General features: G+C 43.5%; 6 protein-coding genes and 3 long non-coding RNA genes across 16 annotated transcripts in view; 5 read left to right on the top strand and 4 right to left on the bottom strand.

Moving 5' to 3' along the window:
- LOC143416634 (uncharacterized) overlaps nucleotides 1-6,464 on the top strand; it is a 21,624-nt gene extending 15,160 nt beyond the window's left edge. The window contains exons 2-4 of one of the 2 annotated variants that reach the window (XM_076882073.1): nucleotides 1,354-1,459; nucleotides 2,926-3,606; nucleotides 5,328-6,464. In XM_076882073.1, the coding sequence (XP_076738188.1) occupies nucleotides 1,442-1,459; nucleotides 2,926-3,606; nucleotides 5,328-5,996 (1,368 nt within the window). In that variant the 5' untranslated portion in view covers nucleotides 1,354-1,441 and the 3' untranslated portion in view covers nucleotides 5,997-6,464. Of the gene's footprint in view, nucleotides 1,460-2,925; nucleotides 3,607-5,327 lie in introns of both variants that reach the window. The other variant, XM_076882074.1, reaches the window with a different exon arrangement.
- An 18,306-nt stretch (nucleotides 6,465-24,770) lies between these two features.
- LOC143416629 (phospholipase D1-like) lies at nucleotides 24,771-42,154 on the bottom strand. Of its 5 annotated transcripts, none has more exons than XM_076882067.1 (4): nucleotides 27,040-27,288; nucleotides 26,501-26,749; nucleotides 25,984-26,077; nucleotides 24,771-25,645 (listed from the first exon to the last, which is right to left on the bottom strand). In XM_076882067.1, the coding sequence occupies exons 1-3, from the start codon at nucleotides 27,259-27,261 to the stop codon at nucleotides 26,024-26,026; spliced, it is 525 nt and encodes a 174-aa protein (XP_076738182.1). In that variant the 5' UTR covers nucleotides 27,262-27,288; the 3' UTR covers nucleotides 24,771-25,645; nucleotides 25,984-26,023. The 5 variants fall into 5 exon arrangements, 2 of the variants coding, with proteins under 2 accessions (XP_076738182.1, XP_076738183.1); XM_076882068.1 differs by having other exon boundaries at nucleotides 25,587-25,641; XR_013097006.1 differs by having other exon boundaries at nucleotides 25,599-26,077; nucleotides 26,167-26,749.
- On the bottom strand, nucleotides 32,260-33,890 carry LOC143416628 (uncharacterized). The gene is made up of 2 exons (XR_013097005.1): nucleotides 33,720-33,890; nucleotides 32,260-33,394 (listed from the first exon to the last, which is right to left on the bottom strand). It is a non-coding gene; the product is annotated as an uncharacterized LOC143416628 (long non-coding RNA).
- Nucleotides 42,155-49,108: 6,954 nt separating the features above from the next.
- LOC143416630 (uncharacterized) lies at nucleotides 49,109-77,444 on the top strand. Of its 2 annotated transcripts, none has more exons than XM_076882069.1 (4): nucleotides 49,109-49,166; nucleotides 68,314-68,419; nucleotides 72,822-73,670; nucleotides 73,988-77,444. In XM_076882069.1, the coding sequence occupies exons 2-4, from the start codon at nucleotides 68,402-68,404 to the stop codon at nucleotides 74,618-74,620; spliced, it is 1,500 nt and encodes a 499-aa protein (XP_076738184.1). In that variant the 5' UTR covers nucleotides 49,109-49,166; nucleotides 68,314-68,401; the 3' UTR covers nucleotides 74,621-77,444. The 2 variants fall into 2 exon arrangements, with proteins under 2 accessions (XP_076738184.1, XP_076738185.1); XM_076882070.1 differs by lacking the exon at nucleotides 49,109-49,166 and adding an exon at nucleotides 57,024-57,585.
- LOC143416627 (uncharacterized) lies at nucleotides 64,405-66,421 on the top strand. The gene is made up of 2 exons (XR_013097004.1): nucleotides 64,405-65,534; nucleotides 65,929-66,421. It is a non-coding gene; the product is annotated as an uncharacterized LOC143416627 (long non-coding RNA).
- Nucleotides 77,445-97,170: 19,726 nt separating the features above from the next.
- Nucleotides 97,171-99,812, bottom strand: LOC112431882 (E3 SUMO-protein ligase ZBED1-like). Its single transcript, XM_024800629.2, has 3 exons — nucleotides 98,509-99,812; nucleotides 98,080-98,332; nucleotides 97,171-97,921 (listed from the first exon to the last, which is right to left on the bottom strand). The coding sequence occupies exons 1-3, from the start codon at nucleotides 99,624-99,626 to the stop codon at nucleotides 97,505-97,507; spliced, it is 1,788 nt and encodes a 595-aa protein (XP_024656397.2). The 5' UTR covers nucleotides 99,627-99,812; the 3' UTR covers nucleotides 97,171-97,504.
- Nucleotides 99,813-100,547: 735 nt separating this feature from the next.
- On the bottom strand, nucleotides 100,548-112,758 carry LOC143416631 (uncharacterized). Of its 2 annotated transcripts, none has more exons than XM_076882071.1 (4): nucleotides 112,693-112,758; nucleotides 105,525-105,630; nucleotides 101,941-102,705; nucleotides 100,548-101,615 (listed from the first exon to the last, which is right to left on the bottom strand). In XM_076882071.1, exons 2-4 carry the CDS (start codon nucleotides 105,540-105,542, stop codon nucleotides 100,983-100,985), a joined length of 1,416 nt encoding a protein of 471 aa, XP_076738186.1. In that variant the 5' UTR covers nucleotides 105,543-105,630; nucleotides 112,693-112,758; the 3' UTR covers nucleotides 100,548-100,982. The 2 variants fall into 2 exon arrangements, with proteins under 2 accessions (XP_076738186.1, XP_076738187.1); XM_076882072.1 differs by lacking the exon at nucleotides 112,693-112,758 and adding an exon at nucleotides 107,895-109,633.
- Nucleotides 112,759-131,728: 18,970 nt separating this feature from the next.
- LOC143417143 (uncharacterized) lies at nucleotides 131,729-132,300 on the top strand. The gene is made up of 2 exons (XR_013097361.1): nucleotides 131,729-131,831; nucleotides 132,157-132,300. It is a non-coding gene; the product is annotated as an uncharacterized LOC143417143 (long non-coding RNA).
- An 8,328-nt stretch (nucleotides 132,301-140,628) lies between these two features.
- LOC143416625 (uncharacterized) overlaps nucleotides 140,629-144,179 on the top strand; it is a 9,889-nt gene continuing 6,338 nt past the window's right edge. The window contains exons 1-2 of the mRNA XM_076882066.1: nucleotides 140,629-140,908; nucleotides 142,870-142,975. Of these exons, the coding sequence (XP_076738181.1) occupies nucleotides 142,958-142,975 (18 nt within the window). The 5' untranslated portion in view covers nucleotides 140,629-140,908; nucleotides 142,870-142,957. The remainder of the gene's footprint in view (nucleotides 140,909-142,869; nucleotides 142,976-144,179) is intronic.

Raw genomic sequence — 144,179 nt, 5'->3', positions numbered from 1 at the left:
TTGGGGGATTTGTGTTTGTACTGCAGCGCAAAATTCAAACCAATGGAAGATGGACAACAAAAGTTCAAAGCCATCAGGTGCTCAGGTTAGAAAAAAGAGAAAAGATGCAGGTAAGCAGACGTGTGATTGGATAATGGCAGGTCATCCTGAACCAATCAGACTAAACTCCAAACAATACATTATGTTACAGATTTTAATATTAATTAGTCATTGTTACTTGTTGATTTGTCCTTTTCTCATTGTGTGACGAATTATGACGACTGTTTGGTAGCTGTTATTGTCTCTCTCTCTCTCTCTTCATGTGTGTTTCTCTGGTGAAACAATAGTTTTGTGTTAATGTTAGGGCTGCACGAGTTTGCATAAAATGAGAACCACGATTTTTTGCTTAGAATTGAGATCATGATTCTGTCATAACAATAAATAAACATAAAACAACAAATGTCTCACGTTTTGTTGTTGCAGCAAAATGTTGTCCTGCTTGAAATTCCGTCTCCACCGTTGCTCGACGCTGCGTGTACAGAGCAGGTAGTGCAACAATAGAAAAATAGTTGCGGGACGGCACTGTGTAGCGTTTGTCTAAGGTGTTGATCGTTTTCCTAAATCCCTCGTTTTGCACAGTGTTGATGGAGCCATATCTTTGGTCAGGTGATAAGTGATAGCCTCCGTAATGTCTTTGTGCCTGCGGGAGTTCGACGTGTATAGGGAAGCGCTGTATAAGGTTCCCGTTATTGATGTTTGGGTGGTTGACCGGGACGGATTTTCTCCTGTCACTTTCTCGTCATCCCTGACGTGCTCTCCGTTGTTGTTTCCCTGCTAATTTTAGCATCACACGGCACAGCTTCTGTATCACGTGGTATAAGGCTCCGCCCTTGTCATTTGTTGAGCAGGAAGAGTGAGCGCTTGTTTTCATGCAGAGTACGTCCTGGAACAAAATGTGAAGTTTTACAAATCACCACTTCTTTAGTGAATATCATTTCAGTCTCAGACAACCTCGTTTCTCTTACAGAGGTTGAATGCACCTTCTGCGGATGGCGGTACCACACAGTGTGCGTGGACTTCCCCTGCACAGAAGGCAACTACAAATGCTGTGAATGCTAAATAAACAGAAACAAATGATCCCTGTTGTCTTTGCTTGATGATTGGTTTGAGTCTTGACAATCCACATTGCTGGTGTTGCATCTTTCAATGCCAGCAATGGCAGGTATCAGTGCTCAAACCTTTTGTGTTTGTTTCCAACAAGTTGCCCACCTCGGGAAACAACAATGTGTTCTTTTACTTGTCAGATGAACATATGAGACACTTTGACTCTTCAGTGCAGTGTGGAGCCTAACAAAGATCTGTTTTGTGTCCCAGCTGATCAGCAGGAGGAGGAGAGTCTGACGGAGCAGCAGAGGAACATTTTCAGCTACTTGGACTCAGCTCAGCCACTACAGAGGAAACAATGAGCTCAACACAGAAGGTGACAGACAGAGCAGGACCATATGACCAAAGATATTTATCACCATATACATTTGAACATTTGAACACAGCTCAGATTAACAGTGCAGTGGATCCTGCTTGTGCCGTGATGTTCAGGACTGCAAACCGAGCAGCATCACTGACTTTCAGCTTGTTGTGTTTGTGGATATATGACTGACTTTAATTATCCACAAAATCATCACATTCTCTGTCAGATTAAGGTCGACTATTGAACGGCGTATATTTTAAAGGCTTTAAAACCAAGTTAACGCTGAAAGTACAAACATCACTAATGTCACATAACTCTGCCGACAAGGCATAGCTATGGCTATGAAATGCTCTTTGTGTATCACTTCTTCATTATGAAAGATGTCATTAATGCACTAGTAATGTCTCATCTGGAGTATTGTTCAATCATTTGGTCAGCAGCTAATAAGACAGATCTTAACAGACTTCAGTTAGTCCAGAATAAGGCGTCCAGATTAGTGTGAAGATGTTCATACTATACTAATATTGATCAAATGCATAATAACCTTTCTTGGCTTCCTGTACAGGCTAAAATATTCTATGGCTTACTTGTAGTTCTAAATAAAGCAATTCTGTTAAACACACCACATTTATTCTGCTCAGCTGCAGTATCCAGATGAAATACATCATCATATTACACAGTTTTAAACAAGCTGCAATTTAGTAAATGCTCGAGTTAAAAGTAACGTTTTGTAAAACTGTTACATTTAGAGCAACTTTTAAGTGGAATAAGTTGCCTTAAAAAATTAGAGAATTATTCAAAACTTCAATGAACACTTAAAAGCCGATTTACAGAGCTTTTAGTTTTTGTAAATATTGTAAGACATGATTTGTTTTTGAAATTTGTGTAATGTGCCTCAATGTTATTGATATTATTATTATTATTATTATTATTATTATTATTATTATTATTGATTGCTTATATTTGAACAATTGTGAAACCTCACTGTGGATGTAAGAGTGAAATTATGTGGATATCTTGAATCCACTTTATTGTGTAATATTTTATGTGAGTATTTGACGGAAGACGAGCAACATCTGTTGTGGAAGCTAATGGGGTTCCTTTAGATAAACAAACATAGGATTTATTATCACTGAATAATTCTGTATAAATCTATACAAATTATAGAAATATGTAATAGGAAACAACAAAATAATCTAAATTATAAAATTGTGTGTGTGTGTGTGTGTGTGTGTGTGTGTGTACAATCAGGAGGGATGGGCATGATTTTAGTGTTTGAACAGTCATGAATTATCTTTAACAGCAGGTTGGATGTAATGTGTTAGAACTACCAGCAGGTGGGGATAAGAGACCTTTAAGGTGTTTGGTGCCACGCTCCACCTTCAGGTTTAAAACTAGTGTTAATGGAGTTTGAAGGTTGAGTTTGTTCCACGACTGCATTTCACTCACTGCCTCTGTTTGTATCTCTGTCACTGCAGGACCAACATGGAGCCAGAAGTCAGCGCTCTCAGGAGGCCGACAAACCTCACAGAAGAAAGGGAGAGAAAAAACACACCTGTGACGAGTGTGGGAAGGGTTTTACTGTGAGGGCTTCACTAAAACAGCATCAGGTCATCCACACTGGAGAGAGACCGTTCAGCTGTGACTTGTGTGGGAAGGGTTTTACTGTGAGGGCTTCACTAAAACAGCATCAGGTCATCCACACTGGAGAGAGACCGTTCAGCTGTGACTTGTGTGGAAAGTCTTTTTCCTTGAAGGGTTCCCTTAAAAAACACCAACTCATCCACAGTGGAGTTAAAGCGTACAGCTGTGATCAGTGTGGCAGAGCTTTTACTCGCAGTAGCCACTTACAGAGTCATCTAGTTACCCACTCTGGAATTAAGCCATACAGCTGTGACATCTGTGGAAAAACTTTCAGCTGGAGAGGGAGCCGAAATATACACCTACGCATTCACACCAGACATGATCTGTACTGCTGTGAACAGTGTGGCAAAGAGTTTACAACAGACGCACAGTTACAACGACACATATTTACCCACACTGAGGAGAGACCTTATCAATGTGACCTGTGTGAGAAGACTTTTAAAGCTCCACATGACCTGAGAGAACACCAACAGATCCACACCAGAAAGAGACTCTACAAGTGCAGCTACTGTGAGGTATGTATTTATATTGTTATCTTGTCATTTTAGCCTGACTGTTTGGAACAACTCTGCTCATTAAACTGTGTTAGCATGTTAGCAATTCTACTGCATGGAAAAGCAGCTCTGAGTGATTATTCAGATTTTCCTTTCAGTTATGATTTTAGTATTACTGTAGTATTATGGTGGTAGTATTCTAGTTATTGCAGCCCAGTAAACTGAGTGTGTTAACTAGAGATGGACCGATCCGATATTACGTATCGGTATCGGTCCGATACTGACCTAAATTACTGGATCGGATATCGGAGAAAAATAAAAAATGTAATCCGATCCATTAAATATCACGAAAGCACCTAGCAAAACTTGCAACACGCCGTAACTCGCCTCAGAACGTTAGCACGTCGTAGCAGTATGCATCACGTGATAGAGCGGCTGTGGCATGCGGGGGACCTGTCGGTGGTCTGGATAGCATTTGGAGCTTCGCTAGCAACCTGGCATTTCATCTCTGACAAAGTTATCCCCGAGAGAAGTAAAGCAAGTGTGTAAGTCCATCTCTGAATGTTTGTAAAGCATTCCCACGTTAAGCTTAACGAGCGACTGCCTCTCGCTCTCCGGCTGCTACTTCAATCGTGAAACTGCTTAAATGATCAGCTGATCGGCTTTTCTGTCGCGAGTCTGTCTCTCTTGTTTATTTTTGGTCCACTTTGCACCAGAAAGAGGAAACCAGCGGCTGAACAACAGCAGCACGTTTAAGCTTGATAAGCTGTTGTTACAATTTATTTAATATTACTTTCTACACCAGGATCTTTTTCTATGTAGCTGACGCTGGTAACTGTGCAGGGGCGGATCTAGCAAAGTTTAGCCAGGGGGGCCGATAGGGCATTAACTGGGAAAAGGGGGCACAAAGACATACTTTTCTTTCTTATTCTCATTTAAAATGTCTAGCTTTTAATAAATAATTATCTGACACCCAAAGTTTTAATTTGATGTAAAATGAATAGAAGTCAATTACTGTATATAGTAACTATTAAGTCTAATATATATACCCTAGTAAGCTATAGTACTTTTTCCTTTGGGAAGGTACCATCTGTGCAGTCTGCAATTTTGTTGAAGAAAGATGTTGAATCTATTTAATATTTCTTGAAAAATAATTGATTTCTGTGCATTTTTTTTTTTTACACTGCATCAAATTAAGGTTGATTACGTCGATTAAGCATCATGAGGTGGCGCGTGAGGGGTGGTTCCCTATTTTTTATTTATTTATTTTTGTTGTTGCTGGGAGTTGGAACCCTATTAGTTAGGTTGCTTAATATTTACGCTAAGTACTCTTTAAAATACGAGAATAGGGAGGATGGTGTAGGTCTAAGTTTATTAGATTGATCAGTATTGCTGAACTATGAAATATTTTTTTTTTGTATACAGGTATAACAGAATAGCTTTAGTGTAGTTGTTGTTTTAAACTTGAGTATGAACTTGCAGACTTGCAAAATGCAGCAAGATATTTTAAAAAACAGTTTTGTTGATTAAAAAACACTATATCGGATTCATATCGGTATCGGCAGATATCCAAATTTATGATATCGGTATCGGACATAAAAAAGTGGTATCGTGCCATCTCTAGTGTTAACTGAAACAGTCAAATGTAGTTGGACGTCTGCAGAGATGCTCTTTATTTCAGGCGACGTTCAGGATACAAATGTTGAAGGACTGACTTACACTGTCTTTGTGTCTTTGTTTAGAAGCAGAGCGACACAGATGGATCCAGTTCTCAACCCTGTCATCACTGTGGTGGTGGGAAAGACTTTCATTGTGACCTCTGTGGAAAAACTTTCAGTCGGCAAAAGACCCTAAAACTACATCAACGTAGACACACTGGAGACAAACTGAAATACTGCAAAGAATGTGGGAGAAGCTTCACCACATCGGATCACTTAAAACAACATGAACTGATTCACAGTGGGGTTAAAAAGCACCTCTGTGATCAGTGTGGGTCATCCTTCACCACTGCAAGTCAGCTTAAAACACACAAAGGAGTCCACACAGGAGAGAAACCACACAAGTGCAGACACTGTGAGAGAAGCTTCTCACAGTCAAGTAATCGTAACATTCATGAACGTGGACACATGGAAGGAAACTACAGCTGTGACCAGTGTGACAAGAGCTTCAGGAATCTCAGTTCATACTCTGCACACAAACGATCCCACGTTACTAATAAACTGTTTCACTGTTACCAATGTGCCCAAACATTCACCTCATTGTCTGCTCTGTGCAAACATCAGCGCGATCACTCAGGGCTGAAATCACTCCCATCACTGGATCACAGTGAATCTGAAGACACAGAAAGATCCTCTGGTTTCCTCTGGTCAGACTCAAAAAGCTTGAGATCAGGCTCCACAGAGTTCAGATAGAATCATTTAAACTTGTGTTGAACTGAACTGGTTGCTGGGATGAACTTCTACATAATACAGATCTACATGGGATCTTCTTTTCTGTTGTTTTACTGAGTCAGTTTTGTCCTTTTTTCTCTGTCCTGGTTTTGCTCGTCTGTAAATGATTGAAACTCAGTCAAATAGTTCATTGTTCTCCAGCAAAACGTTTTGGAAACTAATGTTTAACCTTTAAAACTCTGACATGTTTTAGCACACAAGGCTTCATCGGGGAGTTCACTCATGATTGGACCATGAGAACAAAGGTTTTTAGTTCTTTCAAAGAGAGTCTTGGAGATGTTTGATGTTTCTGTTTTTCTGAAACCACCTGAAAGAAAAACTATTTTTCTTGCTTTATGTAGTGTGGAAGTTTTTAATGTTTCTTCATCTGTGATGTTCTTGAATGTGTTTATGTGAAGATGGTACAAATAAACTGTCCTTTCAGCTTTAGCTCCTAATTTATTCATTATTTATGGATGTAGCACAGCAGCCGTCTCTTGATTAACACATGGAGGGCTCGGGATCTGATGGTGTCGTCTCCCTAATTTGCCCACTCAGTAAATCTCACTCATGGCCAAGAAATTGAAATAAACCTTGTTTCCCTGCTGGATAGTGATCCACTGTAACTCTGCTCCTCCTTCCTGTTTAGGATTTCTGTGGCTGAAGTAAAATTCCCTCCATCCATCACTTATCCCAGCTAACCCAAAGTGAAATAAAGTTTTGCTCGTCTTAAAAAAGCATTACAATAATGGGCATTACCAATGCAAACTGAATGATACAGAAGATGAAAGAAGAGACTTTGATCAGTTAATAAAGCTCATGATCTGGATTCATTGTGGCTGCTACACAGATACTTCTGGGTCACTTCTCTCAGTTAGGAACCTTCCTCACCAAACTGACTGTTGGACCACACCCCTGGTTTCATGAGAAATTGTTTCAGCCATGATTTCTCTTCCTGTATTTCAGAGTAAAGACTGAAGTGACAAATGGAAGCATGTTTAAAAAACACAATGTGAGAGAGACGTTGAGGTCCTTAGAAGTTACCCTGGGTTTTTCTGTCACCCTGCTAGATGTTACACACCTTGTTATTGGACTGATTTCTACTGCTGGACTACTCCTGCGGAGAGTAACAATACTCTTACTAATTAGCTCCCTTTCACAGCTTTGGGGATATTTATTTTTGTGTTTGCAGCGCTGTGAGCCAGAACAGCGAGAGAAAAATCTGCAACAGCGACGAGCCGAATGCTTACGTGAATCGCAGCAGCTGCACATGTGCTACGCTGAATTAGAGGATATCTTTGCTCTGGATTTCTATTTCTACTCTTTCATTTCTATATGATTCTTCTTGCATCTAAACAAAGATGATTCAATTTGCTAAATGTTGATGGCTCTTCGTGCTCAGGTTTAAATGAGACGTAATATTTGCTCTTGGTTTGGTTCTCCTGTACAGAACCTTGCAGTACAACAGAAACCTAAAAACATTATTTGTAGTTGTTATTCTTAGTTGTTCTGCTGCCTAAATACCACAGGGTCTGATTATGAAGTTATTGAGCTGCACATTGTATCCTGTCCTACCAGACGGGATAAAATGTTGGACCTCTGTTACGGATCGGTGAAGAATGCTTATAAATCCCTCCCGCTTCCTCCTCTGGGATCTTCTGACCATAACTGTGTGCATCTTCTGCCCATCTATAAAACTGTCTTAAAACGAGAGAAGACAAAGACTAAGGATGTTGACATATGGTCAGAAGAATCTGTGCTTACCTTGCAGGAATGTTTTAAGTGTACAGATTGGGAAGTTTTTATTCAGTCTTGTGGAGATGATCTCGACGCTTTGGTGGATGTTACTAGCTCCTATGCAGTATTTTGTAAAGACATGATTATACCCCGTAAGCGCGTTAAAATTTACGCTAACAATAAGCCATGGGTCACTAAAAGTGTCAAATCCTGTTTAAGGAAAAAGAGACATTCCTTTAAAGAGGGGCTGTTACCGATTTTCAGACAGCCACCAAGGAAATGAAAATCGAGATCTTGAAAGCAAAACAGAGCTACAAAAACCTTCTTGAAAGCAAATTTGCTGCAAAAAATTTGGGGTCTGCCTGGACTTGTATGAAAACCATAGCAGGGTTTCAAAATCCCCAGAGCAGCAGTCAGGTCATTTTAGATGGTTTTAATTCAGACAGAGATTTTGCAAATGCTTTAAACATGTTTTATGCTCGTTTTAGTTCTTCTGATTTCAGCGAGGATATTTGGGAAGTGAAACAGAAACTGAGAGATACTCAGCACTTTATCATTGAACTCAGCGATGTTAAAAAGGCCTTTCATACAGTCAATGTGAACAAGAGCCAGGGTCCTGATAATATTAGTGGCCGCCTAATTAAATCTTGTGCTGATGAACTCAGGCCTATATTTCAGGTTATTTTTAACAAATCCTTGCAAACACAACATGTGCCCTCTCTTTGGAAAGAAGCAGTCGTGGTTCCTGTCCCTAAATCTAAACGACTTCAGGCCTGTTGCCTCACTTCAGTTGTCATGAAAGTCTTTGAAAAAATCATCAGAAATGTGATTATGAAAGAGACTGAAGGTCAGCTGGATCCAATGCAGTTTGCATACAGGCCCAACAGAGGAGTGGAGGACGCACTTTTGACTTTACTAAATCTGATTCTTAAACATGTAGAGAGTAAAGGGACTTTTGCAAGACTTCTTTTCATTGATTTTTCTTCGGCTTTTAATACAACACAGCCCCATATTTTAATTAAAAGACTTTTAGAACAGTTTGAAATCAGGAAAAACCTGGTGGGCTGGATTTTAGATTTTCTAACTGACAGGTCACAAAGAGTGAGAATAAATGGGGTTCTGTCTGACCCAGTGTTCTCCTCCACAGGTTCTCCTCAAGGCTGCGTCCTATCGCCCTTATTATTCACTCTCTATACAAACATGTGTCAGGGCAGACATGAAAACAGGGTCATTATTAAATATGCAGATGACTCTTATTGTCAGCTTACTGAAAGAGGGTGAAACTAACCACGGCCCAGTCATTGATGACTTTGTTCAGTGGTGGGAGGAGTCTTATCTCCAGCTGAACATATCTAAAACAAAAGACATGGTTGTTGATTTTAGGAAACAACAAAATGGGCATGGAGTCACTTTAATTAAAGGTCAGAAAATAGAGCAAGTGCAATCATATAAATATCTTGGGACCATAATAAATGAAAAACTGAACTTTGATCAAAATTGCAAATCAGTTTGTAAAAAGGGTCACCAGCACCTTTATTGCCTTAGGAAACTTGTTCATTTCCACATTGACCAAAAATTTTTAACTTTGTTTATCGTTCTTTTATTGAGTCTGTTTTATCCTTTTGTTTGGTGGCATGGTTCGGTCAGACCTCTGTCACAGAGAAAAACTCTCTGAATCAGATAGTGAGATGGTCCAGTCGTCTGATAGGTGAGCCACAGTCTTGTTTAGCCTCCCTGTACTCTAAGCAGGTACAGAGGATGGCTTTATCAATCCTTAAAAATGGTTCCCATCCTCTAAGGGGTGAATTTCAGCTTCTTCCCTCAGGACGGAGGTTTCTATTTCCGAGATGCAGGACAAAGCGTTATAAAAACAGCTTTGTCCCCGTTGCTGTCACTGAATTAAATAAGAACTGTTTTTGATTCGAAATATTAAAGTATGTGTCACAGTGAGTTTTATATATTTACTAGGTATGTGTGTTTTTAAAGGGATGTCAAATGCTGTCATTTTTCTGTAAAGCAAATTTACCTTGCCTTTAGGTATAAATAAAGTTACCTTACCTTACCTTACCTTACCTTACCTTACCTTACCTTACCTTACCTTACATACTTTACGACCTGCTTAAGTTCGAGGTCACAGCGTCTGTAGAGCAGCTGGAACATAATGAAGTCTACAAGGTTAAAGTTTTCTCTTCAGTTATTGTTCTTTCTGCTGCTTGGTTTGATGGATCTGAGAGCTTTTGTTTTTATTATTGTTATTATAATTATCATTAATATTTTACTCTCTAGAAGCTTTAAAATAGTGTTTGTGTTTGAAAAAATTGATTTAAGAATTGAACAGAAACATCTGTCCTTCTGAAAATCGCCCAAAGGCACGGAGACAAAGTCAAAGGATGCAACCTGTAACTTTCTCTTCCTTCATGTCAGGACCATCATCCATGATTTATATAAAATGCATATAGCAACAGTAGCACTTTATTTTGGACTTTATGATTTCTGTAACTGGAAAATATTATTTTGTTTAAAGACAGAAGTGACCGCATAGTTGCAACATCAAAGGGAAATATTAATTAATTAGCATTAAGTATATTTGTTGCTTAAGCGTTTGCACTATAACTTAAGTAGGATTATAACTTTTAAGGAAGAAAAGATTTCAGATATTTAGTTCACTGTTTCAGTTATTTTATATGAAATTAAAACATTTACGTTGGTCAAATATGATGCTCTAAATCAAATAAAAGTTTGAAAATAAATGATGTATTTTTAAATGCTGCAACAAATGTTCACAAAAAGTAACTATAATTAAAACCAGTTAAACAAAATCAAATGTTTGAATCATGCTTAACCAAATGCCAGGCTGGAGAGCTGAACCTAAAGTATACGTAGAAAGATTTCAACATCTGAGCAGTTTTTAATGTTTTTATCACATATAAATGTCACAGCAGTGGGTCCTGGCCCAATGCTTTGTGTTTTTGGTTTTCTTTGACTCTTGTTTTTCTTGGTTTTTGTTCTTCTTATTTATCAGGCTCTCAGTAATCTTAGTTCTCCCTCCCTCAGTGTTCATTTCAGCCTGTGTTTAGTTTCTGTTCCCGTGTCCCACGTTTCATCGTTTCATGTCGAGTCAGCCCTGTCTCTCTGTTTCCTGTGTCTCCCCAGTCAGCCCCGCCTCCCTCGGGCACTCATGTGTGTGATACAGAGTAATAAACCTGACTACATTTGCTACACTCTCTTTATTACCTGTTACTTTAAAATTCATACACTAATTATGTCTGCCCATCTCTCTAATGTGAAGGTCAAAGGTCAACATCCCAGTGACATAAGAATAATCCCAAAGGGGCAAAGGCAGCAGTTAATTTAGCACATTTAGCATTAAGGGTACAGCAAGGATATACTTTTACTTATTGTGGCAGGCTGCAGTGGAGGCTGGTGGCGGGACGTTGGACGGCACAGGTGAGGGTGATGGAGCTCATGACTCTCCCCTTTATAGTGACGGAGGAGACTGGCGTGGGGGAAGCGTGTAGTGGAGGAAGCCGAGGAGAGAGCTGGTTTCTGGCTACAAAGACGGCGTCAAACCAGAAAAGATTGCTCGTGGTCAAATAATGTGTCAATCACCTCAGGAAGACGACTCACTCGCTCTTCTTCACTTCCTCCTTAAACATGTGGAAGGAGAGCAAAGTGCTGCCAGACTCTTATTTCTGACAGGAACAGAAGAAACCACAGCAAACTGGTCCAGTTCTTCATCTTCATCACAATCTGTTTATTTCTGATGGTGTCTTCAGTCTGAGGTTTGAAGTTTCCATGTCTGTGTGATGTGTGGTGTGAAGGCTGCTGGTTAAACTGGGACTCACTGTTTAAAGCACTGAGTGCTCATAGAGAGATGCTCCATGAGTCCCAGTACAGACTACAAACATGGTGGAAACTTAGCTTTGATAGCCACACACTCTGCACGTCTGTGAGTAACTGTGATGAAGATGTGCAGAGATCTGTGTCCAAACAGGAGAAAGACTGTAAAGACTCTGTGCTTCTAACAGCCTCTGTTAACATATGTGAGGCTGTTTGTTGTTGTTGCCATGGAGCTTTGCACTGTTTGGGTCAGCAGGTCATGTGATCAGGTTTGTTCTGCTGGACGATGGTTCAGTGTCAGGGTTTGTTTGCATTCATCAATAAATATCTAAATAAATCAAAGACTCCATGTTTGTTCTTTCATCATGTGACCTCTGCTCATCCATCTCTGTATGTATCAGGATACATTTGGTTCATAATACACAGAAAAATCCGAGTTATTACCTGTAATAAATGTGAAAGATTCCTGCAGTGATAACCAGGCAGGACTGAAACACATCCAAGCTGTCACCACGGTAACAGCACCGCCCATCCACAGGTGAGGGGAGGAGCAAAAAGAGGGACTTTGACCATTTTATACTAAAAACACTCAACTAATGTTTCTAATATGAAACAAATAAGCCCACATTAATGTGAGCGTTTATTAAATAATAATAATCATGATTTCCTCCTGATCTCATTTCCACAGCAGAGAAAACTGTGGTGTATATTGAGGTGGAGGGTGTGGTCTGTGGCTCAGGTGTAGAGTGAGGGTGGGGTGCACCACACAGTACTGAAACACTCCAGCAGAGGGCGCTGTTAAGTCCTTATTGTAACACAGTTACTGTGTGCAGTTAGACTTCATACATAATCTGCACTTATTTCCATCAGACATGCTGTCAGTAAATGATTGGTTTCTATTGATTCTACTTCCTGTTGACTCGTTTGATGACAGTGAAACAATCACAGCTGATTGTGTGATGATGTAAACTGTCACTGTTACATTCAGTGTGTGTGACATAATGTTAGTGCAGGCTGATAACAGCCTGGTTCTGTTAGAAACACATGAACGTGTCCATAGATCAGTGTGTGTTTAACATGAGAGCTTCAGCCCTGCTGATGTGTTAAATAAAGACATGCAGGAAAACTGATGAGACTCTGAAATAACTCTTTATATTTATAATGTAACTCTGCATCAAAAGAACAACAAAGGATCCCAGACAGGTTTCTGTGAACAAAGACCATTCTGATGTTTCTGTGTTTCTAACACTTTGACATTATTAGTAAACAGACTGCAGTGAGCAGCATTTATAAAGAGCTTCTATATAAAGATATGACAGCTGTTTGACAAGTTTATCACTCTGTGTTTGGACCTGATCAGTCCAGCTGTTTACTTGAAACATGTTCATTTACCTGTTCTGTTATATTCATGTTCTTGTCTCTGTTGAAAACACATTTTAATGTCCCTCAGATTTTTCTCCCAGATGAATAAATATAAAAATGACACAAACTGACTGCAGCTACTTTTTGTCCTTTCTGTCAAAAACCTTCATGTGACTCATGAGAGACACGTTTCAGCTGTTTGTGACAGATCAGAGGCCAACAAGTCATTTATAACACTTTCCATCATTGTTTAGCACAAACACATGTTGACACAGCAGCGGGGCCGCAGTGAGAGTCAGAGCGAGGAGATAAAAACTCCTGTTTGACCACAGCCTCAGTTTGTTCCTGCACTTCAAACACTTCCTGTTGTTGACTGGGTGGAGTCAGGAAGCCAGCGAGGCCCTGCAGGACTGAGCCTTCAGACTGGGACGTGCTCTGTGATGGAGATCAACAGCATCACTGACTGTTTCTGTGAGGACACCATCATCCCAGCAGGGCTGTTTCCCAACAACAAGCCCTGGACCATCAGAGACCTGAAGCTGCTGCTGAATGAAAGAAGAGGATCTTCAGGTCTGGAACAAGGACCAGCTGAGAGTGTTAATAACGTTACTAATGTTCAGCTACACTTTACTAGGTCACATCTGTGACACACGTCACTTAAACAAAGAAGGAAATATTGGCTCTGTTTTATCTGCTGGGCCCAAAAGTGACTCCTGTATTTAAACTGCTATGAAGAACTTGTTGGTCTATAATATGTGAAACATGTGTCAAATGTGTCCATCATGAAAGACATCAGGTCATCTTGAGCCACAAAAACATTCCTATCATGAGGTAGAAGCTGGAATCAGTTTGTTGCAGACGTTTATATATCCGATATTTATCCAGTTAAAAGCTGAAATTCAAAAACGTCTTTTCCAGAGTCGTCTGTCCAAGAGGAGCAGAAGCTGCAACAAATATAACAACAGTTATTTAAGGCTGTTTTAAACGGCCACAAAGGAGCAGATTGGTTATAATGCAGCTGCTTCAGAGGAACAAACACTGTTTTTATTTCATGTGTGTTGGGGGAAAACTCTGCAAAAGACCCAGGAGAAATAAAGACACAATCAGACAAAGTTACTTTCTTTATCAAACGTGCGCACGGGTGAGCTGCGAACAACAACTCACGTCGTGAACAGAAGCTTGGCACTTTTTATAGGAGAGACAGTGAGAACAGGATAAGAAAATAATAAACAGATAAAGTAAACAACTCCATATGTGGCGCTAGTCTCGTCAGCAGAGAGCTGGGAGAAAGCTGTGAGAGATAAAACAATCAAAAACAATATGTCCCAAAACAATATGTCTTTGCTGAGAAAGTCTAAAAGGATAATTCTAAACTAATCTAACCATAGACAAAGGGCATCTTTGCACATTTAAAAGAAGGTAAAGAAACATAGAATCATTTTTCCTGTAACATTCCCTCCTGTTTTAACTTATTTTAAATGTGCAAAACAGTCGTCGGAAAAGGTTACTGATTAGTTACGCTTAGCAATTCTCTAATTTTCAAAATATCAGAAATGTAAATCATGTGGTCTAAAGAATTAAACAAATAAAAAGATAATAAAAGAACAAAGAAAAGTATAGTAAATGAAATAACAAAAGGAATAATCAAGAGAAAACAATAAAACTAAAACTACAAAAAAGAAAAGGATAAAAATCTTATATTGTACCTGCATAAACTACCAATGTGTTAATCAGTGCATGATCACTTGACAAGTCATTTTTAATCACCACGTCATTTATTAGCAGCTATTACAAGTTCTCCTCTAACAGAATTGCAACGTGATGCTGTTCTTCTTGAGGCACGGCAACATAAGCAGTCATTGTAGTTGTTATCATCTTTGAAACCATTACTCTTAGACATGGCAACACACACAACACTAATATGAGCAGTGCTATCATGATGAGACCTAGAAGGACAAACGGCTTTGCTACAGCAGCCAGCCATGAACCGCCAAACAGCCAGTCCAGCCAGTCCAGCCAGCCTTGTGCTGTAGCTGCTCCAGGTGTGTGGTCAGTGACATATTTTTGCAGAACGGTCAAATTCTGCAAAGCTTCATAAATGTCTCCTCCAGTTTCGTATCCATCAGGGATAAACATGCAACATGTCTCCCCGATCAGCTTGCAAACTCCTCCTTGTGATGCTGTTAGCAGGTCTAGTGTCAGTCTGTTCTGCAGCACCATCGTTCTGATGGCCTTCTGTTCTCCTGCTAAGGCCGTTCCCAGGGTCTTAGTTAAGTTGATGTGTCGTAGCAGAGCATATCGGTTGATCTCCACGTGATCCCGCACCTCGGCAACTCCAATGCTGGGGATCAAGCTCTGTAAGAATTTCACTCCTCCTCCCCAGATGCGAAACTCTCCCGGCACTCCGGTGTCCACTGTGATGCCGAAAGAATTGGGTGAGGCGATGTCCACTTCACGTCTCTGTCGGCTGCTGGGGTGATGTGCAACACTTTGCATGAAGAAGACGTGATCTGATAATTGCACCAGGGCGCACAGACCCCCCCAACCTTCAGGGAGTGACAGATAAGCCTTATTGCCACATAGGAAGTACCAGTCAGCCAAAACTCTGGTTCCTCTACTGCTTGGTTCCGTCCGTGCACATCCTGTCTGGTACTGAGTCTTTGTTTGTAGTGGCATTTGGTAGCTGTAGTTGGAACGACAGTTGATGCTCATCAGCGTCGCGTTACTGGCACAGGTTGCGTTGATTGAACAGGCCATACACTTCCTCTCGTTCCTCGGTGGGCAGAAAGTGTATATGTATTTACATAGGTGAGTAGGCAGCTCCCCCACTGCCCGCGATCCGTTGTTCATCACACATACTGGCAGTTGTGCTGCGTTCAGTTTGTTCAGTAGAATTACATCAGGCAGTGGGTCTGGGACTTGGGGCCAGGTCAGTAGGTAGGTCTGTCCGGAACAGTTCACATTCGTGAGTGACGATGACCTCCAGGTTGCTTTTGCTGGGATGCTGTAGTTGGCCTTGGACCAAAGAGTACCGTAGCCTGGATGTGTTGCCAGGCCCAACAGGCACCAACTGCGATGTTCAGGTATGCTGTACGGCCACAGGCCAGACGTCTTTGTCATACAGTGTCTGCCTTTTCTTCATATAGCGTGACTTGTTGTCCCTCACGGAAGCAAAGATGAGGAGCACGGCCAGGGTCAGGGCCGCTGCAGTTATTAGGAGCCACCACCTCATGACAACAGGACACACCCTCCTGTCGTGAGTAGACCCCCCGGCCAGAAAGGCTGGTCCCTCCACCGGGCGAGATCACAACAATTGGGCGAGCCTGTGTCGGCTGAGTTTAGATGGCTTCACTTACTCGTCTGCAGTTGGCTCTGATGGATCCAAGATGGTCGTTCCGCTATTTTGCAAGCGGTGGGCGTGGTGAGGAGAACCTGATGTGGTCCCTCTCACCTGGGTGCGCTCCAGTTTTTCCTTTGGAGCACTTTGATCAGAACCCAGTCACCGGGCTGTAATCTGCAAGACACTTGATAGACATCATTACATTCTTCGTCATTTACAATCATCTCTTTATTTTCCTACAACTTAGACATACATTTTGCTACTGAAATTGTATCTGCCTTTTTCACTGGGTAGATTTCTGGCCACTTTGAGAATACATCTATAACCACTAGGGCGTATTTCTACCCTTGGCATTCATTTAGCTCAATAAAGTTCATATGGATTGTGTGAAAAAGATAAGGTGGTGTGGGAAAACGGCCTCTTTTTGGTACGTCATGCACGTTCTGACAAATTGTTTTGCTGAGGTTTCAGCTGTTTTGTGGAGGGATTTTGGCAACACTGGCTTGCCATAACACATCATTAAGTCGTTTGTCAGAACTGCACCGTGTTTTAGCCATTTTGCCTGCTCGGCTGTGCTTGCTGCTTTTTGTTCATTTTTCAACACATCCAGTGCAATCTGATGTGTGTTTACTGCCATCAATGTGATGTAATCATTTGTGCCGCCTGTTTTGCTGCTCTGTCAGCAAAGTTGTTGCCTGTAGTAATGAAAGAGCCAGTAGGCGTTGTAAGAGGTTGGCATGCTGAACCGGTTTTCCGGTTGATGTAATCATTCCTCTGTTTTGCCAATTTTTTTTTGCAAAATGATGCACAGCAGAGAAAACATACTGGCTGTCTGTATGTATGTCAAGGCAGAAGTCTGCATATGTTGGCTTTTAATAGCATGCAGCTTCTGCTCTAAAAGAAACAAATAAATAAAAATAAAAGAAAATGTGTAACATGCTCATCAGCTTAGCAGTGTCTACATATTTAATTCAGCTTCTCAATCCTGTAGTTTTAGCTGTTGTCTACAGGGTTTTGCTTATTGGTTGTTATTATAGGTGTGCTCTATATCTCAGCAATGTGTCATTCTAGAATGATAAGTTTCAAGCTGGTCAAGTGCCTCTATGCACTTCATTAGTTTAGTTATTCTCTGTATTGTCTTCATCTCACATGTCATTACACTGAGTTTCAGCAAACCTTAAGCTTGATGCAGACTACTGCTTAACAATTATCCACCTCACATCATAACCGATTAAGGTGCTTCTTCATATTAATATTATGTCATTGTTAATATTATCCTCTTTGTCTTATATAACAGCAATAGCATATTATAATATTTTATTAGTGTGTACCACTATACTACTACTGAGCCAATTTGTTAGTTAGGATCATCTTATTCAGCAAACAGATAATTTTGAATTCATCCAATCTGCGGTCACATTTGTTCTCTCTGTTGCATGGCGGACCAGGCAGTTCTATTATAATATATTATTTATATTTTATTTTGTATCCATCAAGGGCTTCAGATGACCTGCAGTATCATCCTTTTCCCAAGGTGGAGACAGTTACCTTTTCACACACTGTCCTTGGCTGAACAGTGACACAGTCTTAATATACTTTATTTATTTTATTAAAATATTTTCGTGTGAATTATTTGCTTTATATTCATTTTATACATTGTGGGCATGGTCATCATGCCAACTGTGTTTCATTGATAATATCACTTTACAGGTTGTTATCCTTGCTATTATTAATTTGAAATACTCTAAAGAATTTCTACTGTAATTTTCCCTTTGTTTATCTTTATTTCATACTTTTTATATTTATATCTACTCAGGGGGGTCTGTTTTCAACCCTTTTAAACTACTTCAAACTACTTTGATCTCTAGTTTTCACTTAATAAGGGATTATTATGTTCTTCCTGATATGGGTGGTGCTGCAGATGCGGCTGCAAGAATGGGTGATGGCTTTCTAAAAGGACTGTGGGGACTGCACAGTGTCTCGTCTTCTGGTTTTACTAAACTGGCAGTTGAGTTCTATTCTTCTGACTGTTTATATTTTTGTGGAATACACCAGGCACAGACACACGCACACACAGGTAGGTACAGCCAACTTCCACATTTATTGAAGTGTTGTTGTTTTGACAGCTGACTCAGTCACACAGTCTGACAGCTCACGAGCCCAGCTGATCTCTCCTCTGGCCGCTCCTCCTCGTCTCACTATAAACACAGCGGAGGGAGACCATCATCAGTCCATAAACAACATCAGCTGTTCTTACCGGCCTCGCAGCGCCGCCCTGTTGAGCCTTCCGCTCCACTCCTCCCCTGCAGCTGCGCCCGGGGCCACGCCTCCGCCACACACCCCCACCGCCCGTTCGAGGCCGGGGAGCCGTCCGGCCGAGCCAACTCCCCCCCCCCCGCGAGCGAGAGAGGAAATCGGCCACTGCCATCTGCGCCCCCGGCCTATGGATCACCTTGAACTTAAAGGGCTGCAACGCCAGATACCACCGTGTGATCCGGGCGTTGGCATCCTTCATGCGGTGGAGCCACTGCAGCGGGGCGTGGTCCGAACAGAGGGTGAATGAGCGTCCCAGGAGGTAATAGCGCAGGGAGCCGACCGCCCACCGGATGGCCAGGCACTCCTTCTCCACGGTGCTGTACCGGCGCTCGCGCTCCGCTAGCTTCCGGCTGATGTACAGGACAGGGCGGTCGGCCCCCCTCACCTGCTGGGACAAAACGGCTCCCAGCCCTCTGTCCGAGGCGTCAGTCTGCAGAACAAAAGGGAGGGAAAAGTTAGGAGTGTGAAGCAGCGGCTCCCCACAGAGAGCCTTTTTCACCTGCACAAACGCCGCCTGGCACGGCCCCGTCCACTGGACCAGATCCGGGGCACCCTTTCGAGTGAGATCGGTCAGGGGGCTGGTCAGCTGCGCAAACCCCGGCACAAAGCGACGATAGTAACCCGCCAACCCCAAGAACCGTCTCACCTCCTTTTTCGTCCTGGGGCGCGGGCAGGATGCGATAGCCGCCGTCTTCTCCACCTGTGGACGAACCTGCCCGCCCCCCAGGTGGTACAGTTCCCGCAGTGTACGAGACATAAACGACGTGCCCTGGTCAGTCAGTATCTCTTTCGGGATTCCGACTCGGGAGATGACCTGAAACAGTGCCTGCGCCACACTCTTTGCAGAGATGGTGCGCAGCGGAACTGCTTCCGGGTACCGCGTTGCGTAATCCACCAGGACTAACACAAAGCGGTAGCCGCGTGCACTCCGGTGAAACGGCCCGATGAAACGGCGCCTTCGGTATGGCCGGCTGGTTAACAAGTTGGCAGTCCGGGCAGGACGCGCACCAGCGGCGCACATCCGCTCGGATGCCTGGCCAATAAAATCGGGCCGTTATTCGCTCCAGAGTTTTCTCATAGCCCATATGCCCTGCCATGGGGTTATAGTGGGCCGCCTGGAAAAGCGTTTCCCGGCGGCCCTGCGGCACCAACAACTGGGTGTGTGTTTCCTCTGTCTGAGTGTCACGACTCACTCGATATAATCGGTCATTTAATAAGACGAAACGCGGGTAGGTCTGCGCGGCCTCAGGGCGCACCACGTGACCATCAATAGCCATCACTTGGTCAAAGGCTGAGCGTAGGGTGCCGTCCGAAGACTGCTCCAGTGGGAAATCACCCATGGGGGACACTTCCGGGGCCGGCAGGACGTCCCGTGAGGGACCCGCCGGCTCCTCCCCCCCGGAGTCGGTGTCGAACGACCCCGCGTCACCGCTGAACACACGCTACACCCCACTTCCAGTCGTGATCGCACCCCCGCGTACTGCCCCAGTAGCTGATGAAACCCCGGCCAATTGGTACCCAGAATCAGGGGGTGCGACAGGCGCGGGCTAACCACCGCCGTTACTCAATGCGTTTTGCCCTTATACTTTAATAACAGCGGCACTATGGGATACCTCAGGTGCCCCGGCTGCCCGCACTTCCAACACTCCGGCCCCGGCGTCTGTGCTGCTCTCCGTGGCGGCTCCACTTGGCTCGGCTCCCCTGGACGGCACCAACGCCGCGAAAGGGTTAGTGGGGCTCAGCGCCGGCAGCCGCTCTGCCTGCCCTAGTGCCGGCACACGGCGCCTCGGGGCCGGCACTGGGGCCTGTTTGTTCGGCCTCCGTCCGGCGTCCCCGGGTTCCCCTGCTCCAGCGGCAAGGTGGTCCTCCGCCAGCGTCACCGCTACCTCCAAGCTTGCGGGCCGGTGGCACCGGACCCATCTCGCCGTCTCCGCTGGCAATCCCTCCGTGAACTGCTCCAGCACCACCTTGTCCACCAGCTTCGTCTCCCCCTCCGATGTTCCCAGTTGCAGCCAGCGCACCGCCGCGTCGCGCAGCTGCCGGGCCCAGGCGAATGGTCGGTCCGTTGTAGCCAGCCGACAGGCCCGGAACCGCCGGCGATGGTCTTTGGCGGTGAGCCCCAGCCTGTCCACCACCGCCCGGCTCACGTCCGCGAAGCTGCTCCTCGACGCCGGAGGCAGACTCAGGGCCGCTGTTTGTGCCTCCCCGGACAGCAGGGGGAGCAGCCATGGAGCCCACTCCTCCCGCGGCCATTGGCAAGCCTCCGCCGTGGCACGGAAGGTCTCCAAAAAACCTGTGGGTCGTCCCCGTCCCCCATCCGGGGCACCGCCACCGACAGTGGCGAGGGCTTCGGCGTGGCAGCGGCCCCGACCAGCCGCTCCAGAACTTGCGTCTGCCGGTCCGTCTGCTCCCGCAGCACGGCCAGGTGGGCACGCTGGTCGGCCGCCTGATCCCGGCTCATCGTCGCCATCTCCGCCAGCATCTGCGCCAAGAATTGCAGAGGCTGGGCGGGTGGCGCGGCCTGTGGGTCGGACATTTCCCCACCGGCACTTTCCTGGGTTTCGGCACCACTTGTGGAATACACCAGGCACAGACACACGCACACAGAGGTAGGTACAGCCAATTTTGTTTTCTTAAATCTCTCAATTTACAGACACTGTTTTTGTCCGGCGTCTGGACTTTTCTTTTCTCACCACTGCTCGTCAGCAGGAGTGAGTTTTAATTTCACTTGCTTGATTACCCATCTTATTTATGTATTTACTTATTTTTGTTTAAGTAATATATACACGATACAGCTGCTATCACCTTCGCTGGTATTAGAGACGAGAGTGGTTGCTCACACGCCCTTCGACTTTCGGACTAGTTCCGAAAGCGGTGTGAACTTTACGAGACGGAACTTGACCATTCTCTCAACTCACCAGCACGTCAGTGAACAGTAGGAGCAGCTCAGTCTCTTATTGGACCGTGAAAATTCAGCTTGCTCCGTTAATTAAAACAATACACACACACACATTCACACCTATTCGCGCGATCGGAACCCTTATCATAAGGGGAGCTGCCAGTCTTTCTGTAGACGAGCTACTTACTCCCTAGACCCTGTCTAGACCCAGCTGGGGGAGCTACCCAGAGCTCCAAACCTAACCCACAGAGGTGGGGAGCTTCCAGTCGACGAGCTCCAAGCTACCAGCCGACGAGCTACTTCAAACCTAACCCACAGAGGTGGGGAGCTTCCAGTCGACGAGCTCCAAGCTACCAGCCAACGAGCTACTTCAAACCTAACCCACAGAGGTGGGGAGCTTCCAGTCGATGAGCTCCAAGCTACCAGTCGACGAGCTACTTCCGCTATTTTAAATTCCCTGAATTTAAAATACGCTTTTACGCAAGATTGTGTCAGTGTGTCTGTATCTACCTGGTCAGTGTCGCCGGGTCTGGTCCACCTCGATCGGGCCCCACCACCGTGGGTCGCTTTCTAAGACGTTGGCCAAGACCCGAATTTAACGCTCTTGGTCTTTTATCACACACCTGGTGTGTGAGCTGTCGACAGGCGAACAACGTGGACTGGTCACGGAGATGGGACACGATGGAGGCGCTCCGGCTCCGAAGGACCAAGAAATGTTGGCGGAAAACTCTGTAAAAGACCCAGGAGAAATAAAGACACAATGAGACAAGGTTACTTTTTGTCACGGCTGCCGAGGCGAGCCGTGTGGAGTTGGAAAAAGGACCCAAGATGCAGGCAGTGGCAAACAAACAGTGGGGCATAACAAATAACTAAAGACACCTAAACTGGGAGAACTAAAAATAACAGACCTGGGAGCATACGACAACGGGATGAGAAGCAGAGAGACGCAAACGAGGAACAGGACACCGTGGAACACAGGGTAACGCAGACTGACACGGAGTTACACAGACGAACCGGCAACAGGCAGGAGAACACACAGGGCTTAAATACACACACACCAGTAATCAGGGGATGAGAGACAGGAGGGCAACACAGCTGGGAGAAATCAGAGCTGACGGGACAGGGGAAATGTAAACTGAACACAGTCACATCAGACATGAACCTTCAGAATAAAACAGGAAACTAACAGACACAGAGAACCAGACAGGACACTGAACTTGACAGGCAGACTCATGAGCAGACACAATAACACCATGGACAGACAGAGGGAACACAGAGAAGTGGGAGCAGGCAGGCAAAGAACAGAACCCTAACAAATGGCAAAATCACAACAGAATACACACTCTGAATGAACAAAAGCATAACGAAACACAAAACACTGAGTCCTCAGACTCAGGACCATGACACTTTTTATGCTTTAACGTGCGCACGGGTAAGCTGTTCAGGACAACTCACACCATGAACAGAGGCACTTTTTATAGGAAAGACAGTGAGAACAGGATAAGAAAATAATAAACAGATAAAATAAACAACTCCATATGTGGCGCTAGTCTCGTCAGCAGAGAGCTGGGAGAAAGCTGTGAGAGATAAAACAATCAAAAACAATATGTCCCAAAACAATATGTCTTTGCTGAGAAAGTCTAAAAGGATAATTCTAAACTAATCTAACCATAGACAAAGGGCAGACAAAGGGCATCTTTGTACATTTAAAAGAAGGTAAAGAAACATTGAATCATTTTCCACTAACAACCTTAAAACAAACAAAAGGAAGCATCTCTATGGACAAACAAACCCCTCCACTTGGTTTGACCTGCTGATGTCATGTGTGGCATCAGCAGGACTTTAAAATGAGGAAATGACGGGCGGGCGTTTCCCCACACCTGACCCTCATGAAGACTGAAAAGACAAACAAAGTAAGAACAAATGACTTAATCTGTAACATAATAAAATGTAAAGAAACATGTAACTGAGTATTCAGCTTCATTTGCAGAATGTTTGATTTGCCAGCAACTGAATGCTTCCACACACAAACCCGGCATAGTGAGTGAAGCAATGTTACTTAACAAATAGCAAATCATAGCAAATACATAGAAACAGAATAATGTGTTTAATATGCAAAAGAAGAAGAAGAAGTAAACACATATGGGACAAATGGAGACCATTGCAGCTCATCCACCAGTGGGGTAAAAAGAGCAACCAAGAAAGTGGCAGCCTGCACGGCCACAGATGTGCTGGAGGAGCTAGAAGCTCTACCCATGGAGAAACTCCTGGAGAACCTTGCTAAGCCTAACAGGGGACAGGTACTTCTGCCCAACCTGGCAGCCACAAAGTGAACTCATTTAGGTAAAGATAACCACATGCACCTAACCAGCCTGCACCAGCCTGACATTTCTTCCTCCTAAGTAAAAACCAATGGATGGATTGAACTTAGAGTCTCAGCTCAGTTTTCTATTTTGACCACCTACACCCCAAGATACTCTTTTAAAAAGTGTTGTTTCAGATCCCTTTGAAGTTCATAAAGGGCCTGTTCATTTTCATTCAGATGTTTTATTACATAAATGTTACTGTTTTCTTTTGATTTATGCTCCCACTACACTGCACCTCTACAAACAACAATGCCACGGACTGTCAGCTGCTTTTACATGCTGTGAACATGAGTAGGTTTGATCAGAGTTTCAATTATCAAAGAAAAGACAAACTGAGCAAAAAGAAGGAAAAAAAGACCAACTTCTTCCCAACTGACAAGAAAAATACTCGTCATGTTTTCATAATAAAGGATCAGGCTCCCCATTTATGACAGCTTGGACCAATAATGTATGTTACACTGATGCTACTGTAGAGACAGGGTCAACATCTCTATTTAAATATAATTAATATACAAAACACAATAAAAGTTATACATGAATTATTCATTATTTTTACTATTGATAAAATTCATGTATACTAATCAAAGTTATACATGAGTAACGACATTATTAATAATGATTAATAATAATAATTCTAATGCCAACATGATGACTGTTCATAGCTCCTGCTTTGAAATACTGAACTTAAACATTGACCTGATGAAAGATCACAATTCACAGTGGCCCACTGTCAGAATCATTCTGAATATAAACTCATCGAGTTAATCTGAACCTTTCTCAAATGTGCTGTGAATAAATGCTGCTGCAAGCCACTGTGGGAAAGCTGTGTTATTATCATGGAAACATCTGTGACACATTCACAGAGGACGAGGACACAAAGGGACGACACGCAGAGGCTGTGTTAAAGTCAAAAATCCAAATCTTTAGTCCTAAACAGGCAGTGGTTACAAACAGGAAGACGAGCAGTCCATTAAACAGTCTACAGGGTCAAACATACAGAGAATTCAAACAGCTATTAAAAACAAATAACTGGACACTGAAAAACTTCAGTGATGTGTGAGGCACCAAAGGGAAGCAGCTGAGTATATTCAATGAATTATCTTCAAATACAAAGACAGAAACTCCTACAGGCAGCATGCAAACTGAGCAGGATACACAAAGATCAGAGATTACAAAATAAATCAGAAAAGGATTTCAAACTTACTGAGAGCAAGGCCTCTGTTATAAATCTGTCTAATAGAAAAACATGCTGTACAGATACAATACGCTCAGTGTTCATGGTCATTTAAAAACTGGCTCTACCTGAACCACTTCAATATTTTATGAAGTCACTGAGTCGACCATTTCTACAGTTTGTTTCCTTCATTGCAGTTAGAGTGTGGCTGGTAAGGATGAAAACACACACAGAGCGTAAATTGTCTTTGTTAGTAACAAACGTCAGCAAAGAAAAGACAAAACACACAAACACTCTCATGATATTCATGAATCATCAGAAAGCATCCAAACATTCTGCTCGTGGACTTTTACAGTCTTATTTGCACTCGCTCATCTTCATAATCATCCTGATCAATACATGACAGGGGAGGCTTTGAGGTAGGCGGGGCTCTCTGCTGATGTCAGCATGAAAGGCAGGACCAGCGTCTGCCACATGTTGGTGAAACATCACAGTACACTGGCGTGGTTTCCTTTCCAGATGTTGGACGTTTGACACTTCAACATTGAGGCCAACAAGAAGACACAGTTTTGGGTCGGGTTGCTGCAGGGTTTCTAACTGAGCAAAAGCAGAAGCACACAGACCAACAGGGATCAGATGCTGAGTGTTAGAGGAACATCTGTGCTGATCACTGAATGCTGCTGTGGTCTCTTGTTGAAGTTGGCTGGTGGGACAGTCTAATAGTGATATCCTGCCCATCGGAGGAACACTTTTAAAAACACATGCAATACTTTGTTTGTGTTACAGTCACAGTTTATGTTATTTTTGTCCTTTAAAAGTGTTGCTGTACTATAAAGTCCTATAATTTGAGGCTAAAATGGCTCAGAGAGTCTCTCTCTCAGAGGATCTCCTTTGAAAGTGGAGACGGCTTTATCCGCTGATCCACGTCACTTTACCTGGATGTTTTCTTTGAAGCTGGATGAAGACTCCTCTCCCTCACTCCTGCTGCAGCTGTGTGGTCCAGTTGGCCTCTGAGGTCACAGTCAACATCTGTAGCAGAAGAGGGGAAATAAAAGTCCAGGTTACCAAAACTGGGAGCTTTTCCAAAATAGAGCGTAACTGGACTTTTTCAGCCTTACAGGCAGATAGTCGTCTGAAGCTGCAGCTTTTTCTTTTTAGCTTTTTCCAATCTCTGCTCTCGGCTTTCTTTGAGAACATGTCTGCTTTCTTGGCATGGGTCTGTCTGCTGTTGGTGAAGAGACTAAATCCACATACTCGCTACTAAGATCTCCTCAAGTAGTCTCAACCAGATTACAGTTTAAGAGTAAATGTCTCCTGAGAGTTTCACCTTGGGGAGATGCTGTCTTGCTAACATGCAATCATGAGCATTAATCTATGAGGTGAAAAAGTAATTTTAAAAGCTCCAGCCTCAAGTTTTATTTCATCTGTGTTTTGGTCAGAGTCCCATCAGACCTCCAGAATGGTGTCAGAGTGTTTTCTATCCACGTGATGAGCACAGGCCTCAGGTCCAGACCTCCACGGGCACCATAGCCTCTTTGGAGCTAATAGGTGCAAGAAGGTTTTGTTGGGATAGGAACTGAAGAGGAAACTGACGAGGAAGGCAAGGATCTTCTTCAGCTCCTCCAAGCCGGGACCTCTTTCTGTAGGCCAGCATTGGCCAGGTAGCCCTCCAGCATCGCTGGATGGCCGACAGTGGAAAACCTAGAGGAGTAGGAGAGAAACAGCAGCTTGGAGCATGTCTTTATACTGTTTAGTTTTTAGAGCCACAGACTTTCTTTTAATGTCATTGTTCAGGATCTATGACTGATTATGTATTTATTGTATTCCTCCATGACTGTGTGACAGCAAGTGGAAAAAACCAGCTTGACCTTTGTTGATATGCTTGTAATTTTAATATTGATTAAATGGCCCATGAAATAATAGAAAGCTCATATATGAAAATGTATTTTAAGAAGTAAAATGTTAATCTGAGTACAAAGGAGTACACTCACCTTCTGGTAGATGGAGGTGTAGCGAGCGCTGGTGAACATCCAGGCCTCCTCGTAGAACTGATCACTGATTGGATGCAAAACATCGATGGAGGATCTGTGTAAGCGCTGAGGATCGTCCTGATGGACAGAACAGAAGGAGAGTGAGACAAGTGAAGATATACTAAACAACACTGTGACATGAACTGAGCCACACACAGTTTGATTCACAGGTGATTGACACATTATTTGACCACGAGCAATCTTTTCTGGTTTGACGCCGTCTTTGTAACCAGAAACCAGCTCTGTCCTCGGCTTCCTCCACTACACGCTTCCCCCACGCCAGTCTCCTCCGTCACTATAAAGGGGAGAGTCATGAGCTCCATCACCCTCACCTGTGCCGTCCAACGTCCCGCCACCAGCCTCCACTGCAGCAGGCCAGAGACCACACCCCTGCCACAATAAGTAAAAGTATATCCTTGCTGTACCCTTAATGCTAAATGTGCTAAATTAACCGCTGCCTTTGCCCCTTTGGGATTATTCTTATGTCACTGGGATGTTGACCTTTGACCTTCACATTAGAGAGATGGGCAGACATAATGAGTAAAATATTAATGATAATTAAAATAACAATAATAAAAACAAAAGCTCTCAGATCCATCAAACCAAGCAGCAGAAAGAACAATAACTGAAGAGAAAACTTTAACCTTGTAGACTTCATTATGTTCCAGCTGCTCTACAGACGCTGTGACCTCGAACTTAAGCAGGTCGTAAAGTATGTGCAGCTCAATAACTTCATAATCAATTCAATTAAATCTTTATTGGCAGACTTCATGTCCATAAAAACAAGACAAGAAACACACACACAACTCCCACACACACACACACACACACACACACACACACACACACACACACACACACACACACACACACACACACACAACACAAGGTATAAACCATTAAATATATATATGTATATAAATAAGTATATAAAGCATTTGTAAAAATATAAAACCATAATATACATAAAACACAATTACTTAAAATAAATCAACAAATACACAAACACTTTAACCAGTGCTTTCTGAGACTGGATGAGTAACGGGAACCACTCACTGTCGGATCTGTAAGTGCTAAAATTATACTGTTACTCGAACCATCCAGTCGTTCTCTAAAATTGAACATTAACTTTCATAAAAGTGCTTTAAAAGTCCAGACACCCACAGCTACAAACACCTGGCTGGCACTACCACTTCTAGGTATCCTGCAAAGGATTCTCATCGCATCATTATATGCAACATGCAGCTTCTGCATGCTACATTGTTTGTAGGATGACCACAAGGGGGCAGTATATAGCGGTGTGCAATACGCTTTAAACAAAGCCACTTTAACTGGAAGTGAACAAAAGCTGAATTTGCGTGCAATAGTATTTGCCTGCACATAGAGCTTACATCGGTGTCTGTATATGTCATCATCATCATTCATTTGCTCAGTAATAAAGTGACCGAGGTATTTCACCTTTTTATGAACTTCAAGAGTTTTTTGTGCCAGTTTAAACAAAGGGAAATTTAGCTGTTTATCCTGCTTGGTTCTACATATCAGAACAGCACTTTTAGCAGCATTGTACTCAATGTCATATTGCACACCATATTCAGTACAGACATTAAGAAGATCCTGTAACCCAGCACTGCTTGGACTAAAAACAACCAGGTCATCTGCATACATGAGATGATTTATCAGTGCTTTACCTAATATACACCCAGTGTTACAGGCTCTCAGCTGTATGGACAGATCATCAACATATATATTAAATAAAATTGGAGACAAAATCCCACCCTGTCTGACACCATTGCTGACACCAAAGGGGGCAGAAATACTGCTTCCCCATTTAACCTGCATGTTCTGATGAGCGTACCAGTAAGAGAGAATCCTCACCATGTATTGAGGAACTCCCCGTGTCTTCAGTTTATCAAAAAGTTTTCTGTGGTTCACTCGATCAGAAGCCTTAGAGGCATCAATGAAACACATGAGGACAGATGAATTTTTTATACAACCTGACTATTTCCTTGAGTGCATATATGCACATGTCAGTGCCGTGCTTTGGTTTGAAGCCAAACTGATTATCCAGAGAAGAGATGAACACACTAACTCTGTCAAACAAGATTCTTTCTAACACCTTAGATAAAATACTGGCTAGTGCAATCGGCCTGTAATTATCCAAACAGCTCACTTTTGCAGCTTTGTCTTTCATAACTGGTACCAGTAAAATACACAGCATTGAGTCTGGTAATATGCCATGAATCATAAACCCAGTGAAGCAGAGCGCAAAAAGAGGAGCTAGCCTTAAACTAGCATGTTTTAAATGTTCTGCAGTGATGTGATCCAAACCAGAGGATTTATTATCAGACAACCTATGAATGGCTTCATATACTTCACGTGTCCTTACACTTATTGTGTCATTACTCATGTCAAGATTGTCCTCATATGGATCACTTTTTATACAGTTAAACAACGCACTGTAATGCTGTCTCCATGACGCTGCAATGCTATCTGCCCCAGAAACACCTTCAACAGTTGATGGTAGAGATGGTTTACAGTTATTAAGTTATTCCAAAAATCTGCCATATTATTACACAACATTTTCCAAAGAATCTGCTCTCAGCATTTGCTCATTTTTAGTTATAAAGCGAACAGCATACTTATATCTGGCATTCGCACATTTTTTCTGTTCAAATTCTGGGCCTTGTTTAGGTCTTCCAGCCATGGCCCAACATTTATAAGCTATGCGAGCTTCATCATGGTACATGGATACATGTTCTTTCCAGCCAGGTCTGATGTTAGGTTTCTTATGCTTATATTGTTTATCAAGCAGTGTACCACTTTCATGCAGAGCAGTCACTATATCATCATACATGGAGCAGAGTAAAGGTTTATGCACAGCATTCTTACAGTTGACATCCTTGCACAAAATAGCTTCTTTGGGCAAAGAAATGTTGTTCAGATGTATATCGGTGTTACTATGATAAGCTAAGAAATCATCTTCACTACAAGCTGACCAGTCTAATTTTACACTGGTAGCAATATTGTTTCCAGTTGTTGCTGGCATTTGTTCCACATTCACAGTAAAACCAAAAGGTATATGATCTGACACAGTTACCTCATACCTGATAGTCATGTTTGCTAAAGCTGCATGTCCATCAGCTGTACAGATACAGTGGTCCAGCCATGATGTACTATGCCAGGCTTCACTTATGTATGTATAGCTGTCTGCAGGCAGCAACACTTTGGTAGACAAGATAAGATTATTAACTTGACAGAAGTGAGTTAAGTGGTCAGCAAACTGAGAACTGCTGTCTGTGAGATCAGCATTAAAATCACCCAAAACATATATGCTGTAAGTATCGTTGTCTTGAATAAATGCATTAATAAAAGCCAGCCTACTGAGGTATTCTTGCTCATTTTGACAAGATTCATAGGGAGAATAAATATTAAGAATGATAAAACTACTATTGTTCTGTGTATATTGTATACCAATACACCAGTCTACATCCAGTCTAATGGGCTTTATCACAGGGTCTATTTTTTTGTCCCAAAGCACAGCAACCCCTCCAGGTATTCTGCCTCTGACTATAGCTGTGCTGAGATCAGTTGTTGATTCCCCCACTCCCAAAAAACTTGCATTTAGACAGTTAAGTTTTCCCAGGTCCTGTTTGGACAACCATGTCTCCTGCAAGCATAAAATGTCACATTCTGCAAGGAGACTGTCCACAACAATCCGTCGAGCTTTGTCCCCTGCACTCTGTCCCAAACGTAGACCACGACAGTTGTAAGATAATATCCTAATAGACATCTTCATGTTGATACGTTGGTACCAGAAGGCGCAGTTATCTCCCCTGCTGGATCCACTGAGCTTGGCACCAGGGCTTACGAGGTTCATAAAAACGCCGGACCAGAGCCCCTTCAGGCCAGAGTTCAGGATTGTACATTTCACCCACATCATTACATTCAGCAGTAACCTTGAAAGAGCTGAACCTGCTACGTTTACTAGCAATTTTTTGACAGGTCACATCTCTTTTAAGTTTCTCTCTCAAATACAGAGCAAGAGTTTCTGCATCTACATCCATGGCAAATATAGTGGCAAACACGCTCACCAATTTAGACCCTGTGGTATTTAGGCAGCAGAACAACTAAGAATAACAACTACAAATAATGTTTTTAGGTTTCTGTTGTACTGCAAGGTTCTGTACAGGAGAACCAAACCAAGAGCAAATATTACGTCTCATTTACACCTGAGCACGAAGAGCCATCAACATTTAGCAAATTGAATCATCTTTGTTTAGATGCAAGAAGAATCATATAGAAATGAAAAAGTAGAAATAGAAATCCAGAGCAAAGATATCCTCTAATTCAGCGTAGCACATGTGCAGCTGCTGCGATTCACGTAAGCATTCGGCTCGTCGCTGTTGCAGATTTTTCTCTCGCTGTTCTGGCTCACAGCGCTGCAAACACAAAAATAAATATCCCCAAAGCTGTGAAAGGGAGCTAATTAGTAAGAGTATTGTTACTCTCCGCAGGAGTAGTCCAGCAGTAGAAATCAGTCCAATAACAAGGTGTGTAACATCTAGCAGGGTGACAGAAAAACCCAGGGTAACTTCTAAGGACCTCAACGTCTCTCTCACATTGTGTTTTTTAAACATGCTTCCATTTGTCACTTCAGTCTTTACTCTGAAATACAGGAAGAGAAATCATGGCTGAAACAATTTCTCATGAAACCAGGGGTGTGGTCCAACAGTCAGTTTGGTGAGGAAGGTTCCTAACTGAGAGAAGTGACCCAGAAGTATCTGTGTAGCAGCCACAATGAATCAAGATCATGAGCTTTATTAACTGATCAAAGTCTCTTCTTTCATCTTCTGTATCATTCAGTTTGCATTGGTAATGCCCATTATTGTAATGCTTTTTTAAGACGAGCAAAACTTTATTTCACTTTGGGTTAGCTGGGATAAGTGATGGATGGAGGGAATTTTACTTCAGCCACAGAAATCCTAAACAGGAAGGAGGAGCAGAGTTACAGTGGATCACTATCCAGCAGGGAAACAAGGTTTATTTCAATTTCTTGGCTATGAGTGAGATTTACTGAGTGGGCAAATTAGGGAGACGACACCATCAGATCCCGAGCCCTCCATGTGTTAATCAAGAGACGGCTGCTGTGCTACATCCATAAATAATGAATAAATTAGGAGCTAAAGCTGAAAGGACAGTTTATTTGTACCATCTTCACGTGAACACATTCAAGAACATCACAGATGAAGAAACATTAAAAACTTCCACACTACATAAAGCAAGAAAAATAGTTTTTCTTTCAGGTGGTTTCAGAAAAACAGAAACATCAAACATCTCCAAGACTCTCTTTGAAAGAACTAAAAACCTTTGTTCTCATGGTCCAATCATGAGTGAACTCCCCGATGAAGCCTTGTGTGCTAAAACATGTCAGAGTTTTAAAGGTTAAACATGAGTTTCCAAAACGTTTTGCTGGAGAACAATGAACTATTTGACTGAGTTTCAATCATTTACAGACGAGCAAAACCAGGACAGAGAAAAAAGGACAAAACTGACTCAGTAAAACAACAGAAAAGAAGATCCCATGTAGATCTGTATTATGTAGAAGTTCAGCCCAGCAACCAGTTCAGTTCAACACAAGTTTAAATGATTCTATCTGAACTCTGTGGAGCCTGATCTCAAGCTTTTTGAGTCTGACACAGAAACCAGAGGATCTTTCAGTGTCTTCAGATTCACTGTGATCCAGTGATGGGAGTGATTTCAGCCCTGAGTGATCGCGCTGATGTTTGCACAGAGCAGACAATGAGGTGAATGTTTGGGCACATTGGTAACAGTGAAACAGTTTATTAGTAACGTGGGATCGTTTGTGTGCAGAGTATGAACTGAGATTCCTGAAGCTCTTGTCACACTGGTCACAGCTGTAGTTTCCTTCCATGTGTGCACGTTCATGACTGTTACGATTACCTGACTGTGAGAAGCTTCTCTCACAGTGTCTGCACTTGTGTGGTTTCTCTCCTGTGTGGACTCCTTTGTGTGTTTTAAGCTGACTTGCAGTGGTGAAGGATGACCCACACTGATCACAGAGGTGCTTTTTAACCCCACTGTGAATCAGTTCATGTCGTTTTAACTCACTTGGTGTGGTGAAGCTTCTCCCACATTCTTTGCACTATTTCAGTTTGTCTCCAGTGTGTCTACGTTGATGTCTTTTTAGGGTCTTTTGCCGACTGAAAGTTTTTCCACAGAGGTCACAATGAAAGTCTTTCCCACCACCACAGTGATGACAGGGTTGAGAACTGGATCCATCTGTGTCGCTCTGCTTCTAAACAAAGACACAAAGACAGTGTAAGTCAGTCCTTCAACATTTGTATCCTGAACGTCGCCTGAAATAAAGAGCATCTCTGCAGACGTCCAACTACATTTGACTGTTTCAGTTAACACACTCAGTTTACTGGGCTGCAATAACTACAATACTACCACCATAATACTACAGTAATACTAAAATCATAACTGAAAGGAAAATCTGAATAATCACTCAGAGCTGCTTTTCCATGCAGTAGAATTGCTAACATGCTAACACAGTTTAATGAGCAGAGTTGTTCCAAACAGTCAGGCTAAAATGACAAGATAACAATATAAATACATACCTCACAGTAGCTGCACTTGTAGAGTCTCTTTCTGGTGTGGATCTGTTGGTGTCCTCTCAGGTGACGTGGAGATTTAAAAGTCTTCTCACACAGGTCACATTGATAAGGTCTCTCCTCAGTGTGGGTAAACATGTGTCGTTGCAAGTGTGTGTGAGTTGTAAACTGTTTGCCACACTGTTTACAGCAGTACACATCATGTCTGGTGTGAATGCGTAGGTGTGTATTTCGGCTCCCTCTCTGGCTGAAAGTTTTTCCACAGATGTCACAGCTGTATGGCTTAATTCCAGAGTGGGTAACTAGATGCCTCTGTAAGTGGCTACTTTGAGTAAAAGCTCTGCCACACTGATCACAGCTGTATGCTTTAACTCCACTGTGGATGAGTTGGTGTTGTTTTAGGGAACGCTTCAAGGAAAAAGACTTCCCACAAAAGTCACAGCTGAACGGTCTCTCTCCAGTGTGGATGACCAGATGCTGTTTTAGTGAAGCCCTCACAGTAAAACCCTTCCCACACTCGTCACAGGTGTGTTTTTTCTCTCCCTTTCTTCTGTGAGGTTTGTCGGCCTCCTGAGAGCGCTGACTTCTGGCTCCATGTTGGTCCTGCAGTGACAGAGATACAAACAGAGGCAGTGAGTGAAATGCAGTCGTGGAACAAACTCAACCTTCAAACTCCATTAACACTAGTTTTAAACCTGAAGGTGGAGCGTGGCACCAAACACCTTAAAGGTCTCTTATCCCCACCTGCTGGTAGTTCTAACACATTACATCCAACCTGGTGTTAAGCCAAGAAAGGTTATTATGCATTTTATCAATATTAGTATAGTATGAACATCTTCACACTAATCTGGACGCCTTATTCTGGACTAACTGAAGTCTGTTAAGATCTGTCTTATTAGCTGCTGACCAAATGATTGAACAATACTCCAGATGAGACATTACTAGTGCATTAATGACATCTTTCATAATGAAGAAGTGATACACAAAGAGCATTTCATAGCCATAGCTATGCCTTGTCGGCAGAGTTATGTGACATTAGTGATGTTTGTACTTTCAGCGTTAACTTGGTTTTAAAGCCTTTAAAATATACGCCGTTCAATAGTCGACCTTAATCTGACAGAGAATGTGATGATTTTGTGGATAATTAAAGTCAGTCATATATCCACAAACACAACAAGCTGAAAGTCAGTGATGCTGCTCGGTTTGCAGCCCTGAACATCACGGCACAAGCAGGATTCACTGCACTGTTAATGTTAGCTGTGTTATATTGCTGCCTCTGTTCGGTGGTGTCGAGCCAAACGCACTTTAACGTGTGTTTGAACGAGCTGACGGTTCACTCGTTAAGCTGAAAGAAAGATGCTTTAATCACAGCAGTCACACATGTGTCCACTGCACCATCTGGAACTCTTCTTGTTTACACTCGTAATAACACAAACACTAAATCCTGCTTCTCTGGTGCTGTTGTGTAGCAGTGTGTACACCTGAGACTGTCACCTGTCTGTCTGTCCTGCACTCTCTCTCTGTTTCTTTCTCTCTGATTGTGGAATAAAAGTATGAACATGTGTTTATAAGTTACACTTGTGTTTGAATCCTGCAGCTTATCACACATTTGATTTCCATGTGTGACGACTGCAAGTGTCCAGAGTGAGGACAGACTGAGGGACCCACTGCTGCACATCATCTGTGAGGCTTTGCAGCCCTGATGATCCACCAGGACAAACTCAGCAGTGTGTGAGGAAGAGGAGGAGGAAGAGCCAGCAGCAGCTGACAGATTGAGAGAATAGACAGACTGTTCCCTGTTTGTGAAGGACTGCTAGGAAAGTTTAACATAACTGTCTGTGCTGAATCAGTCTTATTAGGTAATGTTCAAATAATGTGATCATCCCAGTGTTTTCAGTGTGGGAGAAAGTACTCAGGGCCTTCAAGTTACACACTATGAAAGGCAGCAACAAGTTTAATGTTCAGAAACCTAAAGTCTGTATCAGCAGCAGAATGGAGCTAAAAATAAATGTTGGTTTCAGTTCTATGAAGCTTTGAGTATTTTGGATCAGTAGCTGCTGTGTTTGTTGCATCATATTGCTGTAACTGTTTATATGCTTTATATATTCTGAGCTAAGTTGATCTATAGTGTTACATCATATTCTATAAGGATGTTATGTGTTTGTAGACTTTCTGCCCAGTTTGACCCATTTAGCAGAAGTCAGCCTGTTTAAGGCTCTGATATCTATTCTGTGTGACTTAAAGCAGTTATGACATGGTCTGATTTTCTCACCCAATAAAGGAATATTTCATATATCAGTCTACTCTTCATTCTATCAGACACAGTTATCACAGCTCCTACATTTGCTTTTTACACATACCGTATTTTCACGACCATAAGGCGCACTGTGCTAAAAGGCGCAGTCTCAGTTATGTGTGCCCTTACTGTATTTAACACACACATAAGGTGCACTGGACCATAGGGCGCATACAAGTACCGTATGCGTATTTAAAAATAAAGCGGGAGCAAACCTGAATTCGGTACCTTACTCACATTTCTATTGCCGGTAATCGTCATCATCAACAACACACAAGCATACAAGTGTGCATATTTAAAAATAAAGCAGGAGCAAAACTGAGTTTGGTACTCACATTTTTATTACCAGTAATCGTCATCATCAACAACACACAAGCATACAAGTGTGCGTATTTAAAAATAAAGCAGGAGCAAAACAAAGTTTGGTACTCACATTTTTATCATCAATCAAACCCATCGAAGTCCTCATCCTCTGTGTCTGAATTGAACAGCTGCGCTAAATCTCCATCAAACATGCCAGGTTCACTTTCTTCACTGTCAGAGTCACTTTCCGTGCCGTGCGGCTCCTCGGAAACGATGCCGGCTTTTGCGAAAGCTCGAACAACAGTGCCAGCAGACATGTTAGCCCAAGCATCTACAATCCATTGGCAAATTGTGGCGTAACTCGCCCGGCACTGCCTCCCACTCTTAGTGAAACTGTGGTCTCCACCGGTCATCCATCGCTCCCAGGCCGCTCGCAGCCTTACTTTGAACGGGCAGTTCACACCGATGTCCAGCGGTTGGAGTTCCTTTGTCAGGCCTCCCGGAATGACAGCAAGCTCACAGTTCAATTGCTTCACAAGTTTTTTCACATCGGCTGTGAGATGGGCACGCATAGAGTCACAGATCAACAGCGATGGTGATGCGTGGAAAAAAACCACCTGGTCTCCTTACATACACCTCCCTCAGCCACTCTTTCATCATTTCCTCATCCATCCAGCCCTTTTCATTTGCCTTAATGATGATTTCTGCTGGAAACTTCTCTTTAGGCAAAGACTTTCGCTTAAAAATCACCATAGGCGGCAGTTTCTGTCCATTAGCATGGCAGCCAAGCACAACAGTAAAAGAAGACTTTTCATACCCCGTTGTGCGGATCGCTACCGTGCTGGTCCCCTTCTTCTCCACAGTGTGACTCACCAGGATGTCAAAAGTGAGCGGGACCTCGTCCATGTTTGTGATGTGGCTGGGCTGGATGTGTTTGTCGCCGATGTGTTTGCTGCAGTAGGAGCGGAAGATGGCCAGCTTTTCCTTATAATCCACTGGAAGTTGCTGCGCTACCGTAGTCCTGGTCCGGATGGAAAAATGGCACCGTTTCATAAAACGAAAGCACCAAGACGGACCTCCTTGGAAATGTTCAATGTTCATCTCTTCAGCTAGTGAAACTGCTTTTAGCTGAATGGTGACCGTTGAAACTGCTTCTCCCGCTCGCTCTTTGCTCGATGATCCACCGCTCGAGTCTTTCCTCCAACTCGAGCCACCTCGCCTTATGTCCGCGGAAACTCAGCTGCGTTTTCTTGACCTGCCGGAGCTTGTTTTCCAGCTTCCTCCATTTGCGAACCATCGATTCGTTAATCTTAAATTCTCTCGCCGCTGCTCGATTTCCATATTCCTCCGCGTAGCTGATGGCCTTCAGTTTAAACTGTGCTTCGTAAGCGTGTCTCTTTGCCATTTTCAGGGTTGTTAAAACAACGATGTCCTGCATAATGCACATACCTGTTCTTTTATACAGGTATGTGCGATTGTCCCGGTATATACGATCAACGCCCACACTTCACCCTTTAATGTTCTTATGGTGTTCTCTACTACGTCCTCCTTACAACACATAGGGCGCACCGCGCTATAGGGCGCGCCGCACTTTTTGAAGAAAATCTAAGACTTTTAATTGCGCCTTATGGTCGTGAAAATACGGTATATGTAAGCATTGAGCCAAATTTAGTACCAACATACTGAAGGAACAATATTTGTCTCTTATATATGATACATCTATATAAACACTGTCACAGATACTTGTCTGTGAGTGAAGTGATTAATATGATAACTATAATATTGGCCATATTATACCACAGTGAGATGACTTTAGTCTCATGAACAACATCAGCTAATTGTTATTTACAGCTAATCTTAAACGACTGTTCAGCACAGAAATGAAGCCCAACAATCATGTTTCACAGTCCTGTGGTCTCAGCCTCAGATACTCATCAAATCACACAGAGCTCATGTAGAAACAAATGAACTAAATATGTTCTCCTTCATTTCTGTCAAACAAAGCTGTATGAAACATTTCCAGCTGTTAGTATCATGGTTGCTAGGCAACCTGGGCAGCGCGACGGAGGCTAGACGTCCCATTTCACGAGCCTACGAGCCTCGCACTTCGGCCTTAGCGGTCTTTGAGTACGCGGCCCTTGAGGACTTTAAAGCTGCAGAACCTGAATCGGGATACAGCCATGATGATCTCCAGCCTCGTGCTCGCCAACATTCTCACCTGAGTTAAGAAGACGATCACTGAAATGGTCTCAGCAGGTCCTTTGATGACAGCAATGAAATGCAGCGGTAAGGCTTTTTGGGGATTAAGTTCGTTTTCATGGCAAAGAAGGACGATGCAGTTCATCTGATCACTCCTCATAACATTCTGGAGTGCAGGCAAAATGCTATTATAAAAACTTAAGCAGCAACTTCTCCAGGTTCCAATATTTATGCAATTCTCAAAGCTTTTGGCCACGACTGTATAACCTCTTCTGAAGTTTAGTGGATATTATACATGGTTATGCTCAGGATGTGTCGGCCAGTTTCCACTGGAAACGCCTTTTGGTTAAACTGTCAGCGAGGAATTTGCATTTGCACTGTTACATTTTTATATAACTTTAATGCACATAAACAACAGCTGCTTGTTTCAGTGAAAATACATTGATGGCTTTTTAATAAAGTTGTGGAGCTGTAAAGTATTTTGTCTGGTGTCAATTCTATCGTCAGCTACATCGTTATGGCAAATGTTCAGATGTATATGGTGATAAATATCTTTGGTCATATGGTCCTGCTCTGTCTGTCACCTTCTGTGTTGAGCTCATTGTTTCCTCTGTAGTGGCTGAGCTGAGTCCAAGTAGCTGAAAATGTTCCTCTGCTGCTCCGTCAGACTCTCCTCCTCCTGCTGATCAGCTGGGACACAAAACAGATCTTTGTTAGGCTCCACACTGCACTGAAGAGTCAAAGTGTCTCATATGTTCATCTGACAAGTAAAAGAACACATTTTTGTTTCCCGAGGTGGGCAACTTGTTGGAAACAAACACAAAAGGTTTGAGCACTGATACCTGCCATTGCTGCCATTGAAAGATGCAACGCCAGCAATGTGGATTGGTTTGAGTCTTGACAATCCACATTGCTGGCATCTTTCAATATGTTTGAATGCACCAGTGTAAGTGCAGCCACTCAGACTCAATGTGTTCATAGAAACAGGTGCACATGTGTCACGAGTTCATCCAGCAGTAGCTATGGCACTTGGCCACAGGTGGCAGCAGTGGACTGACCTCCATTTGAGACTGCTCCAGCTGCTCTGTGACAGTCAGTAGATCTGCTACAAATTGCAGATCATATGCAAGTTTTGGAAATGACATTATAAATATTCCTAACTTAGCCACGGCAGCCATGTTGATGCATTACCTATATTGGCTGAAAATGTTCATTTGCAGAGAAAAGACACAGGCAGACTGTGCTTACAGGACAACAACAACAACAATCTTTATTTATAGAGCACATTTAAAAACCAACGGCATGCCAAAGTGCTTAACATAGAACAAATTAACACAAGTATAATCAGAGTCATAAAAATAAAAGTGTAGAATTATGTTCACAGGAAAAAGCCACCAATAGAAAAAATATAACTATAGCACATAGCTATAGCACAATATAACTGTGCCATCAACACACAATGGGGATAAGACATACACAGCGCAAATAAAAAGCAAGATAGGAAAATTAGTAAAATAAATCACTGCAGACAAGGCCAGCATTTAACCGGTAGAAAACGCAAGATTAAACAAATACGTTTTAAGCCGTGATTTAAAAGATTGAATAGAGTCAGACGCCCGAATGCAAATGGGAAGGTTGTTCCACAACTCTGGTGCGGCCAGGGCAAACGCTCGATCACCTCTAGACTTCAGCCGAGATCTAGGCCGCACCAACAGTAACTGTGAGGATGATCTTAAAGCCCTAGCAGGAACATATAAGCTTAAGAGTACCTTAAGATAGCTCGGTGCTGTGTTATTAGTGATTTTAAAAGTAAACAGCAGAATTTTAAATTGGATACGATATTTCACAGGCAACCAGTGCAAATCAGCTAGGACGGGAGTAATGTGGGCAAACTTCTTAGTTTTGGTTAGAATGCCTGCAGCAGCATTTTGGACTGTCTGTAAACTATGGAGGAGGGAGAGTGGAGTCCAAAATAGAGTGAATTGCAGTAATCCAGCCTCGAAGTTACAAAGGCATGGATGAGTTTTTCCAGGTCTTTATGCGGGATGTACTGCCTGGCCTTAGAAATAAGGCGGAGTTGGTATAAACTCGATCTAACAACAGCAGACACTTGTCTATCAAGTTTAAATGAGCTGTCAAGTAACACGCCCAAATTCCTAACAGTGTCGGAAAAGGAGCTAGTGAGAAAACCAAAAGCATCACGAAGTTTGGCACGAAGGACGTCACTGCCAAAGACCACAATTTCAGTTTTCTTATCATTAAGGATAAGAGTATTTGCCAGGAGCCATTGCCTGACCTCACACATGCACTCTCGAAAACTATTCAAGGACAAAGCTAGGTCATCATTTAACTCAAAGTAGATCTGAATGTCATCAGCATAATAATGAAAAGCGATGTGATATTTCTCAAAGATAGCGCTTAATGGAAGCATGTACAATGAGAACAGAGTAGGGCCTAACACAGATCCCTGAGGGACACCACAACAGACAGGTACAGCGAAGGAAGAGGAAGTGGCCAAGTGAACCGAGGAGAGCCGATTGGACAAGTATGATTTAAACCAATCCAAGGCAACACCCTTGATGCCTACAGTGTGCTCAAGTCTCGCCAATAGGATTTTATGATCAACCATATCGAAAGCCGACGATAAATCCAATAGCACTAGGACCGAGGAGCGCCCATTATCAGCCATTAGTAGAAGGTCATTGAGAACTCGGAGCAGCGCTGACTCAGTGCTATGATGTGGTTTGAAGGCCGATTGGAATTTATCATTAATGCTATTCTCATCCAGGTAGGCCTGGAGTTGAAGCAACACTATCTTCTCAAGAATTTTGGCCAAGAACGGAAGCTTGGAAATCGGCCTATAGTTCGCATAATCATTATAATCGAGGTTCCTTTTTTTAAGAAGAGGCTGAATTATAGCATGTTTAAAGGCTGATGGTACGCAACCAGAGAGCAAAGAAGACTTCAAAAGGGACAATATACTAGGTCCAATTGCACTAAAACAGTCCTTAACTATACGAGATGGAAGAACATCATATACGAGATTAGTATTGTTCAGTTGTTCAACCAGACGCTTAAGAGTAGGGAGTGAAACGGGTTCAAACTGATAGAAGAGGAACAGTCAGGGGTAAACGCAGGGCCTGTCATTAAAGGAAGAGCAGATTTAAGAGATGAGACTTTATCTAAAAAATAATTTAAAAATTGTTCGCAAAGAACCGTGGAGCACGGCAGCGGCATAGTGGGGCAGGGGTTGACCACAGAGTTAAAAATTTTAAATAAAATTCGAGGATTGTTACCATTGGTAGAGATAATTTTTGAAAGAAAAGCTGCTTTAGCCATTTTGGCAGCAGTTTGAAACTTCAAGCGACTAGTACGTAGGATGTCGTAAGATGCCTGGAGTTTATCTTTCCTCCACCTTCTCTCATCCCGCCGACACGCACGTCGTAGAGCGCGAACAGAGTCACTTAACCAACATTGTGAGTAAGTTCTGGGGCGCTTCATTTTAATAGGTGCCACAGTGTCGAGGATGGAGGAACATGTAGTTAACAGGGTATTGGCAAAATTCTCAACCATATGAGGGGTAAGACAATCTGACGTAATAGATGCAGAATACACAAAAGAAGCAGAGAATTTCACCACAGTATCAGCATTAACAGTGCGCACATCACATAATATCGTTACATGTTATTATGTGATGTTACTGAAATCATCATGAATAACAGGAGTGGTGATTCCTGTAACTTTGTGTATATAATTTGGCATTTTTTACTGATGTAGGCCAAAAATAAATACATAAACTGAGCACCTGATGGCTTTGAACTTTTGTTGTCCATCTTCCATTGGTTTAAATTTTGCGCTCCAGTACAAACACAAATCCCCCAACCCGAGGATCAGCACAATTAACCTAACAGACCTACACCTTAGTTCACAGATTCACTTTGTCTAAGGTTGATTTCTGGGATTTCACACAACCCAGGATTCAGATCGTGAATCCATGATGGGCTTGGATTTACATCATTATAAATGAAATGTGCTCTACTTGGAAGCAGCCGGCCCCGCCCCTTTTGACGGCTTGTGTGAGACTTTAAATCATCAAACTGTAAATTATAAATTAAATTGTTATTGATCCTTTACCCCGAGTCCTAAAGTGTAGATTTATTTTCTTACTCTTCTTATATTTATTGTTTGTTTACTTGCACCGCTGTAACTGCAGCCTCGTCGTCTCGTCTCTCTATATGCTGGACTGTCTGTAGCGGAGATGACAATAAAGTTTACTTTGACTTCAGCAGCGCGCAGGCGCACCGAGGGCTCTGATCACTGGAAACACGAGGAGTCTTTGTCTAGCTTGTCTCGGCAGTTGGCGGCGTCCGAGCAATGGGCAGGCCGAGTTAATGAGACCCTGTCGGCCATTCAAGAGACTTTGGCTCGGCTAGTTCCTCCTACTGCTCCCGCTGTTCCTGCTCCCCCGCCCGTACCGTCTGCCTCACTGAGTGTGGGCTCTGTTCGTGACCCCGCTCCCCCGGCTCTGGTGCCTTTTACGGGAGAGTTGGGCCGTTGCGGGGGCTTTTTGATTCAGTTTTCTCTGCTTTTTCAGCGTTATCCCCAAGCGTTTTCCACTGATGCTGTTAAGATTTCTCATGTTATCGGTGCCCTTCGTGATCGTGCTTTGGACTGGGCCGAGTCTTATCTCGCTCTGCATCCCGTGGAGACTGTCACGTATGAGCAGTATGTTCGGGATTTTAAGGCGGTTTTTCACCACCCCCTGCGCTCGGATGAGGCCGCGCGGCAACTGCACGGGCTCCGCCAAGGGGGCCGGTCGGTGGCGGAGTTTTCTATTGATTTCCGGGTTAAAGCCGCGGAGACGGGGTGGGGTGAGGACGCGTTGCGCGGGGCTTTCGTCATTGGATTGGACGATCGCATGAAGGACGAGCTCGCCACTCGTGACGAACCGGAGAGTTTCGAGGCTCTAGTTAATCTGGCTATTCGTATCGATAATCGCCTTCGCGAGCGTGAGAGGGAGAGGGGTGGCCGGGTCTGTGCTGGAAGTGCTGAGCGCGCCGCGGTGCGCACAGTATTCCGTCCTCCTCCTCCCGGTCCGGCCCGCGCATGGTCTCCTCCGGCGTCCGCCGCTGAGGAGCCTATGCAGTTGGGTCGTACACGGCTGACGCTGGAGGAGCGTCGGAGGCGGTTTGAGGGACGGTTGTGTTTGTGTTGTGGCCAGTCGGGCCATTTTGTGTCCACCTGCCCGGGAAACAGGAGGACAAAGGAGGGGGGAACAACTAAGCTGTAGTGCCTCTGCACCTCACTGTACAATACCTTGTGCAATACTTTTTGTAAATAGTCAACAGTGCAATAGACTCAATACTTGAAATGTGCAATTCACTTGTATTTTTATTTTTTATTCCTATTTATTCTATTTATCCCCTTTGTATATTTTATTTATATTTGTCTCTGTATTTATATGTGTGTGTGTGTGTGTGTGTGTGTGTGTGTGTGTGTGTGTGTGTGTGTATATATATATAACAGTTCTGTAACTGTAACTTTGGTCGTTGCTGTGCTTTTTTTGGAAGTCGAATTTCCCAGAGGAACCCACCCGAGGGATTAATAAAGTTCTATCTTATCTTATCTTATCTTAAATGAAAAACTGAACTTTGATCAAAATTGCAAATCAGTTTGTAAAAAGGGTCACCAGCACCTTTATTGCCTTAGGAAACTTGTTCATTTCCACATTGACCAAAAAATGTTATCTTTGTTTTATCGTTCTTTTATTGAGTCTGTTTTATCCTTTTGTTTGGTGGCATGGTTCGGTCAGACCTCTGTCACAGAGAAAAACTCTCTGAATCAGATAGTGAGATGGTCCAGTCGTCTGATAGGTGAGCCACAGTCTTGTTTAGCCTCCCTGTACTCTGAGCAGGTACAGAGGATGGCTTTATCAATCCTTAAAAATGGTTCCCATCCTCTAAGGGGTGAATTTCAGCTTCTTCCCTCAGGACGGAGGTTTCTATTTCCGAGATGCAGGACAAAGCGTTATAAAAACAGCTTTGTCCCCGTTGCTGTCACTGAATTAAATAAGAACTGTTTTTGATTCGAAATATTAAAGTATGTGTCACAGTGAGCTTTATATATTTACTAGGTATGTGTGTTTTTAAAGGGATGTCAAATGTTGTCATTTGTCTGTAAAGCAAATTTACCTTGCCTTTGGGTATAAATAAAGTTACCTTACCTGCAGACGCTGTGCGCAGAGGTTCAGGAGCAGAAGTCCCGTTGTAAACATATCACGGCAGACCCGACGATGTTTGCATGAACGCGCTTTTTTTAAAAGTCAGGTCAAGTCTCCAAAAGCCCAAAGGCGATATAACAGTTTGTGTTTGCTACATGGATCATTGTAGTTCAGCTTTCCTTTGTTATATTTCTTTAAGAGCTCAAAATGTGTTCATTACATAAATCAAATGTAATTTTCTCTGTAGCACTTCATGGATTTCATAAGCAACACACTGTAGTTGTTCACACAAAGCATAAAGGTAAAAACAATATACACAGTGTTATCTTCATTTTAGATGTCACAAAGTATTTGCGGCTCCCAGTGTTTTCCCGAACCCTGACCCTTTGCGTGGAAACCGGGTCCAAAAGGCTCTTTGGGTGTTAAAGGGTGCTGACCCCTGCACTAGGCCCAACTGACACATATATTTGATTCCAAATACAAAAAATAATGTGTAACCTGCTGGAAGAATGTAGGAGGTTGAGACAGGATCTCAACACTTGGTGTCTGCAACAAAAGACAACAATATGTGGGGCGATCGTGGCTCAAGAGTTGGCAGCTCGTCTTGTAATCAGAAGGTTGCCGGTTCGAGCCCCGGCTTGGACAGTCTCGGTCGTTGTGTCCTTAGGTGAGACACTTCACCCGTTCCCTACTGGTGGTGGTCAGAGGGCCCAGTGGCGCCAGTGTCCGGCAGCCTCGCCTCTGTCGGTGCGCCCCAGGGTGGCTGTGGCTACAAGCTTGCCATCACCAGTGTGTGAATGGGTGGATGACTGGATGTGTAAAGCACTTTGGGGTCCTTAGGGACGAGTAAAGCGCTCTACAAATACAGGCCATGTAATGGCAGAAACATTCTCTAGTGTAAATCCTGACTAGTTCATTAACTACAGATCAGTTTCAGTGAACATTATTCACAGAGGGATCTGAGTTCCTTATACCAGACTCTACAGAAACTGTAACACTGTGCAGCTCTGCGACTCAACAATGTAACACACACTAGAATCATCAAATAAAGCCCCACTAACCACTAGAACTAGAACTAACTAACTAGCACTGGACACTTGCATATTAGAGATTTCTACCACCATAGGAGGCGAGATATCATCCTTGAACCAGAGCATCCAGCCCTCAATTTCGGACATAAAAAGCGACGTGGCCAGGCATGATAACACTTTGACTGAACTGCAGGACTGTGCCTCGAACCACTCTGACACCATCGCCACTCTCCAGGCCACTGTGGAGCGTTTGTCTGCGGAGGTAAAGAAGTTAGATGAGAGATGTGGAGCTCTTGAGGCACTCCAGGAGGAATAATTTAAGAACTGCAGGAATACCAGAAGGCACAGAGGGACCCAAGATGACTGAGTTGGTTCACACCTGTTGGCGGATGCGCTATCTCTCGAGGAGAAGCCACTCATCGATCGAGCACATAGAGTGAATCGCCAGCGTCCCAAACAAAGTCATCTTCCTCGGCCCATCATCTTGAGATTGCACTACTACCACATTGGTGAGGAAATTCTGCTGAAAGCTGCAGAGAACAAGAACCTGATGTATAAGGGTTTTTAAAATAAACATCCTCCCAGATTTCCCTCCCTCTGTTGGAAACGCAGAGCCGCATTTGCAAATATGAGAGGAAGACTACGTGGGATGACCGGCGTCAGGTACAGACTGCTATACCCTGCAAAGCTGTTAGTGACCCATGGTGATGTGAGGAAAAGCTTTACCGATCCCAAAGAGACCGTAGACTACGCGGAGAAGCACCTCTCCCACCCACCTTCAAATGTATTAAAAGCAAGGATATATCTATATGTCTAACGCTGACACAGCACTGTGTTTCTTCTTTTCCCTTTATATTCCATGTAAAGGTGAATATGGAGCGTTTATGGAGCTCGTTTATTGACCAGCTGTCAGTTAGAAGGTAAGAGTTACTAGGTTAACAGAGGTTAGCAGTAACAGTACGGGGAAGTATATTGTGTTGTTCTTTTGTTGGTTTTTATTTTATCGTACTTTACTTTGTTATTTTGATTTTACCTGTTGTGAGTGCTTCCCGTAATTCTCCTTTTTCTTGCGCCGCTGCGGCCAGAGTTCACAACATTACATATTTTTGTATCTATAAACAGGAAGCTGACACTCTCCAGACTTTATCAAAGGTGTGAGCGTCACAGCAGAGGCCTTTGTGTCAACGTAGCTGAAGACAAAACACAGAAACACATGAAGGAGATTTTCCTGGCCTGGATTTTATACAAATATTCTGCAGTACATCAAAAATGAAAGAAAACCATTAGTCAACATATGAACATCACCTCTGAAGTTACAGAGCTTTGATTGGAGACACAGCTGAGCGTTTTGCATTTTGCATAATTAATTACATAATTAATTATGTAACCATAATTAAATGGTTACATCATCTTTAAAGTCCCCAGAGATCAGGAAAAGGGCCTGAGGGTGCTGTGTTTGGAGTCTGCTGGTTACAGTGTGCAGGACCTCACAGGCTGCTGCAGCGTTAGCAGAGGGCGGGACATACACAGCTATCATAATCACGTGTGTAAACTCTCGTGGTAGATAGTACGGTCTCATGCTAACCGCTAGCAGCTCAATGTCCTTACAGCATAGCGTCTCTTTGATAGAGAAATGCCCAGAGTTACACCATCTATCGTTCACAAACACAGCCAGACCCCCTCCTCCCTTCTTACCACTCTCCGCTGTTCTGTCATAAGAGGCTCAGCAGCTAAAGCAGCACACCTGGGTCTCCCAGCCTATTAAAAGCAGCCCTTTGCTTCACCTGCTTCACTAAACATTATTATTTTAAGCAGAGTGGTGTGATTTATGTAGGCATTGCTGTGTGACAGGATGACTTTTCTTGCACACCCACCAAATGAGGGCGCACATGCTTCCACGCCCACTGGTGACTGCACACATCCTTTCAAGGAAGCATTTCATTCATCCCTAACAAATGGAACAAAACACTGTGCAGCGTGTTCAGGTTTGAACGTGGCCCTGGCCTCTCTCTGCATCCACCTGGCACATGCAACACACATCCACTCCCTGCTGAGCTGCTTGTATTTGATGTGTTGAAGTTTTGGTAAAGTTTGAATAAATTCCACTTTATTTATAGGAACATTTCATCTGTGGACTCCTGCTTCCCCTCTCCTTGAGCCAGTTTGTGACGGGAACATGACATAAGAAAAGTAATTTATCCCTTTTTGATTCTGTGTATCTGGCGCTCATCCAGTGAGTTCACACTTGGCAGAAACAGACTGAATTTGTCTGGAGAACTTTGGCTTCAGCCAAGTTCGATAAACACACTGTGTCTCTGTCAAAACAGCAGTGTAGTTGTGGCACCCCTGTGAGGGAATGACCACATTAATATTATTTTGTGTAAAACACTCATGTAACGGGACATTTTTCATTGCTATATGTATTTATTTTCAGTTTCTTTAAGAGGATAGAAAATCCATGTAACAGGGATTCATTTTATGTTAGAAAGCAGTGAGGGCGGAACTTTGGTGCTTGCTCCGGGGTTTCGGGGAGCAGTAAGTGGAGCCCACCTTCCGCTGCTTCCTCAGACACGTTCTGGAGGAAAGCAGAGACGCATCGTGTCTTCCTTACTCTGCTCTTCACCTGCTTTTACAGGTCGGTACACGGTGCTCGCACCGAAAATGTTGTTTATTGTCACCATGGTTACCCACGTTAATGTGAATGGGAGAGTTAAGGCGGTCCGCCAAAGTTATTTATATGTAAACACGGGAGAAAACCAGAGGAGTGTCCCGCGCGACCGCACCGCGAGCCCGCTCGTTAGGTGGAGCGCTCGTGAAGCAGAGTCAGTGCGCTCCTATGCTCTGTGCAAACGTGTTGTAATGCTCCAATCAAATCAGTTCTGTGAGATGTGAATGTTAATAGTTCTGTTAAAGTGACTGAGTAGATTAGCTAGTGTAACACAAGCACTCTGAGCAACTCTGTGTAGCTAACAGAGGCATTCATGGGTTGATTAGACAAGCTGTGTTTCATGATGCACTAAATAGTGATTTTGCCAGTAAATTACTGGAGGGAACAAATGTAATGTATTTACCAATGCTGTTATTGAATAGAACTGTTTAGCCAGTAAGACACTGCAGAAGACAATGTGATGTGTTTATTGATATGATAAAAGGATGTAGCTGTTATGGAAAGAAGTGTGAACTTGAGAAACTGAACCAGTTAAAAAGAGTATATTTCACTGATGTTGTGAAATAAGTAAATGTAATTGATGTGAATGAGGAACCAGCTGAACAGTATATTGAAAGCTCATGTTTAGTGTTTTATAGCATTTATTTGTGTGAAATAAATCAGACTCAGACACGTTCTGGAGGAAAGCAGAGACGCATCGTGTCTTCCTTACTCTGCTCTTCACCTGCTTTTACAGGTAACATATTTGTCATCGAGGTCTTCATCCTTGGGACCCGTAACATAGTAACTTCTTCATTGTTATACTTCTATAGTTTTCCCATTTTGTGAGCTGTGGATGTGGAAAGTGTCTCAGTGACACATCCACATGAAAACGGCGTTACCTTCGTTCATTTGCACGTCAAATGAACGAGCTGTTTGGACTTTAACGTCACAGCTGATGCTTCGATACTCGAACTCAAGAGTTCAGCTTCCACTCAGAGGTACAAGTACACACAGCAAAGATAAACGTGTACACAAGGTGGAACCCACAAGTGCACAGCTCCAACCAGAGATGGGCAGTAATCCGATTACTTTTTTCAAGAAACAAGTAAAGTGAGGGATTACTATTGCAAAAAAGGTAATTAGATTACTGTTACTTTCCCGTAAGCACGCTGCGTTACTGCGTTACTAAAACCGCAGCTGTGTGCAGATGAACAATGGATAATCTATCGAGTGTGGAGAGAGTGTGAGCGTGCAGCGTTTAAAGCGTGGAAGCACTGACCTTACTTTGAGTTTGACTCTGTAAAAAGTGACAGAAACATTAGCATCCGCTGTTCACTGCGTGGGAAGACAACATGCTCACTCACTATGTGTTAATGGGCATGCTTATTTATAACTTTGATAAAATGTCATAAAAATAATTCCATGCCAGCTCACCATTGGTGATCAGGTAGTTTCTGTTCCAGTTCCAGTCCCATAAATCATGAAGCTTGCTGCCAGAAAAGCTTCAAATCTCCTTTGAAAGCTGTTTGTGGTCTTGATTGTGGGAGCTTCAGTTGTCTGACTCCAGCTGCCACACAGTGCTCACTGATATCATTTGCAAAACCCCCAGTGTGACAATATTTATCAGTGAAGCAGAAATCAGGACGTGACGACTTTTCTTTGAACATTTGCTCAGGCTAAGCTGTGCTTTCTACCACAGTTGGGAATTTCCTGGTTTACAACAAATTATTGTGTCAACACCGCATAAGATTTCAAACTACAGGAAAATCACTGGAGTTATAAGAGGCAGACAACGACACACACACCACATGCATGCTGTTGCTATTTATTGTGGATTAACCTGTCAAGGGCAAGAACAAAATAATTCTGCCTCAAATACAGGAAATCATAGCTTTCCTGTATTTCCTGCATTGTTGGCATGCTGGTTAGTGCTGTTGCTCCACAGTAAGAAGGTCCTGGGCTAAATTATCCATGAATGTAAACGGCTGTGTGTTTCTATCTGATAGACTGGTGAGCTGTCCAGGGTGTACCCTGCCTGGTAACCTATCACTTCAGGGTTATTTCCCAGCCCTGCTGCAACCAGGATAGAGATAGGAGGATGGTAGTTGTTGTAGACCCATTCAATTTCAATTGAAGGATTAAAATGTTCCAGGAGCTCAACTTACTCCATCTGAACATGTTTCAATCGTGTTTTATGAACACAACATGCAGGTTTACTGAATATGAAAAGGTTGTGTTGATTTAACTCAGTTGTTTAAGTTTCTGCCAAAGCAAAACCTTTGTGTGCAACCAGTGTCCACTATTGAATCAAGTAAATCCAACATGTTTTTGTCAGTGCAAAAGGAGTTACGGTACCTGTATTCCTGCACAATATTGTCCCGGGAGGGAGGAAAACTTTCTGGTGAAGTTTTGGTTGATTTTTGGGTTTTGCTTGACACTAGGTTGATTTTATCAGTGAGGTTTGGATCGTTTTCTTTCTCTAAGAGAGAGAAAGATGGTTTTATGCTTGGACATGTTTGCAATGGGCCCCAGTATTTGTTACTTTATTAGTATTTTATTGGTTGCGTTTGTTTGTGCTTTTGTTACAGTGCACTGAGATAAGAACATCTGAGAGGTGTGATCCACCGCTGGTGATATTTTGGTATTTTGTGAGTTCCCGATTTAACAAATCAGCTCTTTAATCCAGACCTGAGAGGTTGAACTTTAAAGCGCTATAAAATATTCTTACTGGAAACAGTGGCAAAGTGTTTTTCTCCATGATTATAATGGGCTTGGGAGAAATTCACTTATATGTGACATTGATCACATGAGAAGTCCTGAGCCTAAAAGGATTGCAGCGAGTCAATCCAGTCCAAAAACAAGGAGCTGTTTTCCTTTAAAATGATGACGTCATCTTGCTGGTGATGGAGGCTCGAATAGGCTGCGCGTGAGACTCCATTATCAGCAATATCTGGTATGAATGTGTGTGGATGTATGCATGTGACTGGACTGTGATGGACTGACGACTAAAAGTTTAACTGACTTGATACTGAGACAAAAACGGTGCCGACTTTAGGATTAGTGAATGTCCACAACAATTCACCCAGCCTGTAGAAGAAGGGTGGAGGTTTTGTCTTGCTTTGTTTTGTTGTTGCAGGAGCAGAAGGATGACAGAGACTAAAGGGGGAGGCTGTAGCTTCACATGAGTGTGAGCTGCAGACTGAACCCTTTGGTTGCTAATGTTGAGTCACTGATGTTTGCATTAAGAAAATTGTGTTTTATTAGCTGTGTTTTAATTAAGGTATCACATTATATTGTTGGGAATGTTAAATGCTAAAGTGAAGAAAAGCTTTGATTTCACTCATGACTGAACATGTTATTATTAACCATAGCAGGCCACTGTAAAGAGTCAATTAACTGTTATAGAGGAAAAAAGGCCAAAAACTATGTTAATACCTATGAATAACAGGGAATGATAGACTTGTCACATTCAAAATAGAGATATGTAATAACAAACACGGGTCCGTGTCATTTAGGTTCTCCATTGAAATAGTCAATCATTTAGAAAAGTAGAATATATAAAAACACCCAGCACGCCCCTGCGGGCGGTTTATCCTTCAAGCTCGGGTCCTCTACCAGAGGCCTGGGAGCTTGAGGGTCCTGCGCAGTATCTTAGCTGTTCCCAGGACTGCGCTCTTCTGGACAGAGATCTCCGATGTTGTTCCCGGGATCTGCTGGAGCCACTCGCCTAGCTTGGGAGTCACCGCACCTAGTGCTCCGATTACCACGGGGACCACCGTTACCTTCACCCTCCACATCCTCTCGAGCTCTTCTCTGAGCCCTTGGTATTTCTCCAGCTTCTCGTGTTCCTTCTTCCTGATATTGCTGTCATTCGGAACCGCTACATCGATCACTACGGCCGTCTTCTTCTGTTTGTCTACCACCACTATGTCCGGTTGGTTAGCCACCACCATTTTGTCCGTCTGTATCTGGAAGTCCCACAGGATCTTAGCTCGGTCATTCTCCACCACCCTTGGGGGCATCTCCCATTTTGACCTCGGGACTTCCAGGTTATACTCGGCACAGATGTTCCTGTACACTATGCCGGCCACTTGGTTATGGCGTTCCATGTATGCCTTGCCTGCTAGCATCTTGCACCCTGCTGTTATGTGCTGGATTGTCTCTGGGGCATCTTTACACAGCCTGCACCTGGGGTCTTGCCTGGTGTGATAGACCCCAGCCTCTATGGATCTTGTGCTCAGAGCTTGTTCTTGTGCTGCCATGATTAGTGCTTCTGTGCTGTCTTTCAGTCCAGCTTTGTCCAGCCACTGGTAGGATTTCTGGATATCAGCCACCTCCTCTATCTGCCGGTGGTACATACCGTGCAGGGGCCTGTCCTTCCATGATGGTTCCTCGTCTCCCTCCTCTTTCTTGGGTTTCTGCTGCCTGAGGTATTCACTGAGCACTCGGTCAGTTGGGGCCATCTTCCCAATGTATTCTTGGATGTTCCTTGTCTCATCCTGGACTGTGGTGCTGACACTCACCAGTCCCCGGCCCCCTTCCTTCCGCTTAGCGTACAGCCTCAGGGTGCTGGATTTGGGGTGAAACCCTCCATGCATGGTAAGGAGCTTTCTTGTCTTTATGTCAGTGGCTTCTATCTCCTCCTTTGGCCAGCCTATTACCCCAGCAGGGTACCTGATCACGGGCAGGGCGTACGTGTTGATGGCCCGGATCTTGTTCTTACCATTCAGCTGACTCCTCAGGACTTGCCTGACCCTCTGCAGGTACTTGGTGGTTGCAGCTTTTCTAGCGGCCTCTTCATGGTTCCCATTCGCCTGTGGGATCCCCAAGTACTTGTAACTGTCCTCTATGTCTGCAATGTTGCCTTCTGGTAGTTCAATCCCCTCAGTTCTGACTACCTTCCCTCTCTTTGTTACCATCCGACTACACTTCTCCAGTCCGAACGACATTCCAATGTCATTGCTGTATAGCCTGGTAGTGTGGATCAGTGAATCGATGTCTCGTTCACTCTTGGCATACAGCTTGATGTCATCCATGTACAGGAGGTGGCTGACAACTGCTCCGTTCCGTAGTCGGTATCCGTAGCCAGTCTTGTTAATGATCTCACTGAGGGGGTTCAGGCCTATGCAGAACAGCAGTGGGGACAGAGCATCTCCTTGGTAGATCCCGCACTTGATGGTGACTTGTGCTATGGGCTTGGAGTTGGCCTCTAGTGTTGTACGCCACATCCCCATTGAGTTCCTGATGAAGGCTCTTAGGGTCCCATTGATCTTGTACAATTCTAGGCATTCCAGTATCCAGCTGTGGGGCATTGAGTCATAGGCCTTCTTGTAATCAATCCAGGCAGTGCACAGGTTGGTCAGTCTGGTCTTGCAGTCTCGGCTGATTGTTCTGTCTACCAGTAGCTGGTGTTTTGCGCCTCTGGTATTCTTGCCAATTCCTTTCTGTGTCCCGCTCATGTATTGACCCATGTGCCTGTTCATCTTAGCCGATATGATGCCTGACAGGAGCTTCCATGTAGTACTGAGGCAGGTTATTGGTCGGTAGTTGGAGGGGACCGGTCCCTTCTTGGGGTCCTTGGGGATCAGGACCGTCCGGCCTTCAGTTAGCCATTCCGGGTGTCTCTCGTTAACTAGCAGCTGGTTCATTTGTGCTGCCAGACGCTCGTGGAGTGCAGTCAGCTTCTTCAGCCAGTAGGCGTGAACCATGTCGGGCCCTGGTGCTGTCCAACTCTTCATACTGGAGACCCTTTCTTGGATATCTGCCACTGTGATGGTTACTGGACCCTGTTCAGGGAGGTCGCTGTGGTTTGCCCTCAGATCCTCTAGCCACTGAGCATTGCCGTTATGGGTTGCATCCTTCTCCCATATGCTCTTCCAGTATTGCTCCGTCTCCAGCCTTGGTGGTGCTGTTCTCTTATTGTTCCCTTGCCACTGAGAGTACACCTTTGCTGGTTCTGTGGAGAACAGCTGGTTTATTCTCCTGCCTTCTATCTCTCTGGTGTACCTCCTCAAGCGGCTGGCCAAGGCTGTGAGTCTTTGCTTGGCAGTTTCCAAGGCCTCAGGTATGGACAGCTTGCTGTATTTCTTAGGCACCTTATTTGTCGCACCTTTCTGCAACTCCGTTAGTTGGCTAACCTCCCTCCGTGCTACTTTGATCTTGCCCTCTAGCCTCCTTCTCCATGGAGGGTACTGCCCCTTGTCGCTGTTCAACTTGTAGCCAAGCATCTCACTGATCACTGTTGCCGTATTGTAGATGAGCTTGTTAGTGTCGATAATCGTGGTTGTAGGTATTGCCCGTAGTGCTGCATTAACATCATCTAGCAGACCTTCTGAGGGTACTTCACGTAATCTTGGTAACCGGCTACGGGGGATCCAGGTTTCAAGCTATCCTATTTTTCAGGTCAGTTCCTCTCGCACTCAACGATCCTTCTCCTATCGCACTTGGGGCTACGTACCCAATCTCGGGTGGGGGTGATGAAATCGCCCCCCTGACCTGGCGTCCTGACTCCTCCTTGCCGTAGCATTTGTGTTGTACCTCGTCAATCTCTAGCTGTGAGAGCAGTCCCTTCTTTCGAATGTTGGAACACTGAGCTACTAGTTGTTTCGCCGTCATTGTGGATGTTGGGTATCGAAGAATCCATAGGTCCCTCATCCTATTCATGTAGCCCCTTCCGCCAGGGTTACTTGCGTAGTAGCATTCCAACAATGCCCTGTTTTCGTCTCTTGCCCACCGATGCCTTCTTGTGTATATATATATATATATGTCTCAATGCTGTTTTTCAATAATATTAAAAACCTAAAAACTATTGTTGTGGAAGATAGAAGTCACTGTGACAGCCCTCTGACTGTGGAGGACGTTTGTAATCCTATTTCTGCACTTAAGGCCAACAAATCTCCCGGCACAGATGGTTTAACTGCAGAGTTTTATGAATCATTTTCTAATCTCCTGGCTCCGTTCTTACTGCAGCTTTTCATAGGAAGTGTAGAGAATAACATCCTCCCTCCTACTCTTACTCAGGGTCTCATAACACTTATTCCAAAGCCAAACAAAGACTTACTTCTTATTGATAATTGGAGACCCATCTGTCTGCTCAATGATGACTATGAGATTATGGCTTTAGTACTTGCTAACAGAATGAAAGAGTTCTTTGACACAATTATCGATGAGACACAATCAGGCTTTATGAGAAACAGACACCTTTCTAAGAACATGAGACTGGTTTTAGATCTACTTGATTACTCTGATTTGGTATCTGACTATAGCTTCATTCTCTTCCTGGATTTTTAAAAGGCTTTTGATACAATTGAACATCAATTTATTTTCCACTCTTTGGAAAAATTTGGCATTTTTCTGTAAAGCTATCAAAACCTTGTACACGAATGGCAATAGCTCAATTAAAATGATTAAGACTCCACCCCGAGATTTGACCTGTTATACAAGGAATCAGCACAGCTGATAAGGAGCTCATCATCAGCCAGCTAGCTGATGACACCACACTCTTCTTGAAGAATGCAAATCAAATCCGTCCAGCCCTTAGTGTTATTAGTGATTTCTCTGAGGCATCTGCTTTATGTCGAAATCTAAAAAAATGTGAATTACTAGCAATTAAAGGCTGCACTGCAAATGCTCTCTGTAACATTTCTGTTAAACAAGAAGTCACATGCCCAGGACTGTTAATATCAATTCAATTCAATTCAATTCAATTTTATTTATATAGCGCCAAATCACAACAAAAGTCGCCTCAAGGCGACAAAGACCAAAAGTCAAGATGCTCGTCAAACTTGTCAAACAGTGTTGGGGAATTCTCAATGGTGCTTGGTGCCATACCCTCAGGGACTTTAATGTTATATAAAAACACTGACAGCTCAATATCTGCCTCAGTCACTCTCCCTGATCCAGCTGAGTCAGCAGTGGGAAAAATCTGCTTTTCACAGGAACTTGGTAACAGCAATAAGAGAATACGTAGTTTATTCCAAGAAGATATCATGTCTCTCCCATATATAGAATATCTTACTGGAACCGACATGTTCCAGATATCACCTGGAAGACAGTCTGGATGATCCCATAAATATCTAATTGTGAACAAGGTGAAAGAAATCTCATATAAAATTCTTCATAAATGTTACCCAGCCAGTCACTATATGGTAACATTTAAAAGAGACATAAATACTAATTGAACTTTCTGTGGGGATCATCCAGAAACTGTGGCACATCTCTTTTGGTTCCTCTACACGGAGATTCTGGAAGAATTTAACAGTTTTGTTATTGTCCATATTTTAAGGGAGTTTTCTTTACGATGGGAAAATGTTTTATTCTGTTTCTTTAAGTTCCCCAGGAAGAATGATAAATGTTTTTTTATAAAATATTTGTTAATACTTTTAGCTATTTTATATCCACAAATGTAAGTTTATTAATAAAACACCATATTTCTGCCTTTTTATAAGGATATGAATTGTACATACAATCAATTTCAGACTCAACCAACAAAAAGCCTCTCAGAACAATATTTATATTGTAATAGTTGCTATTGTAATGCAGTGTATCACCACATGGCGGCGCCTCCTGTCTCACGACTGGTGTCACCCCCTTTTTGTTCTTCTTTGCACTCCTCCTGTAATGGATGCTCCCGTGTGTACGCGGACTAGTGTGCTCTTTAGTAATGTGTGGTAGAGGTAGCACTTTTATTTTTGATATTGTAAATAAATGAGTACTTTTTGGAAAGTCAGAAGCTGTTGCTCATTCACTATCCACCTGCACACCTCCGCGGCTGGCTTCATCTCCACTGCACGTTACAACTGGCGCCCGAACTTTTTCCCCTTGGACTTCAGACGATTTTTGCATCCCGCCGAGGATTCTTCTCTTCTAGCACGTGAACTGTCTCGGAAATCCCCCCAGTTTTGCGGACGCTCGGACGTTTTCTCCAGCCATGGCCGCAGCCTCAGCTCAGGTGGGACCCGACTAATTTCTGGATACCGTGGTGTGCCGCTGCTCCGCTTGGGAGAAAGAAAAAGAGAGAAGCTGACTCCGCGACGCGAATGGACTCCGTGGATTTGTTATTTGTTGTTGGTTTCGTCTTCTAAGGATTAATTCTTCTGTGGAGAGCCTGGACATGAACATTTCTGCTGGCTTTTCATTCCCCTTTCCCTCTGCTGAGACTGACTGTAGCACATGTAAGTGATAGCTTGGCCGACTACAACCGTTGGTGCTGGTCTTCGGCTCAGTATAACAAAACGACTTAAAACTAATCTTGCATTGAGTTCTAGTGTTGCAGACATGCTATTGTAATAACATGGTTCTGATCACTCCAGTCTAATTTCAGTTGTTGGGCGAAATTTTATATGTGGTTTTTCTAAATTTAATCTTTAACGCATTTTTGCAGTTTTGTTTTTCTAGTCTGACCTAACTGACTCTTTTACTGCTATATCAATAACTGTGCTGTGCCCTGGAGCGGCTTAATTTTTTTGAAATCGCAATGGCACACTGCCCAGACGACTCTGACTCAGACATGGAACTTACCTCGTTCCATGGCACATCTGGCACACGTCTGGCACATTTTCAACTATGTGCCAGATAGTTGAAAATGTGACTCCTAGCCTTAGCCAACAAGTGGTGGAGTTAAGGGCTCAATTCTGTCAACTGTTTAAGACAGTTTTTCTGCCCCCTGACAACCAAGAACGCATCCTGAGAGGAATTTTGGATCGTGTTCAGGCTCAGGACGAGCCGCTCCCAACCTTTGTCGCCCACATGTTGAGTGAGTTTGACAAACTGAAGAGCCCATCACCTGAAAAAGACAGAATTGACCTAATTAGTAAACATGCTCTCGAAAAATACAGAGTTGCCCTGTATGGCGCTAATGTCACTTCTGTAATGGACCTGCTGCTACGCGCTCATGAGCTTCACTCAGTGCTTGGACCACAAAGACCACAGCCTGCTTTATGTAGCAAAGACAACTATAAGCCTGAACCTTACTGCTTCAAATGCTCTCAGCCAGGGTTCACTACACGCACCTGCCCAAACTGTAACACCCAACCTCATTTGCCACAACGAGCCTCGAACACCGCTAGGCATGGCCCAGTCCAGCCATTGCCAGCACCTGGCCCCTCTGACCCTGGCCATGAAAAGGTGGAATTAAGCAGCACCACATCCCAGCCACAATACAGGCAGTTGGGAAACTACAGGGGGGGGAGGACATTTCACAGAGACCAACCTTCCCCCAGTTACTAACGGAGCCTCACACGCCCGATTCACTACAGGGTGGACACAGTCTTGGACACTTGGAAGACAATTTTTCACAAGTCCACTGGAATACCCCACTAAGAACGAAAGTGAACTTCAATGCTTCATCTGTGGATGCTACCCTCGACACGGGTGCTTCCCTCTCGGCTGTACGAACAGATCTCATTCAAGTAAATGACTCTTACCCTAGAAACACAAGTGAGTGGAATGGTCCTGCAGTTAACCTCGCCAATAATGCTCCCTGTATCCCTGTTGGTGTTATTTGGCTCAATATTGGATTCATGAACAAGAACTTTTACCAGCGTTTTGCCATAATACCAGATTTGTCCTCTCCTTTCATTCTGGGAATGGATTTTATGGCAAGAGCTTCTGTTTCTATTCACATTCCCACTAGAACAGTCTACATTGAGGACATCCCCTGCCCACTCGCAGACAATGACGAGGACCTTCAAAATGATTACTCACATTCACCTGGAACACTGATGTCTTTGGACTTGGTTCGCTCAGACTTAACAGCCAAACTGTCTGAAGCAAGTCTCTCAGAGAACAACAAGGATGCTTTACTAAATCTGCTCAGCAAGTTTAGCTCCTTGTTTGATGGTCAACTTGGTCGAACGGCTCTCACTGAGCACGCCATAGAGACTGGCAATGCAACACCTGTCAATCTCCTACCCTATCGCACGTCACCTGCTAAGAAATGTGTGATTGAAGAACAAGTGCAACAAATGTTGAAGGACAACATCATTGAACCTTCCACAAGCCCTTGGGCAGCTCCTGTAGTCATTGTAAATAGAGCGGCCACGGAACCAAGGTTTTGTGTGGACTTTCGAGGGCTCAACCAAGTTACCCAAAAAGACTCTTATCCCCTGCCTCGTGTAGATGAGTCTTTGGACTTTCTGGCAAGAGGAAAGTTTGTCTCGACATTGGACTTAGCGCGAGGCTATTGGCAGGTTGCTGTAGCAGAGGACTCGAAGCCTAAAACTGCCATCTCTCACTGCGGTCTCTTCCATTTTCGGGTGGTGCCCCATTGGGCTCTGCAACGCACCTGCAACTTTTCAGAGACTCATGAACTCTGTGCTTGCTGGCCTCATTTACAAAACGTGCGCAGTCTACCTGGATGACATTGTTATCGCCTCAACTACCTTTGAACAGCACTTAGTGGATCTTGAGGAGGTGCTGGACAGACTCCAGGCTGCTGGCTTGTCATTGAAGCTCAAAAAGTGCTAATTCTGCCTCGATTAATTCACCTTTCTCGGGTACCGCATCACATCATCAGGTGTTAAGCCCGATCCGGGCAAAGTAAAGGCGGTTAAGGAGTTTGATACCCCAACCTCAGTGAAACACGTCCGTCAGTTCCTTGGCTTGACTGGCTATTATCGACGCTTCATTCAGAATTATGCCCGCCATGCCAAACCTCTTCACACCATCACCAGAAAGGACAATGCTTTCCTCTGGGATGACAGCTGTCGAAGGGCCATGGACACTTTGAAGGATCATGTCACATCAGCTCCGATCCTGTCATTTCCAGACTTCAACCGTCCCTTTTCCATTCACGCCAATGCATGTGACATTGGTCTTGGGGCAGTGTTGATGCAAAAGGATGATAAGGGTCGTGAGTACGTTGTGGCTTTTGCTAGTCGCTCCCTTCACAAAGCTGAACTCCCCTACTGCACTTCAGAGAAGGAGTGCCTCGCTGTGATATGGGCTCTGGAACACTTCTGCCCATATGTTGAAGGTGTTCATGTTACTATCTTCACTGACCACAACAGTCTCAGGTGGCTCATGTCTCGTCAAAACCCAACGGGCCGACTCGCCCGCTGGTCACTTCGTTTGCAGGACTTTGATTTCACAATAGTGCACAAACCTGGTGCACAGAACAAAGTTCCCGACGCACTGTCACGCAACCCTTTGCCTCTGACCTGTGACAGGCCGACTGATCTTTTACCAGATCATGCTGTTATGGGCAGCCTGGACATTCGTACTCTGCCCCCCGTCATTCTGGCTGACCGTTCACAATTCAGACAGCTGCAGTTAGATGATCATGTCACAGGTCCACTCCTCAGAGACATTGAAGCAGACTCTCTGAACAGCTCGGACAATGCCACCTTGTTACAGTATGTTGTGTATGACTCTCTTTTGTATCACAGAGAACCCAAGTCCACATGTGCTTTGCACCCTTTGAAAGAGCTGAAACTGTTTGCCCCTACTTCCATGAGAGGCACCTTGCTGGACTATTACCATGACCACCCCACAGCAGGTCACTTGGGTGTTTCTAAGACATTGGCTAGACTGCGTTTTAGGTTTTTCTGGCCCAAAATGGCAGCTGATGTGAAACGCTATGTGATTTCATGCTCAGTGTGCCAACTCACCAAGCCAAGTCAGAAAAAAGCAGCCGGTCTTATGGTTCCCATTGTCCCCCAGAAACCCTGGGAGTATGTGGGTGTGGATTTTGTTGGGCCACTTCCCCGCACCCCCACTGGTAATGCTTATTTGATCGTGTTTGTTGACTATTTGACTAAATGGGTTGAAGCCAGTGCTGTCAAAGAAGCTACATCTCAGGTAGCAGCTGGTAAATTCGTCACTGACATTTTTGCTAGGCATGGTACACCCACTTACCTCATTTCTGACAGAGGGTTTCCTTTTGTGAGTGAGCTTTTTGAACATGTTGTTTCTGCCTTAGGCTCGGTGCACAGACTCACTACGGCATATCACCCTCAGACAAATGCTACTGAACGCGTCAACCGGACTCTGAAAACTGCAATCCGCGCTTATGTAGGTGATAAGCACACATCATGGGACAAGTTTCTCCCTCAGATTTGCTTTGCTCTGCGCACCGCCCCCCATGACAGTACAGGTATGACTCCTGCCATGATGCTTTATGGTCGTGAGTTAGACACCCCGCTTGACCTTATCACTCAGCCTTCTACAGCAGGTGTTGATGAACCGGGTGTGCCTTACCCTGAGACTCTGAGAGCCTCCCTGCAGGAAGCTCACGACCACGCCAAAGCAGCTTTGGACTATAGCCATGACAGACAAAAACATTACTATGACTTGAGACATCGACATGCCACGTTTCGTGTTGGTGACCTTGTGAGAGTTAAGACGCACCCCAGGTCAGACGCTCAGTCTAACTTTACTGCTAAACTTGCACCACTGTTTCAGGGACCATTGTGTGTATCTCAGAGACTCAGTGATGTTAATTACAGGCTCACTTGGGTGGACTCCGGTGTGGATGCAGGTGTTTATCATGTTGTGAACATGCAACCGTTCCATACCTGGGACTCTCTCACTTCCAAAGAACATTCTGTTTCATTGCCTGCTGAGAGAGAGACCGCAGAGGGTCTGAACTCTGACTCTCAGGCCCACCCTGGCCCCCCTGCAGACACTGACATTGACTCTGAGCCATTCCCCTTTGATTTACCGGACATTGACTCTTCTTCTGGTGTGGGCGCTGTTCCAGAGAGTGTTTCACCCAGATCTGTCCAGCACCCAGCTGCTGGTGGACATTACAATCTCAGGCCCAGACGTTGCCCCAGAGTTACGTCTGGCTGGAGCAACAAAAGATGGACTAATGATTTTCACACAACCAGGCTTGATCTGAAGTGAAATGTTTTGGTTAAACCTGTTTGATGCTGTCTTGTTGCATTGCTACTTTGAGTCATGATATGTAGATGTTTCTGTTTGCTCTACTTAATCCAGTTTTATGGCTCTTTCGTGCGTTAAGGTTCATTCTTGGCATTTACTTAGAGAAAAAAAAAAAAAAGAACAAAAGAAAAAAGTGAAAAAAACTAAGAAAACTGATTTTCCACTGTACATATTCGTCTTATTTTCACCAATTTCATTTTTAAATGGTCTTTTGCCCTGTGTGTGTGCACCAATCTTAGCTGTAACCTCTATGTATAGGGTACTGTTTGGTGTGGTGTGTGCTTTTTCAGCTGTGTACGGCTGAGGACAGCCTTTTTCTCACCAGGGGGGGACTATGTAACAGTTGCTATTGTAATGCAGTGTATCACCACATGGCGGCGCCTCCTGTCTCACGACTGGTGTCACCCCCTTTTTGTTCTTCTTCGCACTCCTCCTGTAATGGATGCTCCCGTGTGTACGCGGACTAGTGTGCTCTTTAGTAATGTGTGGTAGAGGTAGCACTTTTATTTTTGATATTGTAAATAAATGAGTACTTTTTGGAAAGTCAGAAGCTGTTGCTCATTCGCTATCCACCTGCACACCTCCGCGGCTGGCTTCATCTCCACTGCACGTTACAATATGTTGATTTTTTTCGCCTACTCATATCATCATTTTTTTACTCCTGGTTCTGTATGTTCATGTTCTGTTCTTTTGTAAACTTCATCTGTTTGTATGTTGTATACTCACTGTGTTTCAATAAAGTTCGATTTAAAAAAAGGTACGTTCTAAACGAAGCTTCAGACGTCACTGATCACGTGACTCTGGCCAAACGAATCAAGCCTCGACACGGTGCTTCTGAAGCAGCGCGTTGATCTTTCTGACACACGCACCGGAGCGTCAGCTTCAAGCGGACCATCACTAAGTCTCACATCTAAAGGTGTCAAGGTAACTTTGAACTGAGTTCAGTCAATCTGGAGTTTTTCCAAGTTTTCTGTTGCTCTCTGTGAGAGAAGAGCGTTAAAGGCGGGGCTCTCCAGAGTCCAGCAAAACAGGAAACCACAGCTGGGTGTGTGTAAGTGTGCAAACCAATAGAATGCATCGTGGTGGGGGGGGGGGGGGGCATCACAGGCAAGAAAAAAAATAAATAATCGGTCGTACCCATGCTTCCCCGACGTCATGCCAGCGCATATTGGGAAATTCGTAGGCACCGATCTGTTTTCTATCAGCCATTTGCTGGGAGTAAGGGCGCCCTCCGTTTGCGAGGTGCGCCTGCTGCTGGCGGCACAGGGAGGAGAGGGCGGGGAGTCTCTGGCTGGCTGGAGCGGCATCTAATAACCAACTCGCAAAACAAAATAAAAACAACACAACAAACAGATATTATGATACAGACTTATACTCTGCACCGATGTTCTTTCTAAATTCTATAAAGTGAGCGCGAGAGCCCTCGGTGCGCCTGCGCGCTGCTGAAGTCAAAGTAAACTTTATTGTCATCTCCGCCACAGACAGTCCAGCATATAGAGAGACGAGACGACGAGGCTGCAGTTACAGCAGTGCAAGTAAACAAGCAATAAATATAAGAAGAGTAAGAAAATAAATCTACACTTTAGGACTCGGGGTAAAGGATCAATAACAATTTAAATTTATAATTTACAGTTTGATGATTTAAAGTCTCACACAACCCGTCAAAAGGGGCGGGGCCGGCTGCTTCCAAGTAGAGCACATTTCATTTATAATGATGTAAATCCAAGCCCATCATGGATTCACCATCTGAATCCTGGGTTGTGTGAAATCCCAGAAATCAACCTTAGACAAAGTGAATCTGTGAACTAAGGTGTAGGTCTGTTAGGTTAATTGTGCTGATCCTCGGGTTGGGGGATTTGTGTTTGTACTGGAGCGCAAAATTCAAACCAATGGAAGATGGACAACAAAAGTTCAAAGCCATCAGGTGCTCAGGTTAGAAAAAAGAGAAAAGATGCAGGTAAGCAGACGTGTGATTGGATAATGGCAGGTCATCCTGAACCAATCAGACTAAACTCCAAACATTACATTATGTTACAGATTTTAATATTAATTAGTCATTGTTACTTGTTGATTTGTCCTTTTCTCATTGTGTGACGACTGTTTGGTAGCTGTTATTGTCTCTCTCTCTCTCTCTTCATGTGTGTTTCTCTGGTGAAACAATAGTTTTGTGTTAATGTTAGGGCTGCACGATTTTGCATAAAATGAGAATCACCATTTTTTGGCTTAGAATTGAGATCATGATTCTCTCATAACAATAAATAAACATAAAACAACAAATGTCTCACGTTTTGTTGTTGCAGCAAAATGTTGTCCTGGGCCCTGTTTCAGGAAGCCGGTTTAGAAAACTCAGAGTGAAAAACGATACGCAGGGTTGAGTAACCCCGAACTGTCCAACTCGGAATATTCGGTTTCAGAAAGGCTGATAACAAGTAGTTCAGTCAACGCGGAGTTGCTTTAACCCCAAGTGAAGCGCGCGGACGAGGATACATAAAGCCCTGATCAGTGGAGCACAGATTAAGCGAGTCACCATGGAGACGGAGGGAAAGAAGGCGCGGTCAATGTATTTTACAGCGCTTGAGGCCGAAATTCTGATGGCAGCATATGCCGATAACATGCAAATTCCGCGGAAAAAAGTAACACAGCGACAGCTGCAAAAGAAAGTGAGCATGCATGGCAAAACATAGCCGACAGAGTCAATGCATGAGTGTTAATTTAAACATTGATCTAGGGATTTCCACCCATTTAACACGTTATTTTATCATATGTTATTTTATTTGTTATTTTATACATTTTATTTTGTGACGTGATGTGAGCGCAGGTGCAACCCAACAGGCCCCAAACGTTCCTGGCAGCAAGTAAAAATGAAATATAAAAATATAGTCCAAACAGGTAAGGTGTAATTGTATTATGAGCCATAGTGCTTGGTCTGTTTGTCCGATGTAAATCAATTGCAGTTAGAGGCTACATAAATTTTCTGTTTGTAAGCACTTATTGAAATTATCTGAGCACATTACAAGTACATATTTGCTTACTCTGTATGCTCAAATGTGACCCGTTATAGCCAACAGAAAAAAAGCGGAGGCCCGAAAAACAGGTGGGGGTCCTCCACCACCACCACTCACAGAGGCTGAGCAGTTGGCCCTCAGCCAAAACAGTGGGCGCCCTGTGGCCGAAGGCATCTCTGCGGGGACATCCTCTGAGTCAATAACCCCGCAAGACACAAGTGCCTACATAGGGGGTAAATTCAAAATAATACATGATGTGCATACATCCTTTCTTCACAGTCACCTTTGCAGTGCTACTCATTCATTTGATAAACTCTTTACCATAATGGATTATTTTGTAGTGAAGTTATTTTCCTACTGATTTTGCCTTCCCTCAGTCTTGGTTGTCTTTGAGAGCATAATGACAATGAAGTGTAAGGTGATTGGTATGTTTGTTAATTGCCATTTGGGCCCTTGTAAGTTATAAGTGACCTGTATAAACCTCATATTCTATCAGTTGATGGTGATGGTGTACTGCATCTGGTGCAGCCTCCTGTTGAGCCAGACCAACATGCAGTTGTGAGTATTACTCCACAGATTATATGAGTTTACAGTAGAACAGCAATGTTGTTTATTTCTTTACTACAGGAAAATAATGAAGAAACATTGACAGCTGTTACAGAGGAGGAAGCAACAGAGACACTTTATGAGGTTTACATCTTTTAATACTTTGTGTACAGGAAACACAGGTGACCAATAAAGCCAGTTGAACAAAAAATCTGTTTATTCTTCTTTCAACATGTTGAGGTGATGGGTCAAAAGAAATGATTGTGACATATGGTGTCTCTGACTGCTCTTCCATCTTGTATGTCCGTGGGAGGGTCAGGATGTTCATGGTTTGGATCACTGCTGATGTTTGGTTCAGAAGGACAGTGTTCTCCTCTAATTGTGGCAATGTTGTGAAGAATCACACATGCCACAATAATGTCACATGCCCTTTCTGGGGTGACCCTGAGTCTTTGCAGGCACTGGAACCGGGCCTTAAGCATTCCGATAGTCATTTCAACTCTGGCTCTTGTCCTGCAATTAGCCAGATTATATCGCTGCTGTGGGCCCGGTTCAGGGTCAGGGTAAGGGGTAAGCAAATAGGGTAAACATGGATACCCCCTATCACCAAGCAAGTAGCCAGTGAACTCTCCTAAGACAGAAGGATACACTTCAGTTCAAATGTCCCTGAAGCAATTGGTCTTTATATATTTTAAAGTATTTTCAACTCACCATGTCCAAATTTTGTGCTCAGTGTACATTCACGGAATATTTGTGAGTCATGGACAGAGCCTGGCCACTTGGCTTCCACATTTGTGATAATGTTGGCAGCATCACATATGATCTTCACAGTGCAGAGAACACAAATTAGCATCCATTACTATGATGAAATAATTTGTTAGTTTGAAATGCTACAGGGAACTATGTACCTGTACATTAATCCTGTGGAAAGACTTCCTGTTCACATAGTCTCCTTCATTTACTGAAGGAGCAATGATTGGAATGTGAGTACCATCTATACAGCCAATCACGCCTGGGAACCCTGAAAATAAATGTAAAATTTAAGTAGTAGTTCAAGTATCACCACATCATAAATTAAGTTTTGGTCATCCTGATACCTGCAATTTTGTGGCATCCCTCTTTGATGAATCTTGTGGGTCTATGACCGGGGAACACCACAAACGAGTACAGGAGACGTTTCAGTGCAACTGTAACATTCCTGACTGCCCGACAGACGGTAGCCTTGGAAACGTGCTCAGCGTCACCAATATTATACAGAAAGCTCCCGTTTGCAAAAAACCGAAGTGCAATAAAAATAATATGTACAGAACTGAGAGCATGTCCGCGATGTGTCACATGCGTAATATATGGCCTGAGGATGTTATCCAAATAAATTATAGATTGTGCTGAGAAACGGTAACGTTCGCACAGACAATCATCAGGAAATGATAAAATGTCCGAACGCGCTCTGATCACTCTCTCCCGGCGGAGAGCTCTGCGGAGAATTTGGGCTTCACGATCTACTGGCTCTTCAAGGAAGGGACGCGCCATGTCTGACACTTCCTACTGTCAGGTTTCCGACAAAGGGGCGGAGACAGTCAGGGTTAGTTGTAGTAAACCTGCTAGGGGGCAGGTTAGCTTCACGGCGTGTGTCGTCATAGTGACTCACTCAGGCTTCAGCTGAACTCGCTTTGTGAAACCGAAAACCCAGAGTTTTCGTTAACTCAGGGTATACTTACTCAGTTTTTCCACTAAACCGGCTTCCTGAAACAGGGCCCTGCTCGAAATTCCGTCTCCACCATTTCTCGACGCTGCGTGTACAGAGCAGGTAGTGCAACAATAGAAAAATAGTTGCGGGACGGCACTGTGTAGCGTTTGTCTAGGGTGTTGATCGTTTTCCTAAATCCCTCGTTTTGCACAGTGTTGATGGAGCCATATCTTTGGTCAGGTGATAAGTGATAGCCTCCGTGATGTCTTTGTGCCTGCGGGAGTTCGACGTGTATAGGGAAGCGCTGTATAAGGTTCCCGTTATTGATGTTTGGGTGGTTGACCGGGACGGATTTTCTCCTGTCACTTTCTCGTCATCCCTGACGTGCTCTCCGTTGTTGTTTCCCTGCTAATTTTAGCATCACACGGCACAGCTTCTGTATCACGTGGTATAAGGCTCCGCCCTTGTCATTTGTTGAGCAGGAAGAGTGGGCGCTTGTTTTCATGCAGAGTACGTCCCGGATCAAAAAGCGGTACATTTGATCCCTGTTGTCTTTGCTTGATGATTGGTTTGAGTCTTGACAATCCACATTGCTGGCGTTGCATCTTTCAATGGCAGCAATGGCAGGTATCAGTGCTCAAACCTTTTGTGTTTGTTTCCAACAAGTTGCCCACCTCGGGAAACAAAAATGTGTTCTTTTACTTGTCAGATGAACATATGAGACACTTTGACTCTTCAGTGCAGTGTGGAGCCTAACAAAGATCTGTTTTGTGTCCCAGCTGATCAGCAGGAGGAGGAGAGTCTGACGGAGCAGCAGAGGAACATTTTCAGCTACTTGGACTCAGCTCAGCCACTACAGAGGAAACAATGAGCTCAACACAGAAGGTGACAGACAGAGCAGGACCATATGACCAAAGATATTTATCACCATATACATTTGAACATTTGCCATAACGATGTAGCTGACGATAGAATTGACACCAGACAAAATACTTTACAGCTGCACAACTTTATTAAAAAGCCATCAATGTATTTTCACTGAAACAAGCAGCTGTTGTTTATGTGCATTAAAGTTATATAAAAATGTAACAGTGCAAATGCAAATTCCTCGCTGACAGTTTAACCAAAAGGCGTTTCCAGTGGAAACTGGCCGACACATCCTGAGCATAACCATGTATAATATCCACTAAACTTCAGAAGAGGTTATACAGTCGTGGCCAAAAGGTTTGAGAATTGCATAACTATTGGAACCTGGAGAAGTTGCTGCTTAAGTTTTTATAATAGCATTTTGCCTGCACTCCAGAATGTTATGAGGAGTGATCAGATGAACTGCATCGTCCTTCTTTGCCATGAAAACGAACTTAATCCCCAAAAAGCCTTACCACTGCATTTCATTGCTGTCATCAAAGGACCTGCTGAGACCATTTCAGTGATCGTCTTCTTAACTCAGGTGAGAATGTTGGCGAGCACGAGGCTGGAGATCATCATGGCTGTATCCCGATTCAGGTTCTGCAGCTTTAAAGTCCTCAAGGGCCGCGTACTCAAAGACCGCTAAGGCCGAAGTGCGAGGCTCGTAGGCTCGTGAAATGGGACGTCTAGCCTCCGTCGCGCGGCCCAGGTTGCCTAGCAACCATGATACTAAACAGCTGGAAACGTTTCATACAGCTTTGTTTGACAGAAATGAAGGAGAACATATTTAGTTCATTTGTTTCTACATGAGCTCTGTGTGATTTGATGAGTATCTGAGGCTGAGACCACAGGACTGTGAAACATGATTGTTGGGCTTCATTTCTGTGCTGAACAGTCGTTTAAGATTAGCTGTAAATAACAATTAGCTGATGTTGTTCATGAGACTAAAGTCATCTCACTGTGGTAATGTAAATATAATATGGCCAATATTATAGTTATTATATTAATCACTTCACTCACAGACAAGTATCTGTGACAGTGTGTATATAGATGTATCATATATAAGAGACAAATATTGACAAATATTGACTTTAGGTTTCTGAACATTAAACTTGTTGCTGCCTTTCATAGTGTGTAACTTGAAGGCCCTGAGTACTTTCTCCCACACTGGAAACACTGGGATGATCACATTATTTGAACATTACCTAATAAGACTGATTCAGCACAGACAGTTATGTTAAACTTTCCTAGCAGTCCTTCACAAACAGGGAACAGTCTGTCTATTCTCTCCATCTGTCAGCTCCTGCTGGCTCTTCCTCCTCCTCTTCCTCACACACTGCTGAGTTTGTCCTGGTGGATCATCAGGGCTGCAAAGCCTCACAGATGATGTGCAGCAGTGGCTCCCTCAGTCTGTCCTCACTCTGGACACTTGCAGTCGTCACACATGGAAATCAAATGTGTGATAAGCTGCAGGATTCAAACACAAGTGTAACTTATAAACACATGTTCATACTTTTATTCCACAATCAGAGAGAAAGAAACAGAGAGAGAGTGCAGGACAGACAGACAGGTGACAGTCTCAGGTGTACACACTGCTACACAACAGCACCAGAGAAGCAGGATTTAGTGTTTGTGTTATTACGAGTGTAAACAAGAAGAGTTCCAGATGGTGCAGTGGACACATGTGTGACTGCTGTGATTAAAGCATCTTTCTTTCAGCTTAACGAGTGAACCGTCAGCTCGTTCAAACACACGTTAAAGTGCGTTTGGCTCAACACCACCGAACAGAGGCAGCAATATAACACAGCTAACATTAACAGTGCAGTGGATCCTGCTTGTGCCGTGATGTTCAGGACTGCAAACCGAGCAGCATCACTGATTTTCAGCTTGTTGTGTTTGTGGATATATGACTGACTTTAATTATCCACAAAATCATCACATTCTCTGTCAGATTAAGGTCGACTATTGAACGGCGTATATTTTAAAGGCTTTAAAACCAAGTTAACCCTGAAAGTACAAACATCACTAATGTCACATAACTCTGCCGACAAGGCATAGCTATGGCTATGAAATGCTCTTTGTGTATCACTTCTTCATTATGAAAGATGTCATTAATGCGCTAGTAATGTCTCATCTGGAGTATTGTTCAATCATTTGGTCAGCAGCTAATAAGACAGATCTTAACAGACTTCAGTTAGTCCAGAATAAGGCGTCCAGATTAGTGTGAAGATGTTCATACTATACTAATATTGATAAAATGCATAATAACCTTTCTTGGCTTCCTGTACAGGCTAAAATATTCTATGGCTTACTTGTAGTTCTAAAGAAAGCAATTCTGTTAAACACACCACATTTATTCTGCTCAGCTGCAGTATCCAGATGAAATACATCATCATATTACACAGTTTTCAACAAACTGCAATTTAGTAAATGCTCGAGTTAAAAGTAACGTTTTGTAAAACTGTTACATTTAGAGCAACTTTTAAGTGGAATAAGTTGCCTTAAAAAATTAGAGAATTATTCAAAACTTCAATGAACACTTAAAAGCCGATTTACAGAGCTTTTAGTTGTTGTAAATATTGTAAGACATGATTTGTTTTTGAAATTTGTGTAATGTGCCTCAATGTTATTGATATTCATCATCAACATCATCAACTTTATTTATAAAGCACTTTAAAACAACCACAGCTGACACAAAGTGCTGTACATTGGAACTGTAACATAAAATTACATGAGATATAAATAAAACACAAATAAAAGAAGAGTGAAATCATTAATTAAACAACTACTTCAATTAAAAGAGAAACTAAGTCTCACTGAGGTTAAAAGCCAAGGAATAAAAGTGGGTTTTAAGACGTGATTTAAAAGTGGACAGTGAAGGGGCCTCTCTAACGTGCATGGGCAAATGATTCCATAACTTTGGAGCCACAATAGAGAAGGCCCCGCCCCCTCTGAGCTTCCTCCTGGATCTCGGTACCTCCAGGATCAGCTGGTCAGCTGACCTGAGAGACCGACAGGGTGTGTGGAGATGAAGAAGCTCAGTGAGGTAAGGCGGGGCAAGACTGTGAAGGCATTTAAAAACAAACATAAGAATTTTAAAATGAACTCTAAAAGACACAGGCAGCCAGTGCAGAGAGGCCAGCACGGGGGTTATATGCTCTCTTTTTTTGAGTTCCTGTTAGGAGTCGTGCAGCCGCATTTTGAACCAGCTGCAGACGTGAGAGCAATGACTGACTGACCCCCACATAAAGTGAGTTACAGTCGTCCAGGCGGGAAGAAATAAAAGCATGGATCACTGTTTCAAGGTGCTGCCTCGAAAGAAAAGATTTTACTCTTGCCAGTCGCCTTAAATGATAAAAACCGGACTTCACCACTGCTCTGATTTTGTTGTCCAATTTAAAATCACTGTCCAACTTAAAACCAAGGTCAGTAACAACAGATTTAAAATAGACTTCCAGGGATCCTAAAACAACAGGGGAGGACTCACAGGGACCACTGGGTCCAAACACCAACAGCTCTGTTTTCTTTTCATTAAAATTTAAAAAGTTTAGAACCAACCAAGCTTTAATGTCATCTAGACAAGTCAAGAGAGGTTTTATGGAGATGCCATCCTTGTGTTTTAGTGGCAAATAAATTTGGCAGTCATCGGCATAACAATGAAATGAGATCCCATGCCTTCTAAGGATAGAACCCAGAGGCAATAGATACAGTGAAAAGAGCAGTGGCCCTAAAATTGAGCCCTGTGGGACGCCGCATGACAGAGGAGCAGAAGACGAGTCGTAACCGAGAAGGCTGACAGAGAAATATTATTATTATTATTGATTGCTTATATTTGAACAGTTGTGAAACCTCACTGTGGATGTAAGAGTGAAATTATGTGGATATCTTGAATCCACTTCATTGTGTAATATTTTATGTGAGTATTTGACGGAAGACGAGCAACATCTGTTGTGGAAGCTAACGGGGTTCCTTTAGAATAAACAAACATAGGATTTATTATCACTGAATAATTCTGTATAAATCTATACAAATTATAGAAATATGTAATAGGAAACAACAAAATAATCTTAATTATAAAATAGTGTGTGTGTGTGTGTGTGCGTGTGTGTGTGTGTGTGTGTGTGTGTGTGTGTGTGTGTGTACACAATCAGGAAGGATGGGCATGATTTTAGTGTTTGAACAGTCATGAATTATCTTTAACAGCAGGTTGGATGTAATGTGTTAGAACTACCAGCAGGTGGGGATAAGAGACCTTTAAGGTGTTTGGTGCCACGCTCCACCTTCAGATTTAAAACTAGTGTTAATGGAGTTTGAAGGTTGAGTTTGTTCCACGACTGCATTTCACTCACTGCCTCTGTTTGTATCTCTGTCACTGCAGGACCAACATGGAGCCAGAAGTCAGCGCTCTCAGGAGGCCGACAAACCTCACAGAAGAAAGGGAGAGAATAAACACACCTGTGACGAGTGTGGGAAGGGTTTTACTGTGAGGGCTAAACTAAAACGGCATCAGGTCATCCACACTGGAGAGAGACCGTTCAGCTGTGACTTGTGTGGAAAGTCTTTTTCCTTGAAGGATTCCCTAAAACAACACCAACTCATCCACAGTGGAGTTAAAGCGTACAGCTGTGATCAGTGTGGCAGAGCTTTTACTCACAGTAGCCACTTACAGAGTCATCTAGTTACCCACTCTGGAATTAAGCCATACAGCTGTGACGAGTGTGGGAAGGGTTTTACTCTGAAGGCTAAACTAAAACAGCATCAGGTCATCCACACTGGAGAGAGACCGTTCAGCTGTGACTTGTGTGGAAAGTCTTTTTCCTTGAAGGGTTACCTAAAACAACACCAGCTCATCCACAGTGGAGTTAAAGCGTACAGCTGTGATCAGTGTGGCAGAGCTTTTACTCACAGTAGCAGCTTACAGAGTCATCTAGTTACCCACTCTGGAATTAAGGCATACAGCTGTGACATCTGTGGAAAAACTTTCAGCCAGAGAGGGAGCCGAAATATACACCTACGCATTCACACCAGACATGATGTGTACTGCTGTGAACAGTGTGGCAAACAGTTTACAACAGACGCACAGTTACAACAACACATATTTACCCACACTGAGGAGAGACCTTATCAATGTGACCTGTGTGAGAAGACTTTTAAATCTCCACATCACCTGAGACAACACCAACAGATCCACACCAGAAAGAGACTCTACAAGTGCAGCTATTGTGAGGTATGTATTTATATTGTTATCTTGTCATTTTAGCCTGACTGTTTGGAACAACTCTGCTCATTAAACTGTGTTAGCAATTCTACTGCATGGAAAAGCAGCTCTGAGTGATTATTCAGATTTTCCTTTCAGTTATGATTTTAGTATTACTGTAGTATTATGGTGGTAGTATTGTAGTTATTGCAGCCCAGTAAACAGAGTGTGTTAACTGAAACAGTCAAATGTAGTTGGACGTCTGCAGAGATGCTCTTTATTTCAGGCGACGTTCAGGATACAAATGTTGAAGGACTGACTTACACTGTCTTTGTGTCTTTGTTTAGAAGCAGAGCGACACAGATGGATCCAGTTCTCAACCCTGTCATCACTGTTGTGGTGGGAAAGACTTTCATTGTGACCTCTGTGGAAAAACTTTCAGTCGGCAAAAGACCCTAAAACTACATCAACGTAGACACACTGGAGACAAACTGAAATACTGCAAAGAATGTGAGAGAAGCTTCACCACACCAAGTGAGTTAAAAAAACATGAACTGATTCACAGTGGGGTTAAAAAGCACCTCTGTGATCAGTGTGGGTCATCCTTCACCACTGCATGGGACCTTAAAACACACAAACGAGTCCACACAGGAGAGAAACCACACAAGTGCAGACACTGTGAGAGAAGCTTCTCACAGTCAGGTAATCGTAACATTCATGAACGTGCACACATGGAAGGAAACTACAGCTGTGACCAGTGTGACAAGAGCTTCAGGAATCTCAGTTCATACTCTGCACACAAACGATCCCACGTTACTAATAAACTGTTTCACTGTTACCAATGTGCCCAAACATTCACCTCATTGTCTGCTCTGTGCAAACATCAGCGTGATCACTCAGGGCTGAAATCACTCCCATCACTGGATCACAGTGAATCTGAAGACACAGAAAGATCCTCTGGTCAGACTCAAAAAGCTTGAGATCAGGCTCCACAGAGTTCAGATAGAATCATTTAAACTTGTGTTGAACTGAACTGGTTGCTGGGATGAACTTCTACATAATACAGATCTACATGGGATCTTCTTTTCTGTTGTTTTACTGAGTCAGTTTTGTCCTTTTTTCTCTGTCCTGGTTTTGCTCGTCTGTAAATGATTGAAACTCAGTCAAATAGTTCATTGTTCTCCAGCAAAACGTTTTGGAAACTCATGTTTAACCTTTAAAACTCTGACATGTTTTAGCACACAAGGCTTCATCGGGGAGTTCACTCATGATTGGACCATGAGAACAAAGGTTTTTAGTTCTTTCAAAGAGAGTCTTGGAGATGTTTGATGTTTCTGTTTTTCTGAAACCACCTGAAAGAAAAACTATTTTTCTTGCTTTATGTAGTGTGGAAGTTTTTAATGTTTCTTCATCTGTGATGTTCTTGAATGTGTTTATGTGAAGATGGTACAAATAAACTGTCCTTTCAGCTTTAGCTCCTAATTTATTCATTATTTATGGATGTAGCACAGCAGCCGTCTCTTGATTAACACATGGAGGGCTCGGGATCTGATGGTGTCGTCTCCCTAATTTGCCCACTCAGTAAATCTCACTCATGGCCAAGAAATTGAAATAAACCTTGTTTCCCTGCTGGATACTGATCCACTGTAACTCTGCTCCTCCTTCCTGTTTAGGATTTCTGTGGCTGAAGTAAAATTCCCTCCATCCATCACTTATCCCAGCTAACCCAAAGTGACGTTCCCCCCCAGGGGAACGTAACAAGTGGGGGCTCGTCCGTGATCTTTGAAAAGGGAGTTGTGTGTTGGATTTGGTTTTCTTTTTGATTATCTTGCTTTGGCACCTTTTAGAGATTAATAACTTCCCAGTTAAGGTAGGTGAGTGCCCAGCTGAGCTTTTTAAGTTCCTCCTTCGGGCACTCTTTTGTTTTTTTGCCTTTGTTGTTTTTGGAGTAATCCTGGGTGGGGATTAATTCTCTGTCGGGGGTAAGCAATTCAGGGCTCCGGTCGCTGAAGTTCTGCCTTTAAAGTTGCCTCGAGCCCAGCACGCTCCGGAAGATAGACAGGGCAAGGTTTTGGAACTGGGTAAGTTGTTTTGTTAACGTGTGTGTGGCGGGAGGTACGTTGGTCAGCTAAAGTAAGTTGTGTGTGGTCTGTTAACTGTCTTAATTAGGTTGTGTTTTGCTAACTCTTCACCATCCCCAAAATGGTTGACACAGCTGCTAGTGTACAGGTGTCTAGAGGCTTGTTTGTGAGCAATAACATTCACCTGGTTCCAGACTTCTGTGAATCCAGTGTTCACAGCTTTTTCAGTGTGTTCGAACGCCTGGCAACTGCACTGCAGTAGCCTCAAGATGTGTGGGGGGTGATGTTGCTGTGTCGGTTGACAGGTAAGGCTCAAGAAGCGTGTTCTGGTCTGTCTAGGCAGGACGGCCTGGTTTATGGAAAGATCAAAAGTGCCATCCTCCAAGCCTATGAACTGGTACCTGAGGCCTATAGGCAGCATTTTCGAGGGTTGGAGTTGGCGCAGGGACAGTTCTATCTTGACTTCGCCAGGGAGAAGGCGAGGCTCTTTGATAGGTGGTGTGCGGCAAGCCAGGTTAATGATGTGGGGTCCATACGTGAGCTTATGCTGGTGGAGGATTTTAAAAACTCTGTCCCTAAGTCTGTGGCCCTTTATTTAAGTGAACAGAGGGTTACAACTCTACAGCAAGCTGCCACCCTGGCAGATGAGTTTAAGCTGACTCATTCAGCAAGTGCGGTAGGACAGGATATCCCTCTGCACTATAGCGCAGCCTGGACAGGTAAAAGTGGGCCAGCTAAGAAGGAAAATGCAGTTATGGTGTTAAGACCTAGGCCCAAACTGTGTTTTTTCTGTCACAAGCCTGGCCATGTGGTTGCCAATTGTGTCAAACTGGCACTCAAACAGAAAGCCCACTCAACACAAAAGGGGCCTGTTTTGAGAAAAGGCTCTCAAACTGACAAGCTTGCCAGACCTACGGAAAGGCTAAACCTGGAGCATAATTGCTTGGTAGCACCCCGTAATCAGTGTACGAGGCCAACTAACCCTGAGCTGCCGCTGGTTGATCCTTTCTCCGGTTCATGTTCAAAACCACCCTTCAGATCTGCACCCCTTGCTAACAAGTATGTCTGTGTTTCAGCGAAGCCTGCTAGCTGCCTGCTGGGTTCTCCACACGTGATAGTTCGAAGCCCTGGCTATCCCATGGGACACTGTTTCAAGGGTTTGGGGCCACTCTCTGGGAATGTTGTGAACCCACTGAGATGGGATTGGCAGCTCCCGCAGGCAATGCCTAACCGGTGCTATGGGGTTTGGTAGGTGGAAAGCCTGCAATTTCTTCATGAAACGGCTATGGACTCACTTTGTGTTATCGTAAATTTGACAAACCATGGGTTTGCATTTATGGGAGGGGGTGTTACGGCCCTAGCAGGGCCTCTCTCTCTCCTGAGGATGCCTGTGTGGGAGTGTCCCACTACCTCCTGCCCGAGGTGCCACCTTTCCCTCCTGTACAGCTGACTCCCATCAGCAATTAAAGGTATTTAAGCCCAGAGCAGGGTGAGCTCTGGGCCAGAGTGCCATTTGTGTGGGTACAGCTAGTGAGCTGAGTGTTTTTGCGGTGTTTCCAGCTGGTGAGCTGTGTTTTGTGGTTTTCAGCTAGTGAGCTGCGTTTTCCTTTTGACATTTTGCATTACTGACCAACGCCTGAGTTTTGTTTGTGTTACTCTTATGGTGATAGCGGCTTGTCCGTCTCTTTTAGTTGAATTACTTCAATAAAACTGTTTTATTTAACTGTTTTGCCTCCTTGACTCTTTTTTCTGACCCGGTCACTTTTGTTACTTCCCCCTCCCCGCCTAGAGCCCCCCCCCCCCCCCCCCCCCCCCCACAGGGGAACGTATTACGAATGGAAACATGTTTAAAAAACACAATGTGAGAGAGACGTTGAGGTCCTTAGAAGTTACCCTGGGTTTTTCTGTCACCCTGCTAGATGTTACACACCTTGTTATTGGACTGATTTCTAAACCTAAAAACATTATTTGTAGTTGTTATTCTTAGTTGTTCTGCTGCCTAAATACCACAGGGTCTGATTATGAAGTTATTGAGCTGCACATACTTTACGACCTGCTTAAGTTCGAGGTCACAGCGTCTGTAGAGCAGCTGGAACATAATGAAGTCTACAAGGTTAAAGTTTTCTCTTCAGTTATTGTTCTTTCTGCTGCTTGGTTTGATGGATCTGAGAGCTTTTGTTTTTATTATTGTTATTATAATTATCATGAATATTTTACTCTCTAGAAGCTTTAAAATAGTGTTTGTGTTTGAAAAAATTGATTTAAGAATTGAACAGAAACATCTGTCCTTCTGAAAATCGCCCAAAGGCACGGAGACAAAGTCAAAGGATGCAACCTGTAACTTTCTCTTCCTTCATGTCAGGACCATCATCCATGATTTATATAAAATGCATATAGCAACAGTAGCACTTTAGTTTGGACTTTATGATTTCTGTAACTGGAAAATATTATTTTGTTTAAAGACAGAAGTGACCGCATTGTTGCAACATCAAAGGGAAATATTAATTAATTAGCATCAAGTATATTTGTTGCTTAAGCGTTTGCACTATAACTTAAGTAGGATTATAACTTTTAAGGAAGGAAAGATTTCAGATATTTAGTTCACTGTTTCAGTTATTTTATATTATTTAAACATTTACGTTGGTCAAATATGATGCTCACAGCAGTGGGTCCTGGCCCAATGCTTTGTGTTTTTGGTTTTCTTTGACTCTTTTTTTTCTTGGTTTTTGTTCTTCTTATTTATCAGGCTCTCAGTAATCTTAGTTCTCCCTCCCTCAGTGTTCATTTCAGCCTGTGTTTAGTTTCTGTTCCCGTGTCCCACGTTTCATCGTTTCATGTCGAGTCAGCCCTGTCTCTCTGTTTCCTGTGTCTCCCCAGTCAGCCCCGCCTCCCTCGGGCACTCATGTGTGATACAGAGTAATAAACCTGACTACATTTGCTGCACTCTCTTTATTACCTGTTACTTTAAAATTCATACACTAATTATGTCTGCCCATCTCTCTAATGTGAAGGTCAAAGGTCAACATCCCAGTGACATAAGAATAATCCCAAAGGGGCAAAGGCAGCGGTTAATTTAGCACATTTAGCATTAAGGGTACAGCAAGGATATACTTTTACTTATTGTGGCAGGGGTGTGGTCTCTGGCCTGCTGCAGTGGAGGCTGGTGGCGGGACGTTGGACGGCACAGGTGAGGGTGATGGAGCTCATGACTCTCCCCTTTATAGTGACGGAGGAGACTGGCGTGGGGGAAGCGTGTAGTGGAGGAAGTGGCGGGACGTCGCTATGTGACTGCAGACTAAATTGGGCTGCATTGAGTTCATGACTTTTCTTTTATCCCGCCGCCTACGCATCACTGTGAGAGTTAATATGAGATCTCTCTCTGTGGAAAAATAACTTTAAATCCCACTGACGTGTGTATAAATCTATATACGTATAACGTCCCTCTGGGCAGCAACTTAAAAAAACAACTTTTTTTGAAGTGTTGTGAACGCAGCGCGCTGGGGCGAATGTCGGCGTTTGCCCAATAGAAAGGAGGAAGCCAGCCAGGCACAGGAAAGAAAGAAACACTCCAGGGCAACGCTGCTGGAACTTTGACTCATTGAGAAATGTTTCCCTGCTTGCATCAAGCCCGGCTGGTGTCCCCTGAGATCCATATCCCACCCTGATTGGTGGGTTAATTCAGCTCCGCCCACAACACTGTAAAGTGTCATACATTATCAAACTAACATTACATTTTCACATTAAGGTGGGGCCAAAAACTATCGTCCTGCGGGCCGCAATTGGCCCGTGGGCCGCGAGTTTGAGACCCCTGGTGTAGGAGGACACCTACTCTGTGTCTGGTTAAGTATAAGAGCCCTTTGTTAGGGGGACCGCTGGACTCTTAGCACCAGCTTTGGGGTCACAGGGTCACATCTGGAACACACACACACACACACACACACACACTATGCACAGACTGGTACTCTTTGTTCATACCTGTGTAAGACGTCATAATGAACTTGTGCATATTCATGTAAGCTCAATAAAGAGCAGTGTTACGAGGGAGCAGACGAGAGCGACTGAGGTCAAGTGAAGGAACGGCGCTGTCACAGTTCTCTCCCTCATCAATTGTCTGGTTCCAGCGGTGGGTCTGTGCTAGACGACCCATCACCAGCTTTTTCCACTGGTTACCAGTACGTGGTAGAATCCACTTCCAGATCTGGTTGTCTTTAAATCTGTGAATGGATTGGCTCCATCTTATCTCTCTTTAACAAAAGAATCCAAGTGGAGCCCTCAGGTCTGCAGATAAGCAGCTTCTGACCAGAACTAGACGTAAAAACAGAGGTGAGCTTTATCGATGGCTGCAGCCAAACTCTGGAACAGTCGCCCTTCACATCAGGTCGTCACCAACACTGGACATTTTTAAAAGCCGGTTGGAAACACATTTGTACTCTGTAGCTTTCAATCCTGACCAGTCTTTATAGTCATTACTGTGTATGTTTCCTATTTTCTCTCTACTCTGTGCAGCACTTTGGCTCAAGCTGTTTTTAAATGTGCTGATAAATAAATGTAGATTTCTTTGAATAAAACAGTGGAGCCGAGCTTTGAGCTCAGTGTGTAACAGTGTGTGTGTGAGAGCCATGTAATGTCCATGTGTGCATGCTGACTGTGCTGCTCTGACCCCCCTCCTCCTTTCAGGGTGGAGCCTGCTGGAGTCCGATGGTTGAGACCAGGTCTGAGGAAGTGTAAGTGTGTTTTTAATGGGATTCATGAAAACAAAGCAGCACACATTCAACCATCTTCATCATGTCAGGAGTCATCATCAAAGTGTCAATCAATGAACAGATGATGGATCAATAACTGCAGCTGGATTGTGTTTGTTCTCTCCATCAGATTCCTGTCAACTCACAATCGACACAAACACAGTGCACACAAAGCTCCAACTGTCTGACAACAACAGGAAGGTGACACGTGTGGAGGAGGTTCAGTCATATCCTGATCATCCAGACAGATTTGATGTTCCTCAGCTGCTGTGTAGAAATGGTCTGACTGGTCGCTGTTACTGGGAGGTCGAGTGGAGAGGAAACGTTTGTATATCAGTGAGTTACAGAAGCATCAGAAGGAAAGGACGCAGAGATGACTGTGTGTTTGGATACAATGATCAGTCCTGGAGTCTGAGCTGCTCTGATGATGGTCCTTATTCTGTCAGGCACAATAACAGTCGAACATCCATCTCCTCCTCCTCCTCCTCCTCCTCCTCTGTCTCTAACAGAGCAGCAGTGTATGTGGACTGTCCTGCTGGCACTCTGTCCTTCTACAGAGTCTCCTCTGACACTCTGATCCACCTCCACACCTTCAACACCACATTCACTCAAACTCTTTATCCTGGGTTTTGGGTCTGGTCTCCTGGTGCCTCAGTGTCCCTGTGCTGAGTGGAGTGTAAAGAGTGTCTCCTGTTACAGAAACACTCTGACTGTTGAACAGATAGTTCAGTCTGTACATGTCTGTCTCTTTCACTCACAAACACGTTTTCAGATTCATGGATTCAATCAGTTGATGTTTGAAACTCTTCTAAATGATTCCTTGTAAACTTCTTCCTCTTCAGTCACAAACAAACAGGAAGTGATGTCACATGTGTTCCTGTCCACACAGCAGAATGAGTCTATTGCTGACAGTGATGTACAAACAGAGTGAGCATTTCTGAGGCCCAAAATAAACTGAGTAGTTCACTGAATGAACAATGGACTGTGAGCTCAGTTCCTTCATCATTAGTATGGATTATATATGTATATGTATTATATTAGTATCATATATATCAGGTGCTGCTGCTTTCAGTCATTGTGCAAATGTGCTGTTTGTAAGGTTGTAAAGCTGCAGTCAGCTGAGACTGAAGAAGTCACCTGATCAGTGAGCAAACGTTTCTGAAAAGGTCCAGATGAACAGAATCAACCTTTTGGGATCAGCCAGCAATGCAGCATCATTGTTGTTCAGCTTCAGAGGTTTGCAGGAATGAACTGATGACCAGAAACAGCTGCAAAGTCCAAGAAAATACCAGCTGGAGTTCAGCTGCATTTGAAGAAGTCAAAGAAAAGTAAGGATGGCAAAGGGCGACGTTTTCTTCCAAAGAGCTGCAAACATGGTCGACGCCTCATTAGAAGAATCATCTGGACATTTGTGAGGAACTCTAACCAAGAAAGCAACGTCACACAGATCCAACAGACAGTTTCCATGACTGCAAGTGTTGAGTGGAAAAATGCTACATTGCATTATTGCATCCTCTCACCACAGGAGGCGCTGTTGGCACCACTGATTGCTGATCAGCTGTTCTCTGATGATCTGATTGATACTGTGAATAACGGGACTCACTGAACTCTGTGACACAGTGAAGATTACAGAGTTTAACTTCAACATCTGACTGACGTCACACAGACAGAAGGATGAACCAGTGAGGCACAGAACACAGTTACTGGAGATACTGGATCAGCTCCATGTGAACCTCTGATGGAGAAGCTGCTGAGCCAGAGAAACATCAGGACATGACAGCAGCTGCACTTATCTAACAACATGTAGCAGAGCTGATCTATGTTAGAGGATCTATCACAGCAGCTGAAGCCAAAGTCCAACACTGGATACCAGCTGAGCCTGTGCTGAGTGTAGTGTTACAGGAAAAGGGCAGAAACACTGGTAGCTCCCAGTGATGCTGACTGGGGCACAGAGCTGAATGATGCAGCATCAGGACACTGTTTCAGTCTGACTGACAGAGAAGCCTGTAGCTGTATCTACATGTGAGGCAGAGGCCACACAAGCAGCTTTCTATGTTTCACAGTGACTGAGATCTTCAGTGGGGGTGGACATGCTCCTGTACAGACCTCTGAGGAGAACCAAGGTGCAGTCAAAGAGTCCAGTCTGTCCTCACAGATGTGAACATGTGCTTTCATCAGGTCTGCTGTCAGCTAGCAGGCTCACATCAGAATCACTGTTCCTGAAAAACACAGTCTGTGTGACATCATCAGTCAGCTGATGGTCCCAGATCTGAATGGTTTCTGTCTCTACTGAGGAAGTCAGAGAATATCACTGAGGTGTGGATCAGGTCTGAGTGAGCTGTGGAGGGACAGCTTTAAACAGTCCACAGGTCTCACGTCCTGCTCAGTCTGGTAGCAGATACCTCGTATTGTTCCAGATGTGCTGACATCAGCAGCAGCACAGCTGTGTGATACCATGAATCTCAGTTATTGATCCAACACACAGTAAATACAAAGATGAGGATTTCTGAGAGTAATCATTATGAGTCTGAACACATGATCACTGAATGTTAGTCTCCACAATAATAAGCTAACACAAGCAAACACAGCTTTCAGCTCTTATTTTGAAACTGGCTTATTTAGAGAGCTGTGATGTGAGCGTGCCTGGCTCTGAGGCACTTGGGTCAGCCTCTGTTGTTTAGAAGTGTTACAGACTGTGAATGACACAGACCTGTCAGTTTCCATGTTTGTCTGTAACACAGCTCAGGGCTCCATGCTGAACGCATCCATCCAGTGTTATTGATCCAGGACTGATACCAGCATTGGGATCAATACTACAACACACAATCACATGTGTCCACGTGATGTGTTTGACCAGCTTTATTCATTAATGATCAATCAGCTTATTTACTGCATCTGAGTCCAGCTTCATTTAAATGATCCAACCATGAAAATGACATCAGTCCTACAGAAGCACTTCATGCTAACAGGAAGTCATTTATTAAGGTGGAATAACACAGAGACACAACCACTCACAGCTAACCTGACCCCACTAACTGCATGTGTTTGGACTGTGGGAGGAAGCCGGAGTACCGGAGAGGACGCACACAAACACGGGAGAACATGAAGCTCTGAAACAAAGATGGTGGATTTGACCTCAGGACCAGGCGGGGTTACGGGGGCCATGACCCCCCAATAATAGATCCAGCTACACTGAAACTGTCAATTTCATTTACTTTTCCTGTTTTAAAGCTATCAGGCTGCTTTGTGGCTCACTCAATACTAAACTAAGATACTTTCAGTGTGAATCATTTGCAGGAACACAGGCAGGATTTAAGGTGCAGAACTTTACAGTCTCTGTCTCAAAGTTGGTCTAAACATGCTAACAGCTCTTTGTTTTTTTCAGTTTTCACTGGTTTGATGTAATGAAAGAAATTTTAAAGAAGCAGACGATTGTTGTTATTTTAGTTCTATAGTTTCATAAATCGTGGTGTGGATCTAAGTCAACATTCAGAATAAATAAGATAATACAGCACTTTGATGGTTGCCTTTGTATTTTCCCAGCAGTGCTCAGGTTGGTTCTCGGCTACATTTACATACAGATGTTAATGTGTTCAGCAGCTGGACTCATCTGAGGAAGGAACATTGGAAAGGTGCTCAGTGCACAACTACATCACTAATTTTATGTAAGACCCTGTGTTTTATTGTATTTATATATTTGTAACATTTGACTCAAACACTTTTGGGAAGGATGAAAATGTTTTCAGGAGGAAGTTTTTCCTTCTGTCCGACTGTAGTACACACAACACTGCGTCTCCCCCCATTATCACACTTCCTCAGGCTGGTGATGAGCGCCCCCTGGTGTCAGTGTTGATGACGTCATGCACAGTGAAACATAAACAGTGTCTGTTAATAAAAAATCATGTGTCCATTTTCATGTTTGCATCATGTTTCTGTAAAATCATCAGCTGTTTCTGAACCTTCTTCATTGTTTGACTCATTCCAACAGCTGTGAGCTGTGATGGAGTCAGAGCAGCTTCATCACTGATGTTCAGGTGAAGCTGAACTTAATAAACTGTAGAAATGATCAGGATTCAGGTTGGATGTGTAAAACACTTCTGTGTGAGGTCGCAGTGCTTCATATGTGTGTGTGGGCTGAAGCACACACGTGTGAGTCCTCAGAGGTTTCACACACATCACTGCACACACTTATAATCCTAGTTTAAGCTTGTGGATCATATCGGACACATCAGCAGCTCTTTGGAGACAAAGATTTGAGATTTAAGATGAGTCATAGTCTTTCTATCCATGGTAGCTTCCACTGCTGAAGAGGATAATTAAGAGCAAGCATCAGCTCTGTCTCATCTAACTACACAGTATTATGATCATGCACTTATGTCTCAAACTAAGGCACAATGAGACAAAATGAGTTCTGTGAGTCTTTAGATTATCAGTAAATTCTGGTGACAGTTTGACGCTCAGTGGAGCCATTTTTGGTTTGTGATGAGTGTTTTGTGAGCTTCTGTTTTGTGAATCGCTCTTTGTAATTTAGAAGATGGTGCAGAAATGTGCGCGCCCTTATCTGAGAGGACACGGAGAGAGTGTCGCAGACTCGAGGTGAGGAGATAAACCTCGGAGCTGGATGGCCTGCACGTTACCCATGTGCATCTTTTCAGTGACATCAAGTGAACCCATAATAAGCATTTCTATGTCTTAGACATCATGTCCATTTCTAATGAGAGATTATTTTTAAATGAGGGAAACCTGGTCTAACAACACGCTTACAACAGAGCTAAAGGTTCACCACAGTGAGACGGTGGGACTCTGATAAGAACTGAAACACTGTGTATGAACAGCTGAGACAAAACTATATATAAACACTCATTTATTCCAGTTTAGTTTACAATGATTTTAAAGTAATGTGGAACGATTCATGTTCATGAGCTGTTACAAACACAACTATTGATTTGTCTATATATGGTCGGACTACAAGGCTCGTGTTGAGGCTCTTGGAATAATGTGTGAATTACAGCAAGAAATGATGGTTTTCCATTTTACCAAAGTGGAATAAAATCACCACAGCAAAGAAATAATGTTATTGTCTGCAGCTAAAATATATGGTGAACATGGTTTTATAATAATGTGCAAACACAACCTCACTCTGCTCTATACGAGGAGCCAACCACAGCTGTCCGGGTCTTCATCCACCACCTCCACCATCTTTGCTCATCATCATTCACTTAATTGCTGATTGGTTTAAATCAAACTCCATTACAGGTTCAACTCCATTATATAACAGCATGTTGACTTTGGATCTGGTGTGCAGTGCCACCTTAAAAGATGAGGAAACTAAGAGATTACAAAAAAAGAAGTGGAGGAGTTAAAGAGCTGCAGCAGATTAACAGTTTCTGACAGTCATGTGTTAGAAATAGGACGATTAGATGAGCTGAGGGATCCATCTACTGCTCAGTGAAGCCTCATCAGAAACAGTCTCAGTGGAAGGATGGCTCTATTGTTAAGGAAGGACACAGGCAGAAAGACTGGCGTCTGTCACACAGGAACTGGACTGAAAATCAGCTGCACATATTCATCAGTATGTGCAAACATATTATAGGTGTGGAATTCAGGACAGTACCATCAGAAGTTGATCCACTGTGCAAATGTCTGATTGGCAGTGGCTTCATTTTTCACTATGAACAAACTGCTAATGCAGCATCACAGGACGTCAGCCATGGATTGGCCTCCCCAGACCTCAACATTACTGAAACATCTTAACAGAGGATGGAAACAAAGGGAACCAACATCCAAGAAAAGAGCTGCTGCTGAAAACTTCCTCACAGAAAACACAAACAAGCTTGACTAAGAGACTCCAGGCTGTGCTGAATTATAAAGGTGGACTGACCTCCAGGGTCCTTAGTATCATATAAGCTCAGTTTGTGTCTTATATACTTTCCATTTATATAACAAAATATATAGAAAGGAGGGTGGTTTAAGATGTGTGTAGAGTTTTATTCATTATCTTTAGACAAACAAAGAAAGCACCATCCATTCGTCTCCAGTCTGTATGAAAAACAGGGGAAAGGTCAAATTAAAACTTTGAAATTCCTTTCACAATAAATCCATAAAAAAACAAAGTAATAAATATAAAAGTGTTTAAACCCACTTTTCCATAAAGCTGTCAATAGGAAATGTTCCAGTAAACATGTCTGTGTTTCTGCTGTTTTCCTTTCATGCGTCCACAGCTGACAGGTAACCCTATTGGAGTCGCCATAGTGACGGGTGGCGTCTCAGCTTCAGCGTGTTGATGGGCACAGCCATGGTTACCACAGCTGGAGTTGGTGTACGGCGAGCTGTGAGAGGACAGAGATGGAGAACGCACATTTAACTCTTTAACAGGAGATACGTTACGACTAACAGACGACTGCTGTCTACATGATGTCTTTGCAGCCCTTATGCTACATGTTACACAACTTTTCTTCATGCCAACAAGACTGAGGTGCCACATAGTCGACACATACAGCTGATTATGATGCATGTTTTACTATTGCTATGTTCACATCATCTGCTTGGCTTTATTACTGAAAGCCTGGAGATCCTCTGACGTGTGCATGGCTGATGTGAAGTATGATTAGTCCTACATGACATCAACAACAGAGGCAATGAAAGCTTTGTTGTTAACAGGTTGTAGGTAAAGTCAAATGTCTACTTCTACACTTGTGTTGGGTAAAGTTCTTCTCACTGCAGCAGATTTATATCTGTGCTTTCACAGGGCGTGATGTGGAGCTCAGCGCTGAGGTGCAGGTCTCCTTGGAGACGGCATCCTGGCTGAAAATATTATCATGCTTCCAAAACATTTCAGCTTTTATTTTGAAAGAAACAAGACTTGAAAACGAATCCCCTTCTTCCTCTTTGTCTTTGTTCTTCAGAGGAGTGTCACCTGGACAAACTCAGGGCTGTTCTAGAGCCTTTCTTATTATTTGACTCCATAGAAATAAAACTGAATCGAATCAAACAAAAACTCCCAAACAGCTAAAACACTTTGCTTTATTCTCTTTTTTAACAAATACGTTGAAGTCCATCCATAACAACACAGCTGAGATCTCCTTTGTAATCAAGTGTTTACATCCTTTGTACAGATCCAAATCCAAATCTTTAGTCCTGAACAGGCAGTGGTTACAAACAGGAAGACGAGCAGTCCATTAAACAGTCTACAGGGTCAAACATACAGAGAATTCAAACAGCTATTAAAAACAAATAACTGGACACTGAAAAACTTCAGTGATGTGTGAGGCACCAAAGGGAAGCAGCTGAGTATATTCAATGAATTATCTTCAAATACAAAGACAGAAACTCCTACAGGCAGCACGCAAACTGAGCAGGATACACAAAGATCAGAGATTACAAAATAAATCAGAAAATGACTTCAAACTTACTGAGAGCAAGGCCTCTGTTACAAATCTGTCTAATAGAAAAACATGCTGTACAGATACAATACGGTCAGTGTTCATGGTCATTTAAAAACTGGCTCTACCTGAACCACTTCAATATTTTATGAAGTCACTGAGTCGACCATTTCTACAGTTTGTTTCCTTCATTGCAGTTAGAGTGCGGCTGGTAAGGATGAAAACACACACAGAGCGTAAATTGTCTTTGTTAGTAACAAACGTCAGCAAAGAAAAGACAAAACACACAAACACTCTCATGATATTCATGAATCATTAGAAAGCATCCAAACATTCTGCTCGTGGACTTTTACAGTCTTATTTGCACTCGCTCATCTTCATAATCATCCTGATCAATACATGACAGGGGAGGCTTTGAGGTAGGCGGGGCTCTCTGCTGATGTCAGCATGAAAGGCAGGACCAGCGTCTGCCACATGTTGGTGAAACATCACAGTACACTGGCGTGGTTTCCTTTCCAGATGTTGGACGTTTGACACTTCAACGTTGAGGCGAACAAGAAGACACAGTTTTGGGTCGGGTTGCTGCAGGGTTTCTAACTGAGCAAAAGCAGAAGCACACAGACCAACAGGGATCAGATGCTGAGTGTTAGAGGAACATCTGTGCTGATCACTGAATGCTGCTGTGGTCTCTTGTTGAAGTTGGCTGGTGGGACAGTCTAATAGTGATATCCTGCCCATCGGAGGAACACTTTTAAAAACACATGCAATACTTTGTTTGTATTACAGTCACAGTTTATGTTATTTTTGTCCTTTAAAAGTGTTGCTGTACTATAAAGTCCTATAATTTGAGGCTAAAATGGCTCAGAGAGTCTCTCTCTCAGAGGATCTCCTTTGAAAGTGGAGACGGCTTTATCCGCTGATCCACGTCACTTTACCTGGATGTTTTCTTTGAAGCTGGATGAAGACTCCTCTCCCTCACTCCTGCTGCAGCTGTGTGGTCCAGTTGGCCTCTGAGGTCACAGTCAACATCTGTAGCAGAAGAGGGGAAATAAAAGTCCAGGTTACCAAAACTGGGAGCTTTTCCAAAATAGAGCGTAACTGGACTTTTTCAGCCTTACAGGCAGATAGTCGTCTGAAGCTGCAGCTTTTTCTTTTTAGCTTTTTCCAATCTCTGCTCTCGGCTTTCTTTGAGAACATGTCTGCTTTCTTGGCATGGGTCTGTCTGCTGTTGGTGAAGAGACTAAATCCACATACTCGCTACTAAGATCTCCTCAAGTAGTCTCAACCAGATTACAGTTTAAGAGTAAATGTCTCCTGAGAGTTTCACCTTGGGGAGATGCTGTCTTGCTACCATGCAATCATGAGCATTAATCCAAGAGGTGAAAAAGTAATTTTAAAAGCTCCAGCCACAAGTTTTATTTCATCTGTGTTTTGGTCAGAGTCCCATCAGACCTCCAGAATGGTGTCAGAGTTTTTTCTATCCATGTGATGAGCACAGGCCTCAGGTCCAGACCTCCACGGGCACCATAGCCTCTTTGGAGCTAATAGGTGCAAGAAGGTTTTGTTGGGATAGGAACTGAAGAGGAAACTGACGAGGAAGGCAAGGATCTTCTTCGGCTCCTTCGAGCCAGGACCTCTTTGTGTAGGCCAGCATTGGCCAGGTAGCCCTCCAGCATCGCTGGATGGCCGACAGTGGAAAACCTAGAGGAGTAGGAGAGAAACAGCAGCTTGGAGCATGTCTTTATACTGTTTAGTTTTTAGAGCCACAGACTTTCTTTTAATGTCATTGTTCAGGATCTATGACTGATTATGTATTTATTGTATTCCTCCATGACTGTGTGACAGCAAGTGGAAAAAACCAGCTTCACCTTTGTTGATATGCTTGTAATTTTAATATTGATTAAATGGCCCATGAAATAATAGAAAGCTCATATATGAAAATGTATTTTAAGAAGTAAAATGTTAATCTGAGTACAAAGGAGTACACTCACCTTCTGGTAGATGGAGGTGTAGCGAGCGCTGGTGAACATCCAGGCCTCCTCGTAGAACTGATCACTGATTGGATCCAAAACATCGATGGAGGATCTGTGTAAGTGCTGAGGATCGTCCTGATGGACAGAACAGAAGGAGAGTGAGACAAGTGAAGATATACTAAACAACACTGTGACATGAACTGAGCCACACACAGTTTGATTCACAGGTGATTGACACATTATTTGACCACGAGCAATCTTTTCTGGTTTGACGCCGTCTTTGTAGCCAGAAACCAGCTCTCTCCTCGGCTTCCTCCACTACACGCTTCCCCCACGCCAGTCTCCTCCGTCACTATAAAGGGGAGAGTCATGAGCTCCATCACCTGTGCCGTCCAACGTCCCGCCACCAGCCTCCACTGCAGCAGGCCAGAGACCACACCCCTGCCACAATAAGTAAAAGTATATCCTTGCTGTACCCTTAATGCTAAATGTGCTAAATTAACCGCTGCCTTTGCCCCTTTGGGATTATTCTTATGTCACTGGGATGTTGACCTTTGACCTTCACATTAGAGAGATGGGCAGACATAATTAGTGTATGAATTTTAAAGTAACAGGTAATAAAGAGAGTGTAGCAAATGTAGTCAGGTTTATTACTCTGTATCACACATGAGTGCCCGAGGGAGGCGGGGCTGACTGGGGAGACACAGGAAACAGAGAGACAGGGCTGACTCGACATGAAACGATGAAACGTGGGACACGGGAACAGAAACTAAACACAGGCTGAAATGAACACTGAGGGAGGGAGAACTAAGATTACTGAGAGCCTGATAAATAAGAAGAACAAAAACCAAGACAAACAAGAGTCAAAGAAAACCAAAAACACAAAGCATTGGGCCAGGACCCACTGCTGTGACATTTATATGTGATAAAAACATTAAAAACTGCTCACATGTTGAAATCTTTCTACGTATACTTTAGGTTCAGCTCTCCAGCCTGGCATTTGGTTAAGCATGATTCAAACATTTGATTTTGTTTAACTGGTTTTAATTATAGTTACTTTTTGTGAACATTTGTTGCAGCATTTAAAAATACATCATTTATTTTCAAACTTTTATTTGATTTAGAGCATCATATTTGACCAACGTAAATGTTTTAATTTCATATAAAATAACTGAAGCAGTGAACTAAATATCTGAAATCTTTCCTTCCTTAAAAGTTATAATCCTACTTAAGTTATAGTGCAAACGCTTAAGCAACAAATATACTTGATGCTAATTAATTAATATTTCCCTTTGATGTTGCAACTATGCGGTCACTTCTGTCTTTAAACAAAATAATATTTTCCAGTTACAGAAATCATAAAGTCCAAACTAAAGTGCTACTGTTGCTATATGCATTTTATATAAATCATGGATGATGGTCCTGACATGAAGGAAGAGAAAGTTACAGGTTGCATCCTTTGACTTTGTCTCCGTGCCTTTGGGCGATTTTCAGAAGGACAGATGTTTCTGTTCAATTCTTAAATCAATTTTTTCAAACACAAACACTATTTTAAAGCTTCTAGAGAGTAAAATATTAATGATAATTATAATAACAATAATAAAAACAAAAGCTCTCAGATCCATCAAACCAAGCAGCAGAAAGAACAATAACTGAAGAGAAAACTTTAAACTGTCATGAACCGAAGTTCCGAGCGCAGGCTGGACCCAGTAGCAGAACACACACACCAGGGTAGGAGAGAATAAAGAAAGTACATTTTATTACAACTAAAGGTGTCCCGTGAGGGTAGCCGGAAAAACAACGTATGGAACCAGAAGAAACCGAGGGACTGGGAAGGTGAACCGCGCAGGGAACGCCGAGAGCGGGGCTGTGAGAGGCTGTAAAACAAAAAGAGAAACAGATTACTGGGGTGCGGAAAAAAAAGGCAGCATACCAGGGAAGGTGGAGTATGTGTCTCACAGTGATAGCCGGGCTGAGTGAACCAGAGGGGGGGGAGCTCCAAAGGGGTCGAGACAGCGAGGCTGATGGTGATCTGAATCTCAGGCGGACAGGTGGACAGGCAGGTGGCTCGTAAAAAACGCCGAGTTGTGATCTGGGTACACAGGGCAAAAAAACAGTGTTAGTTCCGATGGAGAGTTTGTCATAAGAGTTTTTCCCGCAGGTGTACGTTACCGCTGAGAGACGACTACGGACTGGCGTGGAGCAGCAGGTAGGGCAGGATTAAATAGTCCACCTGGTGATCGCCTGGGATGGGGTGCAGGTGTGGGGTTAGCAGCCACGCCCGTGGGCGTGGGCATCCCAACAGCACCCCAGACGCCGGGCTGCGGACCATGACAGTACCCCCCCCTCAAGGGTCGCCCCCAGGCGACTGGCCGGGACCCCGCCTGCGGAGAGAAGCACGGAAAGCAGAGATTAGACGAGGGTCCAGAACGAAGGAGCGCGGGACCCAGAGGCGGTCCTCGGGGCCGTACCCCTCCCAATCCACGAGATACTGCCAGCCGCGCCCGCGCCGGCGCGCATCCAGGATCCGCCGGACCGCATAGGTCGGATGGCCGCCGATGAGCCGGGCGGGAGGAGGGGGCTCGGAAGGAGGGCACAGGGGGCTGAGGCGGACCAGCTTAAGTTGAGATACATGGAACGTGGGATGTACACGCCAAGAGGCCGGAAGCCGGAGCCTGACCGCCACCGGGTTGATGACCCGGTCCACTTCGTACGGCTCGATGAAACGGGGAGCCAGTTTGCGGGACGTGCCCCGGAGCGGGATATTCCCAGCAGCCAACCAAACCTCCTGTCCCGGCTGGTAGTCAGGGGCTGGGGCACGGCGTAGTGCGCCTGTCGTTCCTTCGCGCGCAGGAGGGCGCGGCGAGTGCAGCGCCACACACGTTGGCAGCGCCGGAGGTGATGAGAGGCCGACGGGACGGAGAGGGACAGGTCCTCTTCCGGGAAGAGCGGAGGCTGATACCCGAGGGACGCTTCGAAAGGAGACAAGCCGGTGGAAGACGAGGTGAGAGTATTGTGGGCGTACTCCACCCAGGGCAGGTAAGTAACCCAGGAGGAGGGGTTTTGACTGGCTACGCACCTCAGCATAGTCTCCAGCTCCTGATTAAGACGTTCAGTTTGCCCATTGGATTGCGGGTGGAAACCGGAACTCAAACTGACCTTGGCGCCGAGAATGGAGCAGAAGGTCCTCCACACTTGTGAGGTGAACTGGGGACCTCGATCGGAGACAATGTCCAGGGGAATTCCGTGGAGCCTGAAAACATCAGTGATCAATGCTTGGGCAGTCTCAGCAGCCGAGGGCAGCTTGGCTAGCGGGATGAAGTGAGCGGCCTTAGAAAACCGATCCACAACGGTGAGGATGACACATTTTCCAGAAGAGGTGGGGAGACCGGTAACAAAGTCGAGGGAGATGTGAGACCAGGGCCGGTGGGGAGTAGTGAGTGGGTGGAGCTGACCTACGGGATGCTTCGTGGATGACTTATTACGAGCGCAGACGGCACAGGCAGACACGTAGTCCCTCACGTCCTGTAGTAGCGATTTCCACCAGAAGTGTCTGCTGAGGAGGCGCGCCGTTCTGCTCACGCCCGGGTGGCACGCGAATCCAGTGGATGACTGCTCCCCGGGCGGCGGCGGGAACGAAGCGCCGTCCTGGCGGTCCAGTCCCTGGGTCAGGGTCCCCCGGGAGCGCTCGGCAAATGGTCTCCTCAATTTCCCAGGTGAGAGCACCCACCACGCAGGTGGCTGGTAGGATGGTGGCGGGGGGGGGGGGCGCCTCACTGTCGGGGGAATACAGACGGGAGAGCGGATCGGGTTTGACGTTTCGTGACCCGGGACGATAGGAGAGTGTGAAGTTGAAGCGGGCGAAGAATAGGGACCAGCGAGCTTGACGGGGATTCAACCTCTTGGCGGTTCTAAGGTACAGTAGGTTTTTATGATCTGTCCATATAATGAAGGGCTGTTCGGCCCCCTCCAGCCAGTGACGCCATTCCTCCAATGCGAGTTTTACCGCTAGGAGTTCCCTGTCGCCGATGTCGTAATTCCTCTCCGCGGGGGTGAGTCGGCGTGAGAAAAAGGCGCACGGCCGGAGTTTATTCAGGGGCCCAGACCGCTGGGAGAGAACCGCCCCAACTCCCGCATCAGACGCGTCAACCTCAACAACAAACTGTTTAGAAGAGTCAGGATGGGTTAGAATGGGTGTGGACGTGAATAATCGCTTCAACTTAGCGAAGGCTGCGTGGGCCTCAGGGGACCATGTGAAAGACACCTTGGGTGAGGTGAGTTGGGTGAGAGGCGCGGCCACCTGGCTGTAGTTTCGAATGAAACGGCGATAAAAATTCGCAAACCCCAGGAAGCTCTAAAGCTTCTTCCGTGTCTCCGGAACCGGCCATTCCAATATCGCTTTGATCTTCACCGGGTCGGTCTTCACCTGCCCACCAGCGAGGATGTAGCCCAAGAAGGAAATGGATGAGGCGTGGAACTCACATTTTTCCGCTTTTACGTACAGTCTATTTTTGAGCAGCCGTTGTAGCACGCTTCTCACATGGATGCGATGGTCCTCGAGCGTCTTGGAAAAAATCAGAATATCATCCAGGTAAACAAAAACAAACACGTTCAGGAAATCCCGTAACACGTCGTTGACTAGGGCTTGAAAAACCGCTGGGGCGTTCGTTAACCCGAACGGCATCACCAGATATTCGAAATGCCCTAGTGGGGTATTGAAGGCGGTCTTCCACTCGTCGCCCTCACGTATCCGTACCAGGTGGTAGGCGTTCCGCAGATCCAGTTTGGTGAAGACAGTAGCTCCCTGGAGTGAGTTAAAAACAGAACTAATGAGTGGGAGGGGATATTTGTTTTTGACGGTGACGTCGCTCAGCCCCCTGTAATCAATGCACGGGCGGAGCGTCCCGTCTTTCTTTCCCACGAAGAAAAAACCCGCAGCCACGGGGGAGGATGACGGCCTAATACGTCCTGCAGTTAGCGACTCCTGGATGTAATTCTCCATGGTTTCTCTTTCGGGGCGAGACAGGTTGTATAATCTGCTAGAGGGCAGCGAAGCACCCGGGAGCAGATCAATAGCACAGTCATATGGACGGTGAGGCGGGAGTGAGAGCGCCTCGTCTTTACTGAACACCTGCCGGAGATCGTGATAGTCGGGGGGCACGGAAGAGAGATCCGGCGCGGGTGGCGGGGCGGGCCTCCGTTCCGTTGAGGCGGAGGGAACGGCTGACCTCAGGCAGTTCGCTAGACAAAACACACTCCAGCTCGCGATACTCTTTCCGGCCCAATCTATGTGTGGGTTATGTCTCTGTAACCAGGGGTAGCCTAGGATAAGCGGGGTGTCAGGAGCGGGAAAAGTGAAAAAAGACAGCTGCTCTTGGTGGTTACCTGATGTGATTAACCGTACAGGCGCGGTTTGGTGAGTTATGTATGCAAACACTTGATTGTTTAATGTAGACGCAGGGATGGGCGGTTCGAGTGGAGTAAGAGACACAGCTAACCTCTTAGCCAGCTTCTCATCCATAAGGTTCTGTTCCGCCCTGGAGTCCACCAACGCGGGGCATGTAAAAGTCTGATTAGGAGTCACGATAGTAACGGACAGTAACAATCGGGGTATAGTAGTACTTAAGAGTGCTGCCCACCCGTATCCCCGGACTTACCGGTGGGCCGGGTCGTTTGAGCGGACCGGGCAAACAGCGATGCGGTGACCGGGCCTCCCACAGTACAGGCATTCTCCAGCCCGAAATCGGCGTTCCCTCTCCTCCGGATAAAGCCGAGAGCGTCCGATCTGCATGGGTTCGGGCGGGGGAGGCGACGGAGAGCGCGCACACGCAGCTGGGGGCGGAGAAACGCGGATCCCGGGGCGTACTACGGAGCCCATAGGCTTAGGCCGCCGCTCAGCATCCCTCTCCCGCAAGCGTCTATCGATCCTACGGGCGAGGGAGGCTAATTCTTCAAAGGATCTGGTCTCCTCGTGAAACGCTAGTTGGTCCTTCATCTGGTCGTTTAATGACCGTAAAAAAAACCCACGAAGGGCCGAATCGGGCCAACCTACGGCGACCGCTCGGGTACGGAATTCAACTAGGTACTCCGCAATACTGCGCCACCCCTGACGGAGCCCCAGCAACTTCTGCGCGGCATCGTCCTCCGAAACCGGAGGGGAAAACGTAGCCTGGAACTCCTCCAGGAATTCATCGTAATCACAATCACGAATGGGGTGAGAGTTTAAGTAAGCTTCAGCCCATGCTAGAGCACGCCCCCGTAACAATCCCACGAAGTGGGAGATCTTAGCAGCATCCGTGGGAAACGCGTGAGGCGTGCGACTGAAAAACAAGGAGCACTGGAAAAGGAACCCCCCACACAGGTCCAACTCCGCGTGAAAGGGTTCCAGCGGCGGAGGTGAAACGCCGTGGTGCACGGGGTCGGGAGGCCTAGTTTGTAACTTATTCTGAGTGTCACTCAGCTCTTGACAACGGTCTTGGACTGGAGCTGCTGATTGTGGCGACCGAGGATAGCGCCCTGTTTATTAATAGCGGAGCGGAGTGGATCTGCTGGGTCCATACTGGCCAGTCCGTACTGTCATGAACCGAAGTTCCGAGCGCAGGCTGGACTCAGTAGCAGAACACACACACCAGGGTAGGAGAGAATAAAGAAAGTACATTTTATTACAACTAAAGGTGTCCCGTGAGGGTAGCCGGAAAAACAACGTATGGAACCAGAAGAAACCGAGGGACTGGGAAGGTGAACCGCGCAGGGAATGCCGAGAGCGGGGCTGTGAGAGGCTGTAAAACAAAACCAAAGACAGAAGTGACCGCATAGTTGCAACATCAAAGGGAAATATTAATTAATTAGCATCAAGTATATTTGTTGCTTAAGCGTTTGCACTATAACTTAAGTAGGATTATAACTTTTAAGGAAGGAAAGATTTCAGATATTTAGTTCACTGCTTCAGTTATTTTATATGAAATTAAAACATTTACGTTGGTCAAATATGATGCTCTAAATCAAATAAAAGTTTGAAAATAAATGATGTATTTTTAAATGCTGCAACAAATGTTCACAAAAAGTAACTATAATTAAAACCAGTTAAACAAAATCAAATGTTTGAATCATGCTTAACCAAATGCCAGGCTGGAGAGCTGAACCTAAAGTATACGTAGAAAGATTTCAACATCTGAGCAGTTTTTAATATTTTTATCTAGTGCTGTCAAGAGATTAAAAAAAAATAGAGATTAATTAATTATGATTTTTAATTAATTGATCTAATTAATCTCTTTTTTAATCTCACCTAAAAATAGCTGAGGAAAGCCCTCAACTTATTGTGGCAGACCAAAAGACTGATATAACAAAGAAAGTGACTTTATAAAGTCATTTATTGTTTAACAAACGTTAAACAGATGCAACCATTTACATACTGTTGTATTCTTTTGTAAAATAAGTGGAAAAATAAATACAAATAAAATCAAATAAATTAAGTGCTGCAAGTTAGCACATCAGAGTTGCTCTTTTCTGAGCAATACAGCACTGAAATTCCTCTGCTTCAGATAATGAAAAATAAAACTGACATTGCAGTGCTGCAAGTTAGCACATCAAAGTATTCTTCCATCACAAAAAAAAAAGTGCTGAACATCAAGCAATCTATTCTAGTAGGCTACAAATGACACAGCAGCTATGCTGACCACATGTGTCTCATTTCTTCTTCCTCAGCCAGTCGCTAAGACACACCAGCCTGGTAACATTTTCTGGAAGCAAGGCTGCCCTTTTCTTTTGCACTATGTGGCCTGCAAGGCTAAAGAGTCTCTCACAGGGTACAGAGGTAGCTGGGGAGGCCAGGTACTTTTGTGCTAGGACTGACAGCTTTTCATAGACTCCTGAGTGAGCATACCACCACTGCAGGGGACAGTCATCAATACTGATGCTGGGTTCTGCTCTGTAGCGCTGCAGCTCTCCAGACTCAATTCCATCTTCTGAGTCAGAGTCAGACCCCAGAAGGAGTTCGCTCCTCCTCTTCTTCTGAGCTGGTCCATCATCCTCTGTGGAGGGCTGGAGACTATCTGCTCTTCTGGGCTCTGCTGCCTGGAGCATATTCTCCAGAATGGTCCACACCTGAATGAATGAATGAATGAATGATTGTGATTAAAACTAAGTGCTTTTTATTTTATTTTATTTAATCTTGTAAAGAACTTTGTGTTCCATATAATAAATAAAAGTTTGATTTGATAATGAATTGGACTCATTAGTCCAGCTTAACCTTATTGTCCTACCTGTTCCCTCTTTTCTCTTGGAAGACATTTCAAATCCTTAAACCGTGGATCCAATGCTGTGGCCACCTCGAACCATATCTCGTTGCCATTAGCTCGTCGTGCTGCCAGATCCTTCTGGAAGGCATTCTTGAACTTCACCACGTAGGCAGGATCATCATCAGTAATGTCCATGACACGGTACAGATGGCGAAAAGCAGGCAGCACTACAGAGCAAGAGACGTAGGCCTCACCACCCAGCAGCTCTGTCACATACCTGCAGAGGTGGAGAGGTTTGCTAAATAAACCTAGCTGGATTCATTTAAATGAAAGTGTAACTGATTTCCAATTTAATTGTCCTTAAAAGTTCCTTGTTATGTTCATTAATTTTGATTTTACACATGTAACAGTAGTTTATATAATTAAAATGGGAAGGTGTTTATTTGAACTTACTTGCATGGTTCAAGCAGGAGCTCCAGCCTCTGCAGTTTTGCCCACTCAGCTTCGGTTGGCAAGACCAACCTGTGGTTCTGTTGGTCCAACGTAGCCTGGACAGCCTCTCGGTTACATAGGAGGCGTGAGACCATTGCGAGAGTCGAGTTCCACCTGGTGGGTACATCCTGTATAAGTTGATCGCTCTTCTTTCCGAGTGCTACTTGTTGTTGGTTAAGTTCTGTGGTACTCGCAGGGCTTTGTTTAAAATGACCAACAATCTTGCGGCACTTTGCCAGTACACCGACAAAACCACTGCTATCGAGACATACCGTGATGGTCCTCTGGAGAATGTGAGCATTGCAGGCGATGTGCTCATATGGAAGTGCTCTCATAGCAGCCAGCATGTTTGCTGCGCTGTCTGTGCCAATGGTGGATATCTTGTTTTCAATACCCCAGTCATTTGCTACCTTGAGGAACTGTTCGGCGCATTTATCAGCAAAGTGCCTGGTTTCTGTTCTCATGACGGTCAGTGCAAATGAGTTGAGGTTCCACTCACTATCAATAAAGTGTCCAGTCACCCCAAAATAGCTGTGGTTGCCAGCTGAGGTCCAGTGATCTCCGGTTATAGCAACACAGTTGGGAGAATCCTCCGCCAAAATCTCAAGTTTGTTTTTCTTTTCGCCGTCGTACATTTTGCTGATTTTGGTCGTTACTGTAGTCCTGCACGGCGGCTTGTATGACGGGTCATTGGACGCAATTTGCAACACCTCTGTCAATCCTTCGTCCTCTACTATATTTATCGGCCTACAGTTCATCGCTATCCACTTGGCAATAACATTAGTCAGCCTGTCGTTCGCAGACTTGCTCATACGAGGGGTATTCTCTAGTTTTGTTTGGCGAAAAGCTTTGCTCTGGCTTGCTATATTGCTAACGTCTTCACTGCTAGCTGTTGCTGCACTCGCGGCTGGGTGCTTTGCGTTGAGGTGATAGGCCAAACTTGAGCTGCTTCGGTGGTAAGCAAACTCCTTCTTACACTCTAGGCAGACCACTTTACCTTTGTCAATGGTGCCGTCGGGGCGTTTATGAAATACAAATTTCCCGTTCATTGGGCCAACAACTCTCAGATGCGCCTCCATATCCACACTGTAAGCTAATCACCACTTCTCACCTTGACCTCACGACGTGACTCCACCCCCAACAAGTCAAGCACAAGGAGCCCAGCACATAAAAACGGATTTTATAACATAGCAACTCTCATACAAAATCAATGACGTCAAGAGATTAAAAATTAGATTAACGAGATTAAAAAACACAACGCGCTAAATAGCATTGTAATTAATTAATCGCAATTAACGCGATAATTTGACACCCCTATTTTTATCACATATAAATGTCACAGCAGTGGGTCCTGGCCCAATGCTTTGTGTTTTTGGTTTTCTTTGACTCTTGTTTTTCTTGGTTTTTGTTCTTCTTATTTATCAGGCTCTCAGTAATCTTAGTTCTCCCTCCCTCAGTGTTCATTTCAGCCTGTGTTTAGTTTCTGTTCCCATGTCCCACGTTTCATCGTTTCATGTCGAGTCAGCCCTGTCTCTCTGTTTCCTGTGTCTCCCCAGTCAGCCCCGCCTCCCTCGGGAACTCATGTGTGATACAGAGTAATAAACCTGACTACATTTGCTACACTCTCTTTATTACCTGTTACTTTAAAATTCATACACTAATTATGTCTGCCCATCTCTCTAATGTGAAGGTCAAAGGTCAACATCCCAGTGACATAAGAATAATCCCAAAGGGGCAAAGGCAGCGGTTAATTTAGCACATTTAGCATTAAGGGTACAGCAAGGATATACTTTTACTTATTGTGGCAGGGGTGTGGTCTCTGGCCTGCTGCAGTGGAGTGGGCAAATTAGGGAGACGACACCATCAGATCCCGAGCCCTCCATGTGTTAATCAAGAGACGGCTGCTGTGCTACATCCATAAATAATGAATAAATTAGGAGCTAAAGCTGAAAGGACAGTTTATTTGTACCATCTTCACGTGAACACATTCAAGAACATCACAGATGAAGAAACATTAAAAACTTCCACACTACATAAAGCAAGAAAAATAGTTTTTCTTTCAGGTGGTTTCAGAAAAACAGAAACATCAAACATCTCCAAGACTCTCTTTGAAAGAACTAAAAACCTTTGTTCTCATGGTCCAATCATGAGTGAACTCCCCGATGAAGCCTTGTGTGCTAAAACATGTCAGAGTTTTAAAGGTTAAACATGAGTTTCCAAAACGTTTTGCTGGAGAACAATGAACTATTTGACTGAGTTTCAATCATTTACAGACGAGCAAAACCAGGACAGAGAAAAAAGGACAAAACTGACTCAGTAAAACAACAGAAAAGAAGATCCCATGTAGATCTGTATTATGTAGAAGTTCAGCCCAGCAACAAGTTCAGTTCAACACAAGTTTAAATGATTCTATCTGAACTCTGTGGAGCCTGATCTCAAGCTTTTTGAGTCTGACCAGAGGATCTTTCTGTGTCTTCAGATTCACTGTGATCCAGTGATGGGAGTGATTTCAGCCCTGAGTGATCACGCTGATGTTTGCACAGAGCAGACAATGAGGTGAATGTTTGGGCACATTGGTAACAGTGAAACAGTTTATTAGTAACGTGGGATCGTTTGTGTGCAGAGTATGAACTGAGATTCCTGAAGCTCTTGTCACACTGGTCACAGCTGTAGTTTCCTTCCATGTGTGCACGTTCATGAATGTTACGATTATGTGAATGTGAGAAGCTTCTCTCACAGTGTCTGCACTTGTGTGGTTTCTCTCCTGTGTGGACTCGTTTGTGTGTTTTAAGCTGACCTGCTGTGGTGAAGGATGACCCACACTGATCACAGAGGTGCTTTTTAACCCCACTGTGAATCAGTTCATGTCGTTTTAACTCACTTGGTGTGGTGAAGCTTCTCCCACATTCTTTGCAGTATTTCAGTTTGTCTCCAGTGTGTCTACGTTGATGTACTTTTAGGGTCTTTTGCTGACTGAAAGTTTTTCCACAGAGGTCACAATGAAAGTCTTTCCCACCACCACAGTGATGACAGGGTTGAGAACTGGATCCATCTGTGTTGCTCTGCTTCTAAACAAAGACACAAAGACAGTGTAAGTCAGTCCTTCAACATTTGTATCCTGAACGTCGCCTGAAATAAAGAGCATCTCTGCAGACGTCCAACTACATTTGACTGTTTCAGTTAACACACTCAGTTTACTGGGCTGCAATAACTACAATACTACCACCACAATACTACAGTAATACTAAAATCATAACTGAAAGGAAAATCTGAATAATCACTCAGAGCTGCTTTTCCATGCAGTAGAATTGCTAACATGCTAACACAGTTTAATGAGCAGAGTTGTTCCAAACAGTCAGGCTAAAATGACAAGATAACAATATAAATACATACCTCACAGTAGCTGCACTTGTAGAGTCTCTTTCTGGTGTGGATCTGTTGGTGTCGTCTCAGGTCATGTGGAGATTTAAAAGTCTTCTCACACAGGTCACATTGATAAGGTCTCTCCTCAGTGTGGGTAAACATGTGTCGTTGTAAGTGTGCGTCTGTTGTAAACTCTTTGCCACACTGTTCACAGCAGTACACATCATGTCTGGTGTGAATGCGTAGGTGTTCATTTCGGCTCCCTCTCTGGCTGAAAGTTTTTCCACAGATGTCACAGCTGTATGCCTTAATTCCAGAGTGGGTAACTAGATGACTCTGTAAGTGGCTACTGTGAGTAAAAGCTCTGCCACACTGATCACAGCTGTACGCTTTAACTCCACTGTGGACGAGTTGGTGTTTTTTTAGGGAAACCTTGAAGGAAAAAGACTTTCCACACAAGTCACAGCTGAATGGTCTCTCTCCAGTGTGGATGACCTGATGCTGTTTTAGTGAAGCCTTCAGAGTAAACTCCATCCCACACTCGTCACAGCTGTATGCCTTAATTCCAGAGTGGGTAACTAGATGCCTCTGTAAGCTGCTACTGTGAGTAAAAGCTCTGCCACACTGATCACAGCTGTACGCTTTAACTCCAGTGTGGATGATTTGGTGTTGTTTTAGTGAAGCCCTCACAGTAAAACCCTTCCCACACTCGTCACAGGTGTGTTTTTTCTCTCCCTTTCTTCTGTGAGGTTTGTCGGCCTCCTGAGAGCGCTGACTTCTGGCTCCATGTTGGTCCTGCAGTGACAGAGATACAAACAGAGGCAGTGAGTGAAATGCAGTCATGGAACAAACTCAACCTTCAAACTCCATTAACACTAGTTTTAAACCTGAAGGTGGAGCGTGGCACCAAACACCTTAAAGGTCTCTTATCCCCACCTGCTGGTAGTTCTAACACATTACATCCAACCTGCTGTTAAAGATAATTCATGACTGTTCAAACACTAAAATCATGCCCATCCTTCCTGATTGTACACACACACACACACACACACACACACACACACACACACACACACACACACACACTATTTTATAATTTAGATTATTTTGTTGTTTCCTATTACATATTTCTATAATTTGTATAGATTTATACAGAATTATTCAGTGATAATAAATCCTATGTTTGTTTATTCTAAAGGAACCCCGTTAGCTTCCACAACAGATGTTGCTCGTCTTCCGTCAAATACTCACATAAAATATTACACAATAAAGTGGATTCAAGATATCCACATAATTTCACTCTTACATCCACAGTGAGGTTTCACAATTGTTCAAATATAAGCAATCAATAATAATAATAATAATATCAATAACATTGAGGCACATTACACAAATTTCAAAAACAAATCATGTCTTACAATATTTACAACAACTAAAAGCTCTGTAAATCGGCTTTTAAGTGTTCATTGAAGTTTTGAATAATTCTCTAATTTTTTAAGGCAACTTATCCCTTTTAAAAGTTGCTCTAAATGTAACAGTTTTACAAAACGTTACTTTTAACTCGAGCATTTACTAAATTGCAGCTTGTTGAAAACTGTGTAATATGATGATGTATTTCATCTGGATACTGCAGCTGAGCAGAATAAATGTGGTGTGTTTAACAGAATTGCTTTCTTTAGAACTACAAGTAAGCCATAGAATATTTTAGCCTGTACAGGAAGCCAAGAAAGGTTATTATGCATTTTATCAATATTAGTATAGTATGAACATCTTCACACTAATCTGGACGCCTTATTCTGGACTAACTGAAGTCTGTTAAGATCTGTCTTATTAGCTGCTGACCAAATGATTGAACAATACTCCAGATGAGACATTGCTAGTGCATTAATGACATCTTTCATAATGAAGAAGTGATACACAAAGAGCATTTCATAGCCATAGCTATGCCTTGTCGGCAGAGTTATGTGACATTAGTGATGTTTGTACTTTCAGCGTTAACTTGGTTTTAAAGCCTTTAAAATATACGCCGTTCAATAGTCGACCTTAATCTGACAGAGAATGTGATGATTTTGTGGATAATTAAAGTCAGTCATATATCCACAAACACAACAAGCTGAAAGTCAGTGATGCTGCTCGGTTTGCAGTCCTGAACATCACGGCACAAGCAGGATTCACTGCACTGTTAATGTTAGCTGTGTTATATTGCTGCCTCTGTTCGGTGGTGTCGAGCCAAACGCACTTTAACGTGTGTTTGAACGAGCTGACGGTTCACTCGTTAAGCTGAAAGAAAGATGCTTTAATCACAGCAGTCACACATGTGTCCACTGCACCATCTGGAACTCTTCTTGTTTACACTCGTAATAACACAAACACTAAATCCTGCTTCTCTGTGCTGTTGTGTAGCAGTGTGTACACCTGAGACTGTCACCTGTCTGTCTGTCCTGCACTCTCTCTCTGTTTCTTTCTCTCTGATTGTGGAATAAAAGTATGAACATGTGTTTATAAGTTACACTTGTGTTTGAATCCTGCAGCTTATCACACATTTGATTTCCATGTGTGACGACTGCAAGTGTCCAGAGTGAGGACAGACTGAGGGAGCCACTGCTGCACATCATCTGTGAGGCTTTGCACCCCTGATGATCCACCAGGACAAACTCAGCAGTGTGTGAGGAAGAGGAGGAGGAAGAGCCAGCAGCAGCTGACAGATGGAGAGAATAGACAGACTGTTCCCTGTTTGTGAAGGACTGCTAGGAAAGTTTAACATAACTGTCTGTGCTGAATCAGTCTTATTAGGTAATGTTCAAATAATGTGATCATCCCAGTGTTTCCAGTGTGTACTCAGGGCCTTCAAGTTACACACTATGAAAGGCAGCAACAAGTTTAATGTTCAGAAACCTAAAGTCTGTATCAGCAGCAGAATGGAGCTAAAAATAAATGTTGGTTTCAGTTCTATGAAGCTTTGAGTATTTTGGATCAGCAGCTGCTGTGTTTGTTGCATCATATTGCTGTAACTGTTTATATGCTTTATATATTCTGAGCTAAGTTGATCTATAGTGTTACATGATACACTCTCAGAAATGGAGGTACGAGAGAAGAACATTTTTGTACCTATAGGAACATTTTTTTTTAAAATGTTCCCTTAAAAGTACATTACTGGTCTTTAAAAGTCCAGAAATGCCCCTTTAAAGGTTCAATCTGAAATAAAGTACAAATCTGTATTATAAAATCTTAAGCAGCAACTTCTCCAGGTTCCAATATTTATGCAATTCTCAAACCTTTTGGCCACGACTGTATAACCTCTTCTGAAGTTTAGTGGATATTATACATGGTTATGCTCAGGATGTGTCGGCCAGTTTCCACTGGAAAAGCCTTTTGGTTAAACTGTCAGTGAGGAATTTGCATTTGCACTGTTACATTTTTATATAACTTTAATGCACATAAACAACAGCTGCTTGTTTCAGTGAAAATACATTGATGGGTTTTTAATAAAGTTGTGCAGCTGTAAAGTATTTTGTCTGGTGTCAATTATATCGTCAGCTACATCGTTATGGCAAATGTTCAGATGTATATGGTGATAAATATCTTTGGTCATATGGTCCTGCTCTGTCTGTCACCTTCTGTGTTGAGCTCATTGTTTCCTCTGTAGTGGCTGAGCTGAGTCCAAGTAGCTGAAAATGTTCCTCTGCTGCTCCGTCAGACTCTCCTCCTCCTGCTGATCAGCTGGGACACAAAACAGATCTTTGTTAGGCTCCACACTGCACTGAAGAGTCAAAGTGTCTCATATGTTCATCTGACAAGTAAAAGAACACATTTTTGTTTCCCGAGGTGGGCAACTTGTTGGAAACAAACACAAAAGGTTTGAACACTGATACCTGCCATTGCTGGCATTGAAAGATGCAACGCCAGCAATGTGGATTGTCAAGACTCAAACCAATCATCAAGCAAAGACAACAGGGATCATTTGTTTCTGTTTATTTAGCATTCACAGCATTTGTAGTTGCCTTCTGTGCAGGGGAAGTCCACGCACACTGTGTGGTACCGCCATCCGCAGAAGGTGCATTCAACCTCTGTAAGAGAAACGAGGTTGTCTGAGACTGAAATGATATTCACTAAAGAAGTGGTGATTTGTAAAACTTCACATTTTGATCCGGGACGTACTCTGCATGAAAACAAGCGCTCACTCTTCCTGCTCAACAAATGACAAGGGCGGAGCCTTATACCACGTGATACAGAAGCTGTGCCGTGTGATGCTAAAATTAGCAGGGAAAAAACAACGGAGAGCACGTCAGGGATGACGAGAAAGTGACAGGAGAAAATCCGTCCCGGTCAACCACCCAAACATCAATAACGGGAACCTTATACAGCGCTTCCCTATACACGTCGAACTCCCGCAGGCACAAAGACATCACGGAGGCTATCACTTATCACCTGACCAAAGATATGGCTCCATCAACACTGTGCAAAACGAGGGATTTAGGAAAACGATCAACACCCTAGACAAACGCTACACAGTGCCGTCCCGCAACTATTTTTCTATTGTTGCACTACCTGCTCTGTACACGCAGCGTCGAGCAACGGTGGAGACGGAATTTCAAGCAGGACAACATTTTGCTGCAACAACAAAACGTGAGACATTTGTTGTTTTATGTTTATTTATTGTTATGAGAGAATCATGATCTCAATTCTAAGCCAAAAAAATGGTGATTCTCATTTTATGCAAAATCGTGCAGCCCTAACATTAACACAAAACTATTGTTTCACCAGAGAAACACACATGAAGAGAGAGAGAGAGACAATAACAGCTACCAAACAGTCGTCATAATTCGTCACACAATGAGAAAAGGACAAATCAACAAGTAACAATGACTAATTAATATTAAAATCTGTAACATAATGTATTGTTTGGAGTTTAGTCTGATTGGTTCAGGATGACCTGCCATTATCCAATCACACGTCTGCTTACCTGCATCTTTTCTCTTTTTTCTAACCTGAGCACCTGATGGCTTTGAACTTTTGTTGTCCATCTTCCATTGGTTTGAATTTTGCGCTCCAGTACAAACACAAATCCCCCAACCCGAGGATCAGCACAATTAACCTAACAGACCTACACCTTAGTTCACAGATTCACTTTGTCTAAGGTTGATTTCTGGGATTTCACACAACCCAGGATTCAGATGGTGAATCCATGATGGGCTTGGATTTACATCATTATAAATGAAATGCGCTCTACTTGGAAGCAGCCGGCCCCGCCCCTTTTGACGGGTTGTGTGAGACTTTAAATCATCAAACTGTAAATTATAAATTTAAATTGTTATTGATCCTTTACCCCAAGTCCTAAAGTGTAGATTTATTTTCTTACTCTTCTTATATTTATTGTTTGTTTACTTGCACCGCTGTAACTGCAGCCTCGTCGTCTCGTCTCTCTATATGCTGGACTGTCTGTAGCGGAGATGACAATAAAGTTTACTTTGACTTCAGCAGCGCGCAGGCGCACCGAGGGCTCTCGCGCTCACTTTATAGAATTTAGAAAAAACATCGGTGCAGATTATAAGTCTGTATCATAATATCTGTTTGTTGTTTTTATTTTGTTTTGCGAGTTGTTATTAGATGCCGCTCCAGCCAGCCAGAGACTCCCCGCCCTCTCCTCCCTGTGCCGCCAGCAGCAGGCGCACCTCGCAAATGGAGGGCGCCCTTACTCCCAGCAAATGGCTGACAGAAAACCGATCGGTGCCTACGAATTTCCCAATATGCGCTGGCATGACGTCGGGGAAGCATGGGTACGACCGATTATTTTATTTTTTTCTTGCCCGTGATGCCCCCCCCCACCACGATGCATTCTATTGGTTTGCACACTTACACACACCCAGCTGTGGTTTCCTGTTTTGCTGGACTCTGGAGAGCCCCGCCTTTAACGCTCTTCTCTCACAGAGAGCAACAGAAAACTTGGAAAAACTCCAGATTGACTGAACTCAGTTCAAAGTTACCTTGACACCTTTAGATGTGAGACGTAGTGATGGTCCGCTTGAAGCTGACGCTCCGGTGCGTGTGTCAGAAAGATCAACGCGCTGCTTCAGAAGCACCGTGTCGAGGCTTGATTCGTTTGGCCAGAGTCACGTGATCAGTGACGTCTGAAGCTTCGTTTAGAACGTACCTTTTTTTAAATCGAACTTTATTGAAACACAATGAGTATACAACATACAAACAGATGAAGTTTACAAAAGAACAGAACATGAACATACAGAACCAGGAGTAAAAAAATGATGATATGAGTAGGCGAAAAAATTCAACATATAAATATTGTTCTGAGAGGCTTTTTGTTGGTTGAGTCTGAAATTGATTGTATGTACAATTCATATCCTTATAAAAAGGCAGAAATATGGTGTTTTATTAATAAACTTACATTTATGGATATAAAATAGCTAAAAGTATTAACAATTTTTTTATAAAAAAACATTTATCATTCTTCCTGGGGACCTTAAAGAAAAAGAATAAAACATTTTCCCATCGTAAAGAAAACTCCCTTAAAATATGGACAATAACAAAACTGCTAAATTCTTCCAGAATCTCTGTGTAGAGGAACCAAAAGAGATGTGCCACAGTTTCTGGATGATCCCCACAGAAAGTTCAATTAGTATTTATGTCTCTTTTAAATGTTACCATATAGTGACTGGCTGGGTAACATTTATGAAGAATTTTATATGAGATTTCCTTCACCTTGTTCACAATTAGATATTTATGGGATCATCCAGACTGTCTTCCAGGTGATATCTGGAACATGTCGGTTCCAGTAAGATATTCTATATATGGGAGAGACATGATATCTTCTTGGAATAAACTACGTATTCTCTTATTGCTGTTACCAAGTTCCTGTGAAAAGCAGATTTTTCCCACTGCTGACTCAGCTGGATCAGGGAGAGTGACTGAGGCAGATATTGAGATGTCAGTGTTTTTATATAACATTAAAGTCCCTGAGGGTATGGCACCAAGCACCATTGAGAATTCCCCAACACTGTTTGACAAGTTTGACGAGCATCTTGACTTTTGGTCTTTGGATATTAACAGTCCTGGATATGTGACTTCTTGTTTAACAGAAATGTTACAGAGAGCATTTGCAGTGCAGCCTTTAATTGCTAGTAATTCACATTTTTTTAGATTTCGACAAAAATCAAATGCCTCAGAGAAATCACTAATAACACTAAGGGCTGGACGGATTTGATTTGCATTCTTCAAGAAGAGTGTGGTGTCATCAGCTAGCTGGCTGATGATGAGCTCCTTATCAGCTGTGCTGATTCCTTGTATAACAGGTCAAATCTCGGGGTGGAGTCTTAATCATTTTAATTGAGCTATTGCCATTCGTGTACAAGGTTTTGATAGCTTTACAGAAAAATGCCAAATTTTTCCAAAGAGTGGAAAATAAATTGATGTTCAATTGTATCAAAAGCCTTTTAAAAATCCAGGAAGAGAATGAAGCTATAGTCAGATACCAAATCAGAGTAATCAAGTAGATCTAAAACCAGTCTCATGTTCTTAGAAAGGTGTCTGTTTCTCATAAAGCCTGATTGTGTCTCATCGATAATTGTGTCCAAGAACTCTTTCATTCTGTTAGCAAGTACTAAAGCCATAATCTCATAGTCATCATTGAGCAGACAGATGGGTCTCCAATTATCAATAAGAAGTAAGTCTTTGTTTGGCTTTGGAATAAGTGTTATGAGACCCTGAGTAAGAGTAGGAGGGAGGATGTTATTCTCTACACTTCCTATGAAAAGCTGCAGTAAGAACGGAGCCAGGAGATTAGAAAATGATTCATAAAACTCTGCAGTTAAACCATCTGTGCCGGGAGATTTGTTGGCCTTAAGTGCAGAAATAGGATTACAAACGTCCTCCACAGTCAGAGGGCTGTCACAGTGACTTCTATCTTCCACAACAATAGTTTTTAGGTTTTTAATATTATTGAGAAACAGCGTTGAGACATATATATATATATATATTCTACTTTTCTAAATGATTGACTATTTCAATGGAGAACCTAAATGACACGGACCCGTGTTTGTTATTACATATCTCTATTTTGAATGTGACAAGTCTATCATTGCCTGTTATTCATAGGTATTCACAGAGTTTTTGGCCTTTTTTCCTCTATAAAAGTTAATTGACTCTTTACAGTGGCCTGCTATGGTTAATAATAACATGTTCAGTCATGAGTGAAATCAAAGCTTTTCTTCACTTTAGCATTTAACATTCCCAACAATATAATGTGATACCTTAATTAAAACACAGCTAATAAAACACAATTTTCTTAATGCAAACATCAGTGACTCAACATTAGCAACCAAAGGGTTCAGTCTGCAGCTCACACTCATGTGAAGCTACAGCCTCCCCCTTTAGTCTCTGTCATCCTTCTGCTCCTGCACAAACAAAGCAAGACAAAACCTCCACCCTTCTTCTACAGGCTGGGTGAATTGTTGTGGACATTCACTAATCCTAAAGTCGGCACCGTTTTTGTCTCAGTATCAAGTCAGTTAAACTTTTAGTCGTCAGTCCGTCACAGTCCAGTCACATGCATACATCCACACACATTCATACCAGATATTGCTGATAATGGAGTCTCACGCGCAGCCTATTCGAGCCTCCATCACCAGCAAGATGATGTCATCATTTTAAAGGAAAACAGCTCCTTGTTTTTGGACTGGATTGACTCGCTGCAATCCTTTTAGGCTCAGGACTTCTCATGTGATCAATGTCCCATATAAGTGAATTTCTCCCAAGCCCATTATAATCATGGAGAAAAACACTTTGCCACTGTTTCCAGTAAGAATATTTTATAGCGCTTTAAAGTTCAACCTCTCAGGTCTGGATTAAAGAGCTGATTTGTTAAATCGGGAACTCACAAAATACCAAAATATCACCACCGGTGGATCACACCTCTCAGATGTTCTTATCTCAGTGCACTGTAACAAAAGCACAAACAAACGCAACCAATAAAATACTAATAAAGTAACAAATACTGGGGCCCATTGCAAACATGTCCAAGCATAAAACCATCTTTCTCTCTCTTAGAGAAAGAAAACAATCCAAACCTCACTGATAAAATCAACCTAGTGTCAAGCAAAACCCAAAAATCAACCAAAACTTCACCAGAAAGTTTTCCTCCCTCCCGGGACAATATTGTGCAGGAATACAGGCACCGTAACTCCTTTTGCACTGACAAAAACATGTTGGATTTACTTGATTCAATAGTGGACACTGGTTGCACACAAAGGTTTTGCTTTGGCAGAAACTTAAACAACTGAGTTAAATCAACACAACCTTTTCATATTCAGTAAAGCTGCATGTTGTGTTCATAAAACACGATTGAAACATGTTCAGATGGAGTAAGTTGAGCTCCTGGAACATTTTAATCCTTCAATTGAAATTGAATGGGTCTACAACAACTACCATCCTCCTATCTCTATCCTGGTTGCAGCAGGGCTGGGAAATAACCCTGAAGTGATAGGTTACCAGGCAGGGTACACCCTGGACAGCTCACCAGTCTATCAGATAGAAACACACAGCCGTTTACATTCATGGATAATTTAGCCCAGGACCTTCTTACTGTGGAGCAACAGCACTAACCAGCATGCCAACAATGGAGGAAATACAGGAAAGCTATGATTTCCTGTATTTGAGGCAGAATTATTTTGTTCTTGCCCTTGACAGGTTAATCCACAATAAATAGCAACAGCATGCATGTGGTGTGTGTGTGGTTGTCTGCCTCTTATAACTCCAGTGATTTTCCTGTAGTTTGAAATCTTATGCGGTGTTGACACAATAATTTGTTGTAAACCAGGAAATTCCCAACTGTGGTAGAAAGCACAGCTTAGCCTTAGCAAATGTTCAAAGAAAAGTCGTCACTTCCTGATTTCTGCTTCACTGATAAATATTGTCACACTGGGGTTTTTGCAAATGATATCAGTGAGCACTGTGTGGCAGCTGGAGTCAGACAACTGAAGCTCCCACAATCAAGACCACAAACAGCTTTCAAAGGAGATTTGAAGCTTTTCTGGCAGCAAGCTTCATGATTTATGGGACTGGAACTGGAACAGAAACTACCTGATCACCAATGGTGAGCTGGCATGGAATTATTTTTATGACATTTTATCAAAGTTATAAATAAGCATGCCCATTAACACATAGTGAGTGAGCATGTTGTCTTCCCACGCAGTGAACAGCGGACGCTAATGTTTTTGTCACTTTTTACAGAGTCAAACTCAAAGTAAGGTCAGTGCTTCCACGCTTTAAACGCTGCACGCTCACACTCTCTCCACACTCGATAGATTATCCATTGTTCATCTGCACACAGCTGCGGTTTTAGTAACGCAGTAACGCAGCGTGCTTACGGGAAAGTAACAGTAATCTAATTACCTTTTTTGCAATAGTAATCCCTCACTTTACTTGTTTCTTGAAAAAAGTAATCGGATTACTGCCCATCTCTGGTTGGAGCTGTGCACTTGTGGGTTCCACCTTGTGTACACGTTTATCTTTGCTGTGTGTACTTGTACCTCTGAGTGGAAGCTGAACTCTTGAGTTCGAGTATCGAAGCATCAGCTGTGACGTTAAAGTCCAAACAGCTCGTTCATTTGACGTGCAAATGAACGAAGGTAACGCCGTTTTCATGTGGATGTGTCACTGAGACACTTTCCACATCCACAGCTCACAAAATGGGAAAACTATAGAAGTATAACAATGAAGAAGTTACTATGTTACGGGTCCCAAGGATGAAGACCTCGATGACAAATATGTTACCTGTAAAAGCAGGTGAAGAGCAGAGTAAGGAAGACACGATGCGTCTCTGCTTTCCTCCAGAACGTGTCTGAGTCTGATTTATTTCACACAAATAAATGCTATAAAACACTAAACATGAGCTTTCAATATACTGTTCAGCTGGTTCCTCATTCACATCAATTACATTTACTTATTTCACAACATCAGTGAAATATACTCTTTTTAACTGGTTCAGTTTCTCAAGTTCACACTTCTTTCCATAACAGCTACATCCTTTTATCATATCAATAAACACATCACATTGTCTTCTGCAGTGTCTTACTGGCTAAACAGTTCTATTCAATAACAGCATTGGTAAATACATTACATTTGTTCCCTCCAGTAATTTACTGGCAAAATCACTATTTAGTGCATCATGAAACACAGCTTGTTGAATCAACCCATGAATGCCTCTGTTAGCTACACAGAGTTGCTCAGAGTGCTTGTGTTACACTAGCTAATCTACTCAGTCACTTTAACAGAACTATTAACATTCACATCTCACAGAACTGATTTGATTGGAGCATTACAACACGTTTGCACAGAGCATAGGAGCGCACTGACTCTGCTTCACGAGCGCTCCACCTAACGAGCGGGCTCGCGGTGCGGTCGCGCGGGACACTCCTCTGGTTTTCTCCCGTGTTTACATATAAATAACTTTGGCGGACCGCCTTAACTCTCCCATTCACATTAACGTGGGTAACCATGGTGACAATAAACAACATTTTCGGTGCGAGCACCGTGTACCGACCTGTAAAAGCAGGTGAAGAGCAGAGTAAGGAAGACACGATGCGTCTCTGCTTTCCTCCAGAACGTGTCTGAGGAAGCAGCGGAAGGTGGGCTCCACTTACTGCTCCCCGAAACCCCGGAGCAAGCACCAAAGTTCCGCCCTCACTGCTTTCTAACATAAAATGAATCCCTGTTACATGGATTTTCTATCCTCTTAAAGAAACTGAAAATAAATACATATAGCAATGAAAAATGTCCCGTTACATGAGTGTTTTACACAAAATAATATTAATGTGGTCATTCCCTCACAGGGGTGCCACAACTACACTGCTGTTTTGACAGAGACACAGTGTGTTTATCTAACTTGGCTGAAGCCAAAGTTCTCCAGACAAATTCAGTCTGTTTCTGCCAAGTGTGAACTCACTGGATGAGCGCCAGATACACAGAATCAAAAAGGGATAAATTACTTTTCTTATGTCATGTTCCCGTCACAAACTGGCTCAAGGAGAGGGGAAGCAGGAGTCCACAGATGAAATGTTCCTATAAATAAAGTGGAATTTATTCAAACTTTACCAAAACTTCAACACATCAAATACAAGCAGTTCAGCAGGGAGTGGATGTGTGTTGCATGTGCCAGGTGGATGCAGAGAGAGGCCAGGGCCACGTTCAAACCTGAACACGCTGCACAGTGTTTTGTTCCATTTGTTAGGGATGAATGAAATGCTTCCTTGAAAGGATGTGTGCAGTCACCAGTGGGCGTGGAAGCATGTGCGCCCTCATTTGGTGGGTGTGCAAGAAAAGTCATCCTGTCACACAGCAATGCCTACATAAATCACACCACTCTGCTTAAAATAATAATGTTTAGTGAAGCAGGTGAAGCAAAGGGCTGCTTTTAATAGGCTGGGAGACCCAGGTGTGCTGCTTTAGCTGCTGAGCCTCTTATGACAGAACAGCGGAGAGTGGTAAGAAGGGAGGAGGGGGTCTGGCTGTGTTTGTGAACGATAGATGGTGTAACTCTGGGCATTTCTCTATCAAAGAGACGCTATGCTGTAAGGACATTGAGCTGCTAGCGGTTAGCATGAGACTGTACTATCTACCACGAGAGTTTACACACGTGATTATGATAGCTGTGTATGTCCCGCCCTCTGCTAACGCTGCAGCAGCCTGTGAGGTCCTGCACACTGTAACCAGCAGACTCCAAACACAGCACCCTCAGGCCCTTTTCCTGATCTCTGGGGACTTTAAAGATGATGTAACCATTTAATTATGGTTACATAATTAATTATGTAATTAATTATGCAAAAATGTGTCTCCAATCAAAGCTCTGTAACTTCAGAGGTGATGTTCATATGTTGACTAATGGTTTTCTTTCATTTTTGATGTACTGCAGAATATTTGTATAAAATCCAGGCCAGGAAAATCTCCTTCATGTGTTTCTGTGTTTTGTCTTCAGCTACGTTGACACAAAGGCCTCTGCTGTGACGCTCACACCTTTGATAAAGTCTGGAGAGTGTCAGCTTCCTTTTTATAGATACAAAAATATGTAATGTTGTGAACTCTGGCCGCAGCGGCGCAAGAAAAAGGAGAATTACGGGAAGCACTCACAACAGGTAAAATCAAAATAACAAAGTAAAGTACGATAAAATAAAAACCAACAAAAGAACAACACAATATACTTCCCCGTACTGTTACTGCTAACCTCTGTTAACCTAGTAACTCTTACCTTCTAACTGACAGCTGGTCAATAAACGAGCTCCATAAACGCTCCATATTCACCTTTACATGGAATATAAAGGAAAAGAAGAAACACAGTGCTGTGTCAGCGTTAGACATATAGATATATCCTTGCTTTTAATACATTTGAAGGTGGGTGGGAGAGGTGCTTCTCCGCGTAGTCTACGGTCTCTTTGGGATCGGTAAAGCTTTTCCTCACATCACCATGGGTCACTAACAGCTTTGCAGGGTATAGCAGTCTGTACCTGACGCCGGTCATCCCACGTAGTCTTCCTCTCATATTTGCAAATGCGGCTCTGCGTTTCCAACAGAGGGAGGGAAATCTGGGAGGATGTTTATTTTAAAAACCCTTATACATCAGGTTCTTGTTCTCTGCAGCTTTCAGCAGAATTTCCTCACCAATGTGGTAGTAGTGCAATCTCAAGATGATGGGCCGAGGAAGATGACTTTGTTTGGGACGCTGGCGATTCACTCTATGTGCTCGATCGATGAGTGGCTTCTCCTCGAGAGATAGCGCCTCCGCCAACAGGTGTGAACCAACTCAGTCATCTTGGGTCCCTCTGTGCCTTCTGGTATTCCTGCAGTTCTTAAATTATTCCTCCTGGAGTGCCTCAAGAGCTCCACATCTCTCATCTAACTTCTTTACCTCCGCAGACAAACGCTCCACAGTGGCCTGGAGAGTGGCGATGGTGTCAGAGTGGTTCGAGGCACAGTCCTGCAGTTCAGTCAAAGTGTTATCATGCCTGGCCACGTCGCTTTTTATGTCCGAAATTGAGGGCTGGATGCTCTGGTTCAAGGATGATATCTCGCTTCCTATGGTGGTAGAAATCTCTAATATGCAAGTGTCCAGTGCTAGTTAGTTAGTTCTAGTTCTAGTGGTTAGTGGGGCTTTATTTGATGATTCTAGTGTGTGTTACATTGTTGTCATATTGTTGAGTCGCAGAGCTGCACAGTGTTACAGTTTCTGTAGAGTCTGGTATAAGGAACTCAGATCCCTCTGTGAATAATGTTCACTGAAACTGATCTGTAGTTAATGAACTAGTCAGGATTTACACTAGAGAATGTTTCTGCCATTACATGGCCTGTATTTGTAGAGCGCTTTACTCGTCCCTAAGAACCCCAAAGTGCTTTTTTGCCCAAGGACACAACGACCGAGACTGTCCAAGCCGGGGCTCGAACCGGCAACCTTCCGATTACAAGACGAGCTGCCAACTCTTGAGCCACGATCGGCCCACATATTGTTGTCTGTTGTTGCAGACACCAAGTGTTGAGATCCTGTCTCAACCTCCTACATTCTTCCAGCAGGTTACACATTATTTTTTGTATTTGGAATCAAATATATGTGTCAGTTGGGCCTAGTGCAGGGGTCAGCAACCTTTAACGCCCAAAGAGCCTTTTGGACCCGGTTCCCACGCAAAGGGTCAGGGTTCGGGAAAACACTGGGAGCCGCAAATACTTTGTGACATCTAAAATGAAGATAACACTGTGTATATTGTTTTTACCTTTATGCTTTGTGTGAACAACTACAGTGTGTTGCTTATGAAATCCATGAAGTGCTACAGAGAAAATTACATTTGATTTATGTAATGAACACATTTTGAGCTCTTAAAGAAATATAACAAAGGAAAGCTGAACTCCAATGATCCATGTAGCAAACACAAACTGTTATATCGCCTTTGGGCTTTTGGAGCCTTGACCTGACTTTTAAAAAATAATTGGAAAAAAGGTCTATGCTGCTACAAAATGAAAAATAGATATTTGCAATATTCTGCCTAAGTATGTATTTTATGTTGACATAATGTGGATCCAAGATCCATAACTGGCCTACCTGGGGCTGAAAGTCTCCATAAATGCAGGCGTTTCGGCGGCTACACCGGCTTCCACGAGTGTGACGCTTATTTTGAGAAAATAATAGAATATAAATGTATTTTTATATTCCAATATCACAATAATCTTCCAATGTAGAACTACAAGTTAAAAAAGAAGTAACATAAATCAAATCCACTTCAGCTAAATACTTCTCATTTATTTCCATCTTACATGCTGTGACTGCAGCCATTCCCACATCTCTGTGAATGGGACTCATGGACATGGATCAGTGGTTGTTGATCAATGGTCCTGAGAATCTGCATAATTAAGATGAAGGAACGGAGCTCCCAGCCCATCGTTCCTGCAGCTGCTTTCAGTCTTTATGCAAATGTCCTGTTTGTAAGACTGAAACCTGCAGCTGAGACTGAAGACGTCACCTGATGATGACGACACGTTTCTCCCACAAAACGCTGCGTCCAGATGAACAGAAGCAACAGACTCACTTTCCTGGATGATTGAGATGCATCAAGACTTCATTGTGTGTTACTTCTCATTCAGCACAGACACATTATTCCTGTTAGGTCATGTCAGCTGTCACTCAGTACAAGCACAACTGTGAACAACACAAACTTCTCTTCAATGTGTCACAGAAACACTAAGTGTGAGAGCCTGTATGACACACAGGACAGACTGTAAGCTCTGCTGGCTGCACAGCACTTTGTAGCAGTTTTCCAACATGTCCTCCACCCGTGATGTCAGTGGTGGGACCCCAGTCACAGCACTCAGCACCACCTCCTTTAAATGGATTTTATAGCAGTTACTCCCGTTACTCGGTGCAACGCTTCTTAAATGTGTTTTTGCAGGATAGAACACAGCAGGTGGTGTAGAGAGGACGTCAGCTGACGGAGCAGAGGGAGGCAGACTGTGGATAAATGACAGAGTGAGAGGAGAGCAACCATGACAGAAGCACAGGTGTGGCAGATAGAAGTGGCTTTATAGACACTTATTGTCAGTCCTCGTGCATGCTGTGGAAATAAGTGTCTGTGTCATGAGGTGACATGTGAGCTTATCTTTGGTCAATAAAGCTGAACGACCAGTTTTCACTTTGCTTGTTACGCTTGTTTAGTGACGTCTGGGTTTCTGTGGAGCCCGAATTTTGATGAGTTCTGGTGAAATCATCTGAGATCATCTGAGCATCGGTGAAGAGTCAGCAGAGAAAGTGTGGGACAGAAGTTTGCTTTGGACACATGGACTGAAATCAAAAAGTAACAAACAGGATTTCCAATGGACAGTATGGAGAAGTGAAAGTACACAAAGGCTGTGCTGGAACACGTGTGTTACACTTTTTGACAGCTGAGAACAAAACACAATATTTTGCATCATCTCTGCAGTGTCTCTTCTTTCCTCTGCTGTTGTGCTTTTAGCTCCAAACTGTTTCAAATGGTTTGTCAGCAAGCTGACCTCTGACCTCTGCAGTACTAACTCCTGACCCGTACAAAGAGCGGGCGTTTCTGACCTTTGACCTGCAGCTGTATGTCTCTCAGTCTCAGTTCTTCTCTCCGTCACTGATGGAGCAGGTGTAGTTGCTGCTGACAGTCAGTCGTTTGTTTTCTCAGAGTGAGGCTGAAGTCTGAACTGTTCAGAGCATCAGGTCTCATCAACGTGCGCTGCTGTAACGCCGCTTTGTCCTCTGAGATCACCAGGTATGAAACCTGAGTGCTGACAGAGCAGCATGTTCCCCCTCATTCACCTCCACCACCACAGCCAAGGCATGCTGGGAAACTGAGGACACACAGACGGAGAACTGAAGTGTCTGCTGTGTGTTCATCTCAGAGTCCTCACAGGTGACACATTAGCTCCAGAACACCAAGCCAGGTGTTTGAAGCCTGACAGGGATTCTTCCCATCCAGAGGGAGGATTTAGCTGCACAACAATGAACATTAGTGTGTAGTTTAGAAACACAGACTGTGCCTGGACTGCATCTAGTGAAGAAAAGTGTTACTGCGAGAGAACCAGGCTCCTTTAAAGCAGCTGATATTAAGGTTGAAAAATCAACAATAAGCTGATGTAATCAACGTTTCACAAAATGGTCAGCAGCTAAAATCTGGAGCCGTTCTTTGGTGGTAATTAACAGTTTGTTCTTGTTAGCTAATTATGTAATTAAAGGTAGCAGCAGAAGCCTTGTGTTGAAAGCCCATTCACTCACACATTCACACAGTATGTGTGTGTCTGTGTTACACTGTGGACATCCCTTCTGTTGGAGCGCCATCTTGTGGCAGGTTTAAGAAATGTTCTTCTTGTAAATCCAAACTGATGCACCTCCATAGCAGACTGTGGAGGCTTTCAGTGACATGAAGACTTGATTTATACTGTCATATTCTCCTGTTACACAAAGCACAGCATGCTGAACATGGATGAACTGAAACTCCCAGCATCTGACTGAGGAAAAGCACAAATCATTCTCACACTGACTCCTGCTTGATTTTAGATTTGCTTTCAAATCCTCACACTTTCATATGAAGCACTAAATGGCCTCCAGACTGTTTATCTCAGCTTCCTGTCAAACACACTGCTGCTCACACCGAGGCTCAGTTTACTCCTCCAGCCTGGCTTAACCTGCTGTCTGTTAAAAACAGTCCCACACTCCTCTGTTTAATCCTTCTGATCAGACTCTTTGATTTTGTATTGTTTTTACCTGAAGTTGTGTTTTTGACATGGTTCTGTCTGTGAAATAAAGCTCACACACACACTGCTACAGTCCTTCATACACTTAGAAACGAAGCTGCTCCTTTCCTCAGTGCTGACACATAAAGAAGAGTTGGTTTTATATCCAACACGTCTCTGTTCCAGAAAACAGCTTCAGCAGCCTCTGAGTCTGAACTTGGAGTTGGTTATAAGCCACAGGCCTGTGTGCACAGCAATGAGGAAATATAATGCAGTAAGTGAAACATGGATGTGTGGAACAGATTATCCCAAAGGTTGATTCTGTTCATCTGGACGTTCTCAGTGAAACATTTGGTCTCTCGGTCAGGTGACTCCTTTAGTCTCAGCTGACTGCAGCTTTCCAAACCTTTGTCACTGGATCACTCACTTCATCTCCAACGTGTCCCTGACACAGACAGCTGGAGCCGTTACAGCAAAATCATTGATCATCGTTTTTAGAACATTAGCTGGTGTTGGTGGGCAGGCTAGCAGTGCTAATTGTTAGCACTAGTTCTGCTGCTCTCCCTTTGTCTCTGTTATTGTTGGTCTTTAGTGAACAATAGAAAGTGTCTTCATGAGACTGTTGCCTAATGTTCAAATGTAGATAACACCACCTGCACCAACCTGTTACACAGCACAACCCTCTGGTGTAGCTTTGGCTGGAGCACATATTGGCAGCTCCAGTGACATCACCACTCCATGGTGACATCATCTCTACAGACTGTGGCTGTTACATATCCTCACCTGGTAATAATAAGACTGTCCTCAGCTGCACACAGCTCCAAGATGAACAAACTGAAGTAAATACAAATTAGAGTTACGATAGATTGAAATCTTGTAATCAGAGCTAATTCTTAGTGAAACTCTCACAACATCATATCATGATCCTGGGTTAGTGTCTCGGTCTCAGATCACAACATCAGCACAGGCTTGGCTTGGGTGAGGTATTGAGTGGTTCTTGTCCATGACAGCTGCAGGTACAGTGCCATCAGCCATGCTGCACCACATGTCTGCCCAGGAACATTAGTGTGGCTGAGTCTCATGTAAACATTGTGCTAAAGTGGTGGGAAAGTGGCTGCAAGCTGGCTGCACTGTGTCCAATACTCTCAGTATGATATCCACAAACCTCTGAGTGTCACAGAGTGGGCCTGTGCTCAGCTCACTGTGCCCCATTCAATTCTACTTGCATAGTTTTACAAGTAAAATTAAATATACAAGTTGCTCAATGATAAGTTATTGTAGTAACAACTAAGTCCATGGTCATTATTTGTTAATAGTAGCTTAAAGCTTCTGCACCAATCATGGAGCAGCAGGTTTAGAGCATGTGGATCTACAAAAGTAAGTCCCAGTAAGATGGGCTGAGCCTTACATACTAGAAGAAACATGTCATTCCCAGCAGATGAAGCGCCCTTTAAAGCAGGATCTCACTTTAAACCTAAAGAACTTGCTATGAGCATGCAGTGCATTCATGGTTATTATTCATACGATTGTGGGTAGCCAATAAAGTGCAACTAACACATTACATTTTATTATTAAATTGTTGTTAACAATCCCTTCACTTCTGCTTATCTAATTCATGGTTGCAGGATGGCTGACAGCTTCCATTAGGCAGGAGGTAATGTCCATTCTGGCCACAGTGCAACCCACAATGTGTAACTGACACTATTATATTGCATTATGTCACATTGTTACATCTTTTTAATAAATGATGACAGTCAGCTGAATTTGCTGCCCCCTTGGTGGAGGACATCAGGATCAGCAGCTGCTGCTCCATCACAAACACCACAGAAGAAGAACAACACTGGATCAGATTATCTGGACGTGTTTGACAGGGACAGTGTTCATGTTCATGGACATCAGGACAAAAACAGGCGATGGAAACCTGCCAGATTTGAGCTAAACTGCTCGTTTCCATGTGTAGTACCTGGGAGGTCACATGACCAACAAAGACACCCAAGCTGTGTCCCAAAACGTCGGCTGCATCCTCCGGAGGCCGCATTTGAAGGCCGATGACGTCACAGCCAGGCGACGAAGGCTGTCCCGATTCCTCGACTTCTTCAAATGCGTCCTTCATTCCCCCGAGTTTGAAGGATGGGTCGGGTGTGTCCTTCGTGGCCCACCATATCCCAGAATTCATAGCGCGGCCCAGCTAATTTCAGCTGCCAACAATGGCGGCCGCTACTAAGTTTTAAAATTAGTCTTATTAATCTTTCTGGGCCACAAAATAAATTTTTAACATATATTAAGGGGAGAAAGTAGCTGTGTAAACTTCAAATATCTGCTGGGTTCATCAAGACATCGCATATTTGCAAAAGCGCGCCGACGTTTTCGGAGACGTCTGTTACCCACCCGCTCGATAGCAAGCCGGGGGGTTCAATGGTCACTCCAGCCGGCGAGAGCAGCGGACTCCCAGCCTCATCGTTTTCAGACCCCTGCTCTTTGGCTACTCAGGTTAAACATGATATATAAATCAGAGGGCCCGGTGGCGCCAGTGTCCGGCAGCCTCTGTCAGTGCGCCCCAGGGCGGCTGTGGCTACACTGTAGCTGCCATCACCAGTGTGTGGATGTGTGGATGACTGGATGTGTGAAGCGCTTTGGGGTCCTTAGGACCAAGTAAAACGCTGTACAGGCCATTTACCATAGGTCACTCGGATAACTTAAAAATGTAATTGTTTGCCTTTTTTCTGTGTTTCATTTGTTCCGGAGTAAATCGGTTTGGCTGAGATCAAAGTTCCTCCGGGATTTTCACACAGCTGAATAAACGTCAAACAGAAAACTGATGAAACAGAAGTGTGAGAAGGGTCGAGAGTTTACTCCAGTGTCCTGTAATATTTTAGATAGCAAGGAGCAGACGGCGAGTTTATTAAACTCCACCCACACAGCGGTGACACAGATCTGAAGGCTGGACCGTCCCATTTCACAGCCTCGCACTTCTGGCCTTCTCGGTCTTTGCAGGACCCGGCTGTTGGGTCTAAACTCAGACCCCGCTGTATCCAGGACTTATTCCCATGAAAGAAAAACAAGGCAACAGTGTTCGATCGATTTCTTGCGCAAGGGAGGCCCTTCCATCTGTGACCAGCACGTCGAAATGACCACAATGGTGGCCTCCTCTCGCTGCCTTTTATTGACAAACTTCAAACAATAGTTTACAAAACACCTCCCCTTGCAACCCCCCTTTGGTTACAAAGACAAGGCACTGTATGTAAATGACATACACTGAGTGTGTGTGTGTGTGTGTGTGTGTGTGTGTGTGTGTGTGTGTGTGTGTGTGTGTGTGTGTGTGTGTGTGTGTGTGTGTCTGCTGATCAAAGGGTCATAAACCCAGGAAGCTTACATCAGAAGAAACAGACCTTTCAGAAAGGATGTATCTACAATAAAACCTCCCCCAGCACAGAGTGGCTGGAGAGGTGGTCAGAGTCAGAATCAAAGGAATATCTTTGATCCTACTGCTTAAACTAAGACTGTACAAATTTAAGAAACACAATGGCAACATTCAACAATTAGACTTAACACCGGCCCACGTAGGCTAGGAAGGCCGGGTCCTCCGAAGGATGCGGCTGACGTTTTGGGACACAGCTACAGACACACAAGAAAAGCCAGAGAAACAAAGGCAAATCCAAAGAATCCATCATACTGAGTCAAAGTGATCACAGGTCTTTTTTGTTGGAGCCTTCAAAGTGGAACATGTGGACTGTTCCTTTATTACTACCACTGAAGGCCACGCCCCTCTGCTCATGTGATCACGTGGTTTGTAGGAACGCTCCTCTTCCTCAGAGGATCCACCTGTGCTTCCTCTCCTCTCTCCTCCACCTGTTACAGTGAGGGAACGTCCTCCATGATGGAGGAGCTGCTGGAAAGTGCTGAGAGCTTCCTCCAGAGTGAGACCTCTGTCACAGTTCAGAGGATCTATGAACTGATCGCTCAGCCATCAGAGGAGTCGGATCAATGGAGCTGCTTCTGTTCCTGATGTCCCTGTTTGATCCTGGACCTGAACTCTCCCTGCAGAGGAGACGCACACCTGCACTGTACTTGGTGACTTTAAATATGTTTTGCACATGGACTTAGCTACGATTGAGCATGCTATATTTGATGTGTTTTCTACATATATTTTTAGATTTGAGCCTTACTCTCAGACAATTAACACCACTGAAGCTGAAACTGAGGCAATAAATGGCTCCTTTCGATGCAGAGGAGCAGCTGCTCTACTCTGACCACCTGCTCCTCCCCTTATATCTAAGGCAGAGGCCAGCCAACCTCTGCAGAATGCTGATTGACCCCTTTTACGGTGCTTTGGGTATCTGACTATGATGCCTCCTGGGTGTCCAGAGGGTTTTGGGGCATGAGGAGGCCCCAGGGAGGAAGCAGGATTTGCTGGAGTCAAGTCAAGTGTAGCTTTAGTTCTGTCTTCATGTTTTTTCTTGTTCCAGTCATTTCTCTACTAACTCTTGTCACTGTGTCCTGTATCTAGTCCGTGCTTCTGTGCTCCTGCTTTTGTTTTTCCTTCGTTTCTTGAGTTTAGTTTAGTTTCTAGTTTTTCTGTTAATTTCCTATGAAAGTATTTCTAGCGAATGAAGCTACGCTTTAAGTTTCCATCTGTGAGCCCTTCATTTGGGTCCTTCCTGCATGTCACACAGCACATCATGACAAACTCAAAGAAACACTCAGTTTTCATCAGTCAGATTCTGCTGTGTCCTAATCTTAGAGTTTTGATAATGGTCTATCTGTGACATGTTTGCTGTTTTGTCTCCCTGCTTCCATTTAGGCTACAATTTACTAGCATAGCAGCTCTTTTCTGGTGCGTCACAAGTTGCCAACACTACCCATTTATAATTCCCTAATTGAAGCCAGAGCAGGTTAAATTCATGCTATATGTTACCATGGTAATTTACTGTTAAGTAAACCAACACACACATCTACACACACCGACTCAGAATGAAGAGAAACACACATATGAACACATCTGCACTCGTTGATTGAGTGAGAAATGACACACACACACGCACACAAGTCGAAATGCTGATTCAATTCACTGAGACGTGATCCATACACACACACACATGCACACGCTTGTGCAATGAAGAGTGATACACACACACACACATGCACACACTTGTGCAATGAAGAGTGATACACACACACACACACACACACACACACACACACACACACACACACACACACACACACACACACACTTGTGCAATGAAGAATGCTTTACTAACAGATGCTTATGCTGACACACAAAATGCTGCACACAAACATCCAAACACAGCATCTGTTCCAACAACAAGAAGCCATTGATTGTTTATTGGTTAAATGCGTTTCATGTCACCCAGAAGGCATTTGTGCAGATTTAGGGGACAGGGTCTAAAGCAGTTTGGTTATGAAAACAACGTCTGTTTGTGGCTCAAGGCCTCGACTGAACTGTTTGCTGTGCTTCACACGGCCTGATAAAGAGCAGTGGCGCAGAGTGAAAATGATGAATTAACGGTGTGAGTCTTATTTCGGAGCGCCACATTTTGTGATTGAGATTTAATTGTGTCAAGAGATTTATTCTAAAGACACTTCTTCAGCTGAGAATCTAAAGGTAGAAACACACAGACGCTGCAGATTTTACTTGCAAGGGCATGATCACAGATGCTCCCACCAGAGTGGGGCCTGTGATGTGCGCTCTGTTCCTGCACTTTTCTTTATTTATATACAAACGTAATACAACAGTGAATACATCTATTCATAGGCAGAGGGATGTTAGTGTGTAGGGAGTGTGTGTGTGGTTCTCTTCTTGTTAGTGCAGATCAAAGTGTCCAGCTCTCCTCTTCCTGGCAGGAGTGAAATAATCACAGCTGGTTCAGCTATTATCGCTGTGAGGAAGAATTTATCAAGTCTAAGTCATCAAAAGGTCATCATGCAGTATTCTGTCACATACAAACTTATATCACTCAAAGCTTATACTGACTACTAAGTACAATTTTATATTGACAAACTGAAGGAGGAACACACTGAGAAAAAAAGGGAACAAAAAAGGGCAGCTCTTGGATTTACGTGAGCATCTCGCGTGTGTTTAACACGATTGCCTCAGGCTTTAAAGATTGCTGTTCTGTATGTTCATGTTCTGTTCTTTTGTAAACTTCATCTGTTTGTATGTTGTATACTCATTGTGTTTCAATAAAGTTCGATTTAAAAAAAGGTACGTTCTAAACGAAGCTTCAGACGTCACTGATCACGTGACTCTGGCCAAACGAATCAAGCCTCGACACGGTGCTTCTGAAGCAGCGCGTTGATCTTTCTGACACACGCACCGGAGCGTCAGCTTCAAGCGGACCATCACTACGTCTCACATCTAAAGGTGTCAAGGTAACTTTGAACTGAGTTCAGTCAATCTGGAGTTTTTCCAAGTTTTCTGTTGCTCTCTGTGAGAGAAGAGCGTTAAAGGCGGGGCTCTCCAGAGTCCAGCAAAACAGGAAACCACAGCTGGGTGTGTGTAAGTGTGCAAACCAATAGAATGCATCGTGGTGGGGGGGGCATCACGGGCATTGGCAAGAAAAAAATAAAATAATCGGTCGTACCCATGCTTCCCCGACGTCATGCCAGCGCATATTGGGAAATTCGTAGGCACCGATCGGTTTTCTATCAGCCATTTGCTGGGAGTAAGGGCGCCCTCAGTTTGCGAGGTGCGCCTGCTGCTGGCGGCACAGGGAGGAGAGGGCGGGGAGTCTCTGGCTGGCTGGAGCGGCATCTAATAACCAACTCGCAAAACAAAATAAAAACAACAAACAGATATTATGATACAGACTTATAATCTGCACCGATGTTTTTTCTAAATTCTATAAAGTGAGCGCGAGAGCCCTCGGTGCGCCTGCGCACTGCTGAAGTCAAAGTAAACTTTATTGTCATCTCCGCTACAGACAGTCCAGCATATAGAGAGACGAGACGACGAGGCTGCAGTTACAGCGGTGCAAGTAAACAAACAATAAATATAAGAAGAGTAAGAAAATAAATCTACACTTTAGGACTCGGGGTAAAGGATCAATAACAATTTAATTTATAATTTACAGTTTGATGATTTAAAGTCTCACACAAGCCGTCAAAAGGGGCGGGGCCGGCTGCTTCCAAGTAGAGCACATTTCATTTATAATGATGTAAATCCAAGCCCATCATGGATTCACGATCTGAATCCTGGGTTGTGTGAAATCCCAGAAATCAACCTTAGACAAAGTGAATCTGTGAACTAAGGTGTAGGTCTGTTAGGTTAATTGTGCTGATCCTCGGGTTGGGGGATTTGTGTTTGTACTGGAGCGCAAAATTCAAACCAATGGAAGATGGACAACAAAAGTTCAAAGCCATCAGGTGCTCAGGTTAGAAAAAAGAGAAAACATGCAGGTAAGCAGACGTGTGATTGGATAATGGCAGCTCATCCTGAACCAATCAGACTAAACTCCAAACAATACATTATGTTACAGATTTTAATATTAATTAGTCATTGTTACTTGTTGATTTGTCCTTTTCTCATTGTGTGACGAATTATGACGACTGTTTGGTAGCTCTTATTGTCTCTCTCTCTCTCTTCATGTGTGTTTCTCTGGTGAAACAATAGTTTTGTGTTAATGTTAGGGCTGCACGATTTTGCATAAAATGAGAATCACGATTTTTTGGCTTAGAATTGAGGTCATGATTCTCTCATAACAATAAATAAACATAAAACAACAAATGTCTCACGTTTTGTTGTTGCAGCAAAATGTTGTCCTGCTTGAAATTCCGTCTCCACCGTTGCTCGACGCTGCGTGTACAGAGCAGGTAGTGCAACAATAGAAAAATAGTTGCGGGACGGCACTTTGTAGCGTTTGTCTAGGGTGTTGATCGTTTTCCTAAATCCCTTGTTTTGCACAGTGTTGATGGAGCCATATCTTTGGTCAGGTGATAAGTGATAGCCTCCGTGATGTCTTTGTGCCTGCGGGAGTTCGACGTGTATAGGGAAGCGCTGTATAAGGTTCCCGTTATTGATGTTTGGGTGGTTGACCGGGACGGATTTTCTCCTGTCACTTTCTCGTCATCCCTGACGTGCTCTCCGTTGTTTTTTCCCTGCTAATTTTAGCATCACACGGCACAGCTTCTGTATCACGTGGTATAAGGCTCCGCCCTTGTCATTTGTTGAGCAGGAAGAGTGAGCACTTGTTTTCATGCAGAGTACGTCCCGGATCAAAATGTGAAGTTTTACAAATCACCACTTCTTTAGTGAATATCATTTCAGTCTCAGACAACCTCGTTTCTCTTACAGAGGTTGAATGCACCTTCTGCGGATGGCGGTACCACACAGTGTGCGTGGACTTCCCCTGCACAGAAGGCAACTACAAATGCTGTGAATGCTAAATAAACAGAAACAAATGATCCCTGTTGTCTTTGCTTGATGATTGGTTTGAGTCTTGACAATCCACATTGCTGGCGTTGCATCTTTCAATGCCAGCAATGGCAGGTATCAGTGTTCAAACCTTTTGTGTTTGTTTCCAACAAGTTGCCCACCTCGGGAAACAAAAATGTGTTCTTTTACTTGTCAGATGAACATATGAGACACTTTGACTCTTCAGTGCAGTGTGGAGCCTAACAAAGATCTGTTTTGTGTCCCAGCTGATCAGCAGGAGGAGGAGAGTCTGACGGAGCAGCAGAGGAACATTTTCAGCTACTTGGACTCAGCTCAGCCACTACAGAGGAAACAATGAGCTCAACACAGAAGGTGACAGACAGAGCAGGACCATATGACCAAAGATATTTATCACCATATACATCTGAACATTTGCCATAACGATGTAGCTGACGATAGAATTGACACCAGACAAAATACTTTACAGCTCCACAACTTTATTAAAAACCCATCAATGTATTTTCACTGAGACAAGCAGCTGTTGTTTATGTGCATTAAAGTTATATAAAAATGTAACAGTGCAAATGCAAATTCCTCGCTGACAGTTTAACCAAAAGGCGTTTCCAGTGGAAACTGGCCGACACATCTTGAGCATAACCATGTATAATATCCACTAAACTTCAGAAGAGGTTATACAGTCGTGGCCAAAAGGTTTGAGAATTGCATAAATATTGGAACCTGGAGAAGTTGCTGCTTAAGTTTTTATAATACAGATTTGTACTTTATTTCAAATTGAACCTTTAAAGGGGCATTTCTGGACTTTTCAAGACCAGTAATGTACTTTTAAGGGAACATTTAAAAAAATGTTCCTATAGGTACATAAATGTTCTTCTCTCGTACCTCTATTAGAGTGTATCATGTAACACTATAGATCAACTTAGCTCAGAATATATAAAGCATATAAACAGTTACAGCAATATGATGCAACAAACACAGAAGCTGCTGATCCAAAATACTCAAAGCTTCATAGAACTGAAACCAACATTTATTTTTAGCTCCATTCTGCTGCTGATACAGACTTTAGGTTTCTGAACATTAAACTTGTTGCTGCCTTTCATAGTGTGTAACTTGAAGGCCCTGAGTACTTTCTCCCACACTGAAAACACTGGGATGATCACATTATTTGAACATTACCTAATAAGACTGATTCAGCACAGACAGTTATGTTAAACTTTCCTAGCAGTCCTTCACAAACAGGGAACAGTCTGTCTATTCTCTCCATCTGTCAGCTGCTGCTGGCTCTTCCTCCTCCTCTTCCTCACACACTGCTGAGTTTGTCCTGGTGGATCATCAGGGCTGCAAAGCCTCACAGATGATGTGCAGCAGTGGCTCCCTCAGTCTGTCCTCACTCTGGACACTTGCAGTCGTCACACATGGAAATCAAATGTGTGATAAGCTGCAGGATTCAAACACAAGTGTAACTTATAAACACATGTTCATACTTTTATTCCACAATCAGAGAGAAAGAAACAGAGAGAGAGTGCAGGACAGACACAGGTGACAGTCTCAGGTGTACACACTGCTACACAACAGCACCAGAGAAGCAGGATTTAGTGTTTGTGTTATTACGAGTGTAAACAAGAAGAGTTCCAGATGGTGCAGTGGACACATGTGTGACTGCTGTGATTAAAGCATCTTTCTTTCAGCTTAACGAGTGAACCGTCAGCTCGTTCAAACACACGTTAAAGTGCGTTTGGCTCGACACCACCGAACAGAGGCAGCAATATAACACAGCTAACATTAACAGTGCAGTGAATCCTGCTTGTGCCGTGATGTTCAGGACTGCAAACCGAGCAGCATCACTGACTTTCAGCTTGTTGTGTTTGTGGATATATGACTGACTTTAATTATCCACAAAATCATCACATTCTCTGTCAGATTAAGGTCGACTATTGAACGGCGTATATTTTAAAGGCTTTAAAACCACGTTAACGCTGAAAGTACAAACATCACTAATGTCACATAACTCTGCCGACAAGGCATAGCTATGGCTATGAAATGCTCTTTGTGTATCACTTCTTCATTATGAAAGATGTCATTAATGCACTAGTAATGTCTCATCTGGAGTATTGTTCAATCATTTGGTCAGCAGCTAATAAGACAGATCTTAACAGACTTCAGTTAGTCCAGAATAAGGCGTCCAGATGTGTGAAGATGTTCATACTATACTAATATTGATCAAATGCATAATAACCTTTCTTGGCTTCCTGTACAGGCTAAAATATTCTATGGCTTACTTGTAGTTCTAAAGAAAGCAATTCTGTTAAACACACCACATTTATTCTGCTCAGCTGCAGTATCCAGATGAAATACATCATCATATTACACAGTTTTCAACAAGCTGCAATTTAGTAAATGCTCGAGTTAAAAGTAACGTTTTGTAAAACTGTTACATTTAGAGCAACTTTTAAGTGGAATAAGTTGCCTTAAAAAATTAGAGAATTATTCAAAACTTCAATGAACACTTAAAAGCCGATTTACAGAGCTTTTAGTTGTTGTAAATATTGTAAGACATGATTTGTTTTTGAAATTTGTGTAATGTGCCTCAATGTTATTATTATTATTATTATTGATTGCTTATATTTGAACAATTGTGAAACCTCACTGTGTATGTAAGAGTGAAATTATGTGGATATCTTGAATCCACTTTATTGTGTAATATTTTATGTGAGTATTTGACGGAAGACAAGCAAAATCTGTTGTGGAAGCTAACGGGGTTCCTTTAGAATAAACAAACATAGGATTTATTATCACTGAATAATTCTGTATAAATCTATACAAATTATAGAAATATGTAATAGGAAACAACAAAATAATCTAAATTATAAAATAATGTGTGTGTGTGTGTGTGTGTGTGTGTGTGTGTGTGTGTGTGTGTGTGTGTGTGTGTGTGTGTGTGTGTGTGTGTGTGTGTACAATCAGGAGTGATGGGCATGATTTTAGTGTTTGAACAGTCATGAATTATCTTTAACAGCAGGTTGGAATTAATGTGTTAGAACTACCAGCAGGTGGGGATAGGTGGTGCCACGCTCCACCTTCAGGTTTAAAACTAGTGTTAATGGAGTTTGAAGGTTGAGTTTGTTCCACGACTGCATTTCACTCACTGCCTCTGTTTGTATCTCTGTCACTGCAGGACCAACATGGAGCCAGAAGTCAGCGCTCTCAGGAGGCCGACAAACCTCACAGAAGAAAGGGAGAGAAAAAACACACCTGTGACGAGTGTGGGAAGGGTTTTACTGTGAGGGCTTCACTAAAACAGCATCAGGTCATCCACACTGGAGAGAGACCGTTCAGCTGTGACTTGTGTGGAAAGTCTTTTTCCTTGAAGCGTTCCCTAAAAAAACACCAACTCATCCACAGTGGAGTTAAAGCGTACAGCTGTGATCAGTGTGGCAGAGCTTTTACTCGCAGTAGCCACTTACAGAGTCATCTAGTTACCCACTCTGGAATTAAGGCATACAGCTGTGACATCTGTGGAAAAACTTTCAGCCGGAGAGGGAGCCGAAATACACACCTACGCATTCACACCAGACATGATGTGTACTGCTGTGAACAGTGTGGCAAATACTTTACAACAGACGCACAGTTACAACAACACATGTTTACCCACACTGAGGAGAGACCTTGTCGATGTGACCTGTGTGAGAAGACTTTTAAATCTCCACATGACCTGAGACGACACCAACAGATCCACACCAGAAAGAGACTCTACAAGTGCAGCTACTGTGAGGTATGTATTTATATTGTTATCTTGTCATTTTAGCCTGACTGTTTGGAACAACTCTGCTCATTAAACTGTGTTAGCATGTTAGCAATTCTACTGCATGGAAAAGCAGCTCTGAGTGATTATTCAGATTTTCCTTTCAGTTATGATTTTAGTATTGCTGTAGTATTATGGTGGTAGTATTGTAGTTATTGCAGCCCAGTAAACTGAGTGTGTTAACTGAAACAGTGAAATGTAGTTGGACGTCTGCAGAGATGCTCTTTATTTCAGGCGACGTTCAGGATACAAATGTTGAAGGACTGACTTACACTGTCTTTGTGTCTTTGTTTAGAAGCAGAGCGACACAGATGGATCCAGTTCTCAACCCTGTCATCACTGTGGTGGTGGGAAAGACTTTCATTGTGACCTCTGTGGAAAAACTTTCAGTCGGCAAGCTGCCCTTAAAACACATCAACGTAGACACACTGGAGACAAACTGAAATACTGCAAAGAATGTGGGAGAAGCTTCACCACACCAAGTGATTTAAAACGACATGAACTGATTCACAGTGGGGTTAAAAAGCACCTCTGTGATCAGTGTGGGTCATCCTTCACCACTGAAGGTGAGCTTAAATCACACAAACAAGTCCACACAGGAGAGAAACCACACAAGTGCAGACACTGTGAGAGAAGCTTCTCACATTCAAGTAATCGTAACATTCATGAACTTGCACACATGGAAGGAAACTACAGCTGTGACCAGTGTGACAAGAGCTTCAGGAATCTCAGTTCATACTCTGCACACAAACGATCCCACGTTACTAATAAACTGTTTCACTGTTACCAATGTGCCCAAACATTCACTTCATTGTTTGCTCTGTGCAAACATCAGCGTGATCACTCAGGGCTGAAATCACTCCCATCACTGGATCACAGTGAATCTGAAGACACTGAAAGATCCTCTGGTTTCTGTGTCAGACTCAAAAAGCTTGAGATCAGGCTCCACAGAGTTCAGATAGAATCATTTAAACTTGTGTTGAACTGAACTGGTTGCTGGGATGAACTTCTACATAATACAGATCTACATGGGATCTTCTTTTCTGTTTTTTACTGAGTCAGTTTTGTCCACAGAGTTCATATAGATAGATAGATAGAAGCCATGTTGATGTATTACCTATATTGGCTGAAAATGTTCATTTGCAGAGAAAAGACACAGGCAGACTATACTTACAGGATCTTACATGTTATTATGTGACGTTACTGAAATCATCATGAACAACAGGAGTGGTGATTCCTGTAACTTTGTGTATATAATTTGGCATTTCTTACTGATGTAGGCTGTTGTAAAGGCTCACCTTCTAGCACATTCACTTCACCAGATGCACCTTGTTTCTTTTCCTCACCTTTGATTGGGTGTGGTGCTTGGCCTTAATTGCACTTACCTGTCACTCGTTATAGAAGGACTGCACTCACCTACCTCTCACTTTTTCTTCACTCCCACATGGGGCGGCAGCTGAGAGAGAGCAGTCCATGTGTGTCTTTCTTTCCTTTACCCGTTATACAATAAAACGACAAAACCTGCAAATAATGACTGCTTATTCTCATTCTAATCCGATGAGCCCATGATGATGACTACTGAAACCCTGAACCTTCCTTCCTCCAAAACATGGTCCTTCGAGCCGGAGTAGCATTAGCGTCATGGATTCACAGCAGCCATTGACTGAAGATTTGAGACGTTCCGGTCGTGATAGTCGACCTCTTGCCCACCTGCAGCAGTATGACGTTCAGTATCCTGGAAGTAGAAGTGCTCGATGTGATACAGAGAGTCAAACAGAATGCCAGCATAGTGATACAGACACACATGGGCTGCAGGATCCTGATGGGGAGTCAGGAAGTCTACCAGAGACATCGCCTGCTCCTTTACCCACCAATCAAGATGAGGTGATGAGGGAACTCCTGATGACAATGAGGGAGATTAGGCAACTCCTGATTCAGTCATCTCCTCCCCATTCTCGCAGTTCCTCCAGATCTTCAATTCACACTGTCTCTGATGAAAGCAAATCCTCTGTTTGCGGTTTACAAGCCATTCCCCAAACACATCAGCAACATGAGCAGTTCCCAGTGATTGATCCAGCAACATGTCAATCACCCTCTCAGCCCCCCCAGTTTCAGAATCAGAATCAGAATCAGAATCAGAATACTTTATTGATCCCTGGGGGAAATTATTTTTTGTTACAGTGCTCCATTTTAAACCAACATTAAGACAAGACAGACAATACGCTAACTAAGAATAGTACAATATATAACATATATATACATACATACATACATAAGTCACTTATAAATAAATATTTGGAAAAGAAACATGTGTAGTTGTAGCAGCAAACAGTGTGTTAAGTGGATGCGTTGTACAGGGAGATGGCCACAGGCAGGAATGATTTCCTGTGTCGTTCAGTGGTGCTTTTCGGTAATCTCAGTCTCTCACTGAACGAGCTCCTGTGACTGACCAACATGTCATGGAGTGGGTGGGAGGTGTTATCCAACATTGTCTTTATCTTGGACAGCATCCGCCTCTCCGACACCACCTTGAGGGAGTCCAGCTCCATCCCCACAACATTGCTGGCCTTACGGATCAGTTTATTAAGTCTGTTGGCATCTGCGACCCTCAGCCTGCTCCCCCAGCATGCAACAGCATAGAGGATCGCACTGGCCACAACAGACTCATAGAAAATCCTCAGCATTTTCTGGCAGATGTTGAAGGACCTCAGTCGCCTCAAAAAATAGAGACGACTCTGGCCCTTCCTGTAAAGTGCTGTGGTGTTTTTAGCCCAGTCCAGTTTATTGTCAATGTGTACTCCAAGGTATTTATAGTCCTCCACAATGTCAACACTGACCCCCTGGATTGAAACAGGGGTAAATGTTTCCTGGTCTTCCTGAAGTCCACGATCAGTTCCTTGGTCTTTGCCACGTTGAGCTGCAGATGATTCTGCTCACACCACGTGACAAAGGAGTCGACCACAGCCCGGTACTCTGTCTCATCATCCCTGCTGATGCATCCAACCACCGCAGAGTCATCAGAAAACTTCTGAAGATGGCAGGTCTCTGTGCAGTGGCTGAAGTCTGTGGTGTAGAGGGTGAAGAGGAAGGGGGAGAGGACAGTCCCCTGTGGTGCCCCTGTGTTGCTAATCACCTTGTCAGACACACACTGTGGGAGACGTACATATTGTGGTCTTCCTGTCAGGTAATCAACAATCCAGGACACCAGAGAAGCATCCACCTGCATCGCTGCTAACTTATCACCCAGGAGGGTCGGCCTGATGGTGTTGAAAGCACTGGAAAAGTCAAAAAACATGACCCTCACAGTGCTCGCCGGCTGGTCCAGATGGGTGTAGACACGATTGAGCAGGTATATGATGGCGTCCTCTGTTCCGAGACGAGGCTGATAAGCGAACTGAAGGGGATCCAGATGTGGTCTTACTATGGGTCGCAGCTGGTCCAGGATGAGCCTTTCCAGGGTCTTCATGATGTGGGAGGTCAGTGCCACGGGCCTGTAATCCTGGGGGCCACTGGGACGAGGCGTCTTTGGTACAGGGACGAGGCATGATGTCTTCCACATCACCGGGACCCTCTGCAGACTCAGACTCAGCATAAACAGTTTATGAAAGACTCCACACAGCTGGGGGGCACAGGCCTTGAGGACAAGGGGACTCACTCCGTCTGGTCCAGCAGACTTGCCTGAGTGAAGTCTCCTCATTTGCATCTCAACCTGGTATTGAGTGAAGGTGATGGGTGGGGGAGGGGTGTCAGGAATCTCACAGGAGGCAACATGTGAAGAGAGAGGCTGGCACAGTGGTGTGGCTCTGGATTCCAGGCTGACTGCAGGTGAGGTTGTGGGGGTGGGAGCAGACACTGTGGTGTCGAATCTATTGAAAAACAGATTCAACTCGTCGGCTCTATTCTCACCTCCCTCAGCTCCCCTGCTGTTGGTTGGCCTGAATCCAGTGATGGTCTTCATGCCCCTCCACACCTCTCTCATGCTGTTTAGCCGTCACTCTGGTGCAGTTCTGGCTGCTAGCCCTCCTTTCCCCAATTCAACAATATTAGATGCTGCAGTTCCTTCAAGTGGTTTGCCTAGACCAGTTTTCAGCCTCACATCACAGGCTGCTGGCTACAAGCACATGACCACAGTGACTGGTTTCACTGGTGTCTGTCCCAGTCTGTGGCAGAGATACAGGAAGTCACAGACAGCCTGCACACAGCGTTTCCTCTGGAGTGTGTTTCACACCCTGTTTGTGTTTCTCACTAACATGTTGTAGTTCTTCCTGCACACAGCAGCACTTTGATCATTTCTCCTGCTTTTCTTCCTTTTCTAGCTTTTATACACTGACAGTAACACAAAACTCCAAAGTCATCATTTGAGGAGCTTCTTAAGAGTTTCTGTGAGTTTAGTGAAGTCAGCCTCTCAACAATAAGTGTGTGTGTGTTGATTATCTAATGTTCAGAGAGGACTGCACTGATGTAGCATCCAGGTGAGCAGCTTATGAGCCAACAGGGGAAATTTAGCTGTATTATTGTTGTTTAAATGTAATAATTTATGATTTCATGTTCCAATATTTCACTTTTCCCAACGTTTTGTTATCATTTGGTCTGAAAACCATGACAAACAGCAGTGTTACAGTTGTTAGCATTAGCTGCTATAGAGCACTCAGTCACTGTATTGGTGTTAGCGACATGAACATATCTGAGCTAACTGTGTGTTCCAGATGTGCAGCAAACCCAACTGTCCCTGTGTTTTCCTGCTGTAGACATTATCCCCATGATGCTGACGTCCTCTGGTGGGACGAGCTCACACGTTTATGGATTCAGATGCTAACTGGACCAGACTGGTGTCAACCTTTGTGCTATAGAAGCAAATCAAAGAAGAACCAGTTGAACCTGAGCTGTCTGTAGTGGTGACACCAACACCATGTCACCTGCACATGCTGACCCAGGGTCAGTGTTGAACCTATAAGCTGTGTCCTCACAGTTCAATATGTCCTCACTGCACAGGTCAATGACATCAGAGCTGTAATGTTGTTCCCGTCTCACTAAAACTTCTGGCATAAGGTGACTTTTCTGGGTGATTCCTACTCCAGGGTCACCAGTTTGAATCCCTCTGTTACTGCTGGGAACGTGCTGCTAAAGTGCCCTTGAGCAAGGCCACATCCAGCTTCTGAAGCCAACCCTGGGCTCTGCTTGCTGGCAGTGACAGAGTAGATGAAACAGCTCAGTGGATGCTAACTCACAGCTAACAGCGCTCTGTCATGGATAAGTGAAATAAAGCTGACTGACCCACAGCTGCACACAAACACCTCCAACACCTACAGGTCAGCAGGTCCACTGCTGTCTCTGATGGGCCCAAACTTTGCTTGTTCAGCGTTTGCTGCTGCTGACTTTGAAAATCACACCAAACATGGAATCAAATATATCGACTCAGCTTAGACTACAGAGAAGCTCGGCACTGCTCACAAAACTCAACACAAAAGGCTTTTTAAAGACAACAATCACTTTGACAGACACACAAACACGACTGAGTACAGAGCAGCTGCTGGTTTGAAGCCACAGAAATGTTCAAATGTTTAAACACACTGCAGCGTTGCAGCCGTGATGCATTTGTGCTGCTAAGGCCACACACATCAGCTGCCTTACATTTTAGTACCAGTTCATCTCTGACCATGGCAGCACAGTCTTTCCAGTACAGTGATGTTGGTGGGGACAGTGGGGACTGATTGTTCATTGGCTGTAAGCCGGTCACATGGACGTTTAACTGGTGCTTTGATTGCTCTGTAGTCTGTTGTGCCTGTGAGCTGCTCCTAAAATGAGACAGATTATAATTGTCACCATTCTGTTAATGACTCTTATTATGTGCGCTCTCCTCCACTGCCACTGTCACACTAAACACATTAAACCTTTATTTTTGTGTAAAGTCAGGATTTATTGGCTCTTCTTAAAAGCGTCATGAAGTGCAAAACTCAGCAAACATTATACAAAAGTAGATTTAGAAGCTGAACAGAAAACATTTAAAGTGACAGTCAGCACAAATCCAGCTGACATCTCCATCCAACCCAAGTCTTCATTTAAAGTCATTATAACTGTGACACACGTTTGTTACAGTATTAATCCTGCCTGATGCTGCAGGGCCAACATCATGAAACAGGCTCAGCATTTATTTCCATTATGAAACTTTATCATTAAAAACAAACCATTGTTCTGCAGTCGTCCCAGGACTGTGGGTCAAACGTTCTCTCCACATGTTTAAGGCTGAGCTCACTTTATCGTCTGCCTGAAGGAGGAAAGCAGATGTTACTAAACATCACAATAAAACATATGAAATGGGTGCACATGAGGAACGTCTACACTGTTAAAGCCATGCAGACATCTTCACACATGAAGCAGCAACACCTCTCAGTTTAGCAGCAGCTGGTAAAAGCCACAGTGATCCTGGAGCCTCCCTGAAGGACTCGTTCATCAGTAACTGTCAGGAGGACGATTAAACCTTCTGCACACGTCCTGTAGTTACACACTCGGGAGGAAAGACGACGTCCTCGCTCTGCAACATGATCTGTGTTTCATCCAGGACGCTCAAACACAGATTGGTTTCCAAATATTAGACGCACTGGTTCTTCATGCGTTTCTACCTGAGCACTCAGAGTCATTTCTACAACAGGCCTCCTTCACCTGCTGGTGCCTCTGTTTCTGTGTTTGGCTGTTTCCATCAGTGCCTGATGTTTGTGATCTTTGATCTGTTCTGAAGTCTCTCTTTGTGACACAAATGTTGTTTGGCTTCTTTTGCAAACAAGGCAAAAGAACTTTAATGGATTCATTTGCTGATCTTACTTTTCTGATGCAAAGCCGTCCTTTCAACGCTTTAGAAAGAAAACCAAACAATGTTTTTAAAACTTTCCCAAAATGTAAAAGCTATTAAAACCATAAACTTCTGCTCCTTGATCATGTGATTCTTCTTCTAGACTGTCTGTAATTGTTATTGCTGATTGTCAATAAAGTTGTTTTTTATAAGTTATGTTGTAAAGGAAGCTTGTGGCGAGGGAGGAGGGGCGACTAAAAGCAGGTTCATATAGTGGGAAAGTCCTCAGGTCATGTGAGGATATTTACTGATGCGTCAACACTGTCAGATAAAAGAACGGCTGCTGCATTTGTTCTCCCACAAATAAGTTTGGTGATGAGTAAAAGAATTACAGATGATGTGGCAGTTTATACTGGGAGCTGGTAGTGATGTTACTGGCTTGAACTGGGTGGAGGACGCACTAATATGGAGGTATGTGGTTTGCTGGGACTCTAGCAGCGTGCTAGTGAGTACAGGTGATATGTCTTCAGACTCTAGGCAACATATTGTTTTTGATATACTTCATTTACTGTATAGAATCAAACACAGAGGGATAGAAGTCGATTTCTTTTGGCTCCCTGTGAATATCGGTGTTGATGCAATGAACAGGACGATAAGTTTAAAAAGGTGCAGCAAGAAGAAGTCGTGCAGGTTTGACTATAAAATACAGTGAAAGTGAGGTGAAGAGTATAATGAAGGTAAAGATGAAGGACGAGTGGCAGTGAGACTCAGAGTCAGCATGTATGTATTTATCAGTGATTTGAATCCTTTCATTACAGAGTGAAGTTAAAGTAGACGTGTGAACACACTAATAAACACAAAGGGACACAACTACTACTCCATGATGTAAAGCTGAAGTATTACACAGCTTTATGAACCTCCTGTTATCCTGGTAGACGAGTACAGCAATAAATCTTTTACTTGGACATCTTCTGGCTCCAATAAGCTTTGAAATGTGACCATGAAGTTAGAGACACACTGACTGAAACCCACAGCTGTGACTGTGGATCACATCCACACACAGTGTAGCTGCTGTCTCTGTGTGAGCCTTTGCACTGCTACTCGCAGCACCGTTATATCACTCAGCGCTCGCTGCTGTTATTGAATCCACTTTTTACTGTCCGTGCAATCAAGCTCCTCTGCAGAGCTAGAAAATATCTTCGAACCAGTTTATGTGTTAGGGGATCCTTTGCAGTTGTGACTGTTGCCTCTGTTTTTGTCCTTTGGTTCCTGGGAGCCTTTTACATTTCCATCAGCAACAAATATCTGAACAGGCTTTATTGTAGGAAATACAGGATTAAATAGTTGTCATTATTTATTAGATGTTGTTAAAGATGATCAGATGCTTGTTTAGTTTAATGCTGTGGCTTCAGTCAGCATCACTGTGCTGTATAGTTTTATTTTTCTGATCCTTCTGTTAAAGTTGCTGAATAAAAGCTGGTTGGTCTGCACCTCACCTCTGCCTCGAGCCTCCTTCTTTAAAGCAGCAGAGGCTCTTCATTCAGGTATCACAGCTCGAGTTGTTCTGCAGGAGACCCAGAGTACTGTCCTTGGTCCATAATGACATTAACTTTGATTCATGTCAACACGAATCCTGAACGTCTGTGATGAACACACTATCAGCATCACTGACATATTTCATCATTTAAAAACACTTCCTGTCACTGTGGTGGTTACATTGACATCATGCAGTTTGTGCTTTGACCTCCAGAGGGCGACAAATCAGCACAGACAGAGAGCTCCATTCAAACTTTGCTGCCATCAGGAATAATTCTTCAAATATAATCATCAGTGTTTGAGCAGTTATGATATCAGGGACAATCTAGACATGTGTGACAATACTGAACATGTCACATGACACACCTCAAACATCATGTGATCCACTCTCAGTCTGCACTTTCATTCATGACTTCATGAATTTATGAGAGTTTACTCCTGAAATATTCAAATGCTGCAGGGTGAAGAACAACAAAGTGCTGACACATGTTTGTGTTTCAAACAAGAAAACCAGCAGAAATAAATCATCTTTGGACAACATGACAGAGATTAGTGAGTTTCCAACTTGCACTTGAATGCAGCACAGACAGATTCTGATGTTCGTGGTTGTAAACGTGTCCTCAAACGCCGCTCTGACTCTTTCCTTCCTGCTCAAAGTTCCTCTTTTCTGAACTTGGTGTTTGTGCCTGACGCTGATCGTCTCCGTGTGGAGCTCCGTGTGAAGGTAACGTTAGCAGTGTGTAATGTTTCCTGGCTAACATCAGCTGTGTGCAGCTCAGTTCCAGCACAAATCTGCCGCTCCATAGTTCACGGTAACGGACTCATGAGATCGACCGTTAAACGCTCTCCCGCCATTTTGTCTGTGTGCGCGGATGTGTACGTTTTTGTTACCACTGTCATCTCATCAATAGCCTATTTGTAAAAGATCTCTGTTCATAATTTAGTTGGATTTTAAAACTCTGTAGTTGGACAGTTTTATTTTGGACTGATGCTAAAATTCTTGCTGATTGTTTCTGTCGAGGTTTTGTACTTGACATCCGCCATTTTGGATGTGATAAGCTGTAGAGAGTGCGTCCAAAAAGAGAAACCAGAAAGAGAACCTGTTTTATTAATAACCTCTTGCAAATAGAAGAATATGAAAAAAACAACAACAAATAGGATAAAAACTTTAAATTACTTGAATTTTTAAAATCACCATCATCTGTTAACACAAATTTGATCATTTCAAATTTTTGTTTTCATTTTCTCTTCCCAGTTACTTCTTTCTCATTCTCTTCATTCTCCTTGTCACCTTACGTCTCACTCCTTAACTGAAGTTATAGTTCTAACATAAGAAGTCCCGCCAACATCCTTTATTTAATCTCTGTGTTGTCACAGTTATTATCATCAGATCAGACATGAGACCCAGACAACAACATAAGTTTACAAGCTAACATCATGTCAGCTAACATTAGACGATAGCATCATAAACTTTAAATTACTTTGCCTCTGATCAACAGTTTGATTACATTCTCACATCACAGGTTTATTTGCTAAGTGTGAGTCCGCCCACATTAGATCCACTTTTCAGCAGGTGGAATAATTTGTAGTATATAGGTAATACATCAACAATGCTGCCGTGGCTAAGTTAGGAATATTTATAATGTCATTTCCAAAACTTGCATATGATCTGCAATTTGTAGCAGATCTACTGACTGTCACAGAGCAGCTGGAGCAGTCTCGAATGCAGGTCAGTGCACTGCTGCCCCCTGTGGCCAAGTGCCATAGCTACTGCTGGATGAACTCGTGACACATCTGCACCTGTTTCTATGAACACATTGAGTCTGAGTGGCTGCACTTACACTGGTGCATTCAAACATATTGAAAGATGGCAGCAATGTGAATTGTCAAGACTCAAACCAACCATTGAGCAAAGACAGCAGCATCACTTGTTTCTGTTTGTTATACAGCCAGATTTACTCGTGACACACATGTGCAGCTGCTTTATCACCTATTCTGAATTTGTTTCAAGCACAATACATTTGTTACACATGTTGGGATATTGTGTTTGTTTTAAATGTTATATACCTGTGTGGTATGTGACTTGTGTTGCCATGACGCCAGGTCTCTCTTGGAAATGAGATTTTTAATCTCAATGAGATTTTTTTTTACCTGGATAAATAAAGGACTAATTTGTAACTTTCAGTGTTTTCCGGTCTTCCAAAGGAAAAAAAACCTTCAACTACATGACATGCAGTTGTGTATTTGTTTTCACCTTATCATACACTTGAAGTTTTACAAATCACCACTTCTTTAGTGAATATCATTTCAGTCTCAGACAACCTCGTTTCTCTTACAGAGGTTGAATGCACCTTCTGCGGATGGCGGTACCACACAGTGTGCGTGGACTTCCCCTGCACAGAAGGCAACTACAAATGCTGTGAATGCTAAATAAACAGAAACAAATGATCCCTGTTGTCTTTGCTTGATGATTGGTTTGAGTCTTGACAATCCACATTGCTGTCGTTGCATCTTTCAATGGCAGCAATGGCAGGTATCAGTGCTCAAAGCTTTTGTGTTTGTTTCCAACAAGTTGCCCACCTCGGGAAACAAAAATGTGTTCTTTTACTTGTCAGATGAACATATGAGCCACTTTGACTCTTCAGTGCAGTGTGGAGCCTAACAAAGATCTGTTTTGTGTCCCAGCTGATCAGCAGGAGGAGGAGAGTCTGACGGAGCAGCAGAGGAACATTTTCAGCTACTTGGACTCAGCTCAGCCACTACAGAGGAAACAATGAGCTCAACACAGAAGGTGACAGACAGAGCAGGACCATATGACCAAAGATATTTATCACCATATACATTTGAACATTTGCCATAACGATGTAGCTGACGATAGAATTGACACCAGACAAAATACTTTACAGCTGCACAACTTTATTAAAAACCCATCAATGTATTTTCACTGAAACAAGCAGCTGTTGTTTATGTGCATTAAAGTTATATAAAAATGTAACAGTGCAAATGCAAATTCCTCGCTGACAGTTTAACCAAAAGGCGTTTCCAGTGGAAACTGGCCGACACATCCTGCATCCTGAGCATAACCATGTATAATATCCACTAAACTTCAGAAGAGGTTATACAGTCGTGGCCAAAAGGTTTGAGAATTGCATAAATATTGGAACCTGGAGAAGTTGCTGCTTAAGTTTTTATAATAGCATTTTGCCTGCACTCCAGAATGTTATGAGGAGTGATCAGATGAACTGCATCGTCCTTCTTTGCCATGAAAACGAACTTAATCCCCAAAAATATATGATATATGAAATATTCCTTTATTGGGTGAGAAAATCAGACCATGTCATAACTGCTGTAAGTCACACAGAATAGATATCAGAGCCTTAAACAGGCTGACTTCTGCTAAATGGGTCAAACTGGGCAGAAAGTCTACAAACACATAACATCCTTATAGAATATGATGTAACACTATAGATCAACTTAGCTCAGAATATATAAAGCATATAAACAGTTACAGCAATATGATGCAACAAACACAGCAGCTACTGATCCAAAATACTCAAAGCTTCATAGAACTGAAACCAACATTTATTTTTAGCTCCATTCTGCTGCTGATACAGACTTTAGGTTTCTGAACATTAAACTTATTGCTGCCTTTCATAGTGTGTAACTTGAAGGCCCTGAGTACTTTCTCCCACACTGAAAACACTGGGATGATCACATTATTTGAACATTACCTAATAAGACTGATTCAGCACAGACAGTTATGTTAAACTTTCCTAGCAGTCCTTCACAAACAGGGAACAGTCTGTCTATTCTCTCCATCTGTCAGCTGCTGCTGGCTCTTCCTCCTCCTCTTCCTCACACACTGCTGAGTTTGTCCTGGTGGATCATCAGGGCTGCAAAGCCTCACAGATGATGTGCAGCAGTGGCTCCCTCAGTCTGTCCTCACTCTGGACACTTGCAGTCGTCACACATGGAAATCAAATGTGTGATAAGCT

Source organism: Maylandia zebra, linkage group LG3 (assembly GCF_041146795.1).
Source record: "Maylandia zebra isolate NMK-2024a linkage group LG3, Mzebra_GT3a, whole genome shotgun sequence".
Taxonomy (NCBI): Eukaryota; Metazoa; Chordata; class Actinopteri; order Cichliformes; family Cichlidae; genus Maylandia; species Maylandia zebra.
This window is presented reverse-complemented; position numbering and strand designations above follow the sequence as displayed.

What these genes read in the sequence shown, in the direction of transcription:
- LOC143416629 (XM_076882067.1), bottom strand. Translation starts at nt 27,261, where the DNA reads ATGTGTCAATCACCTGTGAATCAAACTGTGTGTGGCTCAGTTCATGTC. An exon ending in ACACCTCCATCTACCAGAAG is followed by an intron (nt 26,750 to 27,039) that starts GTGAGTGTACTC and finishes CTACTCCTCTAG; the next exon opens with GTTTTCCACTGTCGGCCATC. An exon ending in ACTCTGACACCATTCTGGAG is followed by an intron (nt 26,078 to 26,500) that starts GTCTGATGGGAC and finishes CTTCTGCTACAG; the next exon opens with ATGTTGACTGTGACCTCAGA.
- LOC143416630 (XM_076882069.1), top strand. An exon ending in ACAAGTGCAGCTATTGTGAG is followed by an intron (nt 73,671 to 73,987) that starts GTATGTATTTAT and finishes GTCTTTGTTTAG; the next exon opens with AAGCAGAGCGACACAGATGG.
- LOC112431882 (XM_024800629.2), bottom strand. Translation starts at nt 99,626, where the DNA reads ATGGAGGCGCATCTGAGAGTTGTTGGCCCAATGAACGGGAAATTTGTA. An exon ending in CTCCTGCTTGAACCATGCAA is followed by an intron (nt 98,333 to 98,508) that starts GTAAGTTCAAAT and finishes CCACCTCTGCAG; the next exon opens with GTATGTGACAGAGCTGCTGG. An exon ending in CAAGAGAAAAGAGGGAACAG is followed by an intron (nt 97,922 to 98,079) that starts GTAGGACAATAA and finishes TCATTCATTCAG; the next exon opens with GTGTGGACCATTCTGGAGAA.
- LOC143416631 (XM_076882071.1), bottom strand. An exon ending in ACAAGTGCAGCTACTGTGAG is followed by an intron (nt 101,616 to 101,940) that starts GTATGTATTTAT and finishes GTCTTTGTTTAG; the next exon opens with AAGCAGAGCAACACAGATGG.